Here is a 144179-nt window from a genome sequence, read left to right as displayed (position 1 = left end):
AAGAATACTGTACCCAGCTAAACTCTCTTTCATAACTGAAGGCCAAATAAAAACCTTCCATAGCAAAGAAAAACTGAAACAATACATCTCCACCAAACCAGCCCTACAAAAGATTCTTAAAGACGTCCTACACATAGAAAACCAACAAGACCACAATAAAGGCCAAGAAACTGCACCCAAACTGAGAATCAAGAACCATAGGAAGAACCCAGTTTTTGCAGCCCCCAAGAAGGTGGATAACATGGCAGGAACTCCCAAATACCTCTCAGTCCTATCTCTTAACATTAACGGACTTAACTCTCCAATTAAGCGATATAGACTGTCTAGTTGGATTAAAAAACAAGATCCTTCTATCTGCTGCCTTCAGGAGTCACATCTTGCCAGTAAAAACAAACACATTTTCAATGTTAAAGGTTGGAACAAAATCTACCAAGGAAACGGCCCCCATAAACAGGCAGGAGTTGCAATCCTAATATCATATAAAATAGACTTCAAATTAAAATTTGTGAGAAGAGATAAAGAAGGTCGCTACATACTAATTAAGGGATCTCTCCTTCAGGAGGATATTACAATTCTAAATATCTACTCGCCAAACAATGGAGCACTCAAATTTATCCAAGAAACAGTACTTTCCCTCAAATCCCATATAGATCCCAGGACATTAATTGTTGGGGATTTTAACACACCACTCTCCCCACTAGATAGATCAACTCGGCAAAAACGCAACAGAGAAACCGCAGATCTAAACAACTGCATAGATCAACTAGATTTAGCAGACATCTACCGAACATTTCACCCAGCAGCATCAGAATACACGTTTTTCTCAGCAGCCCATGGAACATTTTCTAAAATAGACCACATTTTAGGTCACAAAGCAAACTTGTCCAAATTCAGAAACATTGAAGTTATACCTTGCATTCTCTCAGACCACAAGGGAATAAAATTAGAACTCAACACCAAAAGCCACCAAAGAAAGTCCAGTAACACATGGAGGCTGAACAACACACTGCTGAATCACGAGTGGGTCAAGGAAGAGATTAGAAAGGAAATTCAAATGTTCATGCTATTCAACAAAAATGAGCACACAAATTACCAGCTCCTCTGGGACACAGGAAAGGCAGTACTCAGAGGCAAGTTTATAGCTCTGAGTTCCTACATCAACAAATTGGAGAGATCTGAAACAAACAATTTAATGAGACATCTGAACCTCCTTGAAAAAGAGCAGCAAGATAAACCCCAATCCAGTAGACAGAAAGAAATAATTAAAATTAAATGACTTAGAATCCAAAAAAACTATAGAAAGAATCAACAAAACAAAGAGTTGGTTCTTCGAAAAAATTAACAAAATTGACAGACCCTTAGCAAATCTTATCAGAAAAAGAAGAGAACACACCCAAATAAATAAACTCAGAGAGGAGAATGGAAACATCACCACGGAAACAACTAAGATTCAGAACATTTTAAGGTTATACTTCTCAAAACCTTATGCTAAGAAGTTTGAGAACTTGGCAGAAATGGACCTTTTTCTAGCAAATATTGACATGCCAAAACTAAACCAAGATGAGTTAAATCATCTTAACAGGCCCATATCAAGCATTAAAATAGAAACAGCAATAAGAGACCTCCCAGCTAAGTAAAGTCCAGGACCAGATGGTTTTACAGCAGAATTCTACAAGGCCTTCAAAGCTGAGCTCACACCAATACTCCTCCAACTGTTCAATAAAATTGAAAGACAAAGTTCACTACCGAACACATTCTATGAAGCCATCATAGCCCTCATCCCAAAACCAGGCAGGGACTCATCAAAGAAAGAGAACTATAGACTCATTTCTTTGATCAACATTGATGCAAAACTTCTCAACAAAATTTTGGCCAATCGACTTCAACGATTCATCCAACAAATCATACACCATGATCAAACTGGATTCATTTCAGGAATGGAAAGCTGGTTCAATATATGCAAATCAATTAATATTATTCATCACATCAACAGGATCAAGGATAAGAACCTCATGGTTATCTCAATAGATGCAGAAAAAGCATTCGACAAGATCCAACACCCCTTTATGATGAAGGTTTTGGAAAAATTAGGAATCCATGGAATATTCCTCAATACAATAAAAGCTGTATATGACAAACCTACAGCCAGCATTATACTTAATGGTGAAAAACTAAAGCCATTTCCTCTTAACTCAGGAACAAGACAAGGATGTCCACTCTCTCCACTTCTCTTCAATCTAGTATTAGAATGCCTAGCTACAGCAATAAGACAAGATGTAGACATAAAGGGGATCCAAATAGGGAAAGAAGAAATAAAACTCTCCCTCTTTGCAGATGACATGATCTTGTATTTAAAGAATCCCATAGACTCCACTCCCAAATTACTCAAGCTGATTCAAAACATTGGCAAAGTAGCAGGGTATAAAATTAACCCCCCAAAATAAATGCCAACAATGAGAAAAGTGGTGCTGAAATTAGGCAAGCAACTCCATTTGTAATAACCCCACAAAAAATAAAATACGTAGGAATTAACTTAACCAAAGAAGTGAAGGACCTCTATGATGAAAACTTTAAAAACTTGAAAAAGGAAATCAAAACAGAACTTAGAAAATGGAAAAAACTCCCATACTCCTGGATTTGAAAGATTAACATCGTGAAAATGGCAATACTTCCCAAGGCTATCTACAAATTTAATGTGATACCTATCAAAATTCCAACCTCATTCTTCAAGGAAATAGAAGAGGCAATCCAAAAATTCATATGGAACAATAAAAGACCCCGAATAGCAAAAACGCTCCTCAACGGAAAGAATACTGTTGGAGGAATATCAATACCAAATTTCAAACTCTACTATAAAGCCATAGTAATCAAAACAGCTTGGTACTGGCACAAGAACAGACCTCAGGACCAATGGAATAGAATTGAAAACCCAGAAATGAACCTACAGACCTATAGCCATCTAATCTTTGATAAGGGAGCTAAAAAAATAGAAAGGAAGAAAGACAGCCTCTTCAGTAAATGGTGCTGGCAAAATTGGGTAACTACTTGTAGAAAACTAAAGCTAGATCCTTATATATCACCCTGCACCAGAATCAACTCCAAATGGATCAAAAACCTCGGAGTCAAAGCAGACACTCTGAAAACATTACAGGATGGAATAGGAGAAACCCTAGGTCTCCTTGGTGCAGGCCCAAACTTTCTTAATAGAGACCCGGAAACACAACAAATCAAAGAAAGGTTGGACCAATGGGATTGCATGAAGTTGCAGAGCTTTTGCATGGCAAAGGACATAGCTGCTAGCAAGATCAATAGAAAGCCCACGGATTGGGAGAAGATCTTCACTTGCCATACAACAGACAAAGGTCTCATATCTAAAATATACTTGGAACTCAAAAAATTAAATCCCCCAACAACAAATCCTCAAAGAAACAACTGCCCAATAAATAGGTGGGCTAAAGACTTAAAGAGAAACTTCTCTGAAGAAGAAAGAAGGATGGCCAATAGACACATGAAGAAATGCTCAACCTCCCTAGCCATAAAACAAATGCAAATCAAAACAACATTGAGATACCACCTCACCCCAGTTAGAATGGCAAAAATCAAGAACTCTAATAACAACAGATGCTGGAGGGGATGTGGACAGAAGGGAACCTTACTGCATTGTTGGTGGGAGTGTAAACTTGTTCAACCACTTTGGAAAGTAGTATGGAGGTTCCTCAAAAGACTTCACATAGAACTCCCCTATGACCCAGCAATCCCACTTTTGGGCATTTACCCAAATGTTTACAAACAAGACCACACTAAAGCTACCAGCACAACTATGTTTATTGCAGCATTATTTACCATAGCTAAGATATGGAACCAACCCAGATGCCCCTCAGTAGATGAATGGATCAAGAAAATGTGGTATATATACACAATGGAATTCTATGCCTCCATCAGAAAGAATGGCATTCCCCCATTTGTTAGGAAATGGAAAAACTTGGAAAAAATTACATTAAGTGAAGTAAGCCAGGCCCAAAGAAACATAGATCCCATGGTTTCCCTTATTTGCAATATCTAGTATATGTATGAGTCAATAGGAAAAGGTCAGATAATGTGATGTCAGGAAAATGAACCCTTAGATGTGTATTTTATTGGTTTTTTCTTTCATGCATGTGTTTCTAACGCATTTATAAGATTGTCTCTTTGTTGCTTTTTATATCCCTCCCCCACAGTATAACCCCTGCTTTCACTATATTTGATGTCAGTATAACTTGTGGAGGAGATGGGGAAAAACCAGTTGTTTAAGGATACAGGTGGACCTGTTGCAACAATGAGAAGTACAAGTTGTCATGTCCAAAACTAGCTTTACAACGTCGGGGGGGGGGGGGGTGAGGGGGGGGGAAGGAGAAGGATTGGGATTGGGGGGGAGGGAGGAGGCTGGGAAGGGATGTGAAGGGTAAACAAAGGAGGAGGCTGCAATGCTTGGTAAGAAATGTATGCATTATCCTGCCCATGTAATTGTAACTCCTCTGTACAGTATGTTCACAAATAAAATTAAATTAAATTTAAAAAAAAAAAAACCAGAACTGCCAGAAGGCACTAGGCAAGTCTAACACAATAAAAGAAGTAATACTAAAAAAAAAAAAAAAAAAAGACTCCATATAGAGCTCCCCTATGACCCAGCAGTCCCACTTCTGGGCATTTACTCAAATGTCTACAAGACCACACTAAAGCTACCAGCACAACTATGTTTATTGCAGCATTATTTACCATAGCTAAGATCTGGAACCAACCCAGATGCCCCTCAGTAGATGAATGGATCAAGAAAATGTGGATATATACACAATGGAATTCTATGCCTCCATCAGAAAGAATGACATTGCCCCATTTGTTAGGAAATGGAAAGGCTTGGAAAAAATTATATTAAGTGAAGTAAGCCAAGCCCAAAGAAATATAGGTCCCATGGTTTCCCTTATTTGCAATATCTAGTATATGTATGAGTCAAGCAGAAAAGGTGAGATAAGGTGATGTTAGGAAAATGAAGCCTAAGATATGTATTTTAAATGTTTTTTTTCTTTCATGCATTTGTTTCTAATGCAATTATAAGATTATTTCTTTGTTGCTTTGTATGTCCCTCCCCCACAGTATAACCCATGTTTTCACTGTATTTGATGTCGGTATAATTTGTGGAGGGGAAGGGGAAAAACAAGTCGTTTAAATAAGGATACAGGTCGACCAGTTGCAACAATGAGAAGTACAAGTTGTCATGTCAAAAACGAACTTTACAACTTAGGAGGGTGGAGGATTGGGTGGGGGGGGGGGGAGGATGGGAAGGGATGGGAAGGGTAAACAAAGGAGGAGGCTACAATGCTTGATAAGAAATGTACTCACTATCTTGCCCATGTAATTGTAACCCCTCTGTACAGTATTTTCACAACAAAAAAAAAAAAAAAAAGAAAGAAAAGATTAAAAAAAAACTTTAGTTAGAAAGAGTACATTCAAGAGATGATGGTACAACATGGTAACAACAGTTAGTAATCATGTATGTAAAATACCAGAAATTTGCCACAAGAGTTGGTTGAAAAAATGTTTTTTGAAAAGTAGACAAAGAAAAGGATAGGTTAACTAGCTTAATTTAGTTGTTCCCAATAGGTACATGTTATAATACTGTATTACATTATATGCTATAAATACATGCAGTGCTTGTCAAACACTCCCATAAAAAAAGAAAACAGCTCTAAATTGTTGCTTCATTCTTCTTTTCCTATTACTTTGAATCAGTAAACTATATTTCAAAATCAAAATTACTACCATTTGTACTGAATGTACACACAGGACATGACTGAGTTCTCCCTTTATGAGGCTGAATTCTTTGGTTTGATAGTTGCTAATGCTCATGTCTCCTGTTCTCAGTCATAGATCTCAGCACTGTGTGTTCACCTCATTCTCCTAACAATTCTATAAGATTAAACCTCTATTGGCAACACTGTGTACCTCAGAAATGGCTGCAAGAGGACATTGTGCCCAAAGTAACTTATACAAAGTCACAAGACTGGTAACTGACAGCTGAGATTTACATAGTGGAAGTCTATTTTCATGATTATGTGGTCCCCCTTCCAGTGCACCATTAATAACCACAAAAGCATTAGCTTTGCACTGGAAAGTTTATGGTGAATACAGTTGGTTTGTGATAAAAGAAGCAGCTCTTTATTTGATGCAAAAGCATCAATGGTTTAATGTGATATTATGATAAGGTTTCTTAAAATAGAAGGCACTAAAGATTCAGGGACAATAAAAGATAATCTAATAAAATTCAGTTTTCTTTGTACTTCTGTAAATTAACTATCATTTATAAATTTACTATCTCAGTACTTGCAGACAAATCCCTTAATTACCTCTTCATCCCCATAATGGAGGTCAAATACAGAAGCCATACACTGACAAACAGACCATACACACACATACCACACGCACACACAGACTTACCACATACCACATACACACACATACCACATACACACCACACACATATACACACATACCATACACATACAAAAGCACACACACATTTCAGGACACTATTCTTTCTTCTATAATCTTTTTTTTTTTTTTTGTCGGTCGTGGGGCTTGAACTCTGGGCCTGGGCGCTATCCCTCAGCTCTTCAGCTCAAGGCTAGCGCTCTACCACTTGAGCTACAGCGCCACTTCCGGTTTTCTGGTGGTTTATTGGAGATAGGAGTCTCACGGTCTCTCACAGTCTCTGCTACCCGGGCTGGCTTTGAACCGCGATCCTCAGATCTCAGACTCCTGAGTAGCTAGGATTACAGGCGTGAGCCACCAGTGCCTGGCTCTTCTATAATCTTTGATCATATCTTACCATTTCAATAAAGACCCACACAATTGCCCATAGCCCTCAGTTCAATAATTCAGTTCTTCCCAGGCACAAATTACTCAAAGCCAGCTTAGACAAAAAAGTCTGAGGAACTCCATCTCCAAAATAACCTGCAAAAAGCTGGGTGAGAAGCATGGCTCAAGTGGAGAGGACTCTGTAATCAAGCCCCATTAATAGGGGAACAAAAGAAAAAAGAAATTCTGTTTTCTTTATATAAGTCCACTTTCAACTTATTCTGGTTTTTATGTACAACATACTAATGACTAATGACATGCCTGCTTTTATTTCTCACTCCGTATCTCACTAGAAGGTATAAACTCCAAAAAAGCAAATATCTTTGACTTTTTATTTTATTGATGTACCCCTAAGCATAACACTGTGAATAACAAATATTAGAATCAATAAAGTTGTCTGATTGAATTTTAAAAATCCACATCCAAGACTATACTTTCAGCTATTATTCCTATAGTTTGCTACTATAGAAATCTCACTAATCCTGAAGAGTACCAGAGCAAACTATCAGCTTCCCATGGACACAGCAAAGGCAGTACTCAGAGACAAGTTTATAGCTCTGAGTTCCTACATCAACAAAGTGGAGAGATCTGAAACCAACAATTTAATGGAGCACCTAAGGCTCCTTGAAAAAGAGCAACAAGCTAAACCTCAATCCAGTAGATGGAAAGAAATAATTAAAACTAAATCAGAATTAAATGAATTAGAGTCCAGAAAAACTATAGAAAGAATCAACAAAACAAAGAGTTGGTTCTTCAAAAAAATAAATAAAATTGACAGGCCGTTAGCAAATCTTATCAGAAAAAGAAGAGAACACACCCAAATAAACAAAATCAGAGATGAGAATGGAAACATCACTACAGAAACAACCAAGATTCAGAATATAATAAAGGGATACTTCTCAAGCCTTTATGCTAATAAGTTTGAGAATCTGAAAGATATGGACCAGTTTCTAGCAAATATTGACATGTGCAAACTAAACCAAGATGATTTAAACCAACTTAACAGACCCATATCAAGTATCAAAATAGAAACAGCAATAAGAGACTTCCCACCCAAGAAAAGCCTAGGACCAGATGGACTTACAGCTGAATTCTACAAGGCCTTCAAACCAGAACTCACACCAATACTCCTTCAACTCTTCAGTAAAACTGAAAGCAAAAATTCACTACCAAATACTTTCTATGAGCCATCATAACCCTCATCCCAAAACCAGGCAGGGACTCATCAAAGAAAGAGAATTATAAACCCATTTCTTTGATGAACATCGATGCAAAATTTCTCAACAAAATTTTGGCTAATCGACTTCAACAACTCATAAAAAAATCATATACCACGATTAAACAAGATTTATTTCAGGGATCAAAGCTGGTTCAATTATATGCAAATCAATTAATACAATCCATCACATCAAAAAGAGCAAGGATAATAACCACATGATTATCTCAATAGATGCAGACAAAGCATTTGACAAGATCCAACACCCCTTTATGATGAAAGCTCTGGAAAAACTAGGAATCCATGGAACATTCCTTAATATAATAAAGGCTGTGTATGACAAGCCTACAGCCAGCATTATACTCAATAGCGAAAAGTTAAAACCATTTCCTCTAAATTCAGGAATGAGACACGGATGTCCGCTCTCTCCACTCCTCTTCAATTTAGTATTAGAATTCCTAGCTAGGGCAATAAGACCAGATGCAAACATAAAAGGGATCCAAATTGGGAAAGATGAAGTAAAACTCTCCCTCTTTGCAGATGACATGATCTTGTACTTAAAGAAGCCATGGACTCCACTCCCAAGTAACTTAAGCTGATCAGAAACTTTAGCAAAGTAGTAGGGTATAAAATTAACCCTCAGGGCTGGGAAGGTGGCTCAGTGGTAGAGCGCTCACCTTGCATGCTTGAGGCCCTGGGTTCGATTCCTCAGCACCACATAAGCAGAAAAAAAAAAAGCCAGAAGTGGCGTTGTGGCTTAAGTGGTAGAGTGCTAGTCTTGAGCTGAAGAGCTGAGGGACAGCACCCAGGCCCAGACTTCAAGCCTCACGACCAGACCCAAAATAAATAAATAAATAAAAATAAAATAAAATTCACCCTAAAAACTCAATGGCTTTCCTGTATGTCAATAATGAGAGGAGCACGGCTGAAATTAGGAAAGCAACCCCTTTTGTAATAGCCCCACAGAAAAATAACATACCTAGGAGATAACTAAAGAGGTAAAGGACCTCTAGAACAAAAACTTTAAAAACCTGAAAAAGGAAATTAAAGCAGAACTAAGGAAGCAGAAAAACCTCCCATGCTCCTGGATTGGGAGGATTAACTGTGAAAATGGCAATACTGCCAAAGGCTATATACAAATTCAGTGCGATACCTGTCAATATCTCAACTTCATTCTTCTATGAAATAGAAGCAATCCAAAAATTCATATGGAACAATAAAAGACCCCAAAAAGCAAAAACAATCTTAACAGAAAGAACAGCACTGGAGGAATACCAATTCCAAATTTCAAACTCTACTACAAAGCCATAGTAATAAACACAGCTTGGTACTGACACAAGAACAGACCTGAGGACCAATAGAATGGGACTGAAGACTCAGAAATGAACCCACAGACCTATAGCTGCCTAATCTTTGACAAGGGAGCTAAAAAAGACAGCCTTTTCAGTAAATGGTGCTGGCAAAATTGGTTAAACACCTGTAGAAACCTAAAGCTAGACCCATATTTATCATGCCGCACAAGAATCAACTCCAAATGGATCAAAGACCTTGAAATAAAAGCAGACACCCATCCTGAAAACATTACAGGAAGGAATAGGAGAAATTCTAGGTCTCCTTTGCACAGGTCGAAATTTTCTTAATAGAGACCCAGAAACACAACAAATCAAAGAAAGACTGGACAAATGGGATTACATGAAACTGCAGAGCTTCTGTATGGCAGAGGACATAGCTAGCAAGATCAATAGAAAGCCCACAGACTGGGAGAAGATTTTCACTAGCCATAAAACAGACAAGGGTCTCGCATCTAAAAAATACTTAGAACTCAAAAAATTAAATCCCCCAACAACAAATCCTCAAAGAAACAACTGTCCAAGTAATAAGTGGGCTAAAGACTTAAAGAGAGACTTTTCCGAAGAGGAAATAAAAATGGCCATTAGACACATGAAAAAATGCTCATCTTCTCTAGGCATAAAAGGAATGCAAATCAAGACAACATTGAGATTCCACCTCACCCCAGTTAGAAATCTAGTAACAACATATGCTGGAGGGGATGTGGCCAAAAGGGAACCTTATTGCGTTGTTGGTGGGAATGTAAACTTGTTCAACCACTTTGGAAAATAGTATGAGGGTCCTCAAAAGGCTCCACATAGAGCTCCCCTATGACCCAGCAATCCCACTTTTGGGCATTTACCCAAACAATCACAAACAAGGTCATACCAAAGCTACCAGCACAATCATGTTTATTGCAGTATTATTTACCATATGGAACCAACCCAGATGCCCCTCAGTAGATGAATGGATCAAGAAAATGTGGTGTATATACACAATGGAATTCTATGCCTCCATCAGAAAGAATGACATTGCCCCATTTGTTAGGAAAGGGAAAGACTTGGAAAAAATTATATTAAGTGAAGTAAGCCAGGCCCAAAGAAACATAGGTCCCATGGTTTCTCTTATTTGCAATAACTAGTACATATCTAGGGCAAGCAAAAAAGGTCAAAAGCATTGTACACATGACCATCTAAGATGATGTTAAGTAAAATGAACCCAAGACAGGGACACAGTGGTTTTTTTCTTTCTTGCTATTGTTTTTTTTAAACATACTTCTAATGCACTATGTGATTCTCTTGTTTCTTTTGTATGTTCTTTCCCCATAGTATAACCCCTGTTTTCACTGTTTCTGATTCCGGTCTCCTGCATCTTGTGTACACATTTTTATAATTTGGGAAGGGGAAGGGATATAACAAAATGCTGAAATAAGGATACAGGTTGACTCATTGTAGCAATGAGATGTATAAGACATTATGTTGAAAATGAACTTTACAATTTTGGGGAGGAGAAGGGAGGAGTTGGAGATGTGGGGAGGGAAGGGATGGTAAGGGATAAACAAAGGAGGATATAACTATGCTTGATAGGAAATGTACTCATTACCCTATTCATATAACTGTAATCCCTCTGTACAGTATTTTTGCAATAAAAATATATAAGTAAAAAAAAAAAACCCACATCCTGGCCAGTGGCTCATACCTACAATCCTAGCTACTCAGGAGACTGAGAGCTGAGGATTGCAGTTTGAAACCAACCTGGACAGGAAAGGCCATGAAACTCTTATCTCCAACAAACTACTCAGAAAGAGCCAGAAGTGGAGTTGTGGCTCTGGTGGGAAAGCCCTATACTTGAGCAAGAGGCTCGAGGACAGTGCTCAGGTCCTGAGTTCAAGCCCCAAGACTAGCACGATAGATAGATAGATAGATAGATAGATAGATAGATAGATAGATAGATAGATAGATAGATAGATAGATAGATAGATAGATAGGTAGGTAGATAGATACATAGATACATAGATAGATACATAGATAGATAGATAGATAGATAGATACATACATACATACATACATACATACATAGATAGACAGACAGACAGATATCTATCCAGAACTTTTATGCTTAGTTGTCTTGAGCTTGATTGCTTCAAAATTCAGAAATGCAGCTGCAAAATCCTCCAGGCTGTTACAAAAAACAGTAAACAAAAACAATCCTCAGTTCTTAGAATTTTGAAGGAAAAAAAAAAGCTCATCACAAGGGCCTTCCATAGGAAGGAAGGAAGGAAGGAAGGAAGGAAGGAAGGAAGGAAGGAAGGAAGGAAGGAAGGAAGGAAGGAAAGAAGGAAGGAAGGAAGAAGGAAGGAAGGAAGGAAGGAAGGAGAGAGGGAGGGAGGGAGGGACAGAGAGAGGGATGGAGGGAGGGACAGAAGGAGGGATGAAGGGAGTAAGAGAGAGAGGGTATGAGGGAGGGAGGGTAGGAAAGAAAGAAGGAAAAGAAAGAAAAGAAGAAAATTCTCCTTTTGGGCTGAACATTCCTTTTTTAAAACCAAAAGTTTGTGCTGTCTGAAATGTAAACCTTTGGAATTTGCTTGTGGTCCAGATGCATAGGAAGTACACCATGAAATAAACCAAATAATCTGCTTTAAGAGAGTTCATGGGTGGAATTTGGGAAGTCTAGAATAATTCTCCACCCCTCACATGTCTTTGCCATGCCCTTTGTCTATGGCTTCTGACTAGTTCTTCCCCATTGTCAGCCATTATCTTTGTCCTTTTCCATGGTGTCTAGATATGTTACTCCATTTCAGAAAACCAAAACCTACACCTGTGGGGCTGGGCATTGATGCTCAGTGCTAGAGAGTACCCTAGGACACTGCTTACAACTGGTGTTAACCAAAATAAAATTGCTTAGCTTCCCTCAGCTTTGATTTCATTAGCTGTGAGCTTGAGATGGTACTATTTCTTTTTTCTTTCTTTTTGTGGCTGTGTCTGTGCATTGAACTCATGTTCTCACACAAAGTAAGAGCTCTATCACTTGAGCCATGCTCCTGGTTCTTCTGCCTCAATTTTCAGATAAGGTCTCACAAAGTTTTTGTTCAGCTTAGACACTATTCTTCCTGCCTTCCCATCAATCAGATGGTTGGGATTATAAGTCTGGACCTCCATTTCATAACTATCATAATGAATGGAGTCATATTAGAAGTCTTAGCAGTATACATTAAGTCCAGTACACATTAAGGCTGCTGTTTTTTTTTTAAACTACTGGATGATTTCTTTTTAATGCACCCAAGCAAAGAGGAGTTTTTGTAAGTGTATTAAAATGTCTTCTGTCAAGGATTCCAAGATACATGACAAGATAAACTTCAGCAAATGGGCAGACCTCCATCATTTGCAGAGCTAGAGGAAAGAGTACAAACGTGCTCAATCCCACTTTCTTTTCTGCATCAGCTATATTACTTACTGTAATATTATTCACCCAGGCAAGTGTATGACTGCAAGTGCATGACTGTCCAGACTTTGTACAAACTCACTTCTTCCTGTCCTGCAAACAGCCACTCATCTCTGATCTCTTCAACCTACAGGCCGGTTACCCAAAGGACCTTTCCAAGGAAGAGTCTCTTACAGACTTAGGAGTGGCTTGGAATCTCACTACCCCAGGCACAGCTGGAGGATGACCAGAGCCACATGCTCCAGTAACAGGGACCAGAGTCCAGGATGTTTGGAATTAATCATGTTACTGGCAGAACATACTATGTTTTAGTATGAAAGAGACCACTCCATCTTTCTCCAAAGCTTGAGATCCTTCTGCCCTGCTCAGTCCCAACAGTGCCATGACTCCTGTGTGTGCAAGAGCCTGCGCCTCTCATTAAGGCCCTGAGAATTACCAGGAATTACCACAGGCTGCTTTTAGTTTTTTAATGTCAGGGCCTCTTTTGTACCAGCTCTGGCAGATGCAAATTCCTTGAAGGCCTCAGTTCTTGGTGTGGTGATGTCTGGGATTCCTTGCAGAGCTCTCTCCCCACACACCCACGAGCTTTAAGGCAGACTTTCCTTCAACTCCCTGAAGTAGGAGCTCTAGTAACACTGGGAGAGATTCAAATACTGGAGATGAGAGGCAACAGGGGTTCATCAGGAAGGAGATGTGTTTCCTTTAAAGTCTGCACCCCCCTCCTTTCTGGAGAGTAGAGTTTATAACCCATCTGTTCCTTTAGAATATATGGCTCTGTCTATATTAGAGCTTCCATTTTATTGCACAGAATTCTAGCATCCACATGTTCTGTGTATTGCTGGGAGGTGCTATTGGGGTGAAGTGCTAACTCACTGAGAATTTATATTTATTTGTAGAAATAATTAGGCAAGAAAAACGGTTATGGGGCATAATTCAATAACCAAATACTCAATTAAGGTGGAGCACATGTGGTAGATAGTAAAACTTCCCTAAGAAAAGGAAATCAATGCTTTTAAGTATGATTTGTCATTTGGAATTTGCAATCTGAGCCATGATGTCGTCCTTTGCTGTGCTAGAATTTAGTGATAGAAATGGAAGCTTTTTTTGCCAGTCCTTGGGCTTGAACTCAGGGCTTGGGTACTGTCCCTGAGCTTCTTTTGCTCAAGGCTAGCACTCTACCATTTGAGCTATAGTGTCTCTTCCATCTTTTTCTGTTTATATGGTACTGGGGAACCGAAGCTAGGGCTTCATGCATGCTAGGCAAACACTCTACCACTAAACCACATTCCCAGACAAATTTTTTTTGTCCTCCTCTCCTGAGCAGAAGTATTTTGCTTTGGTGATTTCAAGGGTTCAAGTCTATACTAGCAGCTCCCCTAATACACACAGACAATTTCTTAAAAACCAGATTGATTTGGTGAAGCATTCTTATTCCTTTTAAGAACTGTTGTTTGTTTTTTGTTGTTTTGAAAAAATGAAATATTTGACTGCTGGTCCAACATGTGAAGTTCAGAATATGAGTTTCTTATGATGTTAATAGGGATTGTGATGGAATTAGGAGCTAGCCCCTTTAGGAGCTAGGGTGAAGCTTTTATGAACAGCATTAGTGTCCTTAGAAAAGGCACACTAGAAAGCTTGCTTCTTGTCTTTCTGCTACATGAGAAAGCCAGCTACAACCAGAAGATGATGCTCATCAGAATCCAGCCATGCTGGCACCTGAAAATTGGATTGCACCAAGAATTGTGAAAAATAAATTTCTGTTGGAATCAGAAGAGTGGCTTAAGAACTAGGGTACCAGCCTTGAGCAAAACAGCCAAGCAAGAGCTTGAGGACCTACATTCAAACCCTAGTACCAATGTGAATAGAATTCTGTTATTTATAAGTTACTCTCTTGGTTATTGCAGTAATCAGAATAAAGGTAGGATAATGTTAACAAGGTTCTACCAAAACAATATTTGGAAAGTACTGGATGTGCTATTCGTGACTATAGTCCAAGTTGCTTGGGAGGTAGAGTTTAGGAAGATTGTTGTTTTAGACCAGGAGAAGCAAAGTTTGGTGAGAACCTATCTTAATTAATAAGCCCAATGTGATCATTCACAGCTGTCATCCAGCTATGTAGATAACTATAAGTAGGAATCAGGGCAAAATCATCACACTCTTGCCAAAAAAATAACTAAATTAAGAGAGGACTAGTAGTGTTGCTCAATGGTTAAACACTTGCCTTGTAGGCAATGAGGCCCTTAGTTCAGACATTTTAGAAATGTTGATTTATTTTTTACTCAAGGCTTGCTCCCTACCAATTGAACTACAGCTCTACTGCCAGCTTTTGGGTGGTCAATTGGAAATAAGAGTCTTATGGACTTCCTGCCCAGGCTGGCTAGAACCACGACCCTCAGATCTTAACCTCAGCCTTCTGGGTAGCTTGGATCACAGGTGTGGCTCACTGACACCAGGCTTCTTTTTCATTGTTTGAAAGGACTAATTCTTTTAGTTTTTCTTGTGAATTAAGCCTAGTCTGCTCAACCAGTATTTTTATTTTTTATTTATTTATTTATTTTCGGTGAGACTTTGGTTTGAACTCAGAGCTAAGTAGATGCTCTACCTTTGAGTTAGGCTTTCAGGTTTTTTGTTTTTTGTTTTTTGTTTTTGCAGTAGTTATTAGAGTCTATGTACAGGACTGCAACTAGCTGTAGATCAACCTAATGTATGCTTTTCATCATATCTGAGATGACAAGTAGGGATAATCATGCTTAGTTTCTGTTGAGATAGTCTTGTGGGCTTTTCTGTTTAGAATGGCCTGGTAGTATGCCCCTCCCAATCTTAGCCTCACACATAACTGGACATACCATGGTTCTTGGCTATGGAGTTGAGAAGGGGGCTTGTGTGTATACTCAGGCTTGCCTCAAACCATGAGATCCTCCCAATCTCAGCTTCCAGAGTAGTTAGGATGTCAGTCAGTGACTTCCGGTTCTCTACTACATTTTCTCTTTACATGTTTTTTTTTTATGAGTGATATATTTTATCACTCATTTGAATCAGTGAGGAAGCACACGTGTGCACGCACACACACACACACACACACACACACACATACTTATTTCTTATTTTTTAAAAGTGGTAACTCTCCCACACTGGAACATTGCAAACAAAGGTGGGGTACACTCCGCCCACAGGTCATATAAGGCCCTTGGAAGACACAGATGCATCTTGACAGCTGCCTATTGCCCATCAGCCTATATTGCTAATTTTGTATTTCCTCTAATGATAAGTATTCAAGTGGTCCCTGGGAGAAAAAAATTCCCTGCCTCTGCTTGAGATGTCTCAGAGCCATTATTGTTGATCCATCCTTTCCAAAATCCAAGTCTGTGGATGTCATGTGGTATTGGATAAATTCTTAAATTTTGTGGCTTCTTTCTTGTTTTGGTTTGCTATTTAGGGGCACTGCTGAGCACCAATGCAACCATCTGACCAGGAGGGGCAAGGGATTGTATGGTAAAGAACATCCCCTGTCAGCTTCCCCTCTTTGGGTCAAAGTTCACCCTGGAGTTGAAGAAATGAGGAGGCATCAGAAATCTGATTAAGTATAAGAAATTCGACAAAATACACTTGTAAGATGCTCTTTTCTCTTTTTTCCCTTGGCTTTACCCTATCCAAAGTAAAACCCAAGCCATTAAACTTTAAAACCCTTACCACGCTAAGAAATCCTCATTTTCCTTACTTTTTCAAATCACTGTTAATTCACTTCTGAATGCATATTAATTTTTACTTCACAGTTTGTAGGGGCAGTCCTATGTCTGACACGTTAGGGACTCTACTGTTCTTCATACTAAACCCATAATAGAATTTTTAGCAGAGAAGTTCAGCAGTCGCAAAAGGTTATCCAAAGAATTCTTTCATGGAGAGAGTAGAGTTTCTGATAGTTTACCCAGCAGAGTGTTTGTAAGTGCCTAACCATTGGTGATGCCAATTCCATGGTGTAAACACTGCCACCATAACTGATTTAGTCACCTACACTTCATCACTGAAAGCATCCCTGGGGCTGAGGTGGACAAAATCAAATTTTGGTGCTTTGGCCCACCACTGAGTTCAGATCACCATTCCCCAAATCTGAGTGTGTATCACTGTTACTGCTTTCAGAGTACAGAAGTTGATTCAGAGTCTCTGGGTCTCAGAGTACTTGAATATTTAACATATTTCCCAGATGATTAAACCCATGTGGTAGTCTGATCTCTGCTTTACATGTTTTTGCCCCTCTAAGTCCCGCCTTGCATATGTAGCACTGCCATTATGTATAAAGAACTTAGAATGCCTTTGAGCACCACTAAATCCACCAAGCTATCATTAAAACGTACTAAATTTACTAAGATGTAATTAAAATAGATCTTAATGCTCAAAATGAATAATGATCGTCATACTCACTTTCTTATAAGAGTCTATATTCAGCTCATTATTTTTCATTACTGAATGTAAAATGTGCTGTGGAAAGCCAAATTTCATGTATTAGATGAAATCTTTATGGAGCATATAGCTAATCTTAAGAGTTATAGAAATATTTGCATCATATGTGTTCATTGTAAAAATATGATGCCCATGACAGCTCTTTGTTTACTTGTGTTTCCTTCCAACAGGATTATGCCAAGGATGTTGTGAAGATAATGATACATTCATGACCAAAAATGTCATGTAAGTATATCAATTTTCTTTTCTTTCCTTCTGTGGTGGTTCTAGGGTTTGAATTCAGGGCTGCTGCTCTCACTTATGAGATCTCTTATTCATGGCTTGGGCTCTATCACATGAGCCATACCTCCGGACTGGCAGTTTGCTAGCTAATTGGAGATGGACTCTGACTGACTTTCCTGGCTAATCTCACTTTAAACCATAGTACTCAGATCTTACCTTCCTGAGTAGCTAGGATTACAGGCATGAGCCATCTGGCTTAGTATACTAACCTTTTTCTGAAAGTGTTTAGTGATTTTGAAGAAGGTTTTGTGTAATAAGTTTGTTTCTTTACATGATGAATGGATTTCATTGGAGATTACCTCTTTTTCCAGAGTCTTTATTCATCTCACAAATGCCTACCAGGACATATTCCCTGCCCAGTTTCCTACATATTCCCTACATAGAGTCTGCAATGTAATGATGGTGTTAAGAATTCCTTCCATTAACAATTAAAGAAGAATGAATTTGAAACTGTGGCTATTACAGATGTGGTTGCATATGCCTTGGTGAGTCAGACAGATACGTAAATAATGACCACCGAGTGTGACAAATGCTGGGAGACAGTGACTAAGGTTTCTTTGATGATTCTGGACAGCTTCACAAAGGATATGACATGTGAGCTGAGTCTTGCAGATATCAAGGGTTGAAAGGAGGAAGCTCCAGGGCCTTTCCAGCCTGGATTGAAACTGGGGCACCAGTCTGCATGAGATATTTATACACTACAACCGAATGATAAATATACTTTTATTATGTGCACAGAACTGTGCTTGACATTTTTGGGAGAAGAACTCATGACAGAGGCTCTGTATTAAATGTCTTTGTATGCCAGTTGAGTGCCTGAGACTTGCAAATATGCAATACAAATACCATGTTGCCTTGCAGATATTAAATGTGAAAATGTGAGATGGAAGTGTTTTCAGAAGTCTTTCTGGTTAAAGATACTCAGGTAAGCAAATGAAGCAGCAATTTAACAGGCAGAGAAGAGAACAAACGATGTAGGAGACAGGAGAAAACTCATGAGAGAATAGAGAAGGCTGCTGAGTCTGTGGAGGTTGGGAGAAAAGGAGGAGGGAGGTGAATTTAAAATCTTGATTCAGGTCTGAACTGATCTGGGCTTTGAGGGAAAAGAAAGAACTCCTACCTACTTTGACCTTCAGTTTCTGTAGTTATAGACTAGTATGAGAAATGCTTAGCTTATGCTCATGAAGACCAATATGGAAGACAATTCATATAAAAGCATTGGATGGACTGCAATGTCTCATAACCACAGGTTGTAAGATTATGTGAGATTCATTATGAATGGAGCTCTTGGATGATGAATCTTTATGTACTCACAAATGTTATTCTCTAGCTTGAGTATGTATGTTGTGCCAAATTTGGATTTTTTTCTCCACTGAGATGAACAACTCCAGAACTCAAACATGTCTAATTGATTAATCCTATACATATCAAAAGTTTAAAATTTTTAGTTTGTTAATATTGTAGAGAATTTGTGTGTATGTGTGTGTTTAAGGTGCCACACACCCCTTAAGGGGGAATTTTTTTATACATATACACTTATCTGTATATGTAAAACTTTTGCTTTGAACTGAAAAAGTATGAATCACAGATCTGATTACTGAATGTTCTTTTGGGAAGTATTGTTTTGAAATGAAGACAGCACTGCTGACGTCAACATAGCCGTAAAAGAGCTGAGTTTCCTATTAAACAAAATGGCAGTAGCTAAAATAAATGAACCTGATTCTACCTAGTGCTCTATGGGATTCTATTGGCCATCCCTCATCCTGCCACCCAACTATGTCCATTGAAGTAACATAAATATATTAAACACAGATCTAAAAGCCCCTTTGTGTGTCATACAGTGACATTTTAAAAAACATGAGTTTTACAAAGGCAATCTCTTATATATTTGCACAAAAAAAGAGTTTCAGAAATACATTTCAATAATTTTCACACTTGTACAATTATGTTCTTTGTCACACAGAACCCTCAAAGCCTCTCTTCCTCTACATCCTGAAGTAGTCACTTTGTAGGAACAAACTGAGAATGAAGCCATTAATTTCATTGGGTTTTTCTACAGCTTCTTTCTCAGCCCTGCTCCAGACCCTCATTTTGAATGCACATCTGTTCAGCACATGAGGACTGATTACACTTCACTTTTTCAAGTTTGTTTCATTGCATTTTTTTTTTTTGTAGAACCACCCACTTGGATCTGACAAACAGCATGTTGCTAAGTTTTTCACTATCCTAGGGTTGCCCCATGCCAAACACATCTGGAATAAATATAAATACAAATTCCATTGTTATATTTGAGGAAAGCAAAATAGATACTGCTTAACTATCACATTTTATTCTCAATTACCAGAAATACATCTCAATTTGGCTACAGTTCTTCATATTTTTAGAAATATGAGGGAGGAAGAATGACTTCCATTTGCCCATTTATAGAGACAATAAAAAAAAATCATGACTTGAGGTAATCTGAGACATTCTAAAAAATGAAAATAGGGGTGTTAAATATTCCCACTTGTTAGTTTGTTACAGTGGACAGGTGTGTTAAAATGCCACTGGAATCATTTGACCAAAAGAACTTGGAACATAATGGAATTGATTTCATTGCCATCTAAATTCCCAGATTCTTTGAATTTAATTCCTGTTACTTGGTGGTTGATTTTAGAGAGCATGGTGGAACAAGAGTGACTTCAAAATCTCTGGAGATCTTATTATTGGGAGGCAGTCTGGCCTCAGTAACATGTGGAAGTGACACTATGAGCCTCACAGGTGGTTAACAAGAAGTCTTGTTACTCCTGCCTTCGTCCCATGGAGCCCTGAGATAGCTAACCTACCAGTAAGTCACCTTGCTCTAGGGCTGCCATGTCTGAGAGAACACACAGTTGCAATGGAACCCCTCACTTCCCCAGTCTTCGGTTGCTTTCTCTTTTAGCTACCTTACCAAGACATAGAATTTAGACCATCTCATCAATATCAAATGGAGCAAGAGAGTCACTCAGTGGGGTGCCTCGACCTCTTAAGGAAAATAATTGTACTAAAATAACACGGTAATAAAAAGAAATAAAATAGTGATTATGACCAATAAGTGATGAGCACATGGAGAGGTAAGCGTTTCAAGACAGATTCTTGTCTGCTGGTTTCCTTCCCTTGCCCGATGACTAATGTTAAGCAGCATCTCTTTCCAATTCTCACAGTTATCTTGTGTTATGTTTATGTAGATTATCAGCCTCATATTGCAGATGACTCATCGAGTGAAAAAATAACCCAAGTATTTAAGGGATGGCAAATCCAGGACTCAGGATTCGGAGGCACTATCCTCAGAGCCCATGCTGGTGTCAGAGTGAAACTCTTTAGTTCTTGCTGAAGTTGTCATCTAGCTAAGAAACAAAAAGTTCTCTGGATTTTTGGTCTCTGATTCTACGGTGAATTCAGATTCGGAGACACATTATAACTATGGAAACAAAAGCGCATGGCAACTCTGGGGAAGTAGCCATAGACAATATGTAAGCCAATAATAGGACCATGTGTGTGTGTGTGTGTGTGTTTGTGTGTGTGTGTGTGTGTGTGTTGATCTAAAAAATCAGGTGGTGAGCTGGATTTGGCTCCTAGACCAGAATTTACTGATCCCTGATTCACATATCTGAAGTGGACATATTTGGATTTTTTTAAGTTTTTGGAACAAGAACTTCAAGTGTGAGAACTGTTGACCATATTTCTTTATAATCCAAACTTTAAACCAAAGCTGAAAGTTTTATTAATTTAAGACTCCACAGAGTATATGTAAAGCTATGGTATACTATGGTATACGTGAAATGCTGTAGAATACGGGTTCTTTATGCTCTACTATGCTACACATTTTAGGGGTCTAATTATATATAATTAAGCTAAAATGGTATGGAGCTTCCTCCTAATGGGTGTTATTTGGAGTTGTCATGGTGTGTTCTTGACAAAGATTTCATATTTCCTGAAGCAATTTCTATATTATGTATGAAACTCATTCTCCATCTATACCCACAAGATCTTCATGGTCCTTACAGCTGATTGCTCATTAGTTGACAACTATGCATCTAAATTGTGCTATTTGGTCAGAATATCACATCTACAAAAGTTGTGACAATTGTGGATACCTGGGAACTAGTAGAACCAGAAGAGCTTGTACCTCATAAGAGAGTTAGAATTCTGAAAGCCAAGACTTTAATTACTATTTTCCTATGAAACATTTCTCTACAATAATCCTTTGGTGTTAGTTGACAAATCTAAGTCATTTTAATCTAAACAGCTCATTCATTCCTTTTGACTTCATTGTTACCTTGAAATCATTTATCCTATTGAATTTGAAGAAGCTTGAGTATAGGGAATACATTTCTATTCTTGGTATTCTTATTTCTGATGCCTAATGTGTAATTGTATATAATATATTTCGGAAATTGCATAACCATTTTTGCATGTTTTCTTATTTCATAACTACCTGTGCAAACATGCGCATGTCTTTGTATATAAAGACTGTTGCTAGCCGGGAGCTGGTGGCTTACGCCTGTAATCCTAGCTACTCAAGAGGCTGAGATCTGAGGATCGCAGTTCAAAGCCAGCCAGGGCAGGAGAGACCGTGAGACTCCTATCTCCAATAAACCACCAGAAAACCGGAAGTGGCGCTGTAGCTCAAGTGGTAGAGCGCTTGCCTTGAGCTGAAGAGCTTAGGGACAGCCCCCAGGCCCAGAGTTCAAGCCCCACGACCGACAAAAAAAAAAAAAAAAAAAGACTGTTGCTATCCAAGAATGTCATTACAAGAATATGTGGTAGACCTAATTCCTATTACTATAAATTTATTTTAAAACTGATTCAGGGTAATATTGATGAAGATGTACTTACTCATAATATGACTTGTTGGATTGAAACCCCTTTGTACAGCTACCTAAAATGTTAAAGTAAAATAGAAATTGATTTTATGAATTAGTTGTGCACAGGCCAATGTGTTTGAGCTTATGTACTCAATAGGAGGAGGTCGTTCTGTACTTCTTCAAAGAAGTACAGAGTAATGCAGAGCACTGAAAGCTTGAGCTATAGCAAATGAACACATGTAGTCCACCTACCTGCTACTCCATTACACATGGATGTTTTCACTCATGCACAAATTCCTGGTCTAATCCATTGTTGGTAAGCTACCAGTGTTTCTCATCTAGAAAGCAGGATCAAGAATTGAAGCTCCATATGCTTACCTCCTAAAAATAAGAGTGGGTTAGGGCCACTTTGATGAAAAGGCAGAGGTATACATGTTGACTTATGGCAAGGACTTTACTGGCAATGACCTCCTGACCTACTACAGTTGGGAAGTCATCCCTTCTCCTCTTAGGAAGGACTTTATTGTACATCCAAACACAGAGTGTGAACTGACAAGCAATGTCTGGCACTTGTTCATATCATGCTGTCTCCATAATGTTTGTTTTCATTAGTTTCCATTTCCACATAGCATCTCTGTCAAAGTGTTAGCTATTAGATTAGCTGGAAACAATAGACTCCAGAATAAATATATTCTATTCAACTTCTGGGAATGAATACAATTAATTGGACCCAAAGTAAAATACTCTCATGTTCTTCCCTAAATTATTATACAATACTAGCTTTTCCCCTTTTTCTGGATTTTTGGAAATGAGAATTGAAATCTCTTGTCCTAAAGTAATGTTTATGTTACTGGTTTGTATAGTCATTTCCAACTTTCCTTGTGTTGTCTCTATTTTATTATTATAACCTCAGCCCTCTAATTCTCATTTGGGCAATTGACTATAAAATATGCAGAGACATATGACAGACCTGCCTCTATCCTAGTTCACTACAGGAGGACTAAGAATGAAATTTAAAACTCTCTCACACACATTCCAGCTGTTCTGTTCTAGCACTAGAGATTTGTACATTCTTGGAGGAAACCACAAGCCACAGTTGCACTTCTCTTATGACATGCATATGTCACTATTTGAATTCTAACACCACTGCCTCTTCTGGATAATGTGTTGTCTCAATGTTATTTATTCAGGCTGATTGGTTAAAAAGCCAATCATTTAGAAAGGCAGTGCCAGTTTTTTTAGCCACTTTGATTGTTTTTTTTGTGATATCAACTATACGCAGTCAATTATTTTGGTAGCTGAATACAACAGTATTGGCTTTCTCATCTCTACCTCGCTCATCAGTCCTAGAAGTCTTGAATTACTTCTCCTAAGAGCTAGAAAACAGCTTTTCTGTAGAAAATTCATTCCTTGTGCTGAATTCTACAGTAAATACAACTCCAATACATGCCTCTTTCATTTCAGGTTTTAGACACAAGGCCTAAGTAAAGGCCTGAAGGTTGAGATACAGTTTAAATACAAATGTTTACACAAGCTTAACATTTGATAGTTACCTCTAATCCAAATAATTCCTTTACAGGTGAAAAAAGTTTTGTTTTAAATTTTAATTAAATTATTTTAAAAATTAATATCAAAAATCTCCATAAAATTGGGCATCTTTGTAAGGTATGAGGACTTATTTTTGTGCCAGTATTGACATTTGAACACAGAGCTATGGCTCTCTCCCTTGCTTTTTTCACTTGAGATTGGTACTCTACCACTGGACCACATCTCCACACTCAGCTTTTTATTGGTTGATTGGAGATAAATCTCATGGACTTTTCTTCCTGGCCTTCAAATCATAATCTTCAGATCTCAACCTCCCGCGTAGCTAGAATTACATATGTGCTTGTCTGGGAATCGTGATTTTTAATATACATTGACATTATATAATGTTTGAATCAGATTAAATGTATCTATCTCGCCAAACATCACTCTTTACTGGGAAGCTATTGAAAATTCTTTTCTTTTAGTTTTGGAAAATACATAGCATATTATCATTACATAGAAAGGATGAGAAGGGGAAACAAAGGAGGAGGCAACAATGTTTGATAAGAAATACACTCATTACCTTGCTCGTGTAATTGTAACCCCTCTGTACAATATTTTCACAAGAAAAAACTTATTTAAAAGAGAGAGAGGGAGGGAGGGAGGAAGGAAGAAGGAAGGAAGGAAGAAGGAAGGAAGGAAGGAAGGAAGGAAGGAAGGAAGGAAGGAAGGAAGGAAGGAAGGAAGGAAAAAGAGAACCTTCTGGCAAGTGAACACGTGATTTTTTTGAACCCTAGAAATTCCTGTGATATAGCACTGGGGGGCATCAAGATGAATATAGGGCTTTCTAATTAACTTCCTGCAAGTCGTTAAGAGCCCAGGCTTTTGTTCTGTCTGGATGAAAAGAGATTTGAGTTTTCCCCACCAGGTGTTCGTAACAGTTTGTGAAATGCAAAGTTTCCAATGAACATAGTTTCCCCCTTGATATATAATTTCAAATTTGGGCATTCGAAAGAATTCGGGGATAATTAGGAGATTAACTAACAATTCTGTAAGGATGATAGCAACTGCTTTATGCAAGCAATTGTATGGTTTCTGTACTCACATTTTGGTGACTTTTAAGATGATATGTTATGGGATAACTTTGGATTTGAAATCCAGGTGGATTTTCTCCAACACCATCCATTTATGGGGGAAAAAACTAGCACTGATAATTGTCTGGTAAGATAACCCCAAACTAGTACAACTGTTTCACAGCGTGGATGGAAAATAGAATAAACAGCTTCTAAATGTGCACAGGATATAGCTGAACATATCTATTCATAATGTAACGTAGAGCAAAAGCTATTCCTGGATCTTGGTCTTTGAATCAATTTAGTCAGGTCTACTTCTAGTAGGGAACAGTTAATAGTTATACTCTACATGAAGATTCAAGCTTAAGATACGCATTTTAACTCATTGCAAAGGAAATTCCTCCCTGAAAGAACTGAGGTGACAGCATGAATGGAAAAATACCCTACAGAATTTATCAATGGGTTTCTAAAGTAATGCTTTAAGATGTTAGGAGCTCAAGGTGAGGGAGCCAACCCAACCAAACTCTACTGATCTTAGATATTTTACTGTTAGTCAAAATGTTTCATTTACACATTAACTCTTTCTTCTACTTATTTATTCCACAAAACATTATTAATGAACTATTATAACATGACATACCATTTTCATATTTTATATCAGTTCATGTCATCAAAACTGGAAAGTAGGTGGCAGGTACACTTTACAAGTGAAAAAAGAGTGTGACAAACATGAGCCACACGATTACCTGAAAGGAAGTTTGTCTTTCAAGTCCTGAGATTTTTTTTTTTTCCTTTTACATAACTCCACTCCTTCATCCACATACTTGGTGCACATAGAAATATTTTCTTAGTTGTTTTCCTGATGTATGAGTTCTATGAAATGTTAGCAACTGTTTTCAAAAGGGGGGTTCCTACTCAAACCTATGATGTGTTGTTAGGTTGTGCTCATTTTCTCAGTTACCCATGTTTCTGTTCAATAGGAGGAGGTTGTCATGTGACACACACACCGCTTACGAAGGAGAAGTAAGTGAACATCGCTTGTCTTATCACCTGTGGGTTTGTGTGGCATGCTTTGGCTAATAAAATATTCACCTTTTATGTTCTTACAGTTACTATGTCCAAATATCCTTATGTTTACTGCAAGAGTGGTAGACTGCTCCTTCAACCCAAGCCTTGAAGACGACTCATGGATCAGAGATGTGGCAACTCAAATAAATGCGATTCCAAACAACGCTGAGATTCTGACTCATTCTAGTCAGTATCAAGAATAGGAATGTTGAGATTACATGTTGAGATTACATGTTGAAATTACATGGAATGGGACCCTTGTACACTGTTGGTGTGGAGTGTAAACCAATACAAACCCTATGGAAATCAATATGGAGGCACCCCCAAAAAAAACTACTAATAGAACTACGCCGTTTCTAGTGACAACACTCTTATCCATTTATTCAAAAGAACATGAATCAGGATTTTATGGAAACACCTGCCATCCATGTTTGTTGCAGCACTATTCACATTAATTAAGCTATGTAAATAACCCCGCTGATGAATGGATCAAGAAAAGGTATGCACAAGTGTGCTTATGTACATATGCACTTACACACATGTGTGTATGCATATGATTTATGTGTGTATGCATGCATATCTGTGTATAAACACACACAATGGAATATTACACAGCCATAAAGAACAATGAAATTATGTTATTTGCAGGGAAATTAACAGGTCTGGGATGCATCATATCAAAGTAACCCAGGTTCAGAAGGACAAAATCACGTGTTGTCTTTTACATTTGTAGATGCTAGACTTGAAATATAAACAAAAACACATACAGGATGGTATGTGTTTAGAATCATGTGTGTATATTCGTTCTGACGAAAGGCCAGTACATACATGTGTGAAGTACATACCACGGTGAAGCTCCTTTGAGCAATTACCATGCACTTTAACAAAAAAGGATGTTAGGAGGCTGAAAGATGTATTGTCTGCAGTATGAGCACTAGTGGGAAGGGGAAGATGAACCAAGAAGAGGAAGGAGAAGGAGTCAGAATACCTTATGCACATAATTAAAACTTGGACAAGGAAACTTGCTGAAACTGGTTTGGAAAGGGGGAAGTGGTAGGAAGGAAAATAATGGAGGGAATAGTCATTGTAGATACATTGTATACACAAATGGATATGTTAAAATGAAACAAGCCTGTACAACTAATAGATAGATCAATCAGTTGATAGATGTGAGAAAATCTTTTAAAAACACGAAACATGCTATGAATAGAAAACATCTTTCTTGTGTTGTCAGTTGATAAAAGTGAGGGGTTATTTGCTGTAGCAGCAAAGTCAGGAGGTGGAGTAGGAGGTTAGATGATTGGGAGTGTGGCATTGGAAGACATTTACAGTTCTTACAGAGTCACAGTTAATACTTACAGAGTGGATTGCTATGGGGAAAAAATGAGTTGTCTCTTGAATTTCTCTGTGTGGTGCTTTATCACATGAAACTCTTTCTCTCTTTTTCTTTCCTCTCTCTTTCTCTCTCTCCTGCCATAATGTGTACTAGAGAAAAGTTGGCTTATCCGAGCCATCACGATCCTGTTTGGTCTTTCCATCTCCCTCCCTGTGTACTACATAAACCTTTATTCTTCATAATGTTCCAAGATTCAGATTATTCTGTTTAGCAATGGAAAACAAAGTAAGACAATTCTATCTGCAGACTTTCACAAGGAAACTGAACACATGTTAGGTTCTGGGAATCCCTAAATTAAAACAAACAGCAATAAATACAAACTTTTAGAAAATACGATGGGTTAACCACAGCTGTACTTACATGTACTCCCTCATGAATTATTGTGTAAATATCACTTAAAAGCAGTTTTAGAAAAGAAAGTATGGGACAAAGGAAACAAGGAAGAAGTAAAGAGCAGACCGACAAAAATGGCATCAAAATTTTGGAAGCTGTGGAGCAGCAGAATGAGTAATATTTAAATTTTCTAGGCCAAATACACATGAAGTATAAGTTATCCTTGGTGAAGGACAAGAAACGAGATCCTTCCAACTTTTGATTTCCCAAAGACTCAAAACTGTAAGCGCCAGCTACTCTGAATGGGAGTTAAATTTGGAGGCAGGATGTGGGTTTGAAAGTTCAATATAAACAACTATTACAGAGCCAGCACTCCCTTCCTTTGACCATTCAACAGGACTATTTCTCCTTTGATATGGCAGAAGGGAGGAGTCCTAACATCTTCAGAATTTGAACCAGAGGGATCTGATCTTTGAGACACCGGGAACAGCTGAAGGAGAAGGTGACATATGGAAATAGGGCTTAAATGAAAGTTGACACTAATTCAGTGAAAGCCCAGCTCTCCCATTTGACTGCTTAAATAATGACAGCCAAACTTACATTCCCCAAAGAGACTAGGGAGCATACTGGAGAAGCTGATCAGACCATGAGAAAGAGCTAGGAAAAGAGCTTGGAATACCCAAGAAAATGACCACCATATAGGTAGACATTTTTTTCTTCCCACCAGCAAAGCTACATTCATGACACGAGAATATTTATCAGACAGAGTCAGAATGACATCTCGACAGCATGAGCTAAAAAACAGTCAAGCAACTCCTTCAAAATACTAAAGGAAAGTAATTTCTACTTTTGACTTTTATCATCAGGAAAAGTGTTAGTCAAATGTGAGGTCAGAATGAAGGTGTTACTAGAATTAAGATATCAAATAAGTTTCTATTAGGCTTAGTCAGAAAGTCCTTAGAACATTTGCTTTAGCAAAATTAACAACAAACCAAGAAAGAAAGAGCTATACTTCAGGAAGCAGGGATGTTAAATTCCTAGGGAAGCAAAGAGGATTCTGGGATTCTGGGGCTGGTGAGAATGTGCCATGTTTAGTAGCTTATGAGAAGTTCCCAGACCTATTTAGGGCAAGAGGATAGAGGGATCTGGGTGGAAAAATCTTTAAAAAGAAAATTACTGAGTCTATTTAACATGTTTTAGTTAATTCAGAGGAGAGTTGTCATTATGTCAGAGAGTTTGATAATTAGTTATTGATTCACATGGAAATAGAGCAAATGAAAAAAGTCATGTATAGTTCTAGGTGATATAAGGAATTCAATACAAAATGAATATCAGTAAGCTGAGATTGTGTTGTCAAGAGGGGGTATATAGGAGGTAAAAAGGAAATGGGCAGATGAATGGCAAGAGAAAGGGTGGGTGAATGCAGTCATAACATTCAATGTACCTACGTGAATAAAGGAACTGGATAAATTGAGGCGATGGGTGAGGTTGGGAGACCAATGAAAGGGGTGACATTGATCAAGGTGCATTGTAGTCATAAACTGCCTTGTAGAATTGAAACCCCTTTGTACAAATATTGCAAGATAAATTAAAGAAATTAAGAAGTTAAAGAAAAACATGCATGTTAGTTTCATAGTACCATGGACTGGGGACCAAGCTGCCAACACTGAGGGGACATTGAAGATTCCAACTGTTAAGTGAAAAAGAAGGAGGGGGGGGAGAAGAAGAAGAAGGAGAAGAAGAAGGAGAAGAAGAAGGAGAAGAAGAAGAGGAGGAGGAGGAGGAGGAGGAGGAGGAGGAGGAGGAGGAAGACGAGGAGGAAGGGGAAGAAGAAGGGGAAGGAAGAAGAAGGGGAAGGGAGAAGGAGGAGAAGGGAGAAGGAGAAGAAGGAGGAGAAGGAGGAGGAGGAGGAGGAGGAGGAGGAGGAGGAGGAGGAGGAGGAGGAGGAGACTACTCATGGCTCAACCAATAATAGTTATATAACTCTAGATAAACTAAAGGATCTAGAAATAGTAAGTAAGCATGTTGCATAGATTAAATATGGTTAGAAAAACAAAGCAGAAAGAAAAAGTATTCATTTGGTGCATTAGAAAATATCCCAACATTACAGCACAGATGGAATTTTGAAATTTAGGGGGAAAATGAAATCTTGAAAGTTTCAGAGAGAGCCAGGCACTAGTAGCTCACACCTCTAATCCTAGCTACTCAGGAGGCTGTCAATCATAGTTCAAAGCCAACCCAGGCAGAAAAGGCCATGAAACCCTTATCTCTAGTTAACCACCAAAAAGCAGAATTGGGGGTGCTGCTCAAATGGTAAAACACCAGGCTTGAGCCAAAGAAGCCAAGCAAGAACACAAGGAAGTGCCGAGTTCCAGCCAAAGTATTGGCACACACACACACACAAAATCTAGAGAGTTTAAAATAAAGATTCATATGTAGGGGATTGGATGTGAGAAAAAAATGAGGTAAAATATTATCACTGTTATTTAAGTCTCAAGTAGACCTGCTTTAAATTTTTTAACTTGATAATAAATAAAACTTCCATTTAATAGGAGAAAAAACATACTGCGAACTCAATGTGCTTACTCATGTGATCACAGATTACTTTTTGCATGGCCCTTAAAAGTCAAATAGTCGGAGAATTTCATTTTGCAAAAGGAGAAAAGCCAAAAAGAAAAAGAAAAAAAAAACAAAACTATGTGGAGGATTAACCATCTAACTATGCCTTTCGCCTTTCTGCTGCATATATATAATCCACCACTCCACATAATGGAAAGACAAGCTTTCCTGGAGTTCAAGAGCACTGGCCAAGAAGAACTCACATCTTTTTTCTCTTCTCCACTGCTTTTGGCCATGTCAGCAACGTTTTGAGGATTCACTGGAGGCGGAGGGATGGGAGTGAAGAGGTAAAACCTGATCTTACCCAAGCATTTTAACAGCTGGTCTTTAATGATAGTATTCCAGATACCCAACCCACCACATTCATCAAGGAAATTGCCAATGCACATTCCTTCACTTTGGAATTCCTGTGACCTTTGAACTTTTCCTTTACTTTGTGAAGACTCTAGTTTCTAGAATTTCTGGTAATATACCACATTTCAGTGGGATTATGGAGGCAAGGAGAGGGGACTAAGTCTGATATTACAAGTTTATTTGATCAGTGTCCTCTCTGTTTGATGTATAATATTTTTATGAGAATAGCCAAATAGACTTTCTAAAGCTCCCTCTCCCTGCTGCTGCATGTTGAAGTTACTGCTAACTTGGAGCTGAAAATCCTTTTCACACATACTACTGTTAAGTCCTATCTCTTCAGTTTTATATTGGAGTTCAAATTCTTGACCATCCCCATGCTAAATAGTGTGAGGCCCCCAGGGATCATTTTGAGTCCCCTTCTATCATCTAATACATAGTTCACCTCTCAAAGCTTCATGTCACCTAATTTGAAAGTAGTTATTCTTTTTACTTTTACTTTTAAATTATATTTTATTATCTTTAAGTAGTGGTACAAAAAGAGTTATAATTCAATATGCCAATTTATGAGTACAATGCATCTTGATCGATATCAGCCCTTTTGCCATTCCCCCACATCCCTCCCAAACCCATCTGTCCTCTCGATTTTCCTAGTTTTGAATGACAATTAATGGATATTATTATTTCATTCTCCTCCTCTTTCCTCTTTTTATTCATTTATCCCTTCTCATGGACCTCTCCCCAACACACTTTTCAAGTGCTTGTTTCCTAGTATTCATTTGTTTGGACTGTGAGTTAGTTGATCTAAGAGGTTACATCATTTTAATTTTCTCCTGCATATATCATGGGCTTTGGTTAACATATTGTGTATATGATCTCATGTGTGTTTACTTGTGAATTTATAAATTAGATTTAACTTCCACATATGAGAGAAAACATGCCTCTTTTGTATCTTTGGGCCTGCCTTACTTCATTTAACATATTTTTTTTCCAGGTTCCTCCATTACTTTGCAAATCGTTCTTCTTAATGGATGAGTAAAATTCCATTGTGTATATATACCACATTTTCTTGATCCATTCATTGATTGAAAGCCATCTGGGCTGTTTCAATATCTTGACTATGGTGAATAGCTCAGCAATGAACATGGTTGTAAGCACTTTTATTCTCTATTTATTCAAGTCATTGCTTGAATCAGTCACACAAGGATGAAGACAATAAATCAGTACATTTAGCAACCATTGATTAGTTAGTTTTGTCATTCAGTCCAAATTTTTCAGCATGTCCAATGGGTATTATGTCACATGGCTTGTTGAATTCCAGAATTATTATATCTATCATTTTCTGTTCTTCTGGTCTAGTGATCTTTTCACAAAAAAAGAAAATATAGATAATCTTATTTGACATTTTAAGTTAACACATTCAGGCAATCACTATGTCTGAAGACTGCCTCACAAACCATTCTTTCTGAGACATTAACTTTAGAATTTTCCCCAAGACTGCTGTCAAGCACAAAATAATCTACTTTCTTCATTTCAAAAATTAAAACCATATGTGGTCATCCGCTCTCAGTCATTTGTTGTAGCTCTCTCATTGACAATGTTTCATGCAGCTTTAAAAAAGTAATTTCAATATTCTGTGCCAGAACTTACTCAGACCATATTATTTTTTGTTGATCTTATGCTTTATATTTTTCCTCCATTTCCTTCGATGAAAATCATCCTGCGGTCCTTGCAATAAATCAAGATAAGGTACAAAGCCAGATGCTGGTATCTCAGGCCTGAAATCTTAGCTATATAGAAAATTGAGATCTGAGGATTATGATTCAAAGCCAGCCCAGGCAAAAAGTTTGTGAGACTCTTATCCTCAATTAGCCAGCAAAAAGCAAAAAGTAGAGCTGTTGCTTAAGTGAAAGAGTGCTAGCCTTGAGCATAAAAAGTCAGGGATAGTGCCCATTCCCTTAGTTCAAGTCCCAGGACCGGTTGTAGTAGTAGTAGTAGTAGTAGTAGTAGTAGTAATAATAATAATAATGTGTGAATGACATTACTAATCACACACTCTCTCTCTCTGATATATATATATATATTTATATATCAGTTTTATGATATATCTTAAATATCCTATACAGAAATACAGACCATAATTACCCTTAAGACTAAAGGGCTAGTGTTTGAGACAGAAAATTGCTCGATTCTTGTAAGGTTTAATTTCTTATTCTATGAGGATCCATATTACAGCTCCGGCTCACAACGTAATCAAGCTGATCAACTGTGAAGGAACTTCTGGCAGGGTCCTTTGCAATTGACATTTTCACTTATTATCATCTCATGAAACTACTAAAGTTGAGTTACTAAGTACCAGAGTGGTTTCTTTCCTTCCTTCCTTCCTTCCTTCCTTCCTTCCTTCCTTCCTTCCTTCCTTCCTTCCTTCCTTCCTTCCTTCCTTCCTTCCTTCCCTTCCTTCCTTCCTTTCTTTCTTCTTTCTCTCTCTTTCTTTCCATCTTTCTTTTCTTTCTTTCCCTCCTCCTCCTCCTCCTCCTCCTCCTCCTCCTCCTCCTTCTCATTCTCCTCCTCCTCCTCCTCCTCCTTCTCCTCCTCCTCCTTCTCTTCCCCTCTTCCTCCTCCTCCTCCAGCTCTTCCTCCTCTTGCACCTCCTTATGCTTTTAATGCTGATCCTGAAGCATGAACTCAGGGCCTGTGCACTGCCTTTAAGCTTTTTTCTCAAGGCTAGGGCTTTACCACTTGAGCCTCAGCTCCACTCCCTGCTTTTTTTGGTGGTTAATTGGAGATGAGAGTCTCAAGGACTTTGTGACTGGGCTGTGTTTGAACTGCAATCCTAAAGTCTTAGCCTCCTAAGTATCTAGGATTACAAGTGTAAGCTACCAGCACAAGGTTCCAGCATGGTTTCTTGTTTAAAAGAAGTTGGACAAAAGCATGTTGTATTTGGCATGAGAAGCCCCTGTAATACAATGATGAGTGCTATTCTATTTGGGACAAGAGAGGGAGATTTATTAAATTAGAGGATTGCTATCTTAGAATGGCTCTGCAACTATTTAAAAAATCCTCCCTGAATTACTATTTATTTCTCTTAACCTTTTATTTTCTGTCTTTAGTTCTATCTTTTATTTTTCAACTTCCAATACAACAACACAGCAATGCAGAAGTCACCCTATGGTTGACCCTAACAATTTATTACTATTTGATGTCTTTTTAAAGTCATCTTTCTAAAAGTTACTTCTTGACTTTTTTTCCAATATCTTGGAGAGGCTGTATTTTCTCCTTGATGGCTTGCAAGAAACAAAAAGGGAGAGAAGAGAAGGAAATGTAGGCAGGAAAACAAGTCTTTTTTTTTTTTTTGCGGGGGGGTCTGATCCTGGGGCCTGAACTCTGGGCCTGGGCGCTGTCCCTCAGCTCTTCAGCTCAAGGGTAGCACTCTACCACTTGAGCGAAAGCACCACTTCTGGCTTTTCTTCTTTTTGTTTATGTGGTGCTGAGGAATCAAACCCAGGGCCTCATTCATGCAAGGCAAGCACTCTACCACTGAGCCACTTTCCCAGCGTAGGCAGGAAAACAAATGCTCAAATTTCTCTTTTTTCCCATCTGCCTCGGTTCTTATGTGGGCTGATGGAAGCTTCCAAAGAGCCAGGTCATTGCTGACTCTTGATCTGACCTTGTCTCAGGCCTTCATGCTCATCCAGAATCACTTGCTTTCATAACACAACCTTGGCTTGAACTACATCATTCTTAGAATACTGCTATCCAACTTGCATGTATGTAATTAATGTCATTGTAGCAGATGCAGTTGGTGCCCCCAGAAATTCCATCTACAGGCAGCTGTGGATGTTGTTATTAATCCATAATTCAGCTGTCTCTGGATGCTTTCCCTTGTGTGCCCTTATCTTTTGGAGTTTCTTTGTTAGAGGCGTCTGGGTGCTCTTATTCTCTAGCTAGTCCCTGGGTAGACCAGAGATAGATTGCCTATTAAGGGGCATACAGAACACCCATTCTCAGTTCTGGTGGAAGATCCTGAGGTCCACTTTAAATTCTACTTCTCCATCATTAGATGAAGGTAAGCATAGACTTGACTTTAAACAACTGTCTTGCCTATTCCTTCTTACTCTGCTTCTTTCCTGTGTATTTCTCCCAACAACAGTGAAAAGGATTATGGGGTTGGAGATGTGACTCAACTGCAAGCTTGTGAGTGGGCCTGCCACACTTTCATCCACGTTGAAAGAAAATAGGTGATGATTTCCTACATATAGCCAGCATACTGTCATTTTTGGACTTGGTTTCTTTACCACTTTTTCTCAAAGAAGGCAAGATGACAACTGCAGGAAGATACATTATAGAAGCATCTGAACCTTATGTCCCATCTTTCATAATAGCAAGAAGGAAGCAAGCAAACTTGCTCCCATTTGCTAGTGGAGGGTAGGGATTTTCACACTTTGCCTTCTAAACCTCTTCATTATGCAAACACCCTTGTAAAGATAACCCTGAATAAAAGTGACCAATGCCTTTGCCCACGAAACACAGAGAAACACAAGAGACCCTTGGGGAATTGGCAATCAACAATATTCTCTTGGCTTCTGGAAAGAAGTTCCATAATGATGCCTAAATTCTAAAAATCCATCTGGTTTCTGCCCTTCATGGCTGTGACTGCTTTCATGCTTGGTATAGTTGAGAGTCTTCTAGAATAGTTGAGCTTGCTTGTTGAGTGTTAGAAAGTTCCATTCTCAACTTGTACACCAGTGGTCTCAACTGCCAAGGAAGTTCTTCTCCAGAGAAGAACCAGCAACAACCATTCTGGCAACTCTCTTTGAACAGACTTCTGAGAATTTGGCCTATAATTATCTTCCCAATTGCCCTAATTAACAGGAATTAAACTAAGGACCACTTTGCCCTTGATTGACCAAAGAATTTCCTACAGATTCACCTCTACTTGCTCCAAGCCCTATAATTTGACCTAAAAAATCCTCATTTTCTTCTGCAGAAGTCACATGGTTATAAGCACTGCATCCTTATCTACTAAAACTGCCAAAAACTAGTAGGAGTATGAGATTCTCTTCTGTTTGTAAGCTAACAAGTTATCTACCTGCCACAGTTTCATGGATGCTGTACAAAATAGGCAGACCCTCCTGTACCCAGAACAAAGAACAAATTATTTCACAGGGTAATAGCAGTAACCAGAGCCCATCATTTCTCCATTTGTTCCTTAGATCCTTAGATCCCATTTAACACAGGTAATAACCAGATACAATTTTGATTGTGTTATAGGAGAGCAACCTTAAGCTTAGATAGCCTCAATTTTGTATATTGGTCAGTGAGTTAAGTTACCTAGCAGGTCTTCTATTGTTGTAAAAAAACAATGCCTAAGATAAATCAACTTCAAAGTGTAAAGTCTTATGTTGACTATATGTGTCAGTAGTTTCTTCTTATGTTCACTAGCTTTATTGCTGTGGGCCTATGTTGAAGTAGAACATTGTAGTGGGAGCTCATGGCAGAAGAACTGCTTGTCTCATGATAGCCAGGAAGAAAAGAAAGAGGAAGCAGGTGGGTCCCTCTCAAAGGCACATCCACACAGACCTTTCTTCCACAAGGCTCCTGCTCCTAAAGATTTTACAACCTCTTAGCAGTACCACAAGATGCTGACTGAGCCTTTAATTTGAGCTTTGGGGGAAAATATGAGATACTAACCATTTAAGTTTCATAACATGTTATTCTTGTTATACTGGACCATTAACAAATGTACTTTTCATTGCAGATGGAGGATAGTATCTGAAGCTTTCATGGCTCTATTCTGCAAATAACCCTGAAAAGATAATTCAAAACAAAAGAAGCCAGTCATCTGTCCATGAAATACACAGAAATACATTGAACAGAAACAGAATACATAGCAATCCAAGAGACCCATGACAAAATATCTCCTAATAAGCATTCCTTTACAAATCAAGATCACATGAGTCTTTGTCTCTAGATCCACTTTTTTGGGAACTCAACACAGAGGAAATAAAAATGGAGAGCTAAAGGTCAACAATGAAACCACAATAACAATGATTATTTCTGAATGGTATTATATAATTTTGTAGCTGATTAAATTTGAATTACAGTAAGAAAGCATTTCCAGGGTCACATGTACTTGGCTTTCCCTCCTGGGGCTGTGTTTGATGAATTCCTGCTATTGAAAGAAAATGGGTGTTTGCCAAAACAACAATGTGCATGAATCATTTTCAAATGGGAACACATAGAGTAGGTATTTAATTCAACTAGTTTTGAAAACTACATTACTAGTCCAAATTACCCAAAATTCTCCCTAGATTTTTCTTTTTAGTTCAACTGAGTGGATTTCTTTTCTTTTCTCCTTCTCTTCCTTCATTCTCTCTTGTGTTCCTCCTCTCTCTTCTGTCTCTCTTTTGTTCTTTATTTCTATCCTTGATAAATAAGGCATATAACTCTTTTTTATTTGAAACATTATTGCTTTCTCATTAAAGTCATCTGCATAGGGCTGGGAAGGTGGCTCAGTGATAGAGCGCTTGTCTTGCATGCATGAGGCCCTGGGTTCGATTCCTCAGCACCACATAAGCAAAAAGAAAAAAAAGCCGGAAGTAGCGCTGTGGTTCAAGTGGTAGAGCGCTAGCCTTGAGCTGAAGAGCTGAGGGACAGCGCCCAGGCTCAGAGTTCAGGCTCCATGACTGGACCCCCAAAAAAAAATCATCCATAAAGATTTTATAACATTGACCATGTTGAATATTGGGTTCCATGATACATAAAATGAAATAAGCTACACAAGCATTTTCATGGATATATGTACAGCTTACAGAGGATTTTTCTTTTTTTGCTTGTGTCTACATGTTTAATGCAAATGTTTGTTATACATATACATTTAAAAGTGAGTTCTTTGGTCCATCTGTAGTTTTATGCATATTTTCCACTGTTGGATGAAAGCAATTACTGTCTATCTCAGGGATTGAAATGGCTGCCATCTGTCACAAGGTTTTATTAATCAGTATGATGGCTGTGGTGACCCCTTCAGCAGCCAAGAAACAGAATGTGGGACATAGTCAAACACAGAACACACTTGGGCATTAACTATTTTTTTTTTGTAGAAAGAAATTACAAGTTGGGCACCCATAGCTCCCACATATAATTCAGCTACTCAGGAGGCTGATATCTTAGAACTACATTTGGAGACAGTCTAGCCAGATAGATCTGAAAGATTCTTATTTCCAAATAACCTGAATAAATCTGGAAGTGTAGGTATGGCTTAAAAGATAGAGAGCATCAGCAATGAGTCAAAAAGCAGAGGGAATATATGAGGCACTACGTTCAAACCTCAGTCCTGACACAAAAAGAAAGAAATACTTAATTAAATTATATACGGTAAATTAACAACTATCCCAGGCAGCTTAAAAATAGCCAGTTTTCAAGACTTCCATATGGAAAGGGAAGAGTAGAAATTTGTGGGCACTCTATAGTCATTAGTCTCCCATTGACATTGCTCTTTTAAATGAATATCTATAATTTGGAAAAGATAAATGAGTCTCAAAAGGTCAATTACTTCCTAGGTTGCACCACTTAGGAAGTGTGATCCATTTTTCATTTTCCTTTTTGACCAACCATACTGATTCCCCCTAAATAGACTGAACCCAAACTTTCTATCTCTGCCAAAGAGATCCAAAGCTCAGAGCTTTATTTAAAGATTCCTTGGCCTTATCCCAGACCAACTGAATTCTCCTTTTGGAGTAGGGCACAGATGGCTAGCAGATGATTCTTCTATGCATTAGATTATTTTAGTTTAGCTCATTGCTCTGTCAGGGACTCTTGGTTGTATATCACTTCATCTTCTTCAAACTTAAATTTTTTTTAATGCATTTATCAGACTGGCCATCCCCAAAAGGCCCTCAATTCATCAGTGGCACCATCCCCCTTATATCTTCTCTAAGTGTCCAATTCTCTTCTTAGCAGCTCCAATTTGTTCCTGAGTGATTCCTACTTCCACTGTCCTCCTTATATGATAGAGACCTGGATTCTTCCTCTTCTGGGATGAGAACCAAGGAGAGGCAGCAACATGCAATATATAATTCTGTTTCCATGCCCGATAACAATTTGCTCTCAAAGTACTTTCATTTTTTTACTTGTAGGATGGGGAGGGCCTTGAACTGAGAGCAAAGAATTCATTCTTAACTTTTCCATTCAAGATTAAGGCTTTTCCCTTTGAACCTTACCTTCACTTTCAGTTTTTCATTAATTAGTTGGAGATAAGAGTTTCATGGACTTTATTTCCCTGGTTGGCTTTAAGCTGTGGTCCCCTGAGTAGCTAGGATTATATGTATGAGCCACCAGCACCCAGCTTCATCTTCTTGACATTGTAAATGGCTAGCTACCACATTTTTCTTACAACAATGCTGTGACATGAATATAAACTAAGGAAAGTAGACTCAAAAGTCCTTTATATGTTGAATATAAAAAATTTAACATGTTAATTTTCTCCAGACTAGTTTTTTGACCAGCTTGAGTGTAAACATTAAAGATGTCAATGAAGTTATAAAATTTCTTCTTCGAATATGTGATGTGCTACATAGTTACACATGTCAACTATAAATGAAATAGTGGTTAATTAATGTGAATTATAAGCACATAGAAAATTACATTGTAGGGGCTGGGAAGTTGGCTCAGTGGTAGAGCGCTTGCCTTGCATGCCTGAGGTCCTGGGTTCGATTTCTCAGCACCACATAAGCAAAAAGAAAAATGCCAGAAGTGGCGCTGTGGCTCAAGTGGTAGGGCACTAGCCTTGAGCTGAAGAGCTGAGGGACAGTGCTCAGGCCCAGAGTTCAGGCCCCACAACCGGACCCAAAAAAAAAAAAAAAAAAGAAAGAAAATTACATTGCATATTATAGTGTTATTTATTTTAAAGCTATTTACTTTTTCATTTTTTGTATCTCTTTAAATATTTTTCAAAATCATATATATATATATTCCAATATTAATCTCTGTCATCAGAGAAACTTTGGAATTGTTGAACATCTTCTTCTAAAGTAGTATGATAAAGTTTAAGTTTAAGGGAAAAAGAACCTACATGTCAGGATGCATCATATTCTGGTCAAAAGCAGGGACCCAGAACCAAACATAGAAGTATTCAAATATTGTCAAACAGAGTTAAAAAAAATCTGGCCTGGCACTGGTGGCTCACACCCGTAATACTAGCTATTCAGGAGGCTGAGATCTGAGGATCATGGTTCAGAATCAGACTGGGCAGAAAAATCCCTGTGAGACTCTTATCTCCAATTAACCACTCAAAAAAACCTGAAGTGATGCTGTGGCTCAAAATGGTAGAATATTAGCATGAGCAAAAGAGCTCAAGGACAGCACCCAGGCCCTGAGCTCAAGCCCCAAGACTGACAAAAAAAAATCAGTTTCTTTATCTTGCTCTTCTCTAGAATGGATTATTCCATTAAATGTTGAAAGGATAGTGTGTTCCCACAGACTAGAGCACTTACCTGTTCTCTGCATCCTGTTACATATTGTGACCAAATGAAACTTCTTTTTGTTTTGTTACTTAGAGTATGAGCAATTTCAAATCAAAGGCACTATTAATATAGTCAATTATAACAGAGTAATCTTTGGCTAGGATTTACATATGCATGTATGCAGTATTTATTGTGCATATGGTGAGTATATTTAGTATTCACATGGTGGATACAAATCAATTAGAAACTCTTTCTTGCATATCTTATCACTATGCTTGGCCTCTGAGAAGCTCAGAAGTTATAAAGGATGTTGACCTCAGAATAGTTATCAAACAAACATAGATAAAACAATTATAATAATGATATGTGTAATAAGGAGCCAGATTTAGTGGTAAAAATTAATACATTTCTGTAAATTAAGATGAGAGATAAGAAGTGTTGGCATAATGAATGGTAAACTTGATCTGACTTATAATTTTGACCTTAAAGAAAGTATGAAGTGATTCAGAGGAAGATAGTGGAGGAGAAGCTGGAGGCTAAACAAGCTCTCACATAGAAAGCAGTTTTAGTGTTCCAGTGAACAGTCCTAGCCTAGAGAATCACACCAAGTGTGCCATCATAGTACAGAGAGTTTGGTCAGAGAGGGAAAACCCAGGCAAGGAAACAGATCTGAACACTTGTCAGTAGCCTGGCTGCGGTGGCGGCAGCCATAGCCGCCAAAACCTACAACAGAGAGAGTCCAAGACAAAGGTTCCAGACCCGTGGGTGAGTGGATTCTACTCAACACCAGCAAGAACTGACAAGGAGCAGATGTCTTCATTCTGCAGATCACAGGCCAGAGACGGCCCAGGAACCAAGACTCTGGCTTGAGTAGAACCCTGACATCCTCACTCCTTCTCAGGGAGCAGAGGAGGGAAGGCCACCCCTCCCAAACCACCCCACCACCAGAGATCTCCATCTTTGATACTGACAAAGGTCTGACTGAGCAGCTAGCTCCAACTCAGGCCTTGGAAGGAAACAATTGAAGCCATTAGCAGGTCACAGGAACCTGACCTAACCTGCCAGGCTCAGCTCCATCCAGGGGAAAGTCACCCAGCCCAGGCAGAGAAAACTCCGCCCCAAGAGGAATGACTTTCTTCACTGGGTAAATAGAGCCAGAGGCTGCCCCTTCCTACACCAGCCTAGACAATCAATTGAAATTCAGTAAACATAAACCCTGAGAATGGCTCCAGTTTGGGCTCTGCAAATGTCTCAGGAGCTAGCCCCTCAGGGAAAAGCTACTGTTTGCTGAAAGGCCTCAACCCTACCCAGAACCCAGCCTCATCACAGCATCTCCAAACTAGAGGAAACAGCCAGCTCCTTTTGTGACACTCAAGGCAGATCTTCCCACTGAACTAGCCTGGGTAGTGCAGAGCATTTTTTTGCCTGCTCAAACAAATTGACTTAAGAAACAGGATATTCCCATTCCCCACCCCACCCTCCCCTGAAAAAAAAAATCAAAGAACTCTTTTTTCTACCTTTTTTTAATTTTCATTTTTTAATTGTTTTCTATTAGTCTTTTTTTTCCTCTCATAATTTTTATTTTAGGTGTATGTGTGTGTGTGTGTGTGTGTGTGTGTGTGTGTGTGTGTGCTTTTTAAAAAGATCTCTTTTGACCTTTTGGTGTTTTTTTTTTAATTTTTTTATTCTTTTAATTTTTTTCTCTCTCTCTTTCTTTTTTGTGTAACTTAATTGCTCTTCTGCTCATCCCCAGATATATACCTGCCATCGATTATTGTGTACATACTTAATCCAGAAATTTATTACTCAATTCATAAACTCTTAGGCTTAACTTCTTTAATAGCAGTATTATCTCTTTATACCTATATAATTTTCAAGAAACCCATTTTAAGAATTTTATTTTTTAGTTTTCCTTGTTTCCTTTCTATCCCTCCCCTCCTTTCATCCTATCCTTTTCTTCTCTCAATATCATTTCGTTACACTTACATAATTTTTAAGTGTTTCACTTTTTAAATTTAAATTTTTGTTTTCCCTTTTTTCTTTTTTTTTAATCTCTCTCCTATCATTCTGTCCATTCCATTTCCTTCTCTGAGATTAAGACTTAGCTAAATTCACTCTCTCTTTTTACCTCTCCACATCCCTCTAATCCTATTTTCCCCCATATTTCTCCCTAAGCCTAATAATTTCTGGTTTGCCAAATCTTTCTTTGCTGTTCTTAGCCCACTAATCTATAGTTGTTTGATGTTGAATAGATTGTATCTGTTGAGCTAGATTGTATCTGCAGCCATTTTGACTGTGCAACTACAGGACTCTGGTTGATGCTTGAGTTAAAATAGTGTTCTAGCACAAAATTGGTGTTACTTTCATACTAAATGGGCAGAACAAGCCAGAGAAACACAAGAAAAATGGCAAGTCCGGGTATCTCAACTCCCACTCAAGATAAGCAGGTGACAGAATAGAATGAATAATCGAGAGAAGAGTTCCCAAAAAGCTCTACAAATACTACTGGTAAACATGGTGAATGAAAAAACTGAAAACCTGCAAAGGACTCAGTGTGAGCATGATAGGGAGCGAGAGGAGGCAAACCAAAGATTAATACAGGAATCTCGTGAGCATGAGGAAGCTACTCAAAGATTAATATAGGAAGTGCATGAGCAGGCTGAGAACAGTCAAAGAGAATTGCAGGAATTACGTGAAAGTGAGGAAGCTCATTAAAGAGGAATATAGGAATTGCGAGAGCTGGATGAGATTAGACAAAGATCAATAGAGGCATTCATGGAATCCAGACAGCTGAAAGAAGTCAGGGAGACCACAAAGGGAATGCTGAATGGAGCCCAACAGAAGGAATGGGAGTCCAAGGAAACCATCACCAATCAATTAAGTGATTTGAGAATAAAAACTGAACACCAAATTAAGGAAGTTCATACAAGGTCTAAAACAAAGCTCCAACAAAGAAGTTGAAGTCATCAAGGCTGACCAATTTAGAAGAAAAAGAAATAAAAAAACAAAGTAGAAAGTCTTGACAGTAGGTTAGACCATGCAGAAGATCGAATCTTGGGGATTGAAGACAGCCTAGATATTATAGAGAAAGAACATACAACTATCCAAGACAAATCTAAGAAATATGATAGATCTATTCAATATTTGGAAGACACCATCAGAAGACCTAATCTGAGGATAATGGGTATAGAGGAGCCCCTACGGACAGAAGTTAATGGTCTAGGAAATTTGTTTAACAGGATCCTAGCAGAGAACTTCCCAAACATGCAAAAAGATAGTCCTATTCAGATACAAGAAGCTTTTAGAACCCCAAATAGACCAGACCAGAGCAGGATATCCCATCGGCACATTATAATCCACACAGGATCAATTCAGACCAAGGAAAAGATCCTTAAAGCTGTCAAGGAGAAAGCATCAATTATCTATAAAGGGAAACCAATTAGAATCACCTCAGATTTCTCAGCAGAGACAATTAAAGCAAAAAGAGCCTGGAATGGTGTATGCCATGGCCTAAAGACAAACAACCATCAATCAAGAGTACTGTACCCAGCTAAACTCTCCTTCATAACTGAAGGTCAAATAAAAACCTTCCATGGCAAAGAAAACCTGAAACAATTTATCTCCACCAAACCAGCCCTACAAAAGATACTTAAAGATGTCCTACACATAGAAAACCAACAAGACACAATAAAGGCGAAGAAACCGCACCCAAGCTGAGAATCCAAGAACCATAGGAAGTACCCAGTTGTTGGCAGCCCCCAAGAAGGTGGATAACATGGCAGGAACTACAAACACCTCATTCCCAACTCTCAACATTAATGGATTTAACTCTCCAATTAGGTGACATAGACTGTCTAGTTGGATTAAAAAGCAAGATCCTTCTATCTTCTGCCTTCAGGAGTCACATCTTGCTGGAACAAAATCTACCAAGAAAACGGCCCCCATAAACAAGCGGGAGTTGCAATCCTACTATCAGATAAAATAGATCTCAAATTAAAATTAGTGAGAAGAGATAAAGAAGGTCTCTACATACTAATTAAGGGATCTCTCCATTAGGAGGATATCTATTCACCAAACAATAGAGCACCCAAATTTATCCAAGAAACATTACTTTCCTTCAAATCTCACATAGATCCAAAGACATTAATTGATGGGGACTTTAACACACCACTATCTCCACTAGATAGATCAACTCTGCAGAAACTCAACAGAGAAACCACAGATCTAAACAACTGCATAGATCAACTAGATTTAACAGATATCTACCGAATATTTCACCCAGCAGCATCAGAATACACATTTTTCTCAGCAGCATATGGAACATTTTCCAAAATGACCACATTTTAGGTCACAAAGCAAACTTGTCCAAATTCAGAAACATTGAAGTTTTACCTAGCATTCTCTCAGACCACAAGAGAATGAAATTAGAACTCAACACTAAAAGACACCAAACAAAGTTCTGTAACACTTGGAGGCTGAACAACACACTGTTGAATCACCAGTGGGTCATGGAAGAGATTAGTGAGATATCTGAGCCTCTTTGAAAAAGAGCAGCAAGCTAAACCTCAACCCAGTAAACAGAAAGAAATAGTTAAAATTAAATCAGAATTAAATAAATTAGAATCCAAAAAATAAAAATAAAAACAGAGAGAATAAACAAACCAAAGAATTGGTTCTTTGAAAAAATTACAAAATTGATAGACCCTAAGCAAATCTTATCAGAAAAAGAAGAGAACACACCCAAATAAACAAACTCAGAGATGAGAATGGAAATATCATGACAGAAACAACCAAGATTCAGAACATTATAAGGGAATGCTTCTCAAACCTTTATGCTAATAAATTTGAGAACCTGGCAGAAATGGACGATTTCCTGGCAAATATCAACATGCCCAAACTAAACCAAGATGAGTTAAAACAACTTAACAGGCCCATATCAATCATTGAAATAGAAACAGTAATAACAGACTTGCCACCCAAGAAAAGCCCAGGACCAGATGGATTTACACTGGAATTCTACAAGAGCTTCAAAGCAGAGCTCTTAACAATACTCTTCCAAATCTTCAAGGAAATTGAAAGAGAAAGCTTACTACCAAACTCATTCTAGGAAACCCTCATAACCCTCATCCCAAAACCAGGCAGGGACTCGTCAAAGAAAGAGAACTATAGACCCATTTCTTTGATCAACATTGATGCAAAACTTCCCAACAAAAGTTTGGTCAATCGACTTCAACAATTCATCCGAAAAATCATACACCATGATCAAACAGGATTCATTTCAGGGATGCAATATATGCAATCAATTAACATAATTCATCACCTCAACAAGAGCAAGGTTAAGAACCACATAGTTATCTCAATAGATGCAGAAAAAGGATTTGGCAAGATCCAACACCCCTTTATGATGAAGGCTCTGGAAAAACTAGGAATTCATGGAACATTCCTCAATATAATAAAGGCTGTATATGACAAACTTACAGCCAACATTATACTTAATGGTGAAAAACTAGAGCCATTTCCTCTAAACTCAGGAACAAGACAAGGATGTCCACTCTCCCCACTTCTCTTCAATTTAGTATTAGAATGCCTAGCTACAGTAATAAGACGAGATGCAAACATAAAAGGGATCCAACTAGGGAAAGATGAAGTAAAACTCTTCCTCTTTGGAGCTGACATGATCTTGTATTTAAAGAATCCCACAGATTCCACTCCCCAAATTACTCAAGTTGACTCAAAACTTTGGCAAAGTAGCAGGGTATAAAATTAACCCTCAAAAATCTATGGCTTTTCTGTATGCCAATAATGAGAAAAGCATGGCTGAAATCAGGAAAGCAACTCCATTCATAATAGCCCCACAAAAAAATAAAATACCTAGGAATTAATTTAACCACAGAATTGAAGGACCTCTATGATGAAAACTAAAAAACTTGAAAAAGGAAATCAAAACAGAACTTAGAAAGTGGAAAAACCTCCCATGCTCCTGGATTGGAAGGATCAACATCATGAAAATGGCAATATTTCCCAAGGCTATCTATAAATGCAATGCGATATCTATCAATATTCCAACCTCATTCTTCAAGGAAATAGAAGAGGCAATCCAAAAATTCATATGGAACAATAAAAGACCCCGAATAGCAAAAACGATCCTTAACAGAAAGAACAGTGCTGGAGGAATATCAATACCAAATTTCAAACTCTACTATAAAGCCATAGTAATCAAAACAGCTTGGTATTGGCACAAGAATAGACCTCAGGACCAATGGAATAGAATTGAAAACCCAGAAATGAACCCACAGACCTATAGCCATCTAATCTTCAATAAGGGAGCTAAAAAAAATAGAATGAAAGGAAGACAGCCTCTTCAGTAAACCGAGCTAGCAAAATTGGTTAATCACTTGTAGAAAATTAAAGGTAGATCCTTATATATCACCCTGTACCAGAATCAACTCTAAATGGATCAAAGACCTCAAGTCAAAGCAGACACTCTGAAAACATTACAGGATGGAATAGGAGAAACCCTAGGTCTCCTTGGCACAGGTCGAAATTTTCTTAATAGAAATCCAGAAACACAACAAATCAAAGAGAGGTTGGACAAATGGGATTGCATAAAATTGCAGAGCTTCTGCATGGCAAAGGACATAGCTAGCAAGACCAATAGAAAGCCCACAGATTGGGAGAAGATCTTCACTAGCCATACAACAGACAAGGGTCTCATATCTAAAATATACCTGGACCTCAAAAAATTAAATCCCCCTACAACAAATCTTCAAAGAAACAACTGCCCAATAAATAAGTGGGCTAAAGACTTAAAGAGAAACTTCTCTGAAGAGGAAAGAAGGATGGCCAATACACACATGAAGAAATGCTCAACCTCTCTAGTCATAAAAGAAATGCAAATCAAAACAACATTGAGATACCACCTCACCCCAGTTAGAATGGCTATAATCAAGAACTTTAATAACAACAGATGCTGGGGGATGTGGACAGAAGGGAACCTTACTGCATTGTTAGTGGTAAGGTAAACTTGTTCAACCACTTTGCAAAGTAGTATGGAGGTTTCTCAAAAGACTCCACATAGAGCTCCCCTATGACCCAGCAATCCCACTTTTGGGCATTTACCCAAATGTTCACAAACAAGACCACACTAAATCTACCAGCACGACTATGTTTATTGCAGCATTATTTACCATAACTAAGATATGGAACCAACCCAGATGCCCCTCAGTAGATGAATGGATCAAGAAAATGTGGTATATATACACAATGGAATTCTATGACTCCATCAGAAAGAATGACATTGTCCCATTTGTTAGGAAATGGAAAGGCTTGGAAAAAATTATATTAAGTGAAGTAAGCCAGGCCCGAAGAAACATAGATCCCATGGTTTCCTTTATTTGCAATAACTAGTATATGTCTGAGTCAAGCAGAAAAGATCAGTTACATTGGTGTTAGGGAAATGAACCCTAAGATATGTATTCAAACTTTTTTTTTCTTTCATGTGATTGTTTCTAACACATTTATAAGATTATTTCTTTGTTGCTTTGTATGTCCTTCCCCCCACAGTATAACCCCTGCTTTTACTGTATTTGATGTTGGTATAATTTGTGGAGGGGAAGGGAAAAACAAATCGTTTAAATAGGGATACAGGTGGACTCATTGCAACAATGAGACGTACAAGTCGTTATGTTGAAAACGAACTTTACAACTTTGGTGGGGGGGGGCGGGAGGAGGGTTGGTTGGGGGGTGGGGGAGGATAGGTTGGGAAGGGGAAACAAAGGAGGAGGCTACAATGCTCGATAAAAAATGTACTCATTATCTTGCCCATGTAATTGTAACCCCTCTGTACAATATTTTCACAATAAAAAAGAAATTAAAAAAAAAAAGAAAAAAACTAACAACATTGAGATACCACCTCACCCCGGTTAGAATGGCTATAATCAAGAACTCTAATAACAACAGATGCTGGAGGGGATGTGGACAGAAGAGAACCTTACTGCATTGTTGATGGGAGTGTAAACTTGTTCAACCGCATTGGAAAGTAGTATAGAGATTCCTCAAAAAACTCCACATAGAGCTCCCCTATGACCCAGCAATCCCACTTTTGGGCATTTACTCAAATGATCACAAACAAGACCTTACTTAAGTCACCAGCACAACTATCTTTATTGTAGCATTATTTGCCATAGCTAAGATATGGAACCAACCCAGATGCCCCTCAATAGATGGAATAGATCAAGAAAATGTGGTATATATACGCAATGGAATTGTATGCCTCCATCAGAATGAATGACATTGCCCATTTGTTAGGAAATGGAAAGACTTGGACAAAATTATATTAAGTGAAGTAAGCAGGCCCAAAGAAACATAGGTCCCATGGTTTCCCTTATTTGCAATAACTAATATATGTCTGAGACAAGCAGAAATGGTCAGATAAGTTGATGTTAGGTGAAATGAACCCCAAGATAAGGACTCAAATGGTTCTTCTTTCTTGTTATTGTTTCTAACATATTTATGAGATTATTTCTTTGTTGCTTTGTATATCCCTCCCCCACAGTATAACCCCTGTTTTCACTGTATTTGATGTCAGTGTAATTTGGGGAGGGGAAGGGAAAAAACAAATTGTTTAAATAAGGATACAGGTGGACCCATTGCAACAATGAGATGTAAAAGTCATTATGCCGAAAAACAAACTTTACAACTGGGCGGGGGGGAGGGTGGGCTGATAGAGATGGGAAGGGATGGGAAGGGGAAACAAAGGAGGAGGCAACAATGCTTGATAACAAATGTACTCATTATCTTGCCCATGTAATTGTAACCCCTCTGTACAGTATTTTCACAATTTAAAAACCTTATTAATTAACGAAAATGAACATGTGAAGTTTGGATAGAAAGGTAGTATAAAGACAGCATAAAAGGAAGGGGAAAAAGCATGAAAGCAAAAGAGAAAAAAAGGAACACATCTGGACATTAGATGCAGCCTCATGAGAGAAAAGAAGTCTGATAAAGTAATTGTTTGGAATCTGAAAAGGTAAAGGAGACCTTAGTAATCAGTGGAGGAAATTGATTGCTGTCAATTCGGAAGGTAGAATCCAGACTCTTCCATAGGCTAGCAAGTGCTACATCTGCAGCCCTCATCGGTCATTCTGAAAAACAGTGTGACATAATATGGAAGAAATTTAAGGAAAAATAAAGCTGCATGGTTCAAGGAGGAAATAGCAACACCAAAGATATTAGATGTGAAGTTTTGTTAACTTCTTAGAGACAAATTAACAAAGTGCTACAAAATACAACAACACAAATTTATTGGATTATGGTCTTGGAAGTCCATAATCAAAATTATCTCCATTTAGTGGCAACTAGAAAGAGTTCCTGAATCTGTCCATGCCTCTCTTAGCATTTTCAAATCCTTGACTTTCCTTGTTTTGTCAATGAATCATTCTAACTTCTGTCTTCTATAAGAACAATAATCAATGAATTAGGGCCCATTCTAATTTATGATGACTGCATCCTAACATGATGGTGTTGATCAAGAGCCTATTTTCAAGTAAGGTTTCATTGGTAGACATGAACAATTTAGGATTGTAATAACATAGTTAGATAGATAGATTAGATAGATTGATAGATAGATAGATTAGATAGATAGATAGGATAGACAGATGGGTAGATAGATATCTTTAGGGGACATAGATGGGATGTTTTCAAACCTAGTGTGATATTTGGAAGTGGAATCATTAGAGTTAGTTTAGTTTAGATGTGTTCATGTAAATAGAGCCCTCATAATGGGATTAGTGACTTTAAAAGAATATTTTCTACAGCTTCCTTCTTTCTTTCTCTTCTCTTCCTCTCCCCCTTCCTTCTCTCTCCCATATAAGGATACAAAGGCTGAAAGTTTAAAAAGTAATTCTTTGGGAAACCAAACCTTGAACATAAGCTTCTTAGCCTTCTGAGCTGTGAGAAATAAATGTCTACTCTTTTTTTGTTGTTGTTGTTTTGTTTTTGTTGGGTCCGTTCGTGGGGCCTGAACTCTGAGCTTGGGCGCTGTCCCTCAGCTCTTCAGCTCAAGGCTAGCACTCTACCACTTGAGCCACAGGGCCACTTCTGGCTTTTTTTCTTTTTGCTTATGTGGTGCTGAGGAATCGAACCCAGGGCCTCATGCATGCAAGGCAAGCGCTCTACCACTGAGCCACGTTCCCAGCCCTAAATGTCTACTCTTTAAAGCACCCCGTCTATCGTAGTTTGTTATGGCAGCCTGAGTTGACATAATAGGAAGTAGGTAAAATTCATTCACTCATCATTTACCAGTGTCTACCCCAGGCCAAGCACTAAATGATACTATGAACCTAAGCACTGCAGTTGATTCTCTTAAAGCATTTAGTGGGGAGTGTTGTGTGTGTGTGTGTGTGTGTGTGTGTGTGTGTGTGTGTGTGTGTTTCTTGCCTACTTTATCCCCCCAAAAAACTTAGATAAATAACATTCTTATAACAAGAATGGAAAAGCATCAAGGGATGTGATAATTGGAGGGAAAAGAGTTATAAAATAACAACTTCTAGCACCAGGGTAAGAAATATGAAAAAATGTAGAAGCACTGGATTTCCTGAGAAAATGTAAAATACTCAAATTAAGACATAAAAGGATTGATTAGATTAATTACCAGGAAAAAGCCCGAAAGGTTGATTAAAGAGCCTCTATTAAAGGCACCAGAACCAGATGGGAGCACAGCTGGGTTTTGTTTCACCAGTAAAATAATTATCACTTATTAAATCATTTTAAACTCCAGAAAAAGATGGAAAACTCAGTAGCTCTTTTCATAAATCCAGCCTAAGTTTAATATCAAATGTTATAATTATAGGGCATTTAAGAAAACTATAAGCTGTGAGCCCAATCACATATTAGTGAAAAAATAAAATGCCAGCAGAATATCAAAAGACTAATAATATATTATGACCAAGTAGTATGCATTCCAAAAATGCAAAGGGGGCTGGGAAGGTGGCTCAGTGGTAGAGCGCTTGCCCTGCATGCCTGAGGCCCTGGGTTAGATTCCTCAGCACCACATAAGCAAAAAGAAAAAAGCCAGAAGTGGCGCTGTGGCTCAAGTGGTAGAGTGCTAGCCTTGAGCTGAAGAGCTGAGGGACAGTGCCCAGGCCCAGAGTTCAGACCCCACGACCGGACCCAAAAAAAAAAGAATGAGACACCAAAAAATGCAAAGCTTAGTTTTAAATACTAAGGAATCTTCATTTTTCTTCTTATCAAGGCATCTTCATTCTAATTAAATTCATTAAAATTAGAGAAGAAAAATATGTGAGCAGATGAACAGATTTAGAAATATATTTAATGAAATGGAGCAGGTATTTTAATTAAATATTCTAAGTTCCAGGGAATAAATAAGCACTATTTATGGAAGGAAACCAGCAACTATTATTCTGAACAGTAAAACAATAAAATTGGAAGCCAGAAAAGAATGTCATCCACTTCCTCAGTGGAATAACAGTGCTACAGGGATCGGAACTAGCTAACAGAATTTTTTAATATATATTTTTATTGTAAAGATTCTGTACAGAGGGGTTACAGTTACATGAGTGAGGCAATGAGTACATTTCCTATCAAGCATTGTTACTCCCTCCTTTGTTTTTCCCTTGCCTCCCACCTCCCCAACTCTTCCCTCCCCCAACCCCAAAATTGTAAAGTTCGTTTTCAACATAGTGTCTTATACATCTCATTGTTACAATGAGTGGACCTGTATCCTTATTTCAGCATTTTGTAATTTCCCTTCCCCTCCCCAAACTAGAAAAAATAGATAACAGGATTTTGTTAGTGTAAAATTTCTTGATGTAGACAGCCCTATGTTTAGAGATAGAAGGACATGATAGTTCCACTTATTTTATACTGGTTTCGATAGAATATGTGTGTGCATGTATATAGACACAACATAGAATTATAGAATAAGGAAAATTTAAAGCAGTCTGATTTGTGACATATGTTGGTATGTGCATATATATGTATATTCAATATAAAATACCTCAGTAATTATAATGGAGTGTATATTCAATACATATACATCAGCCTTATTTAATGTATTTAGATATTTCATTTAATATACAATTTTTGATTTCTTTACACTTGCACCTTTTCTGTAAATCTAAAATTAGAAGTGATCCAAATATTAGATAATGGCATAGATAGATAGTTGTAAGTGGGTTACCAAAGGAATTTATGGGGACAAGTACTCTTTTGTCTTTTGTGACCAAGTAGAAGGCTTTATGTTTTGGACCATAGTGTATGAATAGAGAGTTCAAACTATGGTGGATGTTGTAGTTCATCTTGAACTCATGTTTAACTTCAGCCTACAAGAGACTTAAGTTTTAGATCTTACAGTATTTTAACATTTGATCTATGAGTGCAACTTGTGATGACTTTTTACATAGATGTTTCTAGTAAGGTATTCTCCGCAACTCCAGCTCCAACTCACTAGGGCTCTGAGCCCCAATGAAGGCGTGCTGATATGAGCCCCCAGTAGACTGCAGAGCCACACAGAGCATGGAGGCTGTATTCATAATGCCACAATTAATCTCTTCCAGTGTAATTACTTCCAATTTGCCTGTTTTATAGGTTGGAGAGTCTAAAATATATCATTTGTTGGTTTCCTGGCAAAGTTGAAACTGGATATAATTGATCCTGTAGAATTTCTGTTATGGCCTTAGGTATTAATTCATACTAAGTCCTAGACACACTTTCCTTTGCCAGTAATGGGGCTTGAATTCAAGGCCTAATATTCTTGATCAGCTTTTTTTTTTTTTTTTTTTTTTTGGCTCAGGGCTGGCACTCTACAAGTAAGCCTCCATTTCCAGCTTTTTGCTTGTTAATTAGAGATTTTTTTAAAAGTCTCTCAGATTTGTCTGTCCTGCCTGACTTCAAACCTGGATCCTCAGATCTCAGCCTTCTGAGTAAGCTAGCTTTAGAGGCATGAGCCACTGACACCTTGCACATGGACACACATTTGCCCCCTGCCTTATAGGCTCTGGATTGGCTTGTTTTCTGAACTTGGTGCACATGAGACTTGAAAAAGAATTGCATTTTCTAGGAGCTCCCTAAGCAGATAAGCTTCTTGCTGTTATCATTTCTAAGGGCCTAAAGAAGCTACACACACTCTGTGGGGAAAAGACAGCTGTAAAAGGCAGCCCTACTCTACTGAAGTCTTGCGAATTATACAGATTGATTCCACATACTAAGGCATTAGAGAGATAGTCCTTAGCTTTAACTTAACAAGAACTTTGGACTCCAGACTTTTCAGTCACCAGGGCAAAATAATTTAATTTTAGACCGTGAAGACTTTGAACTTCAATATGTAATGAGATTTAGCATTAAATTCTCTTTGGAATGTTGAAATTGAAAAGGCAGTTTATGTTAAATGCTGAGGCATCTCAATTGTTAGGACCTAGTTACATCCAATCGACCTTGCTCACATTGCAGTTCTGACTCCTAGGATCTCAGAACATGACTATTTGCAGAGATAAGGTCTTTAGGTAATTAGGTTAATGAGGCCATTAGACCAGATCCTAATCCAATAAGACTTGTCTTTCTAGGAAGAGGAGATGAGGATAGAAAGAGGTACAGAGGAAAGGCCACGAGGACACTGAAGAGAAGCTGGCTACTTACAGGCCAAGGAGTGTGGCCACAGGAAAAAACCAACACTGTGGTCACACTTCTAGCCACAGCATTGTGAGAAAAATTCAGTTGTGTAATTTTGTGGTGCTCTGACAGGACAGGTCTGGCAGACTATGACATCAATGTCATTTTATTACTGACATATACCTATAAATATTATACTAAAAGAATGGGGATTCGACTGGAGAAATGGCCTAAAGATGGGATCAGAAATGTCCTGATAAATGGAAGTTCTTCTTTCTTTGAAGAATTACTCCCCAAGTGTCAAGAGATCGAAATGGAAAAATGTTATGAGGAATGCTTCTTCACTACTCTTGTCTCCCTGTAAGAGGAAACAATTAAATGGAATTCAGTCATCTTCTGCCCTTCATTCGTTTCTCCCAAGGGTGGTTGGTGGTGATGTGGTGATTTGTTCTAGTATAAGAATCAAGTTGAGTACAGACAACCCAGTTTTACATTCTTGGGAATAGTAGTTTTCAGGAAGACTTCATTCTACTCTACAAATCTTGGAACAAGATCTGCCAACTAAATATAGGAGAGCGCTTGAATTTCTTTTTTTTTTTTTAGTTTTTGTTGTTATTATTATTAAGGAGTTGTATAAAGGGGTTACAATTCCATAGGTCAGGAAATGAGTATAATGCTTCTTGGACAATGTCAGTCCTTCCTTTACTTTCCCCCATTTCCTCCCTACTGTACTGGTCCATAAGTTACATAGTTCATTTTTTACACAGTGTATATTGAATAACATGACTGCATTTGTTCACACTCCCTCCCTCCTTTCTAACACAGGACTTTTTAAATGAGCTATTGGGCTGACTAGTGGGTGAGGTTTCTAACTCTTTCAGTGAACGCCCTAGCATTAGCCTCTCCTGCTACGCTGTGTTCATTCCCCTCACTTCACTTTCCATTATAAAAGTGTCCATTTTGTTTCTCCTATGTCTTAATTTTAATAACTCAAGTTATGCAGATTAAGATGTGGAAGTAAAATTCTTCTTCAAAGATACCAACAAGGCTTGGAATGTGACTTAGTGGTAGAATGATTGCCTAGCATGTGTGAAGTCCTGGATTTGATTCCTCAGTACCACATAAACAGTAAAAGGCAGAAGTGGCACTGTGGCTCATATGGTAGAGTGCTAAACTTGAGGGGAAAAAAGCTCAGGGACAGTGCCTAGGCCCTGAGTTGAATCCCCAAGACTAGAAAAAAAAAATACTGACAAATGTTTGTCTATGATGACATTTTTTTTTCTTGCTAAAGGATTTATGTTTGGAAAGTAGAAGTTTTCTATTATTGATCACCTGTCTGAATTAGCAATATTCTCTAGAATGTCATACTCTGGGAAGGAGTATAGATTAAAGACACTTGAACTCTTATTATGGATTATGCTATAGCTAATGAGAACCCAAGCAGTACCATGTATATTTAACTTATTAAACATTCAGCTCAATGCCAGGTTCAATTTGATGTTAATTAAAATAACCCTTGAAAGAAAATTGCTGTGTACTTTACAGTTTATGTAACACTTTCGTACATATTACTCTATTTTCCTCCATCATGGGTTACAAGTTGAGTTTATATGAATTACCAAAGGTGACAAGGCTAATCAACAGCAATCACCCAAGCCTAATTCTTCAGGTTGTAACAGTGGGAATCTTTCCACTAGATCATCCAGTTGCTTGGAAAAAATACATTAATTTGGCTGTCTGATAAGGAGTTGGGAAAATGAATGAGCTCTAAATAGAAAATGACATACTCAACAGCAACTGGATTTAAACTATGTCAAATTAAGTCGTGAAAGAATATAAGAACTATATGATACCTTAAGCTATGTGGGGTCCCACTGTTGGACTATTTAAACTCACTAGAGACCTGAGGCAAGTAAGTATCATTATCTTAGTAACATCTTAAAGTTAACAATTACTGCATTGACTTTTTTCAGTGTAGGAGTATTGAGCTCAGTACTTACTCATCTGACAACCTACCACCTACACCCTATTGGAGTGTGGCTGGCTTTAAACAACAACAAAAACAAAAACAAACAAACTCACACACACACACAAACACACAACAGATGGAGTCTCCTCTTTGAAAGTCTCTGCCTAGGGTGGCTTCAAACCTAATTCTTCAAACTCTTGATTCTTCAACTTCCTTCTGCCTGGCTTGAACCATTCTGAAAGGAGAAAAGGCTCTCATCTCCTCTAAACTTTTCTCCTTCTTTCTAAAATCAGGGAAGAAACTATGAACCCTTGAAGATTCTCATGCATATTCTGGCATGTAACATTGTAACAGTGTGATATTTCTTATTTCATCCCCTCCCCCCCGCCCCCCCCCCCCCCCCCCCCCGAGTAATTCGTGGCTCCCTCCTCCAGTTACCATCTTTTGTCTGCTGTAGTAGGAGGAGGAGACAGGATTGGCATAGAAATCTTTTTAATTTTATTGTACGTATTTGAGCTTTACAGGATGATATTATATGATACATAAGGTGGTTTGATGGTTACTATGGTGAAGCAAATTAATGTATTAGAATCTTACAGAGTTGTTATTTTTATGATAAGAGTAGATAAAATCTACTTATTTAGCCAAATCCTTAATGCAATGCAATTTTATTAACTACTGTACTTAGATCTCTAACTCATTTATCCCAAATATCTTTAGGTTCTTTAACCTACAACTCCTACTTTCTCTTTCCCTTCCACTCATCCTTGTGACCACTAGTTTATTCTCTGTAGCAGACAAACATTGAAAAATCAGTTTCCCCACTGGTAGGACTGGCCTCGCATACAGACATAGAAATCTGGCTGGTTTCAGAGGGTTCTCTAGTTCTGGGGAATGGATCCTATTGATTTTCATGTTTCCTCTTCTTCCCATCCATCCTGAAAGTAAAGAATCATCTTCACACCAGCAGATAATTCTATTTCCTTTGGAGTTAGTGAGAGGAGTCCTTAAGGCTCCTGTCAGATGATATTTACACATTTTAAACTAGAGCATTCTACTCTACTCATAGTTAATATCATGGTAAATGTCTGCTCCAATAAACTTGGAGGATAAGATCTGATTATCCGAACAGAAAGGCTGTCTATACTTTTCCTATCTCAGTACAGAAGCAGCTTTTGTATTTCCCTTTAGGACCACATTTGCTCCCAAGAAGCATATAAAACAAAACAAAATAAAGATGAAACATAATATCGTGGGGACCTCCAATAAATTGCACTTTTATTTTAGCACTTTAGAGATAGAAATGGTATTGTCTTGTGACATGTAGAGCCCTTATCATCCAAGGCCTCACTTTTAGAGGGTGATAAAAGTCTTCTGGCCTCTTGCTTTCTCTGGCATTCTATTTTTAAAACTTGAATTGCCCCAAGGTGAAGGAAGAGACCTCTCTATGTGTCTGGAATTGACATCTTTATTTAAAGTGTCATTCTCATCCATTTTTATGAATTATGGGTTATAAAATCTGTAACAGTAACATAATAGCCTAGATATTTAAATTCCATTTCTACTTACTAACTAAATGGGTAGCTTTTTTAATGAAGACATTTAAAGCCAGGCACTGGTAGCTTATGCCTGTAAGGAAGGAAGAGACAAAGAGAGAAATAGATTAGCAGACAGACATGGAAAAAAAGAAATGAATAGAACAAACATAAATCCAGGAGTTAACATTTCTAATTACAAGTAATCAGTGATAACTAGTCATTCATAACGTATTATTTTGTGATAGTCTTTTTTTTTTTTTTGTCCTGGGGTTGAACTCAGGGCTTGGGCACTGTTCCTAAGCCTCTTTTTGCTCAAAGCCACTGTACTTGTCACTCCCAGCTTTTTCTGAGTAGTTAATTATAGATAAGTCTCATGATCCTCAGATCTCAGGCTCCTGAGTAGCTAGGATTACAGGCGTGAGCCATCAGCACCAGGCTGATAGTCATTTTTATTAGGTGAGGAGACCAGACATTCTAGTAACTTTAAATCATATTTCCTAAATGTTCCCCATGTATCCCCCAAAGGCCCATGTGTTAAGAGTTTAGTCCCCCAAGCCATGTTGAAAGGTGAAAACTTTTAAAGAGACAGGACCTAATGGGAGGTCTTAAGTCCTTGGTAGTATATCCCCAAAGGGAGCAGACCTGATCTCTTCAGGTCTCCCTCTCTCCTGCCTCTGGGGTGAGGGTTTTCTCTGCTGTGTGTGCCTGTCATGCTATGCTACCTCACCACAAGCCCAAGAACAATAGAGCTAACTACAATGTACTGTGAGCTTCTGAACTGTGAGCTACATCTGAAACTGTGAGCCCAAATAAACCTTTCACCTTTTTAACTTAGTTTTTCCAGGTGGTTTTATAGTAACAGAAAGCTGACCAAGACATCTTGCTTTTAATTTTAACTGCATGTCTTTCTTGTCAAGAAATTTCTAGTCACCTCCTTCACAAACACCATGAATGCTAACCACTGGGCCTGTGTAGACCTAAATCATTAATTTCAGACCAACCCACTCCCACCAAAGCATGGAAGGTAAATCACACATTCACCTCCAAAGGATGGTATGTTCCCAGAATATGATAGTCACTGTAACAATCTACTTCAAGAGCAAATGTGGATTGTCTAGCTAGCTAGCTATGTGTCTATTTAGTGCTGGTAATATTGCTTAAACTCAGGGCCTTGGTACCATATCTTATGTTTTTGCTTAAGGCTGATCCCCTACCACTTGAGCCACAGTTCTACTTCTGGCTTTTTGCTGGTTAACTGGAAATAAGAGCCTCATAGACTTTTCTGTTGGCTGGTTTCCTACCCTAATCCTCATATCCCAACCTACTGACTAGTTAAGATTACAGGCATGAACCACTGAGCTACATGTGGATTATTTTGCACAGATAAATAGTTTAGTTTTTTTCTTTCTGGCTAGTTTAGGTCTCTTGAAAAAGAAACAGGAAGAAACACCCAATTGCTACACATGTGTTGTTCAGAACCAGTAGAGCCCAGAATGCTCTACTTTACGAAACATTTAATATATGGAATAAATGAGAAGAAAATTTTCGATGGAGCTCCATTGATGTATCAGCATAGCATTTATGCATGCTCTGTCGAATGAATCCAGCTTCCACAGGGAAAAAAAGTAGGAAAGGTATTCTAGGTGCTTAGTCTCTGTGTTCTTGTTAAAGACAAATCCTTTCCTACATGTATTCTTCTGTGCAGAAAAGTTTAGCTTGGAAATGTGCAGGGAAAGATGGTGGATTCTGGCAAGCCATGGCCTAATCATGTAAAGTGGGATTAATTGTGCCTCCTTGCCTAGAAAGCTATTTGGGATCTTCAGATGAAAATAGAAGTGTAAAGTGTACTTATAAATAAGTAAGGATTTTTTTTCTTGCTAAGATCAGCACAGAGGCAAGTTGGGATTTTTGTGTCTCAGAACTGCCGACGCTGCAAACATACATCATGAAGGAAGGGTGAGAACTACATCCACCTTTTCTCACCGTAGCTTACCTCCCTCCCCACCTCTGGGTCCTAGGGGTGTGGGCTCAGCTCAGTGCTCTGTAGACAATAAATCCTCCATGCTTTTCAACAGGCCCTATGAATACTACCATGCCTACTGTAATCATCCTCTCTGATTTCTGTTACATTTTTAATATTTATCTTCAGTCATTCAATAATAAATTGACCATTTGTTTATATAGCAACGAATGCCAGGTATATCCCTTTACCTCATTTTTTATTTTTTTAAAGGATGTAGTTAGAGAATATAAAGGCTTTCAACACTGACAACAATAGAATAGAAAGTAGTTGCTATATTGAGAAATGTTTTTCTTCTCCCTGGGATCATTAGCCAAAATTTGTTTCCATTAATTTTCTTTACATTCACCTATTTTCCTGAGGAGATATTTCCACCTCTGACAATGCTGCTGAATTTTTAATATATCTCTTAAAGACCTTGAAAATTATGTATATACCCAAAGAGAAAAAAGTGGGTTTAGTGAGACATGTCTGTTTCTATAAATTATCACATTTTCACAATTTATTCATAGTGATATTTACATGTGTTTGTTTATTACATAATCATGACTGTGAGCTTACTGAAATGAATTTTAACAAATATTCACTATATTGAGGAATACAGAAAATTTTAACAAAATGTTCCCAGACTCTAGAAAGTAATGGCAATATGTAGCTATCTTAGGATGTATTTCCCAAATAACTCAAAAGATAAATAGAAAATATTTAGCCAGGCATGGTGGCACACATCTATAATCACAGCACTGAGGATGATGAGACAGGAAGATCCAATCTTTTTTTTTCCAAAGAGCCCACACTTAATGGCTATTGAAGGCAAGGATAAAAAGAATTAGCCATTTGGGTCTAATCAAAACTCTTATGAGCTATTTGACCTTCAGAGCTGCCTGATCATCTGATACCCATCTGGACAAACTTGCAACTCAACTTCTTTCTCTTCCCTTCTACAAGGTGGACAATATGAGTGCTACCTGAGAAATTCCCTACTCACTATGATCTGTCTCACTGGGTCTCAGAGAGCCTCGCCCACCACAGCAGCCCTCTCATTTAGCTTGTGTCATTGAAATATTCATGTATTTCCATCTGTAATGTGCAGGTATTTCCAGGCAGTGCTGGCCCATAAAGACTGTGAGTCTGAAACAATTTAAACTAGTATTTATATGCTTGGATAGAAATGTATAACATTTGATTTGTAAAATTAACAGGTGTCACTTGTGAAACTTAAGTTGTAAAATACATTCCTGAGGCTGCAAGTATAGCTCAGTGGTAGAATATGCACGTATCATGTGTAATGTGCTGGATTTCACCACAACCATACGAGTGTATGTGTGTATACATATGTATATGTATACATATATGCATATACATATATGCATGTGTGCATGTATATGTACATATAGGCCAATGTTTAAACTAATCTTTGGTGTATCTCCACACACTCTGTCCTAAATTCATGTTTCTATTTAACAAAAAAGTTAGAAAGTCAATTTACCTCTCTTCACAGGGCCAAGCAATGGGGATACAACAAGAACTGTGAAGTCTCTGTGCCTTTCCCAAGAAGGGTTGATGAAAGGGTGCCCTCATAGACATTCATCTCCATTTCCATTACAACAGAGGTATTCACACTTTGTAATCAGGTTCAAATCTTCCATTTCATGAATCATTAACATGCAGTGTGCTTTTGTTTAACCTGTAATATTTGTGATTAACTCCATAGGAAACTGTATTTTCCATTATGTCACAGGGTTCCACAAAAGGCAAAGTGCCTTTTCATCCGGTCCCCTTCTAAAGTGGATAACCATATTAGGATGGACTGGTGAGAGTAAATTGTTCTTTATAGGAATTTGCAATTATGCTAGTTTTGTTTCAAATACGGGTCCCCCTAGAGCAGGGAGTATGTTATAAACCTCAGTGTTTGCTTACAGTGATGATCAGAATAGAGGTTTGCATGCAGCAATGACTCAATATCACTATAATGGGATTCAACAAAATAGGTTTAATGGAAAGTCTATTAACAAATATGCTTGTTTTCGGCAAGTAATTTTATTATACACTTCCTTCACAATGACTTAAATATTGATATATACTGAGAAGACTAGGTTGATAGAGTACAAAATTATTTCTATGCCTAATCCCGATTTTACTTTCATTTCAAGCTCATGCCCCGCCTAAACAAAGCAAAGCAAGGCTGAATTTGCCTTTTGTTCTAACATATCTATTCACACCATTAAGGGACACCTAAAGACTTAACAGTGGGAGGGACCAGACTAATAATCCATCCTTTAAGGGGACATTTGAATTACTTATGTCTCGCATCTTGCTCCTGGCTCTAACACTGTTCAAACAGACACAAATGTACACATGTGCATATTACTCTAGTATGTAGATCTCAAGGTATATAACTTGTCTAATAATTGATATCAGATAATGTATTGGACTATTGACATATGGTAGCTAGCCTCATAAAAACTCCTGATGATGGGGCTGGGAAGGTGGCTCAGTGGTAGAGTGCTTGCCTTACATGCATGAGGCCCTGGGTTCGATTCCTCAGCACCACATAAGCAGAAAAAGATGGAAGTGATGCTGTGGCCCAAGTGGTAGAGTGCTAGCCTTGAGCTGAAGAGCTGAGGGACAGCATCCAGGCCCAGAGTTCAAGCTTCATGACCTACAAAAACAAAACAAAAAAATGCCTGATGACCAACATATGCTTTCCATTATGAATGGATTTGTATAATTGTAAAAAGTCCTGCCACTGTGTGTGAACTGGACTTAAGGACATGTTTCTACTAACAAGAATATAGTAGAAATCATGGGATATAACTTAAAACAAGATACTGAAAAAAAAAATGCTCATTTTTTTCCCTCCCCCGCCCTCTCTCTGTTACACACATATTCTCTCCCCCTCTTGCTCTGACAAGCTAGCTGCTATGCCATCAATAATTCGCAGAGAGGCTTGTATAATGAGGGGAAAAAGCCTTTGATTAATTATACACATGAATTTAGAAAATAACTGAAGGAAAAAAATAAAGCATTAACTCAACAAATTAATACATAGTTAATCAATTTATCAATAGATTGAAATGAATTGATAAATTATTGATTTATTTTAAATTTAATGTACCTAGGAAAATGGTATAGAATATTTTAAACAAAAAAAAATGGGCCTTTTAGTTCTCTAATCCTTCACTGGCCATAAAGTACTCAAATTTGCACCCGATTGAAATAAATTTATTAACTCCCTGTAACCTATCAGAATAGTAAGACTGGCACAAGTTGATTCAAGGTTTCGTTGACTTCACAGGTGAGTGTAGAGGAACTTAGAGCCTGTGAGACGTGGTGTCGACACTTTCTCTAGTGGTAGACTCTGTCACATCTTCCTGTGTACTATAGTACAGCTGTAAACTGCACATCTGAATAGGTTACAGTTTCAGAACATAATAAAGCATTAATTTTTTTTCACAGCGTGGAGAAATTCTGGGCTAGGGAAAACCTTAGTCTTGCTGATACAGGAACTGGAACAGGAATACCTTAAGTATCTGAAAAGCCACAGGCTATGCATGGCAGAGGTGTCCCTCAAGCATCAATTTATCTGTCTAGTCAAAGGAAATTGGCAGATAGTTTTCTGCTGTAATTTAATATTAAGTACTTTGAGGCTGGAATGAGGCTTAGTGGCGGAGTGCTTACCTAGCATGAATGAAGCCCTGGATTTGATTCCTAAATACCATATAAACAGAAAAGGCCAGAAGTGGTGCTTTGGCTCAAGTGGCAGAGTGCTAGCCTTGAGCAAAGCTCAGGGACAGAGCCCAGGCCCTGAGTTCAAATCCCAGGACTGGCAAAAAATATTAAGTACTTAGAAATCATATATATATATATATATATGAGTATGTAAAGGACCTGAAAATTCCCATTAAAAGTCTAAAATTTCAGATTTTATCCACCTGTTGAGGGGTCCCTTTGGCAAGTCCTAGGATAATGTGAATAATGCTTCAGGTCCTCGGAGGGGAAATCCTGTAAGACACTCAGTCCATTTAGGCCAACCCCTTTATTTTACAAGGGAAGATGGAGAGGTTCAAATAGGCTAAGTTTGTAGCAGACCCAGTCCCAAATGCCAGGGATTGCACCACCCCCTCTTCAAAGCACTCTATTTGCATTTATATTACTCTGCAATTGGCATCATTACACTTGTGGACATTGGCCATTGTGATAGTTATCTAGTGGCACTTCGTTATTTATTATATATATTTTCACTCACACAATAAAGTGCACTGCTTATTTAGAAAGATTTGAGAGCCCATTTAGCCACTCTTAAGCACTAATTATGTTGTTCTTATAAGAATTGAGGCTCTCTCTCAAGGTCATCCAAAATATTTGATTGCTGTGATTGCAATAGGGGCACCTTATAAAGTGAAATTGTTCATTGAGATTATTTTCTATCTTATTTATTTACTTACTTTTGGTGGTACTGATGTCTGAACTTTGAGCCATGTTCTCTGGCCTTTCTGGTTTTTGCTACCTTTGTGTATAAGGTTTCACATTTGTGCTGGGGGTTAACCTGGACTGTGAAATTCCTATTTATATTTCCTGAGTAGATGAGTGGACAGGTGTACAACATCACATCCAACGCTTTATTGGTGAAGGTCATGTGTACATTTTGCCAGGGCTGGCCTGGAACCATGTTCTTCCTAATCTTTCGCCCTCCAGGTAGCTAGGATTAAAGGCCTGAGCTACCACAGTGGGTGATCCACTATCTTTTTCTTTAATCTATCAATTGGGAAGGGAGTGGCTGCTAAAAACTTTTACGTGCAACGTAATATTTGTTAGCTTTATGTGGGAGAGTGTGTGTGTGTGTGTGTGTCTGTGTCTGTGCGTGTGCTGGTCCTAGGATTTGAACTCTAGGCCTAGATGCTGCCCCTTGAGATTTTGTGCTTGAGACTCTACCACTTGAACCACACCTCCACTTTTGGCTTTTAGTAGTTTATTAGAGATGTCTCACTTTCCCTCCTGGGCTGGCTTTGAACCATGATCCTCAAATTTCAGCCTCTTGAGTAGCTAAGATCACAGGCATGAGCCATTGGCTCTTGGATGTTTCATCTGCTTTACACAGATCTACATTTTAGATGTGTGTAGATGACCATGTTTCACAATGGTCAGAGGGAGAGGCTATCACAGCCCATTTGACAGATAAGTCAATTTAGGCCCAGATGATGAATAACCCACATAATGAATAACCCATAATGGCCGTTAAAAAAAAAAAAAAAACTGCCTAGGTAGAGTTTGCCCTTTCTTTTTTGCTTACTCTTTGTCTAGCAGTAGAAAGATTTTTTTCAGGCATCTGACTGATTGGAAATATAAATATAATTGAGTTTCCAGTGTACCCTGTGCCTTATATCTCTAGCTGCTTGATTCTATCCATGTCTCCAAAATATGCTCTAAACAGGGTCAAGTTTGCAATGCAACTAACATGGGTTGTTCCAGGACGCTGATCTGACCTAGTGGTGCAGGTTGCAGAGCTGGTCAGGAAAGGGGACACAGGAAGCACTGCTCTGTCTCTAAATGAAGGAGAAAACCTGAGTGGAGAGTGGATCCAGAAGCTTTGTCAGGTATTTGGTGATCGTGTTCTCCTCACACAGGCACCTGCATGCAGATGCTTAATGTGATTTCTAGAAAGACAGGAGTAGCAATATTCACCCTTCATGTGTGTACTCATTCATGAGCTCTGTATTTGTACTGAAGGACTTGTCATTTACCTTCATGTGTCTGATTTGCATACTTTTTGTAATGTCTCGCATTAGAAAAATACATTTACATTTGCCTTTTGACTACCACGTTGTCACAGTGTAGCTAATTTACAGTTCTGTTGGGAAGTTCTTTGGAAAACACATAGTTTCGTATTCAAAATGTACAGAGTGGGAGGAAGCAATAAGAATAAGATGAAAAGACTCCAAAGATGAAAGCTGTAAGTGAAGACAGGTATAAGTGGTTTAATTCATCTTTTATTCTGCAGCACATTAGGCAGGCGAGAAACTCGGTTTCAAAGCTATGTCACACGTGTGTACAGAGAAAGGTTCATAGTCACCCAGTTGAATACATGTAAAATTAACTACTTCTGGAGAAAATTGTATAGGACAACCATTGTCCCAGCAATTGCCTCTGAGTGTTTTCACTAAGTCTTACCCATGTCATTATCAATAAGCATGAAACCATAACTGGCTGGGTATTCATGGACACAAATGTCCTTTTCTATTGCATGTGGAGTCCTTAAGTGATGACTTTGCTGGGTCTGTGCTGGAATCAGGCATGTATATAACAGATCAGTGACAACCAGCCAATAGCTTGAAAAGGGCTCCCTTCACATGAGGACAGATGAGTCTCCTGGGAGAGGCTATTATTAGATTCATTGATGGATTGTCTATGGTGCTGATTCTCAAGTAAAAAGAGCGCACAGGCTGCCACTGGATTCCTCTGCAGCAAACTTCTATGGAAAATAAATATACCCTCTGGAGAGAAGGAGACAGATGCCCCCACCAGCCCAGAGGTCTAGAATGAGAATGGAGGGCCTGGCACCCAGAGGACTTCCCTGAGACAACAGACTTCAGTAAGCAGGGAACAATACAAATGAAGGTGCTCTGTTTCTATTGCTGAGCCTCCAGGTCTGCTGAGATTAGGAACACTCCCATCTCTATCATCAAAGATGATAGAAAGATTTGTGAAGGCAAATCAGCATCAATGATAGTATTTTGAAAGCACTGATACAAAGCCAAGCCCTGAAGATTTACATTATAAAGCCCATGACAATGGTCATGATGCCCATTGAAGGAGACCACAGGTGACAGGCAAGTTGTATTGACATGGTATCTTGGGCCAGGAATGGAAGTGCATATCTGCAACCCCAACTATTCAGGAGGTAGAGACAAAAGGATTACAGTCTGGGTCATAAACAAAAGTGTGAAATGCAAAAGGTATGTGTGTGTGTGTGTGTGTGTGTGTGACTCTGGTGGAGCCCTCATCTAGCAAGATGAGGTTCTGAGTTGGACACCAAATAGTACTGAAAAGAAAAGAGACTAATTCCAGAAATTCTGGTAAGTCTGGAGACCAAAGTTTTATGGATTTCATCAGTATACCATTACAGACTACAGGCCACTAACTGGGACTCATATTTCTTCTGTAACCTATTTTCAGGAACCTTCTGTTTGACAGGTACTCTTTAGGTGCTAGTGATATAAATGTGAATGAGATACTGCCTTTATTACCAGGTAGTCATAACTTAGAGAGACAGGAATCAATAACAGCAACATGGTGCTCTGAGCACTATTCAAGATTTTTTGTTTGTTGGCTTTTTGTTTTGGAGCTTGAATACAGGGCCTGGGTGCTGTCCTGAGCTTTTGTGCTCAAGGCTAGTGCTCTACCACTTGGAACAACAGCACCAGTTCTGGTTTTCTTGTGGTTAAGTGGAGATAAGAGTCACAGATTTTCCTGCCTGGGACTGGCTTTGAACCACAGTCCTGAGATGTCAGCCTCCTGAATAGCTAGGATTATAGGTGTGAGCCACCAGCACCTGGCCACTATGCAAGATTCATGCAGAGCAGAGTGCCAGATGAGACATGACAGAGGTTCAAGAAAGAGTGTTTGAGGAGCTAATATCTCAATTGAGATTTTTTATTAATAAGCTTTTTTATTGTGAAAATATGGTACAGAGGGGTTATAATTACATGAGCAATGACTACATTTCTTATCAAGCATTATTGCCTCCTTGTTTGTTTTTCCCTTACCATCTCTGCCCTCCCATCTCCACGGCTACAGTCCCCTCCCCCCCCCCCCACAAAGTTGTAAAGTTCGATTGAGTTTTGACATGCCAAGGGGAGGCATATCCTAAGCAGCTCTTTCTTTCCTTTTTCTTTCTTCTTTCTTTCTTTCTTCTTTCTTTCTTTCTCTTTCTTTATTTCTTTTTTCCTTCCTTCCTTCCTTTCTTCCTTCCTTCCTTTCTTCCTTTCTTCCTTCCTTCCTTTCTTTCTTTCTTTCTTCCTTCCTTCCTTTCTTTCTTTCTTTCTTTCTTTCTTTCTTTCTTTCTTTCTTTCTTTCTTTCTTTCTTTCTTTCTTTCTTTCTTTCTTTCTTTCTTTCTTTCTTTCTTTCTTTCATACTGGAACTATGACTTGAACTAAAGGTTTTAAGGTCTTGCTCGGCATTTTTTGTTCAAAGCTGGCACTCTATCACTTAAGCCACACTTCAACTTCCAGCTTTTTGCTGGCTAATTGGAGATATAAGAGTCTCCTGAACGTCTTGTTTTTCCCCTTTCCCTCCACAAATTATACTGACATCAAATACAGTGAAAGCACGTGTTATACTGTGGGGGAGGGACATACAAAGCAACAAAGAAATTATCTTATAAATGCGTTAGAAACAATCTCATGAAAGAAAAAAAAAAACATTTGAATACATAACTTAGGGTTCATTTCCCTAACATCACTTTATCTGGTGGACCCATTGCAACAATGAGAAGTACAAGTTATTATGTTGAAAACGAACTTTACAACTTTGGTGGAGGGGGGAGGATTGGGTGGGGTGGGGGGGCGGGAGGAGGATGGGAAGGGATGGGAAGGGGAAAAAAGGAGGAGGCTACAATGCTTGATAAGAAATGTACTCGTTATCTTGCCCATGTAATTGTAACCCCTCTGTACAGCATTTTCACAATAAAAATAAAATAAAATAATTTTTAAAAAGAGCCTCATGAATTTGTCTGCCTGAGCTGTTTCAAACCTTGATCCTTAGATCTCAATCTCTTCAGTATCTAGTCTTACAGGCATGAGCTATGATTCAGTAAACAAATATTTGTTGAAGACCTAATGTAAGACCCTGTGATAGGGATGGGGATAGACTAGGAGGCCAGGCAAATCATATGCATCAAATATTAGGGATGTGCAAGAGGAAAATTACAGAGGATGGGAGCTATTGAAGAAACCAGAGCAAGTGAACAATACTGGATCACACATGTTTGTGGAAAAGAGCTAATGATGATAGGAACTCATCAGAGGCCAAATAGTTATAAATCAAGTCCATAATACCATGCTAAGTATTGATTATTAACCAGCTACTGATGTCCACTATAGCAATAGTGGTCTATTGGTTCTTATATTAAAAATGGGGTAAATGAGAAAGTCTGAAGACACTTAGTAAACTTTAAATGCTACATATACTTCAGTAATATTATGTGATCCTGCTCACTCTGATATCACTTAATATGCCTATTTTCTAATTTTATTTATTTTTAAGTTTTTGTACAAAGGAGTTGCTACTTAACAAAGTAGTTGATGAAGACAATGCATCTTGATCAATGTCACCTCTTTAAACGTTCTCATCCATCCCTCCAAACTCACCCCTTCTCTTTTTTCTTAATTTTGTAGTATATACGTTAAATTCTTGACTACATTCTCCCCCATTCTCTACCCTTCTCCCTTTGATCTCACTCCACCCCTTTCAAGTATCCATTTCCTGGTGTTTATTTTATTGACCTTCCACTTTGCCTTTCTAAGGAATTATACTATGTGAGGTCTTCCTTGAATGTACTATATTCCGGTTAATACATCTGTATCCACTTGCATATCATCCATTGTATTTATATGTTTATAAACTAATTCTGGCTTCCACATATGAGGGAAGCATGAAACTTCTGTCTCTCTGGGCCTGGCTTATTTCATTTACCATAATTAGAGAATTCACATGCCAACATGCTTAACTCCTATGATCAAAGCAAATCACAAACAACAACAACAACAAAAGCCAGTGAAGCTGAGCAGCCTATGCTGAAAAGACTTCTCTAATTGTTAACAGCTCTGAGCTCTGGAAAAGAAATCTGAATCAATTCAGATGTGTACCCTGTGGAATGTGAGACTTTAGGTTCTCTTCAGCAAAGAAGCACTGGTTTGCCCAGACAGATGGCTTGAACAGCCCCAACTATAATCTACTCACAAGCATTTATAAACTCAGAACACATACTTGCAGCCACATGGATGCACCTGGAGATTGTAATGTGAAGTGGAATCAGCCTGGCACAGAAAGACAAACACCACGTGATTCAACTCATATATAGAATCTGCAAAAGCTGAGTTTATAGCAGAAGAGAGTAGGAATGTGATTAGCAGGAACTGGGAAAATAGAGGACTGGGGACTAGGGGAAAGATGAATTAATAGCTAGATGGTAAGAAAGCGTTCTAGAGTTCTACCTAAAGGGTTGATTGTAGTTAGCAGTACAAGTGCTGTCTAAATAAAAAGAGGCAGAGATTTTTGAATATTGTCATTACAAAGAAATGATACATATTTTGAGATTATAAATAACCTGTAGCCTAATTGATCATTTCACAATGCACTAAAACAGCTTCCTGTGCCCTCATAAATAGCTGTAATTATTGCCTATCAAGAAATAAACAATTTCTCAGCATTTTTGTGCTAAAAATGCTCTTTGGATTCATGTTTTTTGTGTGTGTGTGTTTGTATGTGCTGGTCCTGGGACTTGAACTTAGGGCCTCATGCTTACACTTGGCTTTTATTTTACTCAAGACTTAAGTTCTACCACTTCTCTACTTCCAGTCTCACACATTTTTCCTTTCTTCTTTTTTTCCTAAACCCAGGCTGGTTTTGAACCACAATCCTTAGGCCTCAGCCTCCTTAGTAGCTTGGATTATAGGTATGAACCACCAGTCTCTGGCACATATATTTTATTTTTTGAGTCATTCTTCATGGACACAGTAAGCTATTGTGTTCTTCCAATGTTTCATAAGTAATGTAGGAGCCATTTTCCATCTCATGATTCAAGCAATTGAATTCTCATACATTTCTTGGAAGTGTAGAGGGAAATTTTCTCCTGCTTTATGACTATCATTAGTACATCTGGAAAAGCCTTAATCAACTTTTTGTCAAAGGATTTCTTACCTTATTTCAGTACATAGCTGTAATGCTATGAACAACTGTAACTTAAAAATTCTGGAAGGAAGGAAAAAAGGAAGGAAGGAAGGAAGGAAAGGAAAGGAAAGGAAGGAAAGAAGGAAGGAAGGAAGGAAGGAAGGAAGGAAGGAAGGAAGGAAGGAAGGAAGGAAGGAAGGAAGGAAGGAAGGGAGGAAGGAAGGGAGGAAAGAAGGGAGGAAGGGAGGGAGGAAGGGAGGGAGGAAGGGAGGGGGAGAGAGAGAGGGAAGGTTTATCTTCTAAGTATTTTATACATCTAATATTGATGAAATTGTTTCTTAAATCATAAACTATAATAACAAGTTATGTTGAGAAATGAGGCTAGGCCTATCTCATGGAGAATTTTTTTAAAAAGAAAGCTGGATGCTGGTGGCTCATGCCTGAGATATGCAGATTGCAGTTCAAAGCTAGCCCAGGAAAGAGACTCTTTTTTTTTTTTTTAATTTAATTTAATTTAATTTGTGAACATACTGTACAGAGGGGTTACAATTACATGGGCAGGATAATGCGTACATTTCTTACCAAGCATTGCAGCCTCCTCCTTTGGTTTACCCTTCACATCCCTTCCCAGCCTCCCCCCTCCCCCACAATCCCAATCCTTCTGCTTTCCCCGCCCCCGGCCACTGACGTTGTAAAGCTCATTTTGGACATGACAACTTGTACTTCTCATTGTTGCAACAGGTCCACCTGTATCCTTAAACAACTGGTTTTTCCTCATCTCCTCCACAAGTTATACTGACATCAAATATAGTGAAAGCAGGGGTTATACTGTGGGGGAGGGACATACAAAGCAACAAAGAGATAATCTTATAAATGCGTTAGAAACACATGCATGAAAAAAAAACATTAAAATACGTATCTAAGGGTTCATTTTCCTAACATCACATTATCTGACCTTTTCCGCTTGACTCATACATATACTAGATATTGCAAATAAGGGAAACCATGGGATCTATGTTTCTTTGGGCCTGGCTTACTTCACTTAATATAATTTTTTCCAAGTTTTTCCGTTTCCTAACAAATGGGGCAATGTCATTCTTTCTGATGGAGGCATAGAATTCCATTGTGTATATATACCACATTTTCTTGATCCATTCATCTACTGAGGGGCATCTGGGTTGGTTCCATATCTTAGCTATGGTAAATAATGCTGCAATAAACATTGTTGTTCTGGTAGCTTTAGTGTGGTCTTGTTTGTAAACATTTGGGTAAATGCCCAAAAGTGGGATTGCTGGGTCATAGGGGAGTTCTATGTGAAGTCTTTTGAGGAACCTCCATACTGTTTTCCAAAGTGGTTGAACAAGTTTACATTCCCACCAACAATGAAGTAAGGTTCCTTTCTGTCCACATCCCCTCCAGCATCTGTTGTTAGAGTTCTTGATTTTTGCCGTTCTAACTGGGGTGAGGTGATATCTCAATGTTGTTTTGATTTGCATTTCTTTTATGGCTAGGGATGTTGAACATTTCTTCATTTGTCTATTGGCCATCCTTCTTTCTTCTTCAGAGAAGTTTCTCTTTAAGTCTTTCGCCCACTTATTTATTGGGCAGTTGTTTCTTTGAGGATTTGTTGTTGGGGGGGTTAATTTTTTGAGTTCCAAGTATATTTTAGATATGAGACCCTTGTCCGTTGTACGGCTAGTAAAGATCTTCTCTCAATCCGTGGGCTTTCTATTGATCTTGCTAGCTATGTCATTTGCCCTGCAGAAGCTCTGCAACTTTATGCAATCCCATTTGTCCAACCTTTCTTTGATTTGTTGTGTTTCCGGGTCTCTATTCAAAAAATTTCGGCCTGAGCCAATGAGACCTAGGGTTTCTCCTATTCCATCCTGTAATGTTTTCAGAATGTCTGCTTTGACTTCAAGGTCTTTGATCCATTTGGAGTTGATTCTGGTGCAGGGTGATATATAAGGATCTAGCTTTAGTTTTCTACATGTAGTTAACCAATTTTGCCAGCACCATTTACTGAAGAGGCTGTCTTTCTTCCATTCAATTGTTTTAGCTCCCTTATCGAAGATTAGATGACTATAGGTCTGTAGGTTCATTTCTGGGTTTTCAATTCTATTCCATTGGTCCTGAGGTCTGTTCTTATGCCAATACCAAGCTGTTTTGATTACTATGGCTTTATAGTAGAGTTTGAAATTTGGTATTGATATTCCTCCAGCAGTGTTCTTTCCGTTGAGGAGCGTTTTTGCTATTCGGGGTCTTTTATTGTTCCATATAAATTTTTGGATTGCCTCTTCTATTTCCTTGAAGAATGAGGTTGGAATTTGGATAGGTATTGCGTTGAATTTGTAGATAGCCTTGGGAAGTATTGCCATTTTCATGATGTTAATCTTTCCAGTCCAGGAGCATGGGAGGCTTTGCCATTTTTTTAGTTCTGTGTTGATTTCCTTTTTCAAGATTTTAAAGTTTTCATCATAGAGGTCCTTCACTTCTTCAGTTAAGTTAATTCCTAGGTATTTTATTTTTTGTGGGGCTATTACAAATGGAGTTGCTTTCCTAATTTCAGCCACACTTTTCTCATTGTTGGCATACAGAAAAGCCATTGGGGGGTTAATTTTATAACCTGCTACTTTGCCAAAGTTTTGAACCAGCTTGAGTAATTTGGGAGTGGAGTCTATGGGATTCTTTAAATACAAGATCATGTCATCTGCAAAGAGGGAGAGTTTTATTTCTTCTTTCCCTATTTGGATCCCCTTTATGTCTGCATCTTGTCTTATTGCTGTAGCTAGGCATTCTAATACTAGATTGAAGAGAAGTGGAGAGAATGGGCATCCTTGTCTTGTTCCTGAGTTAAGAGGAAATGGCTTTAGTTAGGAAAGAGACTCTTATCTCCAATTAACCACCTGAAAACCTTGAGCAAAAAAAGTTCAGGGACAGTACACAGGCCCTGAGTTCAAGCCTCATGATCTACTGAAGAAAAAGAAAAACATCATAGGAAGTTATTTTCAACATTTACTCCTATTCAGGTCCGGCTAAGATACAAGAACTCACAAATATAGGTTATTGGAGAGTGATTATTTTTAAAAATGGAGAAAGAACATCTTCTTGAGTTTTATAATAGTTAAAATGTTTTATAAGATTATCAGATTCTCTTCACTCTCCATCGTCTCATGGACAATAATTCTTCTTGAGCTTTTTTCTTGAGAGTGAAGTTGGAAAGGAATTGAATAGGGGAGGAAGATGTGAAGAAAGAAGAATAATCCTGGATATAAGGCAAGTTATGAATAGATTTATCAGAACGAATCAAAGACCCAGATATTCCACTTTCTACAAATATTTCTTTCATAATAAAAATGCACTCTAAATTTAAAAGCAATTGTTCCAAATATGAATGTCTAAATTTTAAGTTTAGATTCATTATTTTAAGGTTTAGGAGTCCATACAAAATTAAGTCAACTTTCTACATTGGAAAGCTGATGATTTTTTTTTAAAAAGTAACACAATTGTCTACTACCAAAAGTTTCATTGTAATATTTCCATATAGTCAAATAATATATTTTGATCATATTTACCTCCTCTAAAACTAAGGGCCTTGGCAAAATCCACAATTTTTCTAATTATATACTTGCCTAGCCAAAACCTCTTAAACTTCTAATCTAACATCCACATAACAGTGAGAGGATGTTATGAATTTTAACTCCAGATTTATGCCATGATTATCAGTTGCACAGAAATAATAGTACGGTAGATGCATTAGGTTCTAGTTGGTAGCTTTATGGTATTTGTTCTGCTTTCGAATTTTATTAAACTACTTAATTGCTGACCCACAGCTTGATACCTTTTACAATAGGTCTAAGACTGTATAGACTACAGGGTAATTTGTACGTACTTCAGATTTATCTTGTAATCATGTAGCCATTTATGTGCTAAAAGTTATGTGCTAAATTTCTCCTATGAAATTCAAGAGGAACAAAGTAAATCACTGGTACATGGCCTTCAAAAGCAGAATATTTTGTAGAAGCAATATCTGAAATGAATGAGAATAGAGCTTTATCCCATGGAGCAGCATTATCCACCAGGTGTTCCCTGAGTTCTAGTGCTATATGTCATTAACAGATGGTAGTACACCGGACACAGGTGGCTCATGCCTGTAATCCTAGCTACCCAGGAGGCTGAGATCTGAGCATCATAGTTCAAAGCCAGCCCAGGCAGGAAAATCCGTGACACTCTTATCTCCAATAAACTACCAGAAAACTGGAAGTGGAGCTGTGGCTCAAGTTGTAGAGTGCTCCCCTTGAGCTGAAGAGCTGAGGGACAGCGCTCAGGCCCAGAGTTCAAGCCCCACAACTGACAAAAAAAAAATAGATGTTATTAACTAAGAGATGTGTGTGTGTGTGTGTGTGTGTGTGTGTGTGTGTGTGTGTGTGTGTGTGTCCTGGGTATTGAACTCAGGTCTTTTTTTCTCTTGACTAGAGCTCTTCCACTGAGCCATGTCTCTACTTCTAGCTTTTTGGTGGCTATTTGGAAATAAGAATGTCACAGACTTTCCTGGCTTGGCTGGCTTTAAACTGTCATCCTCAGGTCTCAGCCTCCAGAGTAGCTATGATTATAGGTGTGAACCACTGACACATGGCTCTAACTAAAGGATTGTGTGGTTAAATAAGTTTGTGTGATGGTGAGTTGAGATGAAGCAGATTTTTTTGAGACTGTGCAGATTTTAGTGATGATTTATGAATCTCTTAGCTGAAGCTACAGTGTACAACATATCTCAGCCCCGCCCTTGACCATGATATGTAGAAAGTAACAGTACGCTGTTGAGTATATTTGGAATTCTGGTATAAAGAGCATAATGGGAACCTGGAAGTTTATAACTGTAGTGGAAATACTGGCGTATCAGTACCTTGAGATGGCCCAAGTAATGATACTAGGTGTAGTAAACTCCAGCACTGAAGACAGAAGGAGGGCATGCTTTTAAAAAAAAAATAAGTTTTTTATTGTGAAAATACTGTACAGAGGCGTTACAGTTACATGAGTAAGGTAATGAGTAGATTTCTTATCCAGCATTGTTGCCTCCTTCTTTGGTTTTTCCCCTACCGTCCAAGAAGACATGATTAAATGACAATGTCACTGCGCTGGTGTGTCTGGAGCATATTTAATATGCTATCAGGAAACAGAGAGCTGTGCAAGGAGACCCACTTTCAGCTGCTGTTTTGAGTCTAGACTCTTTCTTTACAGCTCCACCTTGTGTCAAATGCTGGTCTCAACAAAGAGGGCATCTGTGCTATCTCAAGGTGTGGTAGGGAGCCAGCCCTTTATAGAGGGGACTGGAAGAAAGCCAAGTCCTCTAGAGATGGTGACTCATGAAGACATGGTAGGCAATGTCTCCTGGGAGTATCTTCAGCACAAATGATAGCCACTTCCTGGAATGAATACAAAGCCCTCTGGCGCAGAAAGCAAATGTCCCCAAGCAGAAGGCTCAGGGGACAATGAGCATGGGACATCAAGATGACTGCATGGGAGACATTGACTCTTGGTCTCTTAGTAATAAAGGACTGGAAATATAATATATTATTACCTATGTTGCTTTGTTTATTGCATAATAGTAACTTCATTGAATACTTATGTGCCAGGTATTTTTTTAAATCATGTTTTCACAAGATTATAACTGAGCTGGAGGTACCGCCTTCCCTGACATCAGAACCTTTGCCTTTTCCTACTGAGGGCCACAGTTTCTACTTTGCTAAACACATACAATTCGCAGAAAAAAGTCTTAATGCTTCCATTCATTAACAACCAATCACACATACCCTTTCAAAATGCTCAGTTTATTAAAGTACACTCCCAAGTATCACGTATTAGAACTTGTACAGATTGTCATCATCCTATCTATGCAGATAAAAAAAGAACCATCCCTTGTCTTATTTGACACAATTCTGACTGAATGTGCTTAGGGTGTTCACAAGTAAATTTCTTCCACCTGCCAAGGAATACTGAATGTAATATGAACATTATTTTTGGGCCAGTGTTTTAAAGCGTAGGTAATACAAAATTTTGGAAAGTGCCTGTACAATCAGTTCAGACCCTTCTGTCTCTGCCTTTGCCATGAGCTGAGGGCTCTTGGGCTAGTTCCAAAACCAAAGATAAAAGGCTTTTGAACAGAGCCACTCTCACCAAACCCTGGCCAGCCCTAGCCAATCAGCAAAGCTAAAGAAATGAGTGTGCTCCACTGATGCAGAGAATTTTGTGTTGTTGTTGTTTATCAGCTGTAAAAATTGATACAGCTGTATGTTTCCCTTTGGGAGAATATATACACATTTCTAGTCTCACATTTATTCTGGTTATACTGTGATCAGCATTAAAACTAATGCATTGCCACCAAGCACCCAGTACATAGTCTGACTTTGAGCAAGCACAACAAACAAACAAAAGATGTTTAAGAACAATATGGGGGCTGGGAAGGTGGCTCAGTGGTAGAGCTCTTGCCTTGTATGCATGAGGCCCTGGGTTCAATTCCTCAGCACCACATAAGCAAAAAGAAAAAAGCCAGAAGTGGCGCTGTGGCTCAAGTGGTAGAGTGCTAGCCTTGAGCTGAAGAGCTGAGGGACAGCGCCCAGGACCAGAGTTCAGGCCCACTACCAGACCCAAAAAAAAAAAAATCATCATCATTAATTAAAAGGTCCTTTCAAATATAGATGGATGAGTAGCATAAGGAATAAAGCAAAAAGATTAAATTTTCTATTTTGTACAAGTCAAATGCTTTTATGATCTTTTGGGGATGTGATATTTGGCCTCTCCTGTCACCTGCATACTCCAAATCAAGAACAAGAGCTTTAAACAATTACTTGTGTTTACAATAAGAATCAGAGTTGCTGATGAAAAAAAATGTCAACTCTCAGATTAGGTAAGGGACCATTGATTTTTTTCTTACATTAATCACTAAAACAAATCTATGTCCTCCTCTTCCATTTCCCTCTCTTGCCCCATGAGAGAAGAATGATAAGAACGGGAGGGATGAATATCTTTCTCATGAGTCAAGCTAGTCACAGCACCAGTGAGAATTAGATGTGATTGATGAGGAAAACTAAGGCCCAGCACTGAGCTTGTGAAGCTCATAGAAAGATGGCTTTGAGGGCAATTCTGTTTAACTCTGCAGTTCTGTATCACACAGTGGCCATGGTTTTCAATAATGTAATTTAAGAAGGATGCTAAGATTCTACCATGTAGCATATGTATTTGGTCTTTTCCCCTGTTTTTTGGCACTCGGCTCCCAAAACCTTTTGAAATTTCCTGAGTCCTTAGAATGTGTCTGAGAACATCTAGCCCCTAGACAGCACGAGGACACAAGCTCCTGGACAGAAAGACGGAAGTGTGATTAAAAGGTTGCAGCCCTCAGTCTTACCTTCCTCTCCCAGGTTGGGGAGGGAGAGGCACAGGGGCTTGGTAACAAACCAAGGGCAGTTGTTTAGGAGATCCTGTTTATGATTGTGTTTACATAATAAAGTTTCCATAAAAGCTTCTAAGGAATGGATGTGAGGAGCTCCCAGGCTGGCAAATGCAGGGAGGTCTTGGGAGCTTGGCATTCTCTCATCCTTTATGTCTCTCATCCCTTGCCCTTTACATGTCTTCCTTTCATCTGTTCCTGAGTTGTGTTGTTTATAATCAGCTTGTAATTGTATGGCACATGCTTTCTGCACATCAAACGATCTGTTGTAGTGAATTACTGAACATGAGGAGGAGATTGTGGAGACACCCAATTGATAGCTACTTGGTTACAGTGCAGGTAGTAACCTGGGCCTGGAGGAAATCTCATGGGACTGAGTGCTTAGCCTGTGGGGTATGCACTGACTGTGGGTGGAAGAATTGAACTGAATTATCAATGGTGTCTGGAGAACTGGAGAACTGATTGCTATAGAAACACACAAATAAACAAACAACACCTTTGATACATTTGGTGTCAAAAATATTATTAAGTTAAAAAAGCAGCTTAGATGCTAGAGAATGTTTCTTTCAAAAGCACTCAATGCAGATTTGGCTGCTCTCTCAATGTAAGTTTCTTAAAAGTCCCAGGTAGATTGATTTCTCCCAGAGCTCAAGTCATTGACAACTTGTGCTCTGCCTGCTGTCCTGGCTGTTATTAATTCTCAGTACTGTGCAATTCCATTCTTTATGCTACGTTCCAAGGGTCTCCTAGGAGCCATAGGAAATAGCAAAAACATCAGCAAGAGGTCCACACCCAATCCAGGCCTTTGCAAGCACTCTTCTTGGATATATAGCACATGCAACTACACCAGTGTCCCCAAGGAAGACTTCCTCAGAGGGAGCAAAGTCACAAATGGGGGTAGGACCACTTAAATGGTCTGAGTGAATAAGGAGCCAGTGGGGCTCCCTCCTTCATTAATTATTCCATAAGAAATACTGAGGGTCCATTATGTGCCACAGTGCTATGCTGGATTATAAGGATAGCGAGATGCTGGGTCTTCTTGCCGAAGGCAGAGACAGAGACAAGAAATGTCCATGGACTCTGATAAGGGATGGATAAAGGTGAACACTGTGAGGCCACCAAAGGTGAAGCTGATCCTGGAAGAGTTCTTGAATGAGATAACATTTCAGTGGACACTTGACAGATAAGAGCATTTATCCAAAGTAACCAGGTGGTAGAGAGGAAGTTTGAGGCCCAATGGCCAAGGAACCCAACAGAGCAAGGCTGGCTGGGACTGGATTGCTTGCCCAGGATTGGGCTGGGTTGAGGAAGAAAGAAAGATGACAGTGGAGTTATAACTTGATATACATTATGCAATTTAATCTTTAATCATCCTTCTTAGAAAAAGTATTATTTTGAGGCTTCGTTTGAAATAAATAAATGCCATCTCAACATACACTGATCAATTCTGTACTCACAGCCAATCTATTTTCCTTAAGCATTGTGCTCTTCCAAAAGTTGAATAACAACTTACACTACTTCATCAAGAGATGGAAGTTATAACTTATATTCATAACAATGAGTGTGGTTAGAGAAAGTTCTGTCAAATTTCCTCCTCTCCTAGTGCCATTAGCCAGGGAGAGGAGTGAGTTCTTTGTGGTAATCACGAGTATCTCAGAAAGAAAACAAAGTCATAGACTTGATTAAGAAATGGATGAGGAAAGAAGCTAAAGGCAGAAGGAAGGTAATATTCTGATCTGCTTGGGGGGAAGAGAGAGAGAGAGAGACAGAGAGAGAGAGAGACAGAGTGATAGGCATAGTGTGAGCCTGCAAGGCTTCTCATGATCTGGGAATACGTTGTTATATTGCAAGGTGGAATTAAATTTGCAGATGGGAATTCAGTTTGCTAATCATCTGACCTGGAGATAGAAGGATTGCTTCCATCAATTAAATGGATTTAGGAGCAAAGTCGAGACTGTCCTCAAGGAGAAATTCAGTAGCATCTTTGGGCCTGAAACCTCCAGCTCACCCTGGATGACTGTTGCCCACCCCTCTCCCACAGCTGCGCATGTCAGCGCCTCATAATAAATCTCTCAATATATGAGTCATAATGATCTGCCTCTCCGGCTGATCCCTAAATGATGCTAGGGATTAGGCAGTTATTTGGTGACAAGGCAATGACTATTTTTCATTAAAAGTAACCTTGTCTTATGAACCAGAACAATAAAAAACTCCTCAATTTTAAACTCCCTCTAACAAATGACCCTAATATTGTCTGAGTGTCTATAAGAACACAAGCCACCTAGTTTCCTTACATCATAAGTGTTCAGGCCTCCAGTCCATTTCATTTCCAGCTGAGCAGCCATGCAATAAACACACTCAAGGAACAATGATACATAAGTAATGGCATAATTTCAAAAATAAATGTTCATATAGGTGTTTTAAAATAAATATTAAAGGGACAAAACAAATAAGAAGTAAAATCATTTGCCATTAGTGTTAGAAGTTGACACATAGCAAAAAAAAAAAAAAAAAAAAAAAAAAAAACGGAGGAGGAGGTCCAGTCCAGGAACTGAGGGGGAGACAGATTCAGGATTAGGTTAGCAGAGCACATTTGAAACTGGAATCATCTATCTTCAGAAATGGCAAATGCTGGCTTCATTGTTTCTCCTGTGGAAGTATGTAACCTTTTTTTCTCTCTTGCTAGTGAAGTTCCAGCTATCCCTACAGATGTAGCAGGTCTGTAGCTCACAGCATACATTTCATCTGATTAAGGGGGAAAAGAAAGATTGTTTACTGGAGATAAACTCTATAATCCAGATGGCTAGCTGCTCTAAGATTTGAGATAGATTGCCTTGGTGATTAGGGTTTCACAGTTATCCATCGCCCTGACGTCGATGGAATGGTGAGGAGAGAAAGCTAGGTTTTGAAGGGAAATAGTCTTTCTGTTTTCCTATTTCATCCTTGATGTAAGTGGCTAAGAGAGCATTTCCAGAGGTAGTCCTGAGACGAGGAAGCTGATGGAAGACTATTTCATGGAGACAGGTGATGGACTTACTTGAAAACACACTGTAGTCTTCCAGATGGGTAACAGTCTACATGTCTGTAGTGAACTGGCAATCGATTGAAAGAGAAAAGCTTAGTTTATGCCCATGGGCTGATTTCCAATAGTTTCTACTTAAGAGAAGAAGCTGTCATGTTGTATTATGACAATTTACAGTTTGCCAGGGATTAGTAATTATCTAGTTACTCCTAAGGTCCCCTCTTTTTCTCTACTTAAAATAATTTAATCTCTGGTTTGGTGCTATGAACACATCATCGTGACAAAAGGTCTTTCAAATTAGGGTTTTCAAATTGAATTGGGGCCAACTGCTCACACCTGTAATCCTAGCTACTCAGGAGAATGAGATCTGAGGTCCATGAGACTCTTATGTCCAATTAATCACAGAAAACCAGAAGTGCACTGTGGCTCAAAGTGGTAGAGTGCTATTCTTAAGTAAAAAGAGCTCAGCGACATAGTCTAGGCCCTGAGTTCAAGCCCATATCCAACCTTGGAGGTTTGAAATTTTCAAACGTAGGGTATATGAAGAAGTAGGGACGTTTTAGTTTGATAAGTAGATGTCATGTTCTGATGTCACATGATCTGATATTTTCATCACTGTGGCTATGCAACACAATATGTCTGAGCCTTGCCCTCATCCTCTATAAAATGAATATCCTTGGTTGTCTGCAGTCTTTTATTCATTTTACTTTCATGGATCTGTCTTAGAGCTTGATGAATCAGCCCACAGAGACCATGTTAGGTGCTAGAATTTCCTGAGAGGGCTACATTATTAAAGACAGGTACTGAAAAATTTTGAAAAGAAGCAACAACTGCTTGACAGGCTGCCTGTCCTGCTTGCTATGTATCACTCATTTCTTTCTGGTGTTAGGTAGCTTCCATTCCAAAGGCTTTCTAGTGTTACAGTTAGGATCTGAGGTGTTCTCCCAAAAAGGCTTGGTCCTTAATGTAATCTTTGGAACTAGAGCTTTTTGTTTTGATGAGGGCTCTGACCTAGTCAATGGATCCAATTATAAATTCTTCATAACTTCATGGACTATTGGAAGGTGGTGGAAGTTATGGAAAGGTGGGTCATTGGGCTCTACCTGGAAAGGAATATATGCCTGGTCTCTTTTCTCTGTCTCTTTCCCATGAAGGGAGCTTCTTTGCTCTGCCACATGTCCCCTGCTAGTATGCTCTGCTTTGGAACCAGAAACAACAGAGTCAAGTGACCAGGACTGAAACCTCTCAAATCATGAGCCCAAATAAACCTTCTCTTCCTTAAATTGTTTATCTGACATATTCTGTCACAGCAATGGAAAACTAACAAATGCAGGGAGCAGGGAGCACTCTATCTGAGGCAACTACTACAAGCACATCATTAACTCTGTCTTTACCTATAAGTAATAGCACCAAAGCCTACTGAGTGCCAGGAAAAATTACTAATTTACTGCTTTAAAGATTATTAAAAAGAAGCTCTCTCTGACAAAAATTAAAGTTATTAATTACAAGCGGATTTTCCAACATAATTTAGGCCTTAATTTGAGTGGTCTATAAATATCCAGCTGGATTTATAACCTATGGTCTTAGGCTTGGTACCTTAGACTAACTCTTTATGGATGGCTAAGGGTGGTTCTTGGCTGAACGATGCAATGTTACAAACAAAAAATACATGGAAGGCTATCCTGTCTTCCTCAAATGAAGCTTTCAGAACTCTGTTGACCTCTAGAGCAGTTGTATGAATATTTTTGTTTTGATAATGGATGCTTGGGTCAATTGGATGGGGTTGAATTTAACCTGAGGTTTGCTTTCTTTGTAAAGTGGTAAAAGACTGGGAACCTAGCTAACTTGCATTGTCTCAGGAAATTCTAGTCAATGGCAGTCATCTGTTCCCAAAGAGCCTAAGAGTGGTTGAGCTAAATTGACTAAACATAGTTCAATTTGCAAACAAGTGTATGTGTATTTGTGTTTTCTTCATTGCAATAGGAGGTCCTTGAGGACAGGTGCAATTTTCATTCACCTTTGTGTCTTCTGCACAGGGGACTATAAATATTGAAAGGGATACTATTTATTGGATCTACACTATGTGCAAGTACTATTGTGTGCTCTTAGGATAAAACAAACAGTCTCACATAGTTACTTTCTCTTAGAATTATGGTTAGTGACAAGACAAAAATCTAAAATTTGATACAGATAATTTGTCAAATTAATAAAGTGCTAAGGAACACAAAGGAGGTTACTAAAAGAGTATATAATAAGAGGATAACTGAACAAAAAATTGAAAAATAAAATTTTCTCATGGAATATAGGGTATAGATATTTACCATTGTGTTTAATATCTAAGGGTCCTAATCTTTGGAAAAAATATGCCAAGGTAGTGAACTTCTTGCTGAAAACATAACATAAAAGTCTATTGCTGGTAGCTCATGACTATAATCCTAACTGATATCTGAGGATGGAGTTTCAAAGCTAGCCAGGGCAGGGAAGTTCCTGAGATGCTTATCTCCAATTAAGCATGCAAGACCAGGGAGGGAAGAGAAGCTTGAAGTGGAGCTGTGGTTCAAGTGGTAGAGTGCTAGCCTTGATCAAAACCTGAGGGGCAGGGTCCAAGCTCTGAGTTCAAGCTCCAGGACCAGCAGATACACAAAATCTAAAGAACTTTGCCTTTTTAATTACTGAAATGTATCCTGCTTAGATATTTCAAAAACAGATTTTAAAAGAAACTGCTTCAGATCCCATTAATATGCAGCCAAAACCAATAGATATGAAACGTTTCTAGTCAGGGCCTTGGCACCATGGTGAAGTATTCCATCCATCAAACTCATGTTTAGTCTGCAAATGCCAGGGAACTTACATAACCAGGACATAATTTGGATTTTCAACTGCAGCTATTGATGGATGAAGAGACCAAATAATGGAATGTCAGACCTGGTACAGTGGTTCCAAGAACACAGATGACTTGGCTGGCATGTTCTTTGCTGAGATTCCAAAGGCCAGGATTTCCTATGCCCAGCAGTTACCCTTACCCCCACCCCAGCACATGGGAATTCATAACTCTGAAATCAAGCAGCATGCCTGTGAAGACATAACTAAGGACACAAGAAAGAGCACACACACATGGGTCTTGAAAAGGGTTACACAATTGTGCTGGCCTATTGTCATGAACTAAAGATGACTTTTAAAGATATAAACCTGTTTGTCTAATTAACCTATTAAGAATCATAGTGACAACAGTTAAAAGATTATTTAGGGGCTGGGAATGTGGCTTAGTGTAGAACACTTGCCTACCATGCATGAAGCCTTGGGTTTGAGTCCTTAGTACCACATACACAAAAAAAGCCGGAAGTGGCACTGTGGCTCAAGTGACAGAGTGCTAGCCTTGAGCAAAAGAAGCTCAGGGACAGTACCCAGGCCCAGAGTTCAAATCCCAGGATCAACCAAAATAAAAAAGATTATTTAAAATTTTTCATCTGGGTGCCAATGGCTCACACTATAATTCTAGCTACTTCGGAGACTGAGATCTGAGGATTGCCATTCAAAGCCAGCCCAGGCAGGAAAGTCCATGAAACTCTTATCTGCAGTTACCACCAGACAACTAGAATGGCATTGTGGCTCAAAGTGGAAGTGTCAGCCTTGAGCAAAAAGAGTTCAAGGATAGTATCCAGGCCCTGAGTTCAAATCTCATGACCAACCCACAAAAAAAAAAAAGAGTGAGCATTTAATCTATATAAAATAAAGTGTTATTATCTTAAACTAATAGCTGACAGAGGAAAAAACTCTGACATATCACTCTTTACTTAAATGGTAAAATGGATTGTAACCATGTCTAAGCTTGAGTCACAACTACTACATGTAATTCTACTACTAACAATAATTCAGTTGAGACAGATTTTACATTATTTAAGCAAATAACAGTATCACCAAAGTATTTTTATATGTTTGGCCTCACTTGGTATAATGATATCACCAAAGTTAGGCAAATCCTTGGAGCTATTCAACTGTAGTTGTTTAATCTTTTAAAGATAGAAAGGATATAATATATAATCCCACCAGCAATGTCTGAAGGATCCTGTCACTCAACCTAGTTTCAGATATTTTCACTTATTTTAACTACAGTGGTAGGTGTACTGTGGCATCCCACTGTATTTAATGACATGAGCCTAACATTATGCGGATTTTTAAATATACTTATGGATCATGTGGATATCCTCTCACATGAGTTGCCTATTCAATCCTTTGCCTATTTTTTTCTTTGACGTTTTTTCTTATTGATGTACTGTTCCCTATTCTTACTGATTTATAGTTTTCTATACTTTCTAGGCCATGTGCCTTTGTTGAGTATACTGCCAAATATTTTTTTTTCTGTAGATTCCGTTCTATATCTATATCATTAAAAATTTTTAAACCACAAATTCTTAATGTTGCACTTTCCAATATATCAATATTTTTATGTTGTGCTTAGCATGTAGTGCCTTTTGGGGGGGAGTATATATATGTATGTACTCACATATATGAATATATTCATATATATTCATATATATATGAATATATATGTGAGTATATATATATGTGTGAGTCTGGGGGCTTGAACTCTGGCATGGGCACTATCCTTGAGCTTTTTTGCTCATTCTAGTTTTCTAGATAAATATATTCTGATGTGTGTGTATTACATAATGATAATTAGGATGCGTGCATATTTTTATATCATGTTTTCTTTTTATCCATTTTCCCCTATTAAAATGTTTCCTAAACCTCTGCTTGAATTGTTGTATATTTAGTTAAAAATCACACAGCCCAAGAAATGTACTCATTGCCTTACTCATGTAACTGTAACCCCTCTGTACAGCATCTTTACAATAAAATAAAGTTTAAAAAAATCACACAACCCCATATAGCATCCTTTATGTTATACATAATGCTTAATTCCTTATTATTATAATTAGTAATATATAGTGTATATGTAATGTGTGTGTGTGCACACGCGCGTGCACACACATGCAAGTCCTGGGATATGAACTCAGGGCCTAGGCATTGTCCCTAGCTTTTTTGTCAAGGCTAGCACTCTACCACTTGAACTACAGCTCCACTTCCAGCTTTTTGGTGATTAATTTGAGATAAGAATCTCACAGACTTTTCTGGTTGGCCTGGCTTCAAATTGTGATCCTCAGATCTCTGTCTCTTGCATCTAGAATTATAGGCATGAGCCACTGGCCCCCAACTGTACTTATAAAAACAAATTGTTTAAATAGGAACACAGGCGGACCCATTGCAACAACGAGATGTACAAGATGTTATGTCAAAAAAAGAACTTTACCCGGAGGAGGCTGCAATGCTTGATAAGAAATGTACTCATTATCTTGCCCATGTAATTGTAACCCCTCTGTACAGTATGTTCACAATAAAAAAAAAAAAAAAAACGAACTTTACAACTTTGGCGCAGGGAGGTGGGTGGGAGATGGGAAGGGATGGGAAGGGGAAACAAAGGAGGAGGCAACAATGCTTGATAAGAAATGTACTCATTGGTCTGGAAAGTTGGCTCAGTGGTAGAGCGCTTGCCTTGCATGCTTGAGGCCCTGGGTTCGATTCCTCAGCACCATATAAGCAAAAAGAAAAAAAAAGCCAGAAGTGGCGCTGTGGCTCAAGTGGCAGAGTGCTAGCCTTGAGCTGAAGAGCTGAGGGACAGCGCTCAGGCCCCGAGTTCAGGCCCCACAACCAGACCAAAAAAAAAATTAAAAAAAAAAAGAAAGAAATGTACTCATTACCTTGCTGATGTAATTGTAACCCCTCTGTATGGTATTTTCACAATAAAAAAAATTAAAACTAATAACTATAACAAATATTTCTAAATATTTATCCAGTTCCTTGATGTCTATTATGATATTTCTTTCAGACAAGTGTTACCAGTTTGTCATTGCCTCCAGGCTTAACCACAGCATCAACTCTACAACCACAGACCAGCATATATACACAGTAGCATTAAAGACAAAGTGGGAGCATTTTAATCTCTATTTCCTTGCTTCTAGAAGATGATATATATTTTCAAATGTTTATTGATCATATGTGTTATTTTTCACTTTGTAACTTTGGCTCATATGCTTCTCCCATTAACTTTTGAGAATTATAATTAATTATTCAGCATTCCAGCTATTAGCTACGGATAACTGCTATTTTTTCATGTTAATAGATTTATATATTTAAGTAAATAGAAGGCATGAAGAGAGGGCTGGGATGTAGCTCAATGGCAAAGCACTTGCCTAGAAAGTGCAACATCTTGGGTTCCATCCTCAGTACCCACAAAGAAAAGCCAAGAAAAGCCAGAAAATATAAAGTGAAAATAATAAGCTACAGAGATGACAGGGAGTGACTAAAGAGACACTAAGCTTGATGTCAAATAGTTGATTTATCTGTATATTTAACTACCAAAGTTGATTCTTAAGAAAGAATATTCTGGGGCTGGGAAGGTGGCTCAGTGGTAGAGCGCTTGCCTTGCATGCTCAAGGCCCTGGGTTCGATTCCTCAGCACCACATAAGCAAAAAGAAAAATCCGGAAGTGGCGCTGTGGCACTAGCCTTGAGCTGAAGAGCTGAGGGAGAGCTGAGGGACAGTGCCCAGGCCCCACGACCGGACCAAAAAAAAAAAAAAAGAAAGAATATTCTAGATCATGATGTGACCTTAACTGCCATTTTTCTTTTCTGATAAGATGCATACAGCTTTTGTTCTTGGCTTGTAGCAACTGCAGAGCTCAGCCGCCATCCCCCCACTCTGATGATACGCAGTAGCCCTCAGAGGTCTGCTGGATTCATCTTTGGGTCATCCAGGCTGTTTTGTCCTACCTAACCATAGGAAAGAATGACCATGATTCTTCAGCTGAATGATTGGTATAGTTAGGATTAGAGGGATGTCAATGTTCATTTATGCTTTAAATTCTTAGATTGTAACCTAGTCAGAGAGACTAGGTTAGAGTGCCATATTTAATACATGGAGTACATTTTAAAAATAAGAAACTGGAAAATGTACTCATTATCTTTCTTATGGAACTGTAACACCTCTGTACATCACCTTAATAAAAATAAAAATAGAGGCTAGGAAGGTGGCTCAGTGGTAGAGTGCTTGCCTTGCATACATGAGGCCCTGGGTTCAATTCCTCAGTACCACATAAGCAGAAAAAGCCAGAAGTGGCACTGTGGCTCAAGTGGTAGAGCCCTAGCCTTGAGCTGAAGAGCTTAGGGACAGCACCCAGGCCCAGAGTTCAGGCCCCACAACCAACAAATACATGAATAAATAAATAAATATAAAAATAGAAACTGGAAAGGCGCTTAGTGGCACACCTGTAATCCTAGCTACTCAAGAGGCCAATATTTGAGAAGTGTGGTTGAAGACAGCCCAGACAGGGAAGTTTGTGAGACCCTATCTCCAATTAACCATGGAAAAGCTGGAAGTAGAGCTGTGGCTCAACTGGTTGAACACAAATGCTCAAGAAGAGCACTCAGGGCCTAAGTTCAAGCCCCAGGAATGGCACCAAAAACAAAGAAACAACTATTTGATTTTTTTCAGAGACAAAATATGAAATATTTATAACTTGACATTTGTATTTAATTATCAGTTTATTTACTTATACTTTTCTAAGGTATAAATATTCTTTGTCTAATTATTTCAGGAAATTTTCCTTATTCAATTGGACTCTTTCTGTAACCTAAGATGTTATTATTTCATTATGTGGTGATAGTTACTAATTTGTTTGTTAGTTAATGTGTTATTAGCTTGAAGCACTCCACAGGGATGTGATTTGTAAAATTAGTGGGTGAATTTTACTAAGGGGCTTCCTTTTAAAGGCCTTCAAGAATATACCCTAAATATATAACAACGAGCTCTTTGGAGACACATATCTCAAACTCTGAAATTTTGGATTTGGTTCTGCTTGCTTGATTGATTAATTGATGATTGTTTGGTTGATATTTGGAAACAGGGTCTCACTATGAAGCTCAGGCTGCCTTTAAACTGTGGATCTTCCTGCCTTAACTTCCTGAGTATAGAAAGATATGCTACCACATGGGGTTCTTGGATTTAATTTTGAGTGTCTTGATGCATCGTGAGATACTACCATGGAACGATGCCCCTGAAGAGTTAGATAAGAAGTGAACAGTGTGATTCCAAATGCTAACAGGGGCATGGAGAGCAGGATGAGATACTGTATACACCTTACTAAAGGGGGCACAATGCTTTCCCAGGCTTTAACTGGAGTAAATACAATCTGGCCAGTTTTAAGTAATTATGACCATGAACATAGGCTCAAGAACTTTGCTATAATAATGCTATGGTTTGAGGACTCATTGTTCACTGGCCACACTTTACCTCTCACTCTCCGCTCCATCATCAACATCATCATCATTATCATCATCATAGATATGCTCAGAAATATCAGCGCTATCGTTGTTATTCTTGTGTTTCAGACTTTGGGGGGTTTGTTGTTGTTGTTTAGGTGCCAGTCCTGGGGTTTGAACTCAGAGCCCAGTCACTATCCCAGCTTTTTTGCTCAAGGCTAGCACTCTACCACTTAAGCAACAGATCCACTAATCAGAGATACGAGTTGCACAGATTCCTGCCCAAGCTAGCTTCAAACTGTGATCCTCAGATCTCAGCTTCCTGAGTGGCTAGTATTATAGGTATGAGCTATTGACACTTGGCTCAGACTCTACTAAACCACTGCATTTCAAATGGATGATGGAATGGAACTCAACCTCTTTAATGTGAAGTGACATGCCCAATGACATGTGGCAAGTGGTAGGTCCAAAATGGAATTTCATTCTGTGTGAGGGCAGAAGTCATATGGTCCATCGATATACTCTCCATCCTCACCCTACTACCTACTACCCTGTAACCCTCACCATATGAATGATCATATCTGTTCTGGCAGGCTCAGGCTCACCACTTGTTCAAATCCCCAGGACTTGTGAAGATGGCAGGTTACATGGCAAAGAGGATTAACAATATGGATGGAAATAAAATCAATAATAGGCTGATCTTGATGTATTAGAGCAGCTCCAATGTGATCACAGTAAGAAGGAAGCAAAAGACAGTCAGAGTCAGAAGAAAGGGATGTGATAACAGAGGTAGTGTCACTAGAACCCAACTGGATAATGTTGGCTTTGAATAAACAGGAAGTGTAGGTAAGCCAAAGAATGCAAGCAACCTGTAGAAACCAGAAAAGGCAAAGAAATAGATTTTCTCTGTTTTGGTTAATGTTATCTCAACCAGACTAGGCCTGAGTGCCTACATTCAAGGTTATTTCTGGATATGTCTATGATGGTAATTTTGAATGGAATTATTATTTCAACCAATAGATTGAGGAAACTAGATGACCCTCCCCAATGTGAGTGGTATTAATCCTTTGAGGAACTCAGTAGGAAAAATCAGAGGAATTAAGCTGACTAGAACAGATTCATAAATACAGGCTGCCTCCTGTAATCCTAGCTTCTCAGAAGACCTGGGAGATGGTAGTTCAAATCCAGCCAGAAGACCTCATCTGCAAAAAAACTAGCAAATAGTAGGGTTGCAGTAGAATACAAACTAAAAGCAAGCAATCCAAACAAGAGCATAAGGCCCTGAGTTCAAACCTCAGTACAGGCATACGTACGTGTGCACGCACACACACACACACATGCAAACACACACCACATAGACAAGAAGAATGGAGGAAAAATATATACATATATATATTCTACTTCTCTGAAGCACCTAATACATTGTACATTGTACTAGAATATCTAAAGAGGAATATAGATAGACCTTTTCATATCTCTATATTAGTCTAATGAGTTTAAGTTTCTGTCCTCCAAAGGAAGAAACAATAAATTTGGACCGTTTAAGCAACTAAGTTTATGGTAGAGAGAGGTCTAATGCCAGCCATGATCCAGTGAAAGCCTAAGTCATGGGTGGCCCTGTGCCAAACCAGGAAAACTGGCAACAGACGCCAAGCAAAACCCACTGGAAACAGACAAAGCATATGGCCAAGCACAGGCACAAAGTCAGGGATGAGTCATTTCCACCCAAGTGCCAAGCTGTGGGGTTGGAAGTGTAGAGAGCTTGTACAAGCCCAGGGGACTCAGCCTCACACAGAGGACATCTGCCATATAAAATCACAGGAGGATCTGTTATTTTGCCTTAATCACAACAGTATTAATTGGTTTGTTTTCTTATATTTTAAATATTTATACTCTTAAGTGACTCAGAAATAACAGTTTTGATAACTAGACACAATAATGGTAATTCACTGACTCATCATCAAAAAAAAATATCTGGCAAAGTGATCTACAGTTCCAATTCAATCTCTATTAAAATTCAAATGTTACTTTTCAAGACATTTGTTATAGAAATAGGAAATGAAACCCTTTAATTCACATGGAGCCACAAAAGATCCCAAATAGACAAACGATGTTCAATAAAAACTGAAGGTAGCACATTCCCTAATTTTATAATATAGTATAAAATTGTTCTAACCATAGCAGCCCAGTACTGGAAAACTGGATACTCATAAGCCAAAGAATGAAACTGGTTCCTTATTTTACATTACACACACACACATACACACACACACACACACACACACACACACACACACACACACACACACACACACTCCTTAAAATGAACTCCAAATCTTACCTGTGAAACCTGAAGATGAAAAATGCTTGCAGCATAGAACATCGCTCCACAGCATTAATCTCAACATAAATTTTTGGAAGGGCCCCCAAAATACTGTCATCCAAAGCTAAGAAAGACAAATGGAATTGAATCAAATTAAAAATATCTACAAAGTAAAATAAACAGTGAGATCGAGTGAAGACACAACCATAGAGTAGAAGAAAATATTTGAAAACAATATATAAGATTTGAGCAGACATTTCTCAAAAAGAAAACCTAAAAGAGGCCCAAAAAGCTCATGAGAAAAATGTTCCACACCACTAATAATTAAGGAAATAAAAACTGAAACCATAATGAGATGCTACCGTGCATTTATATATTTATGTGTATGTGTGTGTATTACATGTGAATGGCTCCAATCAGAAAGGAAGAAAGTATTAGTAAGAGTATGAGGATTTTTTTTAAAAAAGAGCCTTATATACATTCTTGATGAAAATGTAAATTAGTTCAACCACTATGGAAGTCTTCAGTATGGAGCTTCCCCATGCTTATTTAAATCTTATTTAAAATACCAAGGTGCAGACTCAAAGAGGAATAAAGAAAATATTCTATATATGCACAGCAAGACAGAAAGCTGGCCTCAGGGAAAGAGCTAACCCCACATCACAGGGTCATCATGCCATAGCTATCTTTTCCACAGGTAACTTATTTACTTGCAAGTTTAATTAATGAACTATCACATGATGAATCATACATGTTCTGGAAATGCTATTACTGATAACATTAACTGTGATTTCCTTTACACTGGTAAAGAAAGAAGTCTTAATGAGAAAATTAGTTAATTACAAATGGACATGCATTTTGCCACAGTGTAGTTTCCAAATAATTTAAATCACTCCTAATTTAGGAACATAGGGTGAGAAATATCATTGTGATGGTTGAATAAGACATTCCTTTCTCAGTTAGAATAGACTGGGTCTAGAAGACCTTCCTCTGATTATGCTACTTTACCCTTTTTTTCTCCCTCCCTCCCTCCTCCCTCCCTCCTACCTTTCTTCCTTTCTTCCTTATTCCCTTCTTTCCTTGCTTTTGCCAGTCCTGGGGCTTGAACTCAGGGCCTGGGTGCTAACCCTATGCCGTTTTGTGCTCAACGCTAGTGCTCTACCACTTGAGCCATAGCACCACTTCTGGCTTCTTCTGAGTGGTTTATTAGAGATAAGAGTCTCACAGACATTTCTGCCCAGGATGGCTTTGAACCGCAATCCTCAGATCTCAGCCTCCTGAATACCATTACAGGTGTGAGCCACCAGCACCTGGCCTGATAATACTTTAAAAAGGCAAAAGATCTGTATAGCCTGGAGAGGAACTAGCCTACCTGTGATACCACATTAGCAAAACATTCTCCCTTGCACTGAGAATCAGCTTTGAACTGCTTGCTTCTTCATCCTCTCATTTATCTTCCCAAAGTATCCACTAGTCAAGCATTGTGCTAAGCATCAGTATCTCAAAAAGTGAGTTCCATCTCTGTCCTCCAGGATTTCACCACTGCCAGACAAGAATGTACTGATGATGTTTTAGGATAATCATGTGATTCTGGGAACACATGGAACCAATCAATAAGCTCCTCGAGGAGAAGGCTGGAAGGGCTTGACATTGGACTAAGTTTGATGGACAGGGTTTCTACGAAAGGAACTCCAAGCCTAAGACAGAAATAAGACTCTGTAGCCTGAAAGGGTCAGGTTAGTGGATTAAATACTTTGGGGTTCTGATGAGATGAAACTCAGGACAGAAATAAGAAAAAAAAAAGACAAGAAGAGACTGACATAAGAAAAAAAAAGACAAGAAGAGACTGAAAATACAGGAAGAACTGGAAATTAAAGAATTCTTGTATAATAGAGTAAGACATTTCAACTTTGCAGATATTTCAGGGAAATCAAAACATAATTTGGAGACCCAGCTGAACCCAACAAGTAATACAGTGCGAGAAGCTCAAGGAGAAGAACTTCTGTGACTGTTTTGCTTAAGACCCCTGGGAGCTAAAGAGATTCTAGAGAAAGAGTCTCAAGTAATTTCAATCACAGGATTTTAGGCACTAAAGGAATGTTTCCCATGCAGCGGCAGAGACTCCTGCATGGGAATCCATCCCAGGGAAGAAAAATTTGGTTCTAATTCCAGAAAGAATGAGAAGAGTGGTTTCAAATGCACCTGATGAAATATATCCCAGATCTAGCTACTCTGGAGGTTCAAGATGGAGGAGAAAGAATATTTGGTGGGGACTCAAAAGAAGAATGAAGAGTCAAAAAAGAGTACACAATAGACCCTAAGACAGTGCCGAATGCACAATACCAGAATTTGTTTCCAAGTCATATGACAGCTAAAAAATACACATCTTCTCCTGCTGGTGATGGCAGTCCAAGCTACTGGTTGGATGTCCCAGTGGCATGGTAAAAAATATGCCCAGACAGTGGCTGCATGCAGGAAGGCCTGCAGCAAGAGAGCTTAATAAGAAGTCTAGAGTTGTAGACACAGAAACAAAAGAGGAAGTAAATTTTAAAATAGGAAAAATGTATGCATCAGTAATTCAACTTTAAGAACTTGCAAGGATTACAAGCAGATTTTATTTTTTTGTATATAAGAAGGGGAATGGCATAGTCAGATTTACATTTTTTTAATGAAATATCACCCCAGGGGGTGAAATAAAAGATGTATCAGATAGGATGGGAATGGCAGAAAATTAATTAGAAGACCTGTGTTAAAGGTTATAAAGGATTTACTACAGGCAGTAACAGTAAAAGAAAAAGGAAATGGAGTTTGAGAGAGGTTTCAGTGTTAGAATTAATAGCAATTGGTGACATAGGAGAGAAGAAATGAGATAAAAAGAAGAAACTCCCAGTGTGCTGAAATATCATTATCTGGTCATGGGAATTCAGAAGAGGTAGTGGATTCCTAGGGAGGCCTGTCTTCCAAAAGGTGGAGATCTATTAATGACCAGAAACAGCCAAAATCTCTGATACCAGGTACCTTGGTACCTCAGCATCTCTGACCTGGGTACTGGTCCCACACTTCCCTTTGCTTCCACAGTTTCAGGGTGCAGAATACACATCTTGGGATATCTTTCAGTGTAAGACATTGAGACACTCATACCAATTCTATGTCTTCATTTTTCCCATCTTTGATACAATAATAATATTCTGGGCTAAAGATTTATGAAGCTGTACTTGCCAAGGCCTTTAGAACCTCTGCTCAAGGCTTGTTATAAATTACTTTATTAAGTATTGATGAATATATCCAAGTTGCAGGTTAGCCTGGAGACAGAAGAAAAAAATGCCTTTGTTTGAAAAGACATCTTTCTCATGTGCCTCTTTTTGACTGATGGATGGGTGGGAAGATGGGAAGAGGAAGAGAAAAGAAATGAAAAGAGGCTGAATGATAGCAGAAATGCTACTTGAATGGCTAATTCTACAGGTGTGGGCTGAAGACAGCTGGTGATTAAAGCCCAGCAATGCAGACATCATCTCGGTTTACTCTAGGGGAGCAGGCTCTATTCCTCACCATCAAAATGATTTATGGTTGCTGTGGGCTCTTGACTTGTGGCAGCAAAGGGTTAAGGCAAAGTCTTAGGAGCGATAATGGGGCCCATGTTTCCAGCACATTGCAGGAGTTCACTATGCTTTGACAAGGACGGAACACTGGGTAGTAATCGGAACGCACAGCAAACCCTTTTAGGAGAAAGAAATAGGCTATCTGAAAGTGGCAGGTAAGAGGGCTGTTCTGTATTGAGAGCTTTTCAGAAGGAGCTAAAAAGCCAGGCACTGGTGGCTCATGCCTGCAACCCTTGGAAGTTGAGATCTGAGGATTAATTTCAAAGCCAGCCTGGGTGGATAAATTTGAGAAACTCTTATCTCCAATTAATCAGCAAAAGTCCAAACATGGAGGCATGGCTCAAGTGTAGAGCATCAGACTTGAGCAAAAATGCCAAGCAAAGTGCAGGACACTTTTGAGTTCAAGCCCCATGACTGGCAAAAAAGAAGAAAAAGAAAGGATGGAAGAAGAAGATTAATAAATTAGCAAATGGTGCAAAGTTAAAATTAATTTATAAGTATATAAGTAAACATTTCAGAATAGTATGCAAGTACATATAAGTGACTAAATTATGGTGGATTTGGGGGAGAACTCAGTGTAATTTCTTAGAATGGCTAACGCATAGTGCAACAAAAAATAAATTAAAAATAAAAAGCCCCACCAGGAAATGGGTATTCAAAGGGAGGATGGGATCGAGGGGAAGGGGATAGACAAATGAAGAGAGGGAGTTGGGGAAGGGGGGAGGCAGTTATAAAATTCAATGTATATCCTATAAAATTAAGAAAATTGAGGGATGGGGTGGGAAGGATGGGTAAGAATGATGCAAAGGGTGAGAGTGGTCAATATGCAATATATTTATAAACTTTTGTTGAATGGCAACTCTTTTATACTACTTATAGAAAAATATTAGTAACAATTACACCTTCTACCTCACAGAGTTCTGTGTGTCCAAAATAAAGAGACCCACAATAATTCAATGACTTTAATTTTTACAATGCTATCTGTGTTATTATAATGCATATCAAAGTTTTGGGAAATCAAAATACAAATAAGTAAATACATTTAAAAACTGTATACAAGGTATATGAATAGAGGCCCAAAAACCAAGAGCTGGCCCATCCACACCAGCAGCCTAAGCCTGTGGGTTTGAGCTGCAATTTTTTTCTATGATCCTTAACTATATTAGCTACAAGCAAGGTACAATGGTAGCTAAGATATGCCTTTCAGTTTGATCACTTAGATATTTCTCTTCTCAGTTATTTTTGGACTTCATCTCACAGTCTAGCCTCACAGGCCTCCATTTAAAAGCAGTTTTCCATCATAGACTGTTAGCATTAAAGAGTCTCCCGGAGCCAGGAGCTGGTGGCTTATGCCTGTAAATCCTAGTTTCTAGGAGGCTAAGATCTGAGGATCACACCTCAAAGCCAACCTGAACAGGAAAGTCCACGAAACTCATCTCTAATTAACCAGGAGGAGGGGGGTGGTAACTCCTGGAAGATCCATGTTGTTACTCCTCAGGAAGAAATTGAGTCTGTGAGAGGTCTTGTGATGCTATCTTAAGTTGCTCAGATAACAGTGCAGAGGCAAACTCTTAGCAGCCTCTCCACAGCACAAGACTTATCCTCATACGCACGCCGTACTTTCTCTTATTTGAACTACTGCATCGTGAGCTGGAAAAGTGGTAGTTCACATTAGTATGACATTGTGAGCAGGAATGACAGCCACAGGCCCAAAATAAAGCTCTAATGAGAAATCCTGAGTGCCCAAAGCAAGCATAGAAGTGACTTAAAGAAACAGACAGTAAGAAGGTCAAAAGGAGCCTCTGAGCCATGAATCCTCTTTGGCATATTAGGCCCACAGGGAGTGAGAGTATGCTAGAATGATGTCAGCCTGCTCAGACATCTCAAGGTAGGACCCAGGGGAGAGAATTTATGGTATCCACCAGGTGGGGGCACTCCTACCCACCTCCCCAAGGGGCTTCATGCTTCCGCCTTAATTCTGTTTATATCCTTTTCTATTTATGATTGCTTGCTTTTTCTCTTTCCAAAGAGAACATTTTCTGTAGGAAATGATGTACAATTCAGAGGATGTATTTGTAGTGATAAAGTTCTATGGTAATCACGGAGACCATGACATCCAATACCTAGCTCCCCACTGCGTGTCATTGCCTGATGGGTCTGGCATTTGATTTTTCTTAAGTAATAAACATGTTATTTGTAAGATCTGCTTCTTTTGGAGGATATTATGCAGTGCTTTCTCAGTCTCTAACATTTGGTTGGCATTTCATTTTTATTTTCCTTTTTTCTGTAACTATCTAGCAACAACATGCAATTCACAAATTTAATTTAGGCTTCAGGATGTGAATCATCATTTGAGTAGCTGGATTTGAGGAGGTTGTCTAAACATGCCAACGTTGACAACAGCTTTGTAGGAAAGTGGACCTGGGGGCTGGGAAGGTGGCTCAGTGGTAGAGCGCTTGCCTTGCATGCCTGAGGCCCTGGGTTCAATTCCTCAGCACCACATAAGCAAAAAGAAAAAAGCCAGAAGTGGTGCTGTGGCTCAAGTGGTAGAGTGCTAGCCTTGAGCTGAAGAGTTGAGGGACAGCACCCAGGCTTAGAGTTCAGGCCCCATGACCAGGCCCCCCCCAAAAAAAGAAGAAAAGAAAGTGGACCTGGGAGCAGTCATGTGTCAGGCCCCGAATCTTCATAAGTTAAACTTCCCAAATCTTAGGAATAATTCAGAAACAAAAGGTTTTTTTGTTATTTTGCTTTGTGGGTTTTATTTTTCCTCTATCCTTACTGTTGCTTTTCTTTCTGTACCTTTTGTCTTATATGTAAGTTTATCTGTTTGAGGAGGTTAAAAAGGAGCACAGAAATGGAGTGTTACAGGGTGAACAAATGCAGCAATGATATTCACTAGACAACTTGCTGAAAATGAACTACACAATTTGGGGTGAGCGGAGTAGTCAGGAGGGAAAAACTGGGAGAAAACCAGGGAAGAGGTGACATTGTTAAAAATAAATTACTCATTACTTGATTTATGTAACTGTAGCCTTTGTGTACCACCTTTAACACTTTTTAAAAAGTAAACAAAAAAAATTAAAAAGAGATAGTGTCACTAAACAGTCTCAGAGTTTGATGACAAAGTAGAACACAAACAAAAACAATCACAAACTTCTTTCTAGTTTATTTGTAGTTGACTGAGTCCAGCCCAGCTTAATGAGTCTCTGGTAATAATGTTAAGCTATTCCTCAATTCTTGGTATTCAGTGGTCCTGATACTCCAAACAAAGTTGAAGGAAGAATCACCAATATTGGTGCTTATAAGACTTATCTTTATCCCATAGCATCCATCCATTCATTCTGGTAAGATCAGAAGCACTATCAAAGGATAAACCTCCTAGGACTAAATCTGGGATGTCATAGGCTTTCTAATCCTCTCAGTTTTCAAGAGATGGCTTTCAAGGTGGCACACCTTATACTTAGCTATTCTCAGTTATGTTCCTTCTCATTTAGCTCCATGTCATTTTCCTGAAGGATTTGGGCTGTTCCTCTATCTACAACCAGCCTCCGGGTGTTACATGCAATGAGGTTCTCCTAGCCCCATTGCTTTCACCTTGAGCTGTCCCTTGTACCCACTTCTGTTTCCTAAATAGAGAATATGGTCAGTGGCACAGGAAATAGGTAAGGGGGTGCTGTGGGGTTTACATAGCCATAGCCTAGCCGAAGCTTGCAGTCAGCTTCTTGGCATGTATTCTTTCCTCTCTCATTCAGTTTCTTATGCAAACCTGCAATGCAGGTGAACCTTCCTAGTCCTTCAGTGATGACAAAGCACCCTTAAAAGGATAAAACTACACTTCCAGGAGCCACATGCTAGGATTCTTATTTCATCTACTTGGGACTTTGACATCAATGCAAGAATCCTGGCTTGTAGAGTAGTACCTGGCTTATTTCACTTAATATAAACTCTAGCTCCATCCTTGACATGACAGATAATAGGAATTTACTCTTTTTTATAGAAGAATATTAGATTCCATTGTATATCATATTTTCCCAGCTCATTCATCAACTGATGAACACCTAGGCTATTTCTGTACTACTTAAACTTTCTCTTCTGTGAAAGAATTATCCCTCTAGTCTTACTCAACATTCTCTATACCCTGTTTATGTCATTTCATATTTTTAATTAAAGGGAATTTTATCTGTGGTTTTGTCAGTCATTGTGTTGAACTTTTTCAATTTTATTTCTTATTATAACACTATAAGAATATGGATGTTGGTGGAGTTCCGGGAAGATGGCGGAGGAGAAGCTGGAATCTGAACAAGCTCTTGCATAGAAAACAGTTTCAGAGTTCCAGTGAACAATCCCAAGCCAGAGAACCACACCAAGTGTGCCATCACAGGACAGAGAGTTAGTCAAGAGAGGGGAAGCCAAGCAGACACATCTAAGCGCCTGCCAGCAGCTGCTGCTGCGGCGGTAGGGTCGCAGCGGCGACCACAGCCGCGGCCATACCTGAGCGCTCACACAGAGAGTCCGGGACGAAGGAGCCAGACGCAGCGGGCGAGAGGATTCTACTCAACACCAGCAAGAACCGACAAGGAGCGGACAATTTCATCCTGCACTTTGCAGACCAGAGACGACCCAGGATACAAGACTCGGCGTGAGTAGAAGCCCGACTTCCTCACTCCTTCTCTGGGAGCAGAGGAGGGAAGGCCACCCCTCCCCACCAGCACCGGTGATCTCCATCTTGGATACCGACAAAGCTCGGAGGAGCGGCTAGCTCCAGCTCAGGCCTTGGAATAAAATGAGTCATTTACCAGGTCACAAGAACTTAACGGCGAAGTGACCTCACAGACTCAGTTCCATCCAGGGAAAAGTCACCCAGCTCAGGCGCCAGCCATTGGAGTGGCTCTCCTCACCGGGTAACCAGAGCCAGAGGCTGCCCCTCCCTCTAGCAGCCTCCACAATCAATTGAAAAACAGAAACCCTGAGAATGGCTCCAGGCTGGGCTCTGTGAATTTTTCACAAAATAGCCCCAGGGAAAAGCTACTGTTTGTTGAAAGGCCTCAACTCTACCAGAACCTAGCCTCATCACCCCTCTTTTGTGATTCTCAAAGCAGATCACCCTCCCAGTAAACTAACCTGGGAGGGGGATCTCAAAATCTTGGGTAAAGCAGAGCATTTTTCTGCCTGTTCCAACAAACTGACTTAAGAAACCAATCAAGCCACAGGACTTCAAGCTGACCAGAGACTCCAACCAGACTCTGGTTACAGACAAAAGGGAGATACAGGACTCTTCCCACCCCTCCCCCCCAAAAAAAAAAAATCAAAGAACTTTTTTTTTTCTTCTTCTTCTTTTCTTTTTTTCTTTTTTTTTGTTTTGTTTTTTTTCGTTTTTTGTTACCTTATATATGTAAAAAAATTTTTTTTGCTTTTCTAAAACTTTTATTAATCTTTAATTTTTGCCTCTTCTGAAAAAATAATTGTTTTCCATTAACTTTTTTTTTTCTTTTCTCCTCTTATAATTTTTATTTTAGGAATACGTGAATGTGTGTTTTCCTTTCTTTTCTTGTCTTCTTTCTCTTTTTCTTTCATTCTTAATTATCTTTTTGTTTTTTTTGTCTAGCTCTACTGAACTTCTGATCTTTTCTTCTCACTTTCCTATCCTTTCCATCTTTTCCTCTTTGTTCTTCTTTATGTGACTTAACTCTTGTCCTGCACATCCTCAGATAAACCCGTAGTTAACCAGTAGACCCTACCCCCCATTGTGTACACACTTAATCCACAAACTTATTACTCAATTCAAAACCTCTGAGACTTAAATTCATTAATAGCAGTACTACCTCTTTATACCTATATAATATTTTAAGCATTTTTTTTAAGTTTTTCACATCTCCTCTATGTCCCTCCCTTTCTCTCAACATACTCATATTCCTCTATAAATAGATGGTCTTTTAATCTCTAAAATAACATTAATTTTTACGTTTCTATTTTTTTTCTGGTCTCTTTTCATTCCCCTTTCCCTTTCTTCTTTTTCTCTCTCTCTCTACTTGCATCCTACCCAACCTATTTCCTGCATTGTGAATAGGACATAGTTAACTCTCCCTGTGCCTCCCCACACCAATCTATTCCTATTTTTTACCCACATCTCTCCCTAACCCTAATAATTTCTGGTTTTCCAAATTCTTCTCTGCGGTTCGAAGCCTTTTAACATATAGTTGTTTGATGTCGAATAGATGTATCTGTTGAACTAGATTGTATCTGTAGACTATTGACTGTACAAATGCAAACTTTGGTTGATGGTTGCCTTAAGATAGTGTTCTAGCACAAAACTGGTGCTATCTTCATCTCAAATGGGCAGAGTAAGCCGGAAAAGCACAAGAAAAATGGCAAATTCGGGAATCTCAATTCCCAATCTTGATAATCAGGGGTTAGAACAGATAATGAATAATCCAGAGGAGAGTTCCCAAACAGCTCTACAAACACTGCTGGCAAACATGATAAATGAAAAGTTTGACAATGTACAAAGGACTCTGTATGAGCGTGACAGGGAGAGAGAGGAGGCATCCCAGAAGTTTATACAGGAATATCATAAGCGTGAGGAAGCTACTCAAAAACTGATACAGGATTTGCGTGAACAACTTGAGAATACTCAAAGAGAAAGGGAGGAATGGCGTGAGCAGGCTGAGAACACTCAAAGAGATCTGCAGGAATCCCACGAACGGGAGGAAGCTAATCAAAGAGTAATACAGGAATTGAGAGACCAGGTAGAGAACACACAAAGATCACTAAAGGCATTCATGGAATCCATTAACAAAGAGCTGAAGGAAGTCAGGGAGACCACAAAGGGAATGCTGAATGGAACTCAACAGAAGGAATGGGAGCCCAAAGAAACCATAACCAATCAACTAAGTGATTTGAGGACAAACACTGAACACCAAATTAAGGAAGTAAAGAAATTCATACAAGACCTAAAACAGAGCTTCAACAAAGAACTTGAAGCCATCAAAGCTGACCTATTAGAAGGAAAAGAGATAAAAAACAAAGTAGAGAGTCTTGACAGCAGGCTAGACCATGCAGAAGATCGAATCTCAGGGATTGAAGACAGCCTAGATATTATAGAGAAAGAACATACAACCATCCAAGACAAGTCCAAGAAATATGATAGATCTATCCAACACCTGGAAGACACCATCAGAAGGCCTAATCTAAGGATAATGGGAGTAGAGGAGCACCTAGAAACAGAAGTTAATGGTCTAGGAAATTTGTTTAACAGGATCCTAGCAGAGAACTTCCCAAACATGCAAAAAGATAGGCCTGTCCAGATACAAGAAGCCTTTAGAACCCCAAATAGACCAGACCAGAATAGGACATCCCACCGCCACATTATAATCCACACAGGATCAACTCAGAACAAGGAAAAGATCCTTAAAGCTGTCAGAGAGAAAAGGGTAATCACTTATAAAGGGAAACCAATTAGAATCACCTCAGATTTCTCAGCAGAGACAATCAAAGCAACAAGAGCCTGGAATGATGTATGCCATGCCCTAAAAACAAACAACTATCAACCAAGAATACTGTACCCAGCTAAACTCTCCTTCATAACTGAAAGCCAAATAAAAACCTTCCATAGCAAAGAAAAATTGAAACAATACATCTCCACCAAACCAGCCCTACAAAAGATTCTTAAAGATGTCCTACACATAGAAAACCAACAAGACCGCAACAAAGGCCAAGAAACTGCACCCAAACTGAGAATCCAAGAACCATAGGAAGAACCCAGTTTTCGCAGCCCCCAAGAAGGTAGATAACATGGCAGGAACTCCCAAATACCTCTCAGTCCTATCTCTTAATGTTAACGGACTGAACTCTCCAATTAAGCGACATAGACTGTCTAGTTGGATTAAAAAACAAGACCCTTCTATCTGCTGCCTGCAGGAGTAACATCTTGCCCGTAAAAACAAACACATTTTCAATGTTAAAGGCTGGAACAAAATCTACCAAGCAAACGGACCACATAAACAGGCGGGAGTTGCAATCCTAATATCAGATAAAATAGACTTCAAATTAAAATTCGTGAAAAGAGATAAAGAAGGTCACTACATACTAATTAAAGGATCTCTCCTTCAGGAGGATATTACAATTCTAAATATCTATTCACCAAACAATGGAGCACCCAAATTTATCAAAGAAACACTACTTTCCCTCAAATCCCATATAGATCCAAAGGCATTAATTGTTGGGGATTTTAACACACCACTCTCCCCACTAGATAGATCAACTCGGCAAAAACTCAACAGAGAAACCACAGATCTAAACAGCTGCATAGATCAACTAGACTTAACAGACATTTACCGAACATTTCACCCAGCAGCATCAGAATACACGTTTTTCTCAGCAGCACATGGAACGTTTTCTAAAATAGACCACATTTTAGGCCACAAAGCAAACTTGTCTAAATTCAGAAACATTGAAGTTATACCTTGCATTCTCTCTGACCACAAGGGAATAAAATTAGAACTCAACACCAAAAGCCACCAAAGAAAGTCCGGTATCACATGGAGGCTGAACAACACACTGCTGAATCATGAGTGGGTCATGGAAGAGATTAGAAAGGAAATTCAAATGTTCATGCTATTCAACAAAAATGAACACACAAAATACCAGCTCCTCTGGGACACAGCAAAGGCAGTACTCAGAGGCAAGTTTATAGCTCTGAGCTCCTACATCAACAAATTGGAGAGATCTGAAACTAGCAATTTAATGACGCATCTAAACCTCCTTGAAAAAGAGCAGCAAGATAAACCCCAATCCAGTAGATGGAAAGAAATAATCAAAATTAAATCAGAATTAAATGAATTAGAATCCAAAAAAACTATAGAAAGAATCAACAAAACAAAGAGTTGGTTCTTCGAAAAACTTAACAAAATTGACAGACCCTTAGCAAATCTTATCAGAAAAAGAAGAGAACACACCCAAATTAATAAACTCAGAGATGAGAATGGAAACATCACCACGGAAACAAGCAAGATTCAGAACATTATAAGGGAATACTTCTCAAAACTGTATGCTAATAAGTTTGAGAACTTGACAGAAATGGACCTCTTCCTAGCAAATATTGACATGCCAAAACTAAACCAAGATGAGTTAAACTATCTTAACAGGCCCATATCAAGCATTGAAATAGAAACAGCAATAAGAGACCTCCCAGCTAAGAAAAGTTCAGGACCAGATGGTTTTACAGTGGAATTTTACAAGGCCTTCAAAGCAGAGCTCACACCAATTCTCCTCCAACTCTTTAATGAAATTGAAAGAGAAAGCTCACTACCGAACACATTCTATGAAGCCATCATAACCCTCATCCCAAAACCAGGCAGGGACTCATCAAAGAAAGAGAACTATAGACCCATTTCTTTGATGAACATTGATGCAAAACTTCTCAACAAAATTTTGGCCAACCGACTTCAACAATTCATCCAAAAAATCATACACCACGATCAAACAGGATTCATTTCAGGGATGCAAAGCTGGTTCAATATACGCAATTCAATTAATATTATTCATCACATCAACAGGAGCAAGAATAAGAACCACATGGTTATCTCAATAGATGCAGAAAAAGCATTCGACAAAATCCAACACCCCTTCCTGATGAAGGTTTTGGAAAAATTAGGAATCCATGGAACATTCCTCAATACGATAAAGGCTATATATGACAAACCTACAGCCAGCATTATACTCAATGGTGAAAAACTAAAGCCATTTCCTCTTAACTCAGGAACAAGACAAGGATGCCCACTCTCTCCACTTCTCTTCAATCTAGTATTAGAATGCCTAGCTACAGCAATAAGACAAGATGCAGACATAAAGGGGATCCAAATTGGGAAAGAAGAAATAAAACTCTCCCTCTTTGCAGATGACATGATCTTGTATTTAAAGAATCCCATAGACTCCACTCCCAAATTACTCAAGCTGATTCAAAACTTTGGCAAAGTAGCAGGTTTTAAAATTAGCCCCCAAAATCAATGGCTTTTCTGTATGCCAACAATGAGAAAAGTGTGGCTGAAATTAGGAAAGCAACTCCATTTGTAATAGCCCCACAAAAAATAAAATACCTAGGAATTAACTTAACTAAAGAAGTGAAAGACCTCTATTATGAAAACTTTAAAAGCTTGAAAAAAGAAATCAACACAGAACTTAAAAAATGGCAAAACCTCCCATGCTCCTGGATTGGAAAGATTAACATCGTGAAAATGGCAATACTTCCCAAGGCTATCTACAAATTCAACGCAATACCTATCAAAATTCCACCCTCATTCTTCAAGGAAATAGAAGAGGCAATCCAAAAATTCATATGGAACAATAAAAGACCCCGAATAGCAAAAACGCTCCTCAACGGAAAGAACACTGCTGGAGGAATATCAGTACCAAATTTCAAACTCTACTATAAAGCCATAGTAATCAAAACAGCTTGGTATTGGCATAAGAACAGACCTCAGGACCAATGGAATAGAATTGAAAACCCAGAAATGAACCTACAGACCTATAGCCATCTAATCTTCGATAAGGGAGCTAAAACAATAGAATGGAAGACAGACAGCCTCTTCAGTAAATGGTGCTGGCAAAACTGGTTAACTACATGTAGAAAACTAAAGCTAGATCCTTATATATCACCCTGCACCAGAATCAACTCCAAATGGATCAAAGACCTTGAACTCAAAGCAGACACTCTGAAAACATTACAGGATGGAATAGGAGAAACCCTGGGTCTCCTTGGCTCAGGCCGAAATTTTCTGAATAGAGACCCGGAAACACAACAAATCAAAGAAAGGTTGGACAAATGGGATTGTATAAGGTTGCAGAGCTTCTGCAGGGCAAATGACATAGCTAGCAAGATCAATAGAAAGCCCACGGACTGGGAGAAGATCTTTACTAGCCATACAACAGACAAGGGTCTCATATCTAAAATATACTTGGAACTCAAAAAATTAAATCCCCCAACAACAAATCCTCAAAGAAACAACTGCCCAATAAGTAAGTGGGCGAAAGACTTAAAGAGAAGCTTCTCTGAAGAAGAAAGAAGGATGGCCAATAGACACATGAAGAAATGTTCAACATCCCTAGCCATAAAAGAAATGCAAATCAAAACAACATTGAGATATCACCTCACTCCAGTTAGAACAGCAAAAATCAAGAACTCTAACAACAACAGATGCTGGAGGGGATGTGGACAGAAAGGAACCTTACTTCATTGTTGGTGGGAATGTAAACTTGTTCAACCACTTTGGAAAGCAGTATGGAGGTTCCTCAAAAGACTTCACATAGAACTCCCCTATGACCCAGCAATCCCACTTTTGGGCATTTACCCTAATGTTTACAAAAAAGACCACACTAAAGCTACCAGCACAACTATGTTTATTGCAGCATTATTTACCATAGCTAAGATATGGAACCAACCCAGATGCCCCTCAATAGATGAATGGATCAAGAAAATGTGGTATATATACACAATGGAATTCTATGCCTCCATCAGAAAGAATGACATTGCCCCATTTGTTAGGAAATGGAAAGGCTTGGAAAAAATTATATTAAGTGAAGTAAGCCAGGCCCAAAGAAACATAGGTCCCATGGTTTCCCTTATTTGCAATATCTAGTATAGGTATGAGTCAAGCGGAAAAAGTCAGAGAATGTGATGTTAGGAAAACGAACCCTCAAATATGTATTTTAATGTTTTTGTTTCTTTCATGCATGTGTTTCTAACGCATTTATAAGATTATTTCTTGGTTGCTTTGTATGTCCCTCCCCCACAGTGTAACCCCTGCTTTCACTATATTTGATGTCAGTATAACATGTGGAGGAGATGGGGACAAACAAGTCGTTTAAGGATTCAGGTGGACCTGTTGCAACAAAGAGAAGTACAAAATGTCATGTCAAAACCAGCTTTACAATGTCGGAGGGGGGGGTAGGGGGGGTATGATTGGGTGGGGGGGAGGGGGGAGGCTGGGAAGGGAGGTGAAGGGTAAACAAAGGAGGAGGCTGCAATGCTTGGTAAGAAATGTATGCATTATCCTGACCATGTAATTGTAACCCCTCTGTACAGTATGTTCTCAACTAAAATAAAATAAAATTAAAAAAAAGAAAAGAATATGGATGTTTCATTATATAATTGTTCCTACAAAACTAGACACAATGTCAAATTCTGGGACTGACTCCTTTTTCCAGAATATTGAGCACATACAGTAGATTGGCCAACTTGCATCTGTTTCTGCTCTTCTTGGTGGGCCTTCCTGGGCACAGAACATCTTCTCCATTCAGATGTGCTTATGAAATACTTAGATTCAAATCCATGTCAAGTAGAGAGCAAATCAGACAAGGACATCTATTTTTCTGGGGTAGTTCTAGCAGGCTTCATGTGGATCTGGAGTCAGCAACTTTTGATATTCAAGTCCTTGATTCTTTCTTTTCTTTTTCTTTTTCTTTCCAGTCCCAGGACTTGAACCAAGGTCCTGGGTGCTATCCCTGAGCCTCTTTGTGCTCAAGGCTAGCACTCTACCAATTGAGACACAGCACCACTTCTGGCTTTTTCTCAGGCGTTCATTGGAGATAAGAGTCTCACAGACTTTCCTGCCTGGGCTGGCTTCGAACTGTGATCCTAAGATCTTAGCCTCCTGAGTAGCTAGGATTACAGACATGAACTACTGGCACCCAGCAAATCCTTGATTCTATTACCGTGACTATGATATGGTGGGTTTGCAGCCATTCGTTTTTCTTGCCACTTTCTGACTCATCTTCTTCCTCACAGTGCTACAAGTAGTGATTATTTTTCTAGCAGTCTAGATCTGTGATATTAGTCTTGGAATTCATTCTCCAGATTCAACTTCCAACAGCCTACTAAGCATCTATTTTCTTTAGTTAAATTCATTTATATGGCTGGGAATGTGGCTCAGTGGTAGAATGCTTGCCTAGCATGCATGAAACTTTGGGTTTGTTTCCTCAGTTCCACATAAACAGAAAAAGCAGGAAGTGGCACCGTACCTCAAATGGCAGAGTGCTAGCCTTAAGCAAAAGAAGCTCAAAGACAGTGCCAGGCCTTGGTTCAACTCCTAGGACTAGCAAAAAAAAAATTCATTTCTATTTTTTAAAAAACTCTGAGTCATGATATGTAAAAACTAATGATTTTTTTGGGGGGGGTGGTCAGTTGTGGGGCCTGAACTCTGGGAAGTACCCTACCACTGAGCCACCTTCCTAGCCCCAAAACTAATGATTTAAAACCAATTCATGAGCTAGGCATTGGTGGCTCATGCTTGTAATCCTAGCTACTCAGCCAGAAGAGATATAAGGATTATGGTTCAAAGCTAGCTGGGGCAAGAAAGTCCATGAGATTCTTACCTCCAATTAGCCACCAATAAGCTGAAACTGTGACTCAAGTGGTAGAATGCTAGTCTTAAACAAAAACAAAGCTCATGGACATTGCCCAAGCTCTAAATTCAAGCCCTAAAATCTTCCTCCAACACACACACACACACACACATCACATCAACTTATTTACAGGTTTTGATTGTCTTGAAAAGCTTTGTTGTTGTTCTTATTTATTTAGTTGGTGGTGGGGGCACTACTAGCTTAAACTGAAGAACTTGCACTTACTTGGCATGCTTGTTAGGCTGATGCTCTACCACTTGAGACACTTCTCCAGCCCTGTTTCTATTGGTTGTTTTGGAGAGAGAATCTCACAGACTTTTCTGCCCAAATTGATTTCAAACTGTGACCCTCTGAATCTGAATCTCCTAAATAGCTAGGTTTACAGGTATGAGTCACTGGCACTTGATTGAAAAGCTGTTTTTTCACAGACAGTTTTATCCCAATATGTGTTATTTTCTTGCCTTAAATTTCATCACAATTCCTTTGTTGATTGGTCTCCACATTTCTGATTACTCAGAGAGGTTGAAAAAGAATTGTCTGTGAAGCATCATACCATTTTCCAACCAGTTCTATCATATTTAGTCTTGTATTCCTGTTTGACTTTTATAATCAAACAGGTAGGCCCAGAGTGAGCAAAGTAGGACTAAAGTAATCTCCAAGACACCCTAATTGCTAAACATAGAATTTATCTCTCTAGGGAAGAGAGATACCTTTCCTGATCCTTGATTCTGAGGCCAGGTGCAAATGGCAATGGCTGTCTCCCCTCCAGTGAGAAGGTATGACACATTCTCTGGCCAGTGACCACAGCTGGCACGTGCTATGGTGACATTCACCATAGACCAAGGTAAGAATATCTGTACAGCTATGGTTTCTGCTTCCTCTCTTCCCAAGCCAGACTGACCTAACTGCAAGTCTTGATAGAAAAATCTAGTTGTGTGTCTCTTCCAACCCACCCCCACCCCCCACGTGTCTTTTCTGACTTTTCCACAGTTCTGACCTTCCCCACAGCAAACTTAGCAGATAACTTCCTTATGTGAAGGTGTCTGCTTGCTAAGTCCTCTCTTCCTCCCTAACCCACCACTAGGGTCAAGAACACTTCAGGAAAGCTCTTTTGTTCTCAAAATGATCATTCTGTAGTTGACTCTGTGGCAAGTTCCCTTTGTCCCAGTCTCCTGGCTTTTCGGCTCTTCTGGTCTTGTGTTTTATGAATATGAGCCTGTCCCCATGGCCACCATGATCATCCGGTTTTTTCAGAAACAGGAAATGGTTCCCCCCACATCCAAACTTGAAAAGGCATGAATCCAACTTCTCCTGACCTGGATTTCGTGTCCCTATGAAAAATTGTACTCTAAGAGATCATTGGCAAGCCAGACACTCTCAGCCCCGGTGTGGCCCCTCCCCTGTAGGGATTAACAGTGATGACTCTGTGGTGTTGGTTACAAACGATAAAATGGAAAGCAATCAAAGGCACAGCAAGCTGTTCAGTTCATTTCAGATGTCAGTCAGGTGATGTGGCAGAGCAAGAGTGGTTTTGCCTTTCCCAGCATGTAATTCTTCCCAAAGAGCAGTGTTGACATATAAAACAGGTGGAGCAGTTAAGAAGTGTGATTGTGATTTATTGCTATACTAACAGTCAGAGTCAGTAGGAAATTTAATAAGTCAGCAGTGTCCAAAAGCCCTCTCCACAAGGCTAACCAGCCTGTACAGTTACTCCACAAGAGGCTAACTTAATTCTCGTTCCTATGGACAATCCTTAGTATCTCCCATTTTTTTATCCAGTGGTCCTACAAAATGGGACCAGTAGATTGCAAGGTTATTGTGATATTTAGCTCTCTGCTTAAATTAAAAAAAAAACAAACAGAACTTTTATAAAGTACATACAGATTAGTATAGCAGTATATATACATTGTTTATAAATATTATTGTTGCTATTTTCATTGTTACTATTGCACTAGGATGGAGCTAGGTCTCACTTTTGTTGTCATTGTAAAGGTGATGTACAAGGAGTTTACAGTTATGTAAGTCAGATAAAAAGTACATTTCTTTTGGAACAATGTCACGTCTTCCTTTGTTCTCTCCTACTTTTTCCCCCGCCCACACTCCCAACAAGCTATGTAGTTCAACATAGTGACTAGTGAGTAGCACTGGGGCATTTGTTTACCCTTTGTCCCTCTATTTCTGTTTGAGTCTCATTCGTGCTAGGCAGATATAGCACCAAACCAAGGAGATATTGTTTTTTTAACTGATGGTGATATGTGACCAAAGCTGGGGGGAAAAAAACTGTTTTAATCATCATATCCTATCAATTGCTAAAGTTTTAAAGCATCAGGATGTACTTTTGATTTTTTATTTTTAATATATATTTTTACTGTAAAGATACTGTACAGAGGGTTACAGTTACATGAGCAAGGTAATGAGTCTGTTTCCTATCGAGCATTGTTACCCCTCCTTTGTTTTTCTCCTACCATCCCTTTCTTCCCCAGTACTTTTGATTTTCTAATGGTGTTGTGATCATTTTTCTGCTCCTTATTAGAAAAAATATGAGTGAAAATTATGAATTTAATTTAAGAACACTTTCATATTGTACCATAGCTCATCACAGCGAGCAATACTTACGTGAAAAGTTCTGGGACATATGCATATGTGTTATATGTACTTTGTGCACATATATTTGTAGATTCTTTACCATTACCATATAAACTCCACAGGGATTCCAAAGCAAGCCGTAAGTTCTGATATATTTTATAAGGTATTAGGTTACCAGCCATAAAAAGATCTGACAATGTATTTGTATAAAAAGGATGGGTGTGGATTGTCTAAAACAAGGAGGAAATGATAAGCCTAAATCCCATTAGAGAATTAATATGTTGTTCAGAAAATTCTCTTTAGAAAACCATTGATCAGCTAGAGATGTTAGCAGTTATCTGTCCTTCAGAAAACATTGTTGGTTCAAAAATAAGAAACTGAAGTCTTTGAGGTTTCTACAGATGGCAGGAAAAAACATAAGCATTAATTCTATTCTGCTTTCCTTTTGCAAATATGTGCACTGATCTTTATACCTTAACCTTTAAGTAGAAGATATGTGAAATTAGAATTAGGGTCATGCCCTTCCTCTTTATGAAGTGATGGGAAGGAACTATGTCAGCACCTGAGTACTCCAGGGACAGCAATTAATAAGAATGAAGCTGACACCCAAAGGATTTCATTCATCTCTTTCAATCACAGTGAGGAATGAGATGAGTCCACAAATGAATCAGGAATTCTTTCTGGTTGTGATGATTGGAAAGGGAACCCTATGTAGCTCACCAGCACTATACTACATGGGACAGAAAGTGTCATATATTTATTTCATTGTCATCGTGATTGTGTTTCATTTTTCTTAGAGCTACTAGGCATACCTTTGCAACATAGTATACATTGTGAAGTTGGAATGTTTTTGTGTGTGACCAGAGCAGGCTTTCTTTTAGTGTTCTTTTGTTTGCTAAACTATTTTTTAAAGCACCAGAATTCAATCTAAAATACTGTCCAAAAGAAAATGTTTGCTGTAAATGAGTTATACTTTGTTGAAATCATTTTGGCAAATGAACATAGAGTCCAGAAATACCATGTTTAACAGGCAAATATTAATCACAACTGTTTCCTATGCCCTGAGATCCTGTAAATGCACTCTTGGCTCTTGTGTCCTGGGTAAGGCCACTGAGGGGTACACCATCCAGCAGTCAAATATCTTATTTCTCCTGCCTGGAAATTCCTCCTACCCCTGACCTCCACCAACTCAACCCTACTCACATTGTAAAAAAATCTACTTAAATGGCACTTTATTTTGGAAGGCTTTTGGTCTCCACTAAAATTAGACTGCCTTATTATAACCCTTCATTGCATACTGTGTCCTTCCTTCGATGTGCAACCTATGATCATCTTTCTCAATATTTGTCCTGATTAGGTATGAAGTACCCCCAACTTCTCTAATGGATATTATTGATGGGAAGATTGACATTATTTGAGGAAGTAATTGTATCATGATAGGGGCTCTGACCTCATCATTGGGTTTATCTATTGATTGTTTCATGATCTAACAGACTCCAGTTGGCAGATGACAGAAACTTAGGAGGTGAAACTTCATTGAAAGGAGTGGTGCTTGAAGGCGTGACTGAAGGTTATATCTCCTCTCCCTCTTTCTCTCCCTCACCCTCTCTTTCTCTCCTCCCTCCTTTCCCCTCTCCTCCTCTTTTTCGTGATCACCATGAGTTGAGCAATTTTGCTCTACCATATCCTCCCAACAGAATGTTCTGCCATTCCACAGCCTAGAATATTTGTGTTATTACTTATTTCATAGAAGATAAACAAGTCAAGGTTTGAATCTATGACCACGAAGGGAGGGTATATTTCAGGGGATTATAGAGCTGTAGGTATTCGTGTTGTAGTGATTGGACTAATAAAGATTTTCTATAAGCTAGGTGCCGGTGGCTCATGCCTGTAATCCTACCTCCCCAGGAGGCTGAGATCTGAGGATCATAGTTCACAGCCAGCCCAGGCAGGAAAGTCTGTAAGACTTATCTCCAATAAACCACTCAGAAAACTGAAAGTGGTGTTGTGGTTCAAAAGGTAGAGCACTCGCCTTGAGCTGAATTGCTGAGGGACAGAGCCAAGCCCAGAGTTCAAGCCCCACAACTGACAAAAAAAAAAAAAGATTTTTCTACAAAATTTTTGTAGGATATCATAAAGCAACACATGTTAGACAGAGAAAGTCACCCTTGGTTGCTTGCTTTACTGTGAAGTTATTACTGCAAAGTTATTACTCATTTTTATTCTTAAGGAGGAATTTTTTAAAAATCTGAATTACTTTGAGGAGTTAGTATAGTTAAAATCTCTTCTTAAAGAACAAAGTAATTTAGCAAATGATGGTCTGGTTTATTGAGAAAATATTGAAGCAACCATTTATCTGCAGGATTAATGACTTATAAATCAACACTTCTACCAAAACAAACAAATAAACAGAAATGTAGTGCTCATGCAGAGTAATTGGGGTTCATGCTCTTGGTTTGAGAAAGAAAATAGTTTGGTGCTAGATACCTTCATGGACTGAGGTTGTGGATCAAGTGGTAGAGCACTTGGGTACAATCTGGAAGTGGGGGATGGGCGGGGGCGAAGGAAGAATATCTTAAGAAGTTAAAACAAAATGCAGTTCATGAGATTACAAGACTTCAGTAGTCTTTCCCCAAGACTATGGCAATAGACAGTAGGAGTCCAAAATTAATTTTCTTTTTTAATATACATTTTTATGTAAATATACTGCACAGAGGGGATACAGCTACATGAGCAAGTCCATTTCCTATCAAGCATTGTTACCTCTCCTTTGTTTTTCCCTCACCATCCCTTTCCGCCCAACCTCCCCAACTCCTCCTTCCCCCCCTAAAGTTATTTTCAATACTTAAAAACTCCAAGAATCGCCCATCTGTCTTCAGTAAAATGATAAATAACTTAGATGTTTTATTCCTTTTGATTTTGACTGAATTAAATTAATTAAGCATGATGACTCGCATTGATCATTCACTTTATTTAGCTGAAAAACGCTATATCAAATTGATAAAAGGAAAAGTCTACTTATTGCCTTATCAATGTAGATGGCTTGCTATGCACAATCTCTCAAATGCACTAGGGCTGGTAAGAAATATCTTGAAAAGAATCTCTGGTAACAAGGGCAGGAATCCTACAATCAGCCTCATGGAAGGATAGAATGGATGTCTAGCCTTGCCAAATAATATCACAATTTTCATGCTGGACAGCAGCATAAATTAGGAAGTAAATGATGAAAATCAGCAACTTAAAACTGCCCTATTAAAAAGCCTTAATTAGTAATGATTCCTGGGGAGGTCCTAAGGGTATGACATATGTTCTATAGAAATATAAATTAAGAGCTTCCAGGCAACCTAGGAAATTAATTGGTTTCCCTAATTCCCAGCAAATGGTTTTGCCTCCTGCTTTACAGAAAAATTAGGTACCGTCAACAGGAGGGTACAGCTTCCCTGTGCCCTTGCTACCAGCTAGACAATGTTGACATGAAGGAATTAAATGCTCCTTTGTCTCAACTCCATTCTCCCAGTCAAGTTAGAACTACTTTATTGATGGATTATCTTCCACTCTTTTCTGACCTTCAGTCTTCATTCTTCACCTCTCTGGCATTCTGAACTCATGGACCTTAGCCAACAACACTTAGAGTAAAATCTCTCAACTCTGAAAGTAAATAAACATCCAGGCTCTGGTGGCTCACGCCTGTAGTCCTAGCTACTCAAGAGACTGATATCTAAGGCTCATAGTTCAAAACCAGCCCAGTCAAAAAAGTCCATGAGGCTCTTATTTCCAATAAACCACTCAAAAAACCAGAAATGGCACTGTGGCTCAAGTGGTAGAGTGCTTGCCTTGAGCTGAAGAGCTGATGGATAGTTCCCAGTCCTAGAGTTCAAGACCACACTGCCGATAAAAAAATTTAATTAATTAATTAATTAAAAACATAAATAAAGTTTGTTACTCCACAGTATCTTTCAGGTACCAACCTTTCTGTTGTCTTCTCTTATTGAAAAGCTTGTCTACACTTTCCAGTTCCACCTTGTTACTATTTACTGCCACTCAGCACAGCTGAGGGCTAAACTCGTCAACATTGGCTCTCCCAACAGGAGAGAACCAATGTTCTTACTGGAGAATTCAGCATACATTTCTCCATGCGTATCTCACTTGGCTTCTAGAAAGCCTCAGAAAGTAATAGAGTCCTTTCTTTACTCATGCACTCAGAAAGTATTCTTTATCTCCTACTAAGGACAAGCAACTTTTTTTTTTTAACCTACTGGCAGAAAACAAAACCTTAATGCATTTCATTCTTGGCATCAATGTTCAGAACTTTTTCCTTTTTGTATGTATGTGCTGATACTGGAGCTGAAACTCAGGGCTTGGATGCTGTACCTGAGCTCTTTTTGCTCAAGGCTGGTTCTCTACTACTTGAGCCACAGCTCTACTTCCAGCTTTATGGATAGATAATTTGAGATAAGATTCTCATGGACTTTTCCTGCCCAAGCTGGCTTTGAACTATGATCCTCAGATCTCAGCCAGCTGAGTAGCTAGGATTACAGGCATGATGAGCCACCAGTTCTCAGCAAGAACTTTCTTGAGTTGCTTCTATCTTAACCTTTCATAGCTATATAGCTTCCTGACAACTGCCCCATCTATTTTGTGAATGTTTTCTTAGTCTATCTATCCTGAACTCCCTCCCTATCCATCCACATGGATGAAGTGATCTCATCTTATTTTATGACTTCAATTATATGGACTTGAAAGTGCACCTGTCTATTTCAAGCTTCTGATCCATTTCATGCTTCCCTCTGTTGCTCCTGAATAATCCTGTAAAATGCTCCAGTTCACTGCGTGCAAACTTGATCTTTTCTCAGTAAGGACTGCCACCATTACCACAATCCTCTTAACCAGATTCCCAATCCTTCCTTGTGATTCTTCCCTTACTTCCTTCTCAAAAATGTCTGCCTCTTTGCAGATCAAATTGTTTGGGGGTTAAGGTGAATGTATTTATCAGAGAGAACTATTGTGCAAAATTGGAAGCTCTTCAATAATGGGCAACTGTTATAGGCCTTAAATTCAGTACAGACTCATTGAAGTTTAAAAGAAGGCTTTAAGAAAATATCTCTACTAAGATTACCCTTGACATGTACCAATTATTGCAATAAAGGAAACCATGGAACCTATGTTTCTTTGGGTCTGGCTTACTTCACTTTTTTTTTTTTATTGTGAAAATACTGTACAAAGGAGTTACAATTACATGGGCAAGATAATGAGTACATTTTCCATCAAGCATTGTAGCCTCCTCCTTTGTTTCCCCTTCCAATACCTTCCCATCCTCCCCCTACTACCCACCCAACCCTCCCCGCCCCCCCCCTCTGCCCCACACGAAAGTTGTAAAGTTCGTTTTCAACATAACGACTTGTACATATTATTGTTGCAATGGGTCCACCTGTATCCCTATTTAAACGATTTGTTTTTCCCTTCCCCTCCACAAATTATACCGACATCAAATACAGTGAAAGCAGGGGTTATACTGTGGGAGAGGGACAAAGAAATAATCTTATAAATGTATTAGAAACAATCGCATGAAAGAAAAAAAAAAACATGTGAATACATATCTTAGGGTTCATTTCCCCAACATCACCTTATCTGACCTTTTCTGCTTGACTCAGACATATACTAGATATTGCAAATAAGGGAAACCATGGGACCTATGTTTCTTTGGGCCTGGCTTACTTCATTTAATATAGTTCATTTCCTTACAAATGGGGCAGTGTCATTCTTTCTGATGGAAGCATAGAATTCTATTGTTGTATGTATGTATGTATATGTATGTATACATATATATCACATTTTCTTGATCCACTCATCTACTGAGGGGCTTCTGGGTCGGTTCCATATCTTAGCTATGCTGAATAATGCTTCAATAACATAGTTGTGCTGGTAGCTTTAGTATTACCTTGTTTATGGTCATTTGGGTAAATGCCCAGAAGTGGGATTGTTGGGTCATAGGGGAGCTCTATAGGAGAATCTTAGCCGATGAGCAGAATAGCTCAATAGCTAGTACATATGACCATATATGATGATGCTAAATGAAATGAACTCCAAGACATGGACACCAGAAGTTTTTCTTTGTTGTTGTTTTTAATGTACTATGTGATTTTCTTGTTTCTTTTGTATGTTCATCCCCTGTGGTATACCCTCTGTTGTTATGGTTGATTTTGGTACCCTGGTATTATATATACACTTATTTGAATAAGGGAAGGGAGAGGGAACAACAGAATGGTGAGACAAAGGACAAGGGGGGAACCAATGCAACAACAATATACACAAGACAGTATGTTGGAATAATCTGTACAAGTTGAAGGGGGTGTTGGGGGAAAGGAAAGTAAGAAAATTGAGGGAAGGGGTAAAAAGGTTGACAAGAAATCTATTCATTACTTATGTAACTGAAATCACTCTGTACCTCACCTTGAAATTTAAAAAATAATTAATAAAGCCAGAAAAAGAAAAAGAAAATATTTCTAGCTTTTGTAGAAATTGAAAAAAGAATGTGTGCACATGCATGTAGAGAAAGGTTCATGTTATAACTTAGTAAATAACCTGTTGCCTCCAAGATCATCCTTTCATATAAATAGAACAATAAAGATGATAATTGTAAGAACTGAGTAGAACTTTAGAAAATGGACAGATGGAGTGCAGATTAGTGATGTTGGGCAACACAGCTCAATGGGGAACTTCCTGTCATAAAGAATTGGGAATATATAACATGATCTTACCATGTGTACATCTCCAATTCAAACTTGATTGGCATCTTGTTTTGTTTTTATTTCTGAAAATAATAGGATTATTGTTAGTCAGCCTGAGTTCTTGACTTCTTGATCCTATACACTGCTAGCTTGAAGGTATCACTCACACTATTCTAAGGTATCTGTATGACACATATTTATTCTCTTCCTTTCCACCATTTCTGCTCTTTGTTTATGCATATATAATGAAAGGAAGCTTCAGACATGGGACAGTAGACTTGGGGAGGGTGGAAAGATCATAACAGTCATTGGAGAAATTCCTAGATAATCTGAGGCTTCCATATGGCTACTGATACTTCTACTAGACTCCCAGAACTGAATAAGGCAAAAGGTGGACACAAATGATCTCGTTAACTTTAAATATTTAGGAATAACAAACATATGCTCCTCTGTGAAAGTTCATCTCTCAAGAAAATCTTGGATTCCAAAAAGGCGTTTCTCCAGGGAAATATTTGCTCATCTAAGACACATTAATGCGTTCAAAGAATTTGAATAATTTAGACAGAATCTGCCAAAGAATGTTAGCTTCTAGCTATTTATGAAATAGTTGAAATTAGCCCATCAAAGTTCTTTTTTTAAGATCCAAAATAGTGCCAAGTGAAAAAACACTTGTGCCAGGTATGGGAAAATCTCAAGGCACTGAGTGGAAGGAACCCAAAATTCCTAGTTTTTCCACTGAAATAAGTCCTTTTGCAAGGTTTAATCTCTCCCTATCTTAAAATTAGTCACTGGGACATAACAATTAATTTTTTTTAAGTACTCTTTTAAACTAGATTCATTTTGGGTTAAAGTACTGAAGCTAAATAACATTTAACTAAATCAAGAAGCTGCAAATTATATGGACAATGAGCCAATTCCAAACTGCTGTTTATGCCTTTCTTTCTTTCTTCAGTTCTTTCTTTCCCTTCTTTCTTCCTTCCTTCCCTCCTTCCTTCTTCCTTCCTTTCCTTGCTTCCTTTATCTCCTTCCTCCCTCCTTCCCTTCCTTCTTTCCTTCCTTTCTTTATTCTTTTCCTCCTTGCTTTCTCTCTCTCCCTTCCTTCCTTCCTCTCTCCCTCCCTCCATCCCTTCCTCTCTTCTTTCATTCATTCCTTCCTTTCTTCCTTCCTTACTTCTTTCATCCCTCCCTCCCTCCCTCTTTCCCTCTCTTCCTTCCTTCTCTCCTTTCTCTCCTGTCATAGCCCGTGACCTAAGAGTAGCCTTTAAATTGACATAAGTACATAAGTACCATCATAATAACTTTGATTGTGATTTTTGGCCAGCCAAGCCTTAAATATTTATGACTTGAATCTTTCCAAGAAATGTTTGCCAAGTCCTGAACTAAATGATCATAAGACTAGGAAAATAAGAAAAGAAGGCAAACTTGATATATTTTAGGTATAAAAATGGAATGTGATTGGAAAATTGTTTAACCTCCAATATTAATTGGTTAAACCTCCAATTAATATTGGAGGTTAAAGTTCTAACTGTTTTCTATAATGGTGAGGGGATCTGCCCTGCATAGAATTGTTTATCTTTGTAATGACTTAAAAATTCAGTACTATATGTTTGCAGGTGACTGACTGATGCACACAGATCCTCTTTTAATCCTAGCTTGCTTGCATGGTTCACTGTTATTGACTGTGGCTCAGGTAATTGTGAAGTCGATCAATGGAACACAGCTCTGGAGTGAACTAAGGATGAGTATTATGCTTATCAGCAAAGGGCAAAAAATAATGGATCTTCTTGGAGATAATAACGTTTTGCTGGATAAGTCCAAATACAAGTAGTAAGCCAGCTAACGTCTGTAAAAGAAAAGACGCATGATACCATTTTGAGGTACACCCCAAACCTTTGAAGAAGAGGGATGAGGAGGAGGAGGAAGAAGAAGTAGAGGAGGAGGACAGGTAGAGCATAGCTCAGCTATGGACTGTCTGTCTAGCACATACCAGGCCCTGAGTTCCATCCCCAATACCGCAAAGCAAAACCTAAAAACAAAATAAGAAGTCAGAACTTCCATCAAGTAAGAGTATTCAGCCACTGAAACTTTGAACTTCCTATGGTAATAGATCCTTCCTGAAGTCTCTATGTAGGATGCGGCCTCACATGGCTGATTGCCTCTGAAAGAGAATGACTCTTGAGTGGGTGTGGGTGGTTAGTTCTATGGAGTGTTTTCCATGGATCCACCTCAGGGCAATTCACTCTTAAGTAACAACAGAGTTCTGTGCTAAAAGGTGCTTTTTCTCTTACTCATACCCTTACTAAAGTTACAGCTATGTTTCTCATTATAGCCAGGCAAACTGAAACAGAGCAGTTAAGCAACTCAACCAAGGCCACACCTCTACTACTGCTTCAATTACAAAAGTTGGATGAGTAACATTCAACTTTTTATTATTGTTCAATTTTGTAATTATTTTTGTTTACATTTATTTTTTCACAGTCTTATTGAACACAAGATAAATTGCATATATACTATATAAACTATACATAAGAAAATTGTAAAATGGAGTGGATTTTGACCTATGTACATATCTATGAAATCATCATCAAAATAATAAATATATCCACCCTCAGATACTTATTCTGTTCTATTTATTTTGAAAAGGAAGTCATGGTCTCTTAGAAATTGTTCAGGTTTTATTTTAAAGAAAATACTGAAAATGGGGCTGGGAAGGTGGCTCAGTGGTAGAGCGCTTGCCTTGCATGCCTGAGGCTCTGGGTTCAATTCCCCAGCACCACATAAGCAAAAAGAAAAAAGCCGGAAGTGGCACTGTGGCTCAATTGGTAGAGCGCTAGCCTTGAGCTGAAGAGCTGAGCGACAGCGCCCAGGCCCAGAGTTCAGGCCCCACGACCAGACCCAAAAAAAAAAAAAAAAAAAGAAAATGCTGAACATAACATTATAACAAGCATTGTTATTTCATATAGATTTTCCAATGTTTAACCTTTGCTTGATCCCTAAAACCTTTTATTTGGGGGTGGGGTGGGAGGGGAGGGAGTTTAGCAAAGATTTATTTTAGGATAGCAAATTAAATTAGGAAGAAATAGAGAAAGAAAGAAACATTTTCTGCTCTCCCTGAAGAAAATGGAAGACCATCCCCTACTCACACAAAACCTTTCATCCAATAATTCTTATTATACTTGTCTGAATTAATTAAAAAGAAGCAATTTTCTCGTTTTAACTTTTCTCCTACATTTATTAGCTAAAAATGTGAGTAGGAAGAGCTTCTTCCCACATACACATTTTAATTTTTAATCTAGTGGTCTCCTGGATTTTTCTAAACTTTGCATGTCATAATCTGTTACTGCCTTTATCTAACTGTGTGACATGCAAAACTCATGTTTCAAATTTGGGCTTGGTCCCAAATTGTTAGTCTGTGAGAATTATCTTCTTTGCTGACACAATTAGATGTCCCAGACCTTTGTATTTTCACACACACAAAAAAAACAAAAAACATACTTTTCTGCTCTTTATTGTACATATATCCTAGAATTTTTCCAAGTTGGTGAACTGAAAACATCTTTAGTTTGACAAATTCATCATACATAGTTCATTCCATATATATTTTGTTATTGTTGTTGTTGGTCATGAGGCTTAAACTCTGGGCCTGGGCACTGTCCCTGAGCTCTTCAGCTCAAGGCTAGCACTCTACCACTTGAGCCACAGTACCACTTCCGGTTTTCTGGTGATTTATTAGAGCTCAGAGTCTCACGGGTTTTCCTGCCCAGGTGTTGAAACTTGATCCTCAAATCTCAGCCTCCTGAGTAGCTAGGATTACAGGTGTGAGCCACCAACACCCAGCTTGCCTTGGATTTTTTTAAAGCCTGTTCTCTTCCTGGATTTGAAGATATTTACAAGCATTGTCATGCAGCTAATCCTTGTACATGTGTCTTTTCATGCCTGTCTATTGTTAGAATAGATTTTCCAAGACAAAATTACTAAGTCAATGAAACACATGCCTAAATGTCATTAAATTTTTCCAGATGAACTCTGCAGGGAGATACTATTTTACACGTCTCCTTCCATTTCAAGAGAGTGCCTATATTCTCGTGTGGCAGTAAAGATTCATTCCTCTGAGATTTGCAATTTTCCAGTCTTACAAGTGAGAAATGACTTGTCAATGTCGTTTTAATTTGTATATCTCTCTTCATAAAAGAAGTTGTGAATAATATCATTTGTTTAAGAATCATTTGTATTTCCTTTTTGGTGAACTGCCTACCATAATCTTTACTTATTCTATTGGGTTATTTTGGTACTCTCATCTCCAAAGGTGTTATATCTGTGCTATAGGTTGAAAAAAAATTGTCAAAATTTAACACTTGTGGAGGTTCCTTTGCATTCTATTTTTTTCTTTTGCCCTGTAAATTTAAAATGTTTTTTATTGAGTCAAATTTTCTTTTTGCTTTGATATGGACTCTGCATTAGTCATTTATTCCCACTACTTATATATTTGATCAACTTTTAGTTTACCTCGTTAGTAAATATATGATGTATGTTTAACGTCATCTTTTTCCAAATAAATACTTAGATTCCCAGGTATATCTATCTAAGCACTGGTGATTCATGCCTGTAATCAGGAGGCTGAGGTCTGAGGGTCACCATTCAAAGGGAGCCCAGGTAGATAAATCATTGAGAACTTTATCTCCAAATAACAAGTGAAAAGCTGAAAGCAGAGCTTTGTCACAAGTGGTAGGGTGTTAGCTTTGAGCAAAAAGTTAAGGAATGAGACCGAGACTCTGAGTTCAAGCCCAGGTACAGACAAACTCAACTGAGTTGAGCTGTACCTTCATCACTTACAGAATTGTAGCATATTTGGGGTTTTCAGATCTCTCTGTTCTCTTATACTGACCTGGTAGTGTTTAATGCTTTAATTAGGGTGGCTTCATTCTGTATTTTAATATTTATTTAACCTTTACTACATCATAATTTGATTTTTTGAAAAAGATATTCTGGCTTTCCTTGCTTGTTTCTTTTTTTAAAAATAAAATTAAAATCAGTTTCTCTGGTTTAAGAAAAAAATAACTTGATATTTCCCTTGAGATTGCACTAATTTGAGATTACAAAGTATTTTAGGACTCTAACAAACAAAGTTATTGACTGAATCATGTAGGTATAGGGGTAACAAATTCTTGAATTTTATAATGTTGTCTTGAAAATTATTACCAGTGAATTACACGTTAAGTTATAAATAATATAATTCCATGGGCACACATAGAATAACAGGATTTAGTGGTATGGTAGTTGGAATGGAAGCCCTCCCAAAATACGTGTGTATTCAGACCCTATGAATAGGGCCTTATTTGGAAAATGGATATGTGCACATATAATTAAGAGTATTGAGATGAGCCCATTGTAGATTACATTGGGTTTTAAATATTCTTTTTTGGGGGGGAGGGGGGTCCGGTCATGGGGCCTGAACTCTGGGCCTGGGCACTGTCGCTCAGCTCTTCAGCTCAAGGCTCTACCACTGGAGCCACAGCGCCACTTCTGGCTTTTTTCTTTTTGCGTATGTGGTGCTGAGGAATCGAACCCAGGGCCTCAGACATGCAAGGCAAGCGCTCTACCACTGAGCCACCTTCCCAGCCCTCTAAATATTCTTAAAGGAAAAGAGAAGGGCAAAGAATAGAGAAGGGAATTGATAGGAAGAGAGAGCATGACATGGGAGTGATATGGCTGTATAAACCATGGGAGCCACCATAAGCTAAGAGAAAGACACAGGAAAACCTCTCTTAATGACTATTTCATGCTCACTGTCTCAAGAAGTGGGAGAGAATAATATGATAGCCCTAGGAAATGCATACAGGTTAGAGAACGGAACAGAGGCAAAGACAGAGGCAAAGGTCTGAGACAAGTCAGAAACAGTGACAGAGATGACCTGGCAGGGTCTCATTTCTCAGATATCCCAGATAGGCTTAAATTCTATTACCTTTTGCATGGCTAGAAATAAAACCTTCCTAATTCCTGGCATCCAGCCTTCCCATATTTTTGGAAACAGGCATGATGTTGGCCCACCCCTCTAGTTTTCTGGGAAGTTAGCCATTCTTCCAGATTCCTCAAATATCCTCCTAGAAATAGTTTTTAAATTAATTCATTTTTGTTCAATTCTGTAGAGCTAGATCCTTGGATTTAAAAGATTCAGGTCGTTAATAGTAACGAGTATGAATATGCTTAGTGTCATCAGTGATTCTGAAGTTCTAGTTTTGATCAATGTGAGGGCCAATTAATTTTACGTTGCCCTAAGACTTTATGCTGACTGCACTTAAGTTACACTACACCTTTGTTCATTAGTGTGATTAAGAGAGTGTGGTTGAGTGAGTACGGATGCAGTCACTGTGAAGAAGGAGTAACTGAAGGCCACTGAGATTTGCTTACTCAACAGCCTTTGAATGTCCTTCTATTGTGAGTGCCTTACTTCCAAATGATAAACCCAGAAGCTGCCTCTACCAGGTTTGCTTGCTGCTATGATTTGGTTGATTCTGATCATAAATGCATTTATGGAAGATTATGGAAAGCAGAAGTGTAATGAAGCACTAGGTTTGGGGACACAGCTACTGTTTGCAGTTGGCAAGTACAGACACGAGCTGCATTCTGCAGTAAATTGTGGCTTCCAGCTTTGTGGTAATAAAGACTGGATGCCAACCTCCATGTTTTGAAAATCTTGCATATTTGGCAGGTGTGATATGATTTCAGTGTGATGTTAGCAGTTTCCTGATTCCCATATTGCCTCTCGTGGGTGAGGTTGCTTAAATTCAAGTAGTGTCTTCCAAATTTCCCATTATCCTTACTAGCTCTTCTTTAGAGTGTGGACTTCTTGGCGGAGACCTAGCCTGAGTCCATTCCTTCTAATAATTTTTAAGTACCCATTTTCAAGTTATAATTCTCTTATTTAAAATACCTGGAGAAGCTAGACACTGCTGGTTCATGCATGTAATCCTGGCTACTCAGGAGGCTGAGATCTGAGGATCAAGGCTCGAAGCTGGACTGGGAAGGAAAAGTCTATGAGACTCTATCTTCTATTAACCACCAAAGAGCTAGAATTGGAGCTGTGGTACAGTACTATCCTTGAGCACAAAAATTTAGGAACAGCATCTAGTTCCCAGAACCGATACAAAGAAAACCAAAAACCTAGAGATATTTCATCTTTTCCAACTTGAACCTTAATAGATAGGATACTCAGGTGCCAAGTCCTAATTCAGTTGTGTATTCTTCTGAGAAGCACACATACTTATTAGTATCAGATCCTATTATGGGAAGAAGAGGTTAAAAAATAATGCATTTACAGTCTCATTTTTTTGTTTAAAAATGCTCCTGAATGGCAATCCCACAATATAAAGAGTGTTGATCCTTGTGTGGTGAAATCCTATGTTTTGTCTAATTGATTTTTACAATTTGTAGCAGGTACTATCAGTTGGTTGTTCATATCTGGTTGGCTTATCATGAAGTCACCTGCAGCTTCAATAAATAGTTTCAGAACACAACTATACACACCAACAGCTTCCTGACTTATGCATTGAAATGTGCTTGGTCTGTATGGGGAGAGGCAGAACTGACATTCTCTTTTTCTCTGTTGCTAGAGGATGTAAGTTGGTGGATAAGGACCCTACATTCCTTGGCTCTCTGTAGAATCGTTTTGAGGCAAGGCATCATCTATAAAAGAGTCCACAGTGGGATTCAATCCCAGCCACCCACAACATGAACATACTGATTGGCTGCATTCTCTCCCTTGGCTTTCTTTTCCAACTCTCATAGAATCTCTTCTACTTCTTGAATAGCTTCCCCAATAAACACCTTGTAACTCAGTTCTTAAATCAGGAGATACAATGAGCAAAATAATGAACATGGAATGCTTTGATGATTAAGGGAAACATTGTATTTTATACACTTGTTGCAAGAGGTTGTCCATCTATCAAGATGTCAAATACATACCGAAGAGGTTATCACTCCTTAGGGTTTGGTTTCGTTTTGCTTGACTTAAGGTAATATGGAAATATTTGAATTCCTCCAACTCTTCATGAAATATGCACAGTAGAAGCAGAAAGTAGGATCCAAATGGCCAGGTAAACACAACAAAATACAGCAAAGAAGCAAACAACTATGTAACCTGAAAGAAACTCCTGATAGTTACTGTCAAGTTCACATTTTCCCACATCATGAAGCTCAATGACCTTCCTGGTGTTTGGACAAAGGTGTGTAAAAGATGGGTAGCAAGTCAAAGAGCACAGAGAACACAAAGAGGGTGAGGGTTTGGCCAGGGCTAGAGGTTTCCCTCACCTACAGGACCATGGGAACAGTGGCAATCTGGAGGGACACAGTGATTTGTTATTATCTCACGTAAGACCACCAAGCTCCAGAAATTGGTGCATTGTTTATCAATTTTCTGTTTTGGAACAATCCTCCATTGATTCTAAAAAGTTATCCAGTAGCAATCTAGCCTAATCTTGTGACAATTCCTATAAGAGAGGCCAAGAGAAACTCTACCTTCCAAAACAAGGCAGGGAAGTCAAGACACTCCTGGGATTATGTTAGCGAGAAGGGTAAACCTTATTTTTGCACATATCATCTTTCAGCACGTAAAACTTCCTTGGAATTGCCCAGTGAGCCAGGAAAGTTGTGAAAACATTCCTGTGGTTACACGATCAGACTGCCATTACTAATAGTAATTACTGAATTCCAGTGCTAACAATCTAGACTCTTACATTTAATCTCACAGAAATCCCCTACTGTAGGTATTTCATCACATTTTACAGATGAGGAAACTGAGGCACACAAAGTATTACAGGATGGTAGCATTAATGAATGCAGAACTAGTCTTCTGACATCTAAGTTGGATTAAACTCTTAAAAACAACACACACAGCAAAACTTCATAGTACAAATGCATAAGGAGCATAAGCAATGGAAGAGGCACGTTTGAAACTGAACAGAAATAGATTAGGAATGGTTATCAGGTTGTAGTGTTAAGGATGATTAATTGCCTCCAGTGAAAATATGACATTATTAATCATCTTGATATTCCTCCCCCCCCACACACACACACTTCTCTGATATCTAGCCAGAATCTTGGGTTTTTAAGGTAGGAACATCTGATTCTTATTTTAGTGTTGTAACAGGAATAGTCTTTGTTTATGCTTTTTCTTGCTCACATTATCACTGGTGCCGTGAGGCAGATTCATTTGGTGTCATTTCTTGTTCTCATTATAGCCTTTATCACAAATAATATGGTACCGTATTGGAATTTTAATGGCTCATATATTCTATGAAACATGATGGTAATAAACTGTAATGCTTTGACCTCAGCTTTTTAATATCTGATGCATTGTCCTTTTCCAGCCCCTCTGGCTCCCACCATTCCTCACCCTGCTGGAGTAGAGATGGGGTGGAGTGGACAGCCACTCAAAGCAGGAAAAATTACCAAGTGGAATATGTCTGTTTATGATCCTATTAAATGCGAATAGTCATTCATGTTCCATTTTGAAGAGAACAAATCATTTCTCTTCATGGGAGAGAATACAAAGAGAATGCAAAATGGGAAAACATGGATCGGTTCTTATTATTAGGATTACAGGAATTTAAAAAACATGTAACACATTCATCCAGGAGACAATGGCTAAAGTAAATGCCGGAAGTGCTTTGCAGTGACAACTTTCCCCTTGTCACAGTTAATTGTGCATTTGTTGAGAACGGGAACATTTTAGAAGGTGATTTGAAGGCAAATTCAACATGAAAGCCAAGGTTCATAATTGAGCTAGACCCTATAACTGACTCAGGTGTGACCCACACATAGTTGCATAGCTTTCATAAACATAAAGCCAAGTAATCCTGGGGCTCCCATGAGTGGTTACATGACTGGTTTCTAGCTTCAGACGTCACTGGGTCTTTCGCAATAGGATTCAAACATCGAAATCTACAATAATTCTCACAACAATCTCATTTTAATAAAGAGAACTGGGATGAGAAACATTTTAATGAGGAAATAAAATGCCTGGTATAGATATTCTGAGCAAATAAAATTTTGCTGACTCCTTCCAAGAAAAGAAAAAGAAAAATGAAAAGTCAGTCTCTAGTACCTAATTATGTGTCTGTCACTTTTCTACCAAGTGGTGATGCCACAAAGGAAAACTGGACCACAAAGGCTGCTGAAGTTCAAAGAGAAGTCCCTGGGGAGGTAGAAGGTGATGACAGAGGAAGGGACGTTGAATTACCTTGGGGCATTGACTATGTTTACTTGACCCTCAGTTCTTTAAAACCAGAAAGTTCGTTTTGCTTTGCTCCAGGCTCAAGTTGACTTAATCATGCAGCATACTTCATGCTTCAGTATAAGCAGTTGTCAGCTTATTCATTTATTTAGAGAAATATTGCTACACAATGGCTCCAGGGTTTAAATACAGGGGAAGTCTGATGATGAATTTTCTCTGTTAGCAAGGAAATTCCTTCCAGGGACTAGATATGGCAAGTCCATGGAGGAGGATACCCTTCTCACTTCCTTAATGGATAATTAATCATCCTTCTTTTATCAGTGTTTCTTTACTTTATTGATGACTAACTTGCTTCTCTGGACATTTATGTAGACATTGCAATCTATTTGTTACTACCATATACACTATGAAAAAATAATCTTTCCCTCTTCCTTTGTCCCTTCTTTTGCTTTGAATCTCAAAGTATATTCTGTATTTAAAATACTCTCATAAGTATCTAATCTTGCTTTTTAGTTAGTATCATAGAACATTTGTCATTGATACACTCAGAGGAAGGAAGCCCTTGTCAAACAGTTTTGGAAAATACTACGCACTGTATACCACCATTAGTGATTCATGGTGTATTATATCACAGTTGTTCCTGTACCAGTTTGTTAATTGAATGTTTCCTAAATTTCCCATCTTGGGAAGTATTTCACCTTGCAACATCTTATAGGAAATGGTCATCTAATCACATCTGCCACATACTTGTCTCAATCAGAGTCCTGGGAATTATCTTCTGGAATTTACCTAGATAGATTACTATAACAGAATTTAGGAACAAACACCACTGATAAATTGAAATGATTCCCCCAAACTTCAAATCCAAATATACAACTTCATACTAATGTTAATTTTGCAGTCTTATTTCCTTTCTAAATTTTTTTTTTTCTGATTGTGGGGCCTGAATTCTAGGCCTGGGTGCTGTCCCTCAGCTCTTCAGCTCAAGGCTAGCGCTCTACCACTTGGGCTACAGCACCACTTCTGGCTTTTTCTGCTTATGTGGTGCTGAGGAATCTAACCCATGTATACAAGGCAAGCGCTCTACCACTGAGCCACCTTCCCAGCCCTCTAAATATTTCTTGAATTTGGCTCTGCTTTGTCTTGCAGCTATAGCCTCTTTCTATAAACTCATTATTTTATCTGGTGACTCATTCAAATTTGCACTCCTCATTAGTGAGTTTTAAAGAATTCTCTTTACATTAAATTATTTTGAATATGTGGTTTATTGTTAGTGTGTCATTAATTTTAGAAAATTTAGAAATTATAGCAATGAGTACAGAAAACAATTTGAGGAACCCATTCATTAACTATAGTTAATGTTTTATGGATTGTCAATAGATTTCCCTTTCCCACTGCCAAAGTACTAGTGCATTTATTAACTGACTTTAAGAACTACTTACTTATTAAGGGATGGTAAGGGGAAACAAAGGAGGAGGCAACAATGCTTGATAAGAAATGTACTCATTACCTTGCTCATGTACTTATAACTCCTCTGTGCAGTATTTTCACAATTTAAAAAAAAAAGAATACTAATCTAAGCCAGGAGCCAATGACTCACACCTATAATCCCCATCTACTCAGGAGGCTGGATCTGAGGATTGCGGTTGTAAGCCAACCTGGGTGGGAAAGTCTGTGAGATTCTTATCTCCAATAAACCACCAGAAAATGGGAAGTATTGCTGTGGCTCCAGTGGCAGAGAGCTTGCCTTGAACTGAAGAGCTCAGGGACAGTGCCCAGGCCCACAACTGACCTCCCCCCAAAAAAGAATATTAATCTATGTACTTTATTTATTACAGATATTACTCTTAACTCCTGTTTATTTAACATTTTTCTTTCCTCCTTCAGGTAATGTATTACTTTATGTTTTATTGTTCCACAGTAAGATGGTTGTAAATGTGATCATACTTGTGGTTTCTTAGTGATAAACTTCAGTACTTCCAAGTCACTAAATGTGAATTTGTACTCCCTTTCAGTCCAGCGGTATCTTCTCCCAGCCATCCACCTCCATTTGACCAAAGTGTTCTAGTCTTTCCCAGTTGTGTGCAATGATCCCCATGAGGCCTAGCTCTGCTCAGATTGTGTCCCCACTCTGTCCCAAATGTCCACTCTGCCCTGCAACCAGGAAACCAGTGTTCATCCTTTAAGACTTGGTCATATTGAATGTCCCATTCTCTTTCCACAGCATTTTCTGATTCCTTTATCATAGAAGTTACAGCACTATTTTTAATAATCATTGTTTAGCTGGTCTGAGAAATCATGGACTTTTTCTCACATTGCAAAATTGGCATTTAGTAGGCTATATAGTAGGCTTATAGTAGGCTTCAATTGGTGGTTGCAGAAGGCTTGAAGAAACGTGCTCATATCTAGAAGAAAGTGTGACTAACTCTGTTGAGAAGGAGTAAAGAAAGGCTTTACAAGAGAAGTTGGTATTTGCAGAAGCTATTGAAGTATAAGAAAAAAATTGTTTTTTAAATAAATTGAAAGGTATAAAGAAAAAAATATTTTAAACATAGCCAATAGAATACACTGTGTACTTTGTCATTGAATTGGAAGCAATGAGATAGAAGATCATTTTGGAAGAAAATCTGTATTCCAGATATTTGGAGGCCATAGCAATTCGATGAAGAAAATTTTCTTTTTAAAGAAGTAAAAAAGAAAAAAATCACTTTCCCTCCTTCACAAAAACAAAACAGTAAATGACAACGTATAGATACAGGATAAAAAAGCAACTCACTTGGGGTAAATATAAAAGAATTAAACACTTGACAACCTGTGTTACCTAACCAAGTTTCTTTCTTATACTCCTATATAACCACAAGCAGCTTTTCAAGGAAGTGATTGATTACCCGCATCAAAAGAAAGTTTTCTTTGAAGCAAGATGAGATGAATTAAGCAAGATGGAAAACTAGCCCAGGATAAATATTTTAAGGCAATACAAAAACATTTGGTAATTAATAGACTACTGCTGGACTAAAGGAAAGTCAGTAAAAATATTAGAGGGGGAAATTAGATACCAGAGGAACTCTACCTCAAGGAGCTGATTCTAAAAGTGCTGCATGCCAGAGAGCAATTGCCTATCACCAGAACAAGACACTGTATAATTTAAAGCAATGAGAATGTGTGTGTGTGTGTGTGTGTGTGTGTGTGTGTGTGTGTGTGTGTACATGAACATCCACTGGTTGGCTTAATCTCCATTTGACTTAGTTACATGGGGTCTCACCATCTGAGATGACCTGGTCAGGTAAAGAATGCATAATCACTTACTACTTCTCTCCATTCAGTCAAACGAGTCCCTTAGGTTCCCATTATCTAGTTTTGAACGCCACCACTTTTGGTAGCCCAGCAACATGGTCCCTGCAACAGATGTTGTGAGTTGCCTTTTGAGTCCTCTCTAAAGGATACTCTGAGATTTATTTACCCAGAAGCCAGGAGTGTTGCCTTCTGAAGGACACCATTGAACCTCAATCTGATCTCAATGTTGTTTCATCCAGAATTATACCTCCTACCTACATTGATACAAGAGTCAGAGGCCTGTTACCTTGACTTGAATTTGGGTAATATTATTTGTGTGAGCGGGCCCTGGTGCTTGAACTGAGGGTATGAGTACTGCCCCTGATCTTCTTTTGCTCAAGGCTAGTACTCTACCACTTGAGCTACACATCCACTTCTAGCGTTTTGTTCATAGTTGATTGGAGACAAGAATCTGACCTGGCTTCAAATGAGTATCCTCAGATCTCATCTGAGTACCTAGGATTACAGGTGTGAGCTACTACACCCTGCAGAATTTAGAACTTTTTTTTAGAATTTAGATTTTTTTTTTATTGTGAAAATACCGGTACAGAAGGGTTACAATTACATGGGCAAGATAATGAGTACATTTCTTATCAAGCATTGTTGCCTCCTCCTTTGTTTCTCCTTCCCATCCCTTCCCATCTCCCACGCCTCCATCTTCCCCCACCCCCGGCCAATGGTTGTAAAGATGGTTTTCTGACATAACAACTTGTATATATCTCATTGTTGCAATGGGTCCACCTGTATCCCTAGTTAAACAATTTGTTTTTGCCCTTCCCCTCCACAAATTATACCAACATCAAATACAGTGAAAGCAGGGGTTATACGGTGAGGGAGGGACATACAAAGCAACAAAGAAATCATCTTATAAATGTGTTAGAAACAATCGCATGAAAGAAAAAAACATTTGAATACCTATCTTGGGGTTCATTTCACCTAACATCAACTTATCTGACCTTTTCTGCTTCTCTCAGACATATACTAGTCATTGCAAATAAGGGAAACCATGGGACCTATGTTTCTTTGGGCCTGGCTTACTTCACTTAATATAATTTTTTCCAAGTCTTTCCATTTCCTAACAAATGGGGCAATGTCATTCTTTCTGATAGAGGCATAGAATTCCATTGTGTATATATACCACATTTTCTTGATAATTTAGGACAATTTCTAATGGCTATCCATCTGCAGAATACTCCATGCAATTTTCAGAGGTCTAATTTAAGTCTCAATCACAGTTCAACTTCTACTCCTACCCCATATTGACTCTCCATTTTCCTTACATATACGATTTCTGAATTTTATTTCCTAATTTTATTTTCAGAAAAAAAATGCACCTCCAAGGGTTCTATGATTGACGGTAGAAACATGATCCTTGGAACCAGAATTTAAAGTGGAATTTTGCAGCTGTACTACTTCTTGTCCAGATAACATTAAGACTTTTTTTTTCTGATAGTGGTAAATACAGTCCTTATAGTCTGTGACATATCATATGCTATAGATATGCATTCATTAATGTTTTCACCATAGGACTAGTGTAAAAGGAAACAAATAATAGAGAATTGTGCCGGCTAGTACAACAGCTCATGAATCTCATTCAGAGATACTAGAGAAGCCGTCATTATGGATCTAAAGCCATGTGGCAGCTTCTGGGTGTTGCTGATACACTGGGGAATGATGATAGACACTTGAGAGTCAGCCAGCCCCGGCAAGGGAAGTACACAAGACTCTTATCTCCAATTAATCACCAGAAAACCATAAGTGGTGAGGTGGCTCAAGTGGTAGAGCACTAGGCTTGTGCTGAAGAGCTCAGGGACAGCACCCAGGCCCAGAGTTCAAGCCCCATGACTTACAGAAGAGAGAGAGAGAGAGAGAGGAAGAAAGAAATGAAAGGAAGGAAGGAGAGAAGGAAGAAAGGAAGAAAGAAAGGAAGAAAGAAAGAAAGAAAGAAAGAAAGAAAGAAAGAAAGAAAGAAAGAAAGAAAGAAAGAAAGAAAGAAAGAAAGAAAGAAAGAAGGGAAGGAGGGAGGGAGGGAAGGAAGGAGGGAGGGAGGGAGGGAAGGAAGGAGGGAAGGAAGGAAAAGGGAAGACAAAAAAAAAAAAAAAAACTTGAGAGTGACCCTCCAGGCTATGTAGTGCTCTGTAACAAATGGACTCGAAGCTTATTGGCAATAATGACAACATTTTCTCTTAAAAACATATGTGCAATTAGACAGGGCTCAGCCAAGATGGCTCATATCTCTCATTCAACACCAGATAGGTTAGCTGAAATGTTAGAAGGTAGACTTACAGGAAAGCTTGCTCATTCAAAATCTGTGATTGATGCTAGTTGTTAGCAGCACATCTATACCTGACCCTTCCAATGACTCGTTGGCTTTCTCTTGGGAACTGGATTCCTGGAGAGAAAGTCCCAAGAATGGGAAAACGAATCACATTGAAACTATACTGTCTTTTATGAGTTAGCATTGGAGGCCACACAGCAGTACAGTTCAACAATATTCTACCTGACCAAAGTGACCAAAGTTACCAAGGCTGGCTGCCATTCCAAAATCTGCTGATACATTTAAAACGACTGCATTGACTAATGACTCATTTGAGGTGAATTTAAAAAATCACAGTTGCTCAATTATTGAATTTTAAAAAGTCTCTCATCTTCCCTAGAGCTGGAGAGATAGAAGAAACTAAGAGCTAGTCTCAGGACCCTGAAGATTATTAAATTATCAAACCCAGCAAGTCTTTCATGCCAAGGTTCTGACTTTAATTACAAAGGAAGAAAAAGGTAAAATGGGGAATAAGACATCTGGATCAATGAGCTCAACAGCTTTGAAACTCCACGTCACCCTGTACCCTCTAAGCCTGCAGACATGACCCGCCCCTAGTCTCTTATAGGATAGCATGCTCCCTGTTCCCCTTTGAAGACAAAGCAGAGATGCTTGCCTTGAATCACTAATTCAGCTAGATACATGCTCACTAATTCAGCTAGATAGCTATATCACTTACCCTCCCCCCCCACAGGAAAGACAGTGATTATACCTTGAACAAATGCAGACCGTGGAAACCCCAGAAGAGTAATGTCCAAGAGCACTTGATCATTGAACACATCACATCAAGTCATGTGATGGAGCTCCATAAGGAAAGCCTCCCACTCCAGCAGAGCTACTAGCCAAAAGTGAAAAGAGACAAGAATAGGGAGTAGAAAAAAGAAAAACAAAACATGATGAGAATCAATCATGTCCTTGTAGCCCCTTAGATAATAATTCATCTGATAGGCCTTCCCAACAAATAAGACAAGCCATGACTCTAAAGTAACTGGTCCAGCTGGAATGGACTTACTACAAGAAGCATAATGTTTCAGAATTATATACTCTGGCACATTGGCAGGATTACCCTCCTTCATACCCATGCAATAGTTTCCCTCGTGCCAGAGTTTTAACTGGTGATGTTTCCAAGTTGAACCTCTCTCTCTGGAGTTGTTTTCAACCAACGGGCATGCCTTATCCAAGTTTATACTATCTTCCCAGGGAGGCTCACATTAAATTCATAGTTGGTGCTGGTTACAAAGGCCTGCTCTTTGCTCTCAGTTTAGGACAACTCTGAAAGATCTCCTCAGCTCTTGAGTACCCCCAAGGAATTAGCTGAGTTCTCTGTTAAAAGTAATCAACTTCACCCTTCAACTTTTCCCTCTATCCAATCCTGTTTCCTTCACTTCTTTCAGGTGTTATATCTAAGCATGAATCCTAATAAAATTGCTGCATGTAAATCTCCATAGTAGAGTCTATTTAAGACAACTCTTTATCCTTTCATCCGAAGAAAACCCTAGATATAAATATACCAACTTTCTGCTAATTTCAGGTCCTGAGACAGTTCTGTAATATTTCAACCTTAGTTTCTTAGATTCCCTACTTTATCCAACCTGATTCTCTCTCCTCCACATTTCATATCCTTGTCTTTGGTTTGTTCATTTGCTTTACTCATATTGATTTGCTTTACTCATATTAAGAGATAGGTATAGCATAGAAAGTACACTTGTAGTCATTATACAGCTTGCTAATTCATACTGGAGCATCTGTTCTTGCATTCAACATGTGGATCAACACATAGAACATTACTAGCACCCTGTAAGTCTCCTTATGTCCCTTCTTACTCCATACCCACTTCCCACCTCCACTGATAAGAACTAGCCTAAATTTGGTTGTCATTATTTAGATTGGTTGTTCTTGAACATCAAATGAATGGAATCAAACAGCAGAGCGTATTGTTCTGGCTTTTTCATTGAACCCAGTTTCTTCTATCTCTGTGCAACTGCTTACTATCTGAATATGTTGCTCTATAAGAGGCATTTGTTGGCTTTTGTGCACGCACATGCACGCATGTGTGTGTGTGTGTGTGTGTGTGAATCCTGCATACTCAAGGCTAGTACTTCACCACTTGATCCATAACTCCCCATCCAGCTTTTTTTGGTGGTTAATTGGAAAGTCTCATAGACTTTCCTGCTCATGCTGGCTTGGAACCATGGTACTCGAATCTCAGCCTCCTGAGTAGCTAGGATTACAAGATTATAGCCATCCACACCCATCTGAATGGTGTCTTTTGGAGCCATAGTTTGTCTATTTTTCATTTGTTATTTCACATTTTTTGTTAGGTAAAGAATAGATTTGACACTCATGGGGAGAATTAAGAATATGAAATTTTTACTTCCACTTGAGAAACAACTTAATAATGATTCATGACACTAGTGACAAATGTGCTACCTTGGGAAGCTGTGAGAAAAAAATAAACTACTAGATTAGTGTTATAATTCTGTGACCTGAAAAGATCCTATCAGTAGTAGTAGTTTTTGTAATTGGCCTTCAAGTTACCATATGCATCTATCCATGTAAGTTTTTCAAGAGTTGACTACATTTCCATTTCCTTATTGCTGAGAAATGCAATCCATGCTTACCATTTACTCTGATCCCTTCAGCTACAGAGGAATAGAATCAAGAACTCCAACCTCATGCTTTCCACTATGAAAAACTTCAGACAGGTTAAGTTAGTCAATTTATTAGTGAGAGAGCCGGGATCTAAATCAATTCTTATTTTGTCCCAGCCCATGTCCTCTAAAATAAACATGGATTGGGATGGGCATAAATGGGTGTTCATGAGTGCCTAAAAGTTTATATGGGTAAATGTATATATGAATTTGGCTTTAGGATATGAAAATGGACCTGTACCATTTTATTCATGAATATTTGTACTTAAGAAGAGAGGTGATGCCCCATTTGTTAGGAAATGGAAAGGCTTGGAAAAAATTATATTAAGTGAAGTAAGCCAGGCCCAAAGAAACATAGGTCCCATGGTTTCCCTTATTTGCAATATCTAGTATATGTATGAGTCAAGCAGAAAAGGTCAGATAATGTGATGTTAGGAAAATGAACCCTTAAATATGTATTTTAATGTTTTTTTTCTTTCATGCATGTGTTTCTAACGCGTTTATAAGATTATTTCTTTGTTGCTTTGTATGTCCCTCCCCCACAGTGTAACCCCCGCTTTCACTATATTTGATGTCAGTATAACTTGTGGAGGAGATGGGGACAAACAAGTCGTTTAAGGATTCAGGTGGATCTGTTGCAACAATGAGAAGTACAAAATGTCATGTCAAAAACGAGCTTTACAATGTCGGTGTGGCGGGGGAGGGGGGAAGGATTGGGAGGGGGGGAGGGGGGGGGCTGGGAAGGGAGGTGAAGGATAAACAAAGGAGGAGGCTGCAATGCTTGGTAAGAAATGTATGCATTATCCTGCCCATGTAATTGTAACCCCTCTGTACAGTATGTTCTCAAATAAAATAAAATAAAATTTAAAAAAAAAAAAAAGAAGAGAGGTGATAGGCCAGGCTTAGTTAGCAAACTAAGGAGAATATTCATGATTAGAATTGGAGAAAAAAATGAGTAACACATATGTATAGTAACTTCTTAATATGCCATTAAAGAGAGAGATAATATGTAGAATCTGTTCTTCAGTTCCTAAGATTTTCAAAATAAATCTCAATCATTTTATCTCAAGATTATTAAGAAAATAAACATTGCATTTTTTTACATTCCCAAATCCAAGATGTGTCTGGCTTATTATATTCCTAGAATAGTCTCTGAGATCATATATTATTCTGATGGATGCTGATCAATTCCTATATATTTCTATGTCTTGAGACCACATTGGCCACAAAAGTTAAGAGTGTCAAGATAATAATAACAGTCTGTTAGCTGCTGCTCCTAACCTGGTTTATTAACTATTTCAAAGCACAGCCCATAGATGGCTGAGTGTTGACATGTGGCCATTCTTCCATCCTCATCTCTATACCAAGGAAAATGCCACCCTCTCTTTTCTCCTCTGAGAATCTGAGGCCCCATACTGTGGAAGAAAACTAAGAAGGTGAGGTTCTTTTCAGTGCTGTCTAGTATCTTGGCTTCTCTGAAAGATATTGTTTTTCCTTGGAGCCAAAAAGCCTTCTGGAATGACAGTTCTTTATGCTACATTCACAGGTCTCTTTCCTCAGCCTTGTTCTTTTATCCCTAAATTAGAGCCATCCTACAACATGCAAAGCACAGCCTTTCTTTTTCTTTCTTTAGTCTAGATGCCTAATGCAGTTTATGGCAGAGTCTTTTATGCAAACACAATCCTAGACATCAATACACTGGCAGTGCCGAAAGACATCTCAAGAAAAATTTCATTATCACTCTAGCTTGCCAAAGTATGACCTTAGGGATGTTAAAAAGTTAAATCAAATAGACTTTAAACCATCATCTTTCAATCTTCAAGTCACTTTCTATGGGCCAGATCACAAAGGCCATATCAAATACAGAAACTAACTTGGGAAGTGTTTCAAAAATGCTGATTAAAATATCTTCTTAAGATCTGAGTTCCTGTAGAGACTGAGAGATAAGGTTTGGTACTTCCAGAATAAAGCATCATTGTCTACCACACACAAGGTTTGCCTTTCTTAAGCTTCTTGTCAGGTCCCGTTGTTTATAAATGTTTGAAAGAGCATCCCTCTCCTCCCTAAATGTTGGCAGGGCACAGGGAAACAAACCTACAGTCCCTGGCATGCATGCCAGCACGGGCGTGTCCACCAGGCTGACTCTTATTTGCCTTCCAGTGGTCTCTTGAACTTTCCAGGGTTGACCGAGCCAAGGAACATTTCTTCCAAAATCTGTGTTCCAAATTGAGTTTGGAATTGCACTAATGTTGGCCTTGTCTTTTTGACTAAAAACAAAAAAGTAATGGGGGAAAATTTTTTTTTTAAATCCTTAACTATTTACTTTCATTTGCTTCATGGCTCCTTAGAGGAAAATATGAAAGAAAGACAGATTTATAAGCTCATTCCTAAAAGCACACATGTGCAAATGGTTTTCTGGCATAACTTTAAAAATAAAACAAACAAAAGATTAGGATTGTGTGTGTGAAAAAGAGAGAGCATGCATGTTTTCATTAAGTGGTCTATTTAGGTCCAAACATTCTTTTACTTTAAACTGGTCATTTTTCTGAGCTGTTTTTACAGCTACCACCCTGTCCCACTGGAGAAATATGTATTGTATTTCCACACTGTGTAGCATTCCGATAAAAACAGACAGGGCTAGAGGGAGTTCTCAGCTTTCCTCTCCTTTGCCTTGCTCTGCCCTCCACCCCAACACCTCATCATTCACAGGGAAAGCTCCATAATTAAACAGATGTGGCTTAAGCATGACATAATGTAACTAACTGAACTGTGGCCGTGCACCAAGTAGTTTGCACCAACTATTTTATTTAATCCATGGGTAAGTCTTGATATTTCCTTGTGATAGAGAAAGTTGATGTTCCATAGTTGGGTTACATACCCAAGGTTAACCAGCTAGGGACTTATGAAACGCTATCTTGCTTCTTAACACTTCTTTAACCACTTCTAGCAGTTAAAGAGAGCATTTTGTCATTCAACTCAGGGCAAATTTCTCCTAGCATATTAAGTGCTATGTATCCAGTAGTGATCGGATGGGGCCTAGAGGGACTGAAGTTGCATTCAAGTCTCGAGCTGAACTTTGCAAATCCACCAGATGTTCTGGGTGAGATGTGCTTGTCTTTGGATCTTAAAGGACCGATACTGCTGTGGCCCAGAAGGAGAGTCTTCCACCCTTCCAGATCCACAGGCTTCTAGGATTCTTACTTTTCATAAGACTAGAATTCATTCTGCCATTTCCCCCTAAGGCCAGAAACCACTGGCACGTCCTCCATGGAGCAGTTATAGTTGAATGAAGTAAAACATCACTAAAGCCTCAGATGCTAAGTGGCTAACTCTAAGTACAAAAGGAGACTGCTGTCAGGTGCTAGTGGCTCACACCTGTACTCCTAGCTACTCAGGAGGCTGAGATCTGAGAACTGTGGTTTTAAACCATCCCAAGCAGGAAAGTCTATGAGACTTATGTCTCCAGTTAACCAGAAAAAAAGCCAGAAGTGGAGCTGTGGCTCAAGTGGTACAGTGCCAACCTTGAGGGAAAAGGTTAAGGGACAGTGCTCAGGCCCTGAGTTCAAGCCCCAAAGAGAGGGGGGGAGAGAGAGAGGGAGAGAGAGAGAAAGAGACTGCTAGAGAGAAAGAGACCTTGTCAAAGCGGAGCAATTCAAGAAAGGAAAAATCTGAGATGCAAAGGGAGAAAAAAAAAGTTAAGGAAATATGCTTAGATAAGACAAGGAAAGGAGAGACTGAAATAAGAAAGGCCATGGATGATCGCCAGGCAAGAATCTGAAGATCATCTAAGTGGGGCTCTTGACAAAAAGGCCTAAACAAGCAGCAAGGTAGTTTCACTATGCATACACACACACACATACAACACACACACACACACACACACACACACACACACACACACACACTGGCTGCCACTTGGCCAGGCGAGATTCTCTCTAATATCACCATGATCCCTAGTGCCTAACACTTAATTTTTCAAATAGTGAAATTCATAGCACATATGAAAAAAGTGAATAAAGTCACACATTAAATATTTGAAAGTAACTGTACAATGAATATCCATGCAATTTCCAGCCAACTTCAGGAACAAGATAACCAGCACATTGTATCTTTTGTCCATGGCTCTCATGAATTCCTTCGTTCTCCCCCTCTGATTTCAACTATTATTCAATCATTGCATTGTTCCTTATTGTAACTAAGTAACTTTGCATATTCTTCAACAACACAATTCTTGTCTTGGGACTTACATAAACGGGCCATACTGTAGGTTTTCTTTTGTAATTACTTTCATTTGCGACTACATTTCTTATTTCTTATGGCAATGAATGATGCTATGTGTAGCCATAGTTCAATGATTTTACTAATAAAGACTATTCAGTTAAACAATATAATGAAAAAACGTTTAGGTTCCCATGGAGCTGGAATTACAGATACATATGTCCATGCCTAGTGTGTTCTTGGAGAGAAGGTCTCACTAATATTTGTACCCAGCCTGTCCTCAAATCACAGTCCTCCTGTCTTTGTCTTCCCTAGAGCTGGGATTACAGACACAAACCCATTGTGCCTGGCTCTTCCATATATAGGGGATCCTTGGGCTTGAACTCAGGGCCTGGGCACTGTTCCTGAGCTTTTTAGATCAAGGCTATCTCTTACCACTTGAGCCATAGTACCACTCCCATTGTATGTGTGTGTGTGTGTGTGTGTGTGTGTGTGTGTGTGTGTTTTAGGAGTCTCCCAGACTTTCCTTCTCCAGGCTGACTTCAAACCACGATTTGCAGATCTCTACATCCTGAGTAGTTGGAATTACAGGCATGAGCCACTGGAGCCCAGCTTGCCCAGTCTATTTTTGACACATTTTATTTTGAGTTTGAATCAATCCAGGTAAATCTCTTAAGCTAATAAGGAACTCTAACTAACAGGGTTGGTATAACTAACACGGTCAATATAATGGCTATGCACTCAAAGTCATTTTTCTGTTTGGCATTCCCTCGCTCTGTTTTCTGCAACATTCAAGTAAAACAAATTCAATGAGGGAGATAAGTGGGAAAATGAACAGGAAGAGCTGACATATTCAGCCATGTGGTAGAGAAGCCTACTTTTTTTTCCTTCATGCCTTATCCCAGCCCCTTGCCAGCTTCTCATCCAGCCACAGTCTCGTCTACGGTGTGATCTCTACAGATCCTTCCTTGGAAGACTAGGTAGTCCTCAGTATCCCTGTGGTTGTGCTCCTGGTTTTCCTCTCCCTCCAGTGCATCTCCAGGCTTTGGAACATCACTGTTCTCATGTGTTCATCAACATGCATTCCAGCAGCAAAGTTGCTGTGCAAATTGCATGGCTATCACATTGCCAAGTGTGGGAATGGCTCGGGAAATACTTTGAAGTGACAGATTGATGGCAGCTTGGCAAATAGATTCAGAAATTCTGTCTTAGACATATTACTCATGAAATGTTATTTTTAAAGCATTGCAGCACCACTCTATTTCAATTTTAACCTTATAAAAATAGGCATACAGAATATAGCAGGGGATGAAAGGATTTCTCATGGAGAAGTCTTTTATGATCAATTTAGTAGCTGCAACAAATACACTCGGAACTGAGACAGTTTTGAGATAAATCGAATCACTTTACTTCATGATTTAAGGCAACTGTCAGCGAGGCTTGAGTTAATCAATTTTACTATTGAGAATATTGCTTAATACAATCAGTTATGCATGGAACAGACACTTGGTGATAAGTAGTGAAACAGACCATATACAGGGTACAAAGGCAGGAAGTCTTTCCAGAAAAAGAAAAAGTAAAGACAAGGGGAAAGCCACATTAGGGATGCCTTTCACATCTCCTTTTCAAACATGGGAGTCATATTTACTTCTCTGTGTATATCTATACATATGCTGATAGATTTATATCTCTACTCTGTCTAGCCATGCATCCATCTACCTATCTACCTATCTTTCACCTGTCTATTTGATTAACTTATTTATCATCTACCTATATGTGTTGATCTATTTATATCTATCACCTATTTCTAGCTGTTATCTATCTTAATCTGAATATCTATCTACCAATGTCTGTCAGTTTACATTCATCTCCCTGAATCTACTCTGCTGCTAGAGAGGTTTTCCTATATTCTCAAAGTTTGTATCACAAACACCTGATTTAATATTAGGATGCATCTAACCAGCATATGCCGTGCCTTGGCTACAACAGAAACCTAGACAGTAAGATGATGGTGTCTGGTATTTTTATTTACAATAAAATCAGTGCCCAATTGGACAGCAAAGTTTTGAATGGTATAATACGACACTAAGAAATACATCAGGAATCTGAGCCAAGAGGATCACACCTGGACTACACAGAAAGATTCAAAACAAAAATCAATCTATGATGCATAAAAATATGTTTAAAATATAATACATGAAGGCCAGGTGCTGGTAGGCCAGGCTTGTAATCTGAGAAACTCTGGAGGCTGAGATCTGAGGATGCCAATTCAAAGTCAACCCAGGGCTAGGTATTGATGTCTCACACCTGTGATCTGAGGATTGCTGTTCAAAACCAGCCCAGGCAGGAAAGTCTGTGAGACTCTTATCTCCAATTAACTACCAGAAAACCAGAAGTGACGCTGTAGCTCAAAGTGGTAGAGTGCTAGCCTTGAGAAAACAAGCTCAGGGACAGCTCCCAAGACCTGAGTTGGAGTTCTACAACCACCAAAAACAAAAACAAAAACAAAAAACAAAACAGTTCAGGCAGAAAAGTCGTATCTCTAATTAATCACATAAAATAAAAGCCTGAAGTGGAACTGCAGTTGAAGTGGTACAGTGTTAGCCTTGAGCTAACTGTCCCTTATCAGGGACTGTACTCAGGTCCTGAGTTCAAGTACAATGACCAGCAATATATATACATTTTTTCCATCATATATTGGTGTGCACACACACATATGATATCTTGTGTGTGTATGTTTGTGATTATAAAAAAAAAGACAGATCCTATCTAACTTATCAGGGAATTGGTTCAGAAATGTGAGTACAATCACATGAGCTAAATAAAATCTGACAGAGCTAGAGAGAGGAAAACATCCCAGATTCTCAAAAGCCTAGACAGAGATACTGATTCAGTTTTCTTATATACATGGTTCTTTATTCCTTCGAAAATTTTGTTGTTGTTGTTCTTGTTATCATCATCATCATCATCATCATTATTATTAATATTATTATTATTATTTTGCCAGGTGCTGGTGGCTCATGCCTGTAATCCTAGCTACTCAGGAGGCTGAGATCTGAGGATCACCATTCAAAGTCAGCCTGAGCAGGAAAGTCTGTGAGACTCTTCTCTCCAACTAACCACCAGAAAACCAGAAGTGGCACTGTGGCTTAAATGGTAGAGTGCTAGCCTTGAGCTAAAGAGCTCAGGAACAGCACCCAGGCCCAGAGTTCATGCCCACAACTCATACACACACACACACACACACACACACACACACACACACACACACACACACACATAGATGATAGATAGATAGACAGACAGGTAGATAGATAGATAGATAGATAGATAGATAGATAGATAGATAGATAGATAGATAGATAGATAGATGGAGATATATAAAGTAACAAAGAATGTGTTCCTATGTACTGTCCAGCCAAAGCCTACAACATTCAGGTTCCATTGCAGTATAAAATAGTCAGAGGCATAGAATTCCATTGTGTGTGTGTGTATATATATATATATATATATATATATATATATATATATCTTACATATCTTAGCTATGGTGAATAATGCTGCAATACACATAGTTGTGCTGGTAGCTTTAGTAGGGTCTTATTTGGGTAAATGCCTACAAGAGGGATTGCTAGTATTAGGGGAGCTGTATGTGTAGCCTTTTGAGGAACCTCCATACTACTTTCCAAAGTA

Source organism: Dipodomys spectabilis, unplaced genomic scaffold (genome assembly GCF_019054845.1).
Source record: "Dipodomys spectabilis isolate Male_0828 unplaced genomic scaffold, ASM1905484v1 ptg000095l, whole genome shotgun sequence".
Taxonomy (NCBI): domain Eukaryota; kingdom Metazoa; phylum Chordata; class Mammalia; order Rodentia; family Heteromyidae; genus Dipodomys; species Dipodomys spectabilis.
Note: the sequence above shows the minus strand (reverse complement) of the source record.